Source organism: Telopea speciosissima, chromosome 5, assembly GCF_018873765.1.
Source record: "Telopea speciosissima isolate NSW1024214 ecotype Mountain lineage chromosome 5, Tspe_v1, whole genome shotgun sequence".
NCBI lineage: Eukaryota > Viridiplantae > Streptophyta > Magnoliopsida > Proteales > Proteaceae > Telopea > Telopea speciosissima.
In genome coordinates this window covers 60,529,743-60,673,921 of record NC_057920.1, presented here as the reverse complement: position 1 = coordinate 60,673,921, position 144,179 = coordinate 60,529,743, and the positions used below count along the sequence as shown (strand labels likewise).

At 38.0% G+C, this 144,179-nt stretch overlaps 6 protein-coding genes across 14 annotated transcripts in view; 4 read left to right on the top strand and 2 right to left on the bottom strand.

Annotated features, from left to right (window-relative positions):
* The window catches only part of LOC122661279 (14-3-3-like protein GF14 kappa), a 7,251-nt gene extending 1,138 nt beyond the window's left edge, over positions 1-6,113 (top strand). Inside the window, exons 3-4 of one of the 3 annotated variants that reach the window (XM_043856629.1) lie at positions 5,658-5,767; positions 5,945-6,113. In XM_043856629.1, coding sequence (XP_043712564.1) covers positions 5,658-5,767; positions 5,945-5,972 — 138 coding nt within the window. In that variant the 3' untranslated portion in view covers positions 5,973-6,113. Of the gene's footprint in view, positions 1-5,657; positions 5,772-5,944 lie in introns of all 3 variants that reach the window. The other 2 variants (XM_043856628.1, XM_043856630.1) reach the window with 2 other exon arrangements.
* Positions 6,114-13,163: 7,050 nt separating this feature from the next.
* LOC122660819 (pentatricopeptide repeat-containing protein At2g03880, mitochondrial) lies at positions 13,164-15,590 on the bottom strand. The gene has a single exon (XM_043856057.1). The coding sequence runs from the start codon at positions 15,489-15,491 to the stop codon at positions 13,560-13,562; it is 1,932 nt and encodes a 643-aa protein (XP_043711992.1). The 5' UTR covers positions 15,492-15,590; the 3' UTR covers positions 13,164-13,559.
* A 12,153-nt stretch (positions 15,591-27,743) lies between these two features.
* On the top strand, positions 27,744-59,409 carry LOC122662234 (cyclin-D3-1-like). Of its 2 annotated transcripts, XM_043857815.1 has the most exons (9): positions 27,744-27,747; positions 33,397-33,408; positions 51,041-51,051; positions 56,748-57,099; positions 57,810-57,896; positions 58,008-58,106; positions 58,209-58,413; positions 58,539-58,660; positions 58,825-59,409. In XM_043857815.1, the coding sequence occupies exons 4-9, from the start codon at positions 56,770-56,772 to the stop codon at positions 59,059-59,061; spliced, it is 1,080 nt and encodes a 359-aa protein (XP_043713750.1). In that variant the 5' UTR covers positions 27,744-27,747; positions 33,397-33,408; positions 51,041-51,051; positions 56,748-56,769; the 3' UTR covers positions 59,062-59,409. The 2 variants fall into 2 exon arrangements, with proteins under 2 accessions (XP_043713750.1, XP_043713751.1); XM_043857816.1 differs by lacking the exons at positions 27,744-27,747; positions 33,397-33,408; positions 51,041-51,051 and having other exon boundaries at positions 56,581-57,099.
* An 8,871-nt stretch (positions 59,410-68,280) lies between these two features.
* Positions 68,281-106,064, bottom strand: LOC122662233 (ATP-dependent 6-phosphofructokinase 5, chloroplastic-like). Of its 2 annotated transcripts, XM_043857814.1 has the most exons (14): positions 106,040-106,064; positions 94,735-95,043; positions 94,248-94,338; positions 92,629-92,702; positions 87,352-87,463; positions 85,683-85,778; positions 79,667-79,768; positions 79,466-79,540; positions 76,265-76,405; positions 75,986-76,102; positions 75,748-75,852; positions 73,931-74,011; positions 69,727-69,855; positions 68,281-68,638 (listed from the first exon to the last, which is right to left on the bottom strand). In XM_043857814.1, the coding sequence occupies exons 2-14, from the start codon at positions 95,025-95,027 to the stop codon at positions 68,471-68,473; spliced, it is 1,584 nt and encodes a 527-aa protein (XP_043713749.1). In that variant the 5' UTR covers positions 95,028-95,043; positions 106,040-106,064; the 3' UTR covers positions 68,281-68,470. The 2 variants fall into 2 exon arrangements, with proteins under 2 accessions (XP_043713749.1, XP_043713748.1); XM_043857813.1 differs by lacking the exon at positions 106,040-106,064 and having other exon boundaries at positions 94,735-95,112.
* Positions 106,065-107,385: 1,321 nt separating this feature from the next.
* Positions 107,386-108,357, top strand: LOC122663172. The gene is made up of 2 exons (XM_043858876.1): positions 107,386-107,718; positions 107,803-108,357. The coding sequence occupies exons 1-2, from the start codon at positions 107,386-107,388 to the stop codon at positions 108,355-108,357; spliced, it is 888 nt and encodes a 295-aa protein (XP_043714811.1).
* A 2,262-nt stretch (positions 108,358-110,619) lies between these two features.
* On the top strand, positions 110,620-141,046 carry LOC122661384 (flap endonuclease 1). 5 transcript variants are annotated; one of them, XM_043856768.1, is made up of 19 exons: positions 110,620-110,688; positions 110,729-110,794; positions 110,901-111,017; positions 111,173-111,231; positions 111,485-111,544; positions 111,637-111,690; positions 111,815-111,863; positions 111,942-111,989; positions 114,456-114,521; positions 114,691-114,753; positions 114,839-114,958; positions 115,081-115,165; positions 120,619-120,700; positions 123,959-124,073; positions 124,187-124,243; positions 124,352-124,398; positions 124,478-124,532; positions 140,884-140,962; positions 140,999-141,046. In XM_043856768.1, exons 2-18 carry the CDS (start codon positions 110,783-110,785, stop codon positions 140,953-140,955), a joined length of 1,161 nt encoding a protein of 386 aa, XP_043712703.1. In that variant the 5' UTR covers positions 110,620-110,688; positions 110,729-110,782; the 3' UTR covers positions 140,956-140,962; positions 140,999-141,046. The 5 variants fall into 5 exon arrangements, with proteins under 5 accessions (XP_043712703.1, XP_043712699.1, XP_043712701.1 ...); XM_043856764.1 differs by lacking the exon at positions 140,999-141,046 and adding an exon at positions 130,646-130,833 and having other exon boundaries at positions 140,884-140,963; XM_043856766.1 differs by lacking the exon at positions 140,999-141,046 and adding an exon at positions 130,646-130,833 and having other exon boundaries at positions 114,691-114,741; positions 140,884-140,945.
* Positions 141,047-144,179: the final 3,133 nt, after the last annotated feature.

Here is a 144,179-nt window from a genome sequence, read left to right as displayed (position 1 = left end):
TGTAATTATGAGATGCTTATCCTTTTGATTTTGTAATTGTTATTATTTCTGTGCGATGTATTTTGGAATGTTCAGTGAAAATTCAATTGTGCTGTTGGTCCCATCGCAGGGCTGGTGTGGAGATTCCTTCCACATCCATGTTGTAGACAAACTGGGTCCTCAGTTGGAACAAGTTGATAGGAATCCCCTTTTTTATGTCCCCACGCCCCTCCCATGTGGCATCATGGATATCGGTTGCAAAAAGGAAAGAGAGGGACGGGTTTCTCTTGCTTTTTCCATAGTGGGCCTCCCCTAGTAGAGGCCCACACACCAGATTATTACTTTTGTGGTTAGAGTATTCCCTTGATAATTGCATCATCGTACCTGGGTTATGATGGCTTTCAACAATATGTATAGTTCAAGGTGCTCATCAGCAGCTGACCCGGAGATGTGGATCATCCAAGGCACATTAGCATGGTGTACACGTGTTTGAACCGGAGTTTAAAACCATTTTCTCCTCATGAGGGTAGATGGGGTGATTTGGGTGAGATCCAATGTAAATCTAGCTTTCTATTCACTCGTGGGATCCTGGTGGTCTAGAGGGGACCATCATTAGCTCCTCTCTTCTCAAGAATCCATGGATTGCGTATCATTTTATGATTGCGAAATCCAATGCAATTTATTGTAATAGAGTAGTTAACATGTTGGTTAAACATATATTGAAACACCCCCCCCAAAAACAAAATCATTGGCTTATCAGATTATCTATCAAGCCATGAAAAAAATTCAACAAAAGATAGAAACAAATCCTCTATTTGTTTTATGCCAAGAAATACTTGGAGTAACACCCAGTATAACAATAGAAGAAAGACACGTACTTGAATCGACTCATCAAGCTCCCATTGAAATAGGACCTACACAAGGCAAAGTACTTGTTATTTTTTTGGTTATTAAGGCTCCATTTGTTTTGATGTAAAATCGCCGGAAAAGAAAACTATACAGTAAGATTTAATCTTCCATTGGTTATTTTTAAATATGAAAAATTTTCATGCAGATTTTGAATATCTCTAAAAAAATATGTTATGAGAAGTCAATTTTATGACCTGCCTTTAACCTTCTCTGTATCAAGGCTATGGTTAGGTAGCTGGCAGAATTTGAGGTTTAGAAATTCTGCTTTCAGACCCCTTCTCAGGCTTCGTGAGTGTATCTGTGGGAAGTTGGGTCGCATTACTTGATCAATATGTTTTTCTTCTTTTGATTGGTGTGTATATCCCACATTGCATGATGATCAATAAGATCTATTGTTGGATTAATTGCTGAGAAATATTTATGCATTAAGAGACATTTATTATGTTCCACCCCGCCTGGATGGATAATAAGTAGAGTAGTTCCTAGGAAGAAGATTGGATTACAGATTGCCTGATTCTTCTTTTTTTTTTTTTGGTTTGGGGGGGGGGGGGGAGAGAAAATAAAGAAAAAACTTGTGGATCTGATTCCCTATATAATCTCCTCAATCCTACTGATGACGATATTGCTGATTGTGCCAGTGGTGAGGTTGGTTAGGCAAGTAGAATCTTAAGGAAGCTTGAGAAAATGTGCATAATATTTTATTCTATAATATGCCCCTGTGCAATCTCTCATTTATGTTGTACATGTAGGAGCATCTTCAGTAGCTATTTTTATGGAGCTATGAAGGTATATAATTTAGTAATTATCTGTCCTTCATTGACATCTTGAAACTAAATCGATAAATATATCCATGTGAGGTGTATTGGAAGGTTTTGAATTGTATGTATTGCACGATAATATGTTTTAGAAATGTGCATGGAACCTCAATGTAAAGGTTCAAGCAACAATCAGAGACATGATTTATGGAATATGATGCTTTAGAATAGAAAAGTTGTGTGGTAAGCCGGATTTGAACAGAAGTAGGTGTGAGGGAGTGCATAGAATTGATGATAAAGAGATATTTCCTACAGTACTAGTCTTCATTATTTGGTATAATTAACCATAAGGAGGGAGGGAAGAAGAGTATGTTGCCTGTAGAATTAGAGCAGGATGCTCTAGGGGAGAGGTGCTTCTAGAGTGTTTGTGACAAATGTCTTCATACTTGAAAGGTTGATTTTGTAAGTCAACTGGAATGCCATTGTGCCAGCCATGCTTTTTGGAGCAGAATCTAGGCAACCAACAAATAATGCACATGCAACGAGTTCAGTTGAGATGTAGATCTGGCATGGTTGAAGGAATCAGGAGCGGATCAGTCAAAGTGCCCGATTTGAAACTGATCTTGATTCCGGGCGATTCAGATCGGGTTCTCTAGGACTTTTTTTACTGAAATTACTGGATATTTCCAGCTAGATCAGAATCGGCCTCTGCCAATTCCATGAGATGTAGAGATAGAATAAAGGATTCCATGAGATTTTGAGATAGAATAAAGGTGAGAGTGATAGTCATGGAACTAAATCTCGGTCGAAACTGACAGAAATCTCTGAGTTGAGGTTTCAGGCCTGGCCAAAACGAAACCCAAGGTCGAAACCCAAGTTTCGATCCTCAGTTTCAACCCAGGGGTCGAAACCCAGTGTCGAGATCTCAAAATGAAATCCAGCATGTCTTGGTTTCGGGCCTGACCGAAACCAGGTCTGAAACTGAGATCTCGATCCTTGGTGGCTTTAATAAGAAGCTGGGATTGCACCATTAGGTGACAAGACGAGGGACGGTCCACTGAGATGTTCTGGACATGTACAACAGGAAAAATGATTTCCCCAGGGAGTAGTGATATGATGCAAGTTTAAAGTGTTAAAGGGAAGGGGAAAGCTGAAATTGTAGTAGTAATGAGAGGCATGGATGCTTGTGATTTCATGGAAGTTATGGCCCTCAATAGAGAGGACTGGTGGAAGAACATCTGTTTAGCTGACCCAGGTAGTTTTGATTATGGAAAAGACTTAATTCAATCGATTTTAGAGATAGAACCATAAAACAGGTATGCTCAACCATTCTCATATCAAATGATTTTAATTTTATCTGGATCGATGTGCTTTGGTAAGTGTACTTGGAAGCAGATTATCTTTTGTCTTGTTGAAAGCATTAGGTTGTACTACTCCAACTTCAAAGCAAAGAGAGCAGAGCTCACAACTGAACCTGTTAAAAATAAAACTAAAAGAAGAGAAAGACAATACTATTGTATGAAGAATCATAATTCATGATCTGGACTTGTTTGGAAATATACGGAGAATGTCTTGCATTATTGTGTTTCTTCAATTCACGTAAAACCTTTGTAAAATGTTTGGTCCTTGTATATTAATCTTGATGTTGCTTGTATGTGAATTTGACTGAGCACTAGTGGTTTGGTTAGCGTAACCTGGTCATAAATTCCATATTTCTGTAGAATCCTGCATCATAGAGCCGTTATGAGCGTTAAAACTGTTCCACTCTAATAGGGAGAACAACATACACCTGGAGTAAAACGGCTGGGTGACAGTGGTTGCGATAATTCACCTAAGTAGCGAATCCCTTAATATACAACTGAAGTCCAAGGAACTTGTTTGGCTTACTTGATTGCCTAGTTGTTAGCTTTCTTGCACCAATTGGAAGAAGGGGCCAGAAATGGGGTTCCCTCCTTAGAAACTAGAACATTCAAGGGGCAGACAGATGTCAGTGAGACCAGCAAATGACTGGAAGATGGCCTCTTCACTAGTAATCCAACCAATCCCATCGAATGCTGTTACACCTCCTTGACAGCATTGTTGGGGCAGATAATGTTTTGTCAAATATATGTGTCATAATATTTTTTGTTTGCTGTTATTGTTTCTTTAATTCTTTTATGTATAGGTGTGTATGTGGTAATCATGTACGAAAAGGGAGCGTATGGATTAGGTTTTCCCCTTTTGTTTTTCTTCTAATGATCTTGTTTTGCATTGTTTATATTTTATTAGTTTTTGCTTTGACTTAATATTAAAAATGTGTTTGTATTCAAAACCAGGTTAAGAGGACCCTTGGAAATCAATTATCTGGTTTGAAGAGTAACTCCCTTTCCTTTTTGGCTTTCAAATAAACATAGTTTCAGAAATCTCACTGGACTGGCCAATTGGAGCAGAATCGACTGGATTTGGTCAAATCCCAGTGAAATGAACCTGTCCCTGTTCAACAGATATTTGCTTGTTGGAGTAAAACCAGCTTTGACCTGAACCAGTGCCTTCAGCAAATTTGTTCTCAGTCTGGTGTCCAAAACTGAAATAACAGGCTATTCTTTCCTTCCCACCCCCCTCTTCAGTGTGCCTGTTTTGTTCTGCTCTCTCTGTGTGTGTGTGTGAGATAAGTTGTATAGTGGTGATATATTAGACCCAGGGTCTATAGCCAAAGGTGTAAATCCCCACTAAAAACCCACTATTTGAAAATATTCTTCTTTGGAAATGAGAATCGATAAAATACATCACCACTTTTTACCTACTTTTATATTTAATTTAACCCCTTTTATGGCACTTCTGTTTTTTATACATTACAAAATAATTAGTAACATTTCTAAAAATGTTTGGAAAATTGTAAGCCCCCCCAAGTACTTGAATCCTATATATCATAGGTTTTTTTGGCCACCAAAACCACATATATATCTAAATAGAAGTAAATAATCTTTAAACTATTTTAAGTATTCTTTCGATATGAACAAGACTAATATATAGACTTCGGTTTTGGTGGCTGACCAACTCTTTTGAGTCCCATTCCTGCAATCATACATGTGACTGAGTTACAATGCCTTATGGATGTATAATGATCTTAACTTTGTGCTGTTTTGTGAATATAGTGAATACCATTCTAGAATCATAATTCTGCATGATTTATTTTTTATGAAATGGATTAATGAGGACTGATAGAAACAATCAGGAGCCACTAAATTTTATTAAGATCAAACTTTATATTGTATTGGACTATGTAACAGGGGCATGCCTTAGCCGTTTCCTGGTTGTGTTCACACATTTTGGAGACTTGCTTGCATATGACACTTTTATATTCTTATTCCTTGAGAAACAGGAGAAATGAGGGGGAGGGGATTAATAGAAAGATTGCTTGCAGGGAAAAATAAGTTATTTGCATTACTGAAAAAGGAAATATAAATACAGTTTAATTGCTGACTTATCACTGTATATGTATATGCATTTTTATGCCAAATGTATAGGATTGCCATATCCGTAAGCTCTTATCTGTGTCACACGCCACAATATGTATTTCTTCTTGTTACATGGATGGGCATAAGAGAAGTGGATGAAGAATTATGATATTTGTATTATGTCTCATGGCATAAAGAATTCTATTGTGGTTTCAATTTTTTTCTGAAATGTTCAATTATTTTTTGGAGGGTGTAAGAATGATGGAAAATTTGGGGCAAAAATGATTTTGTTGGTGCTGGGGAAAAGAATGAAGTTTGTAATATCACCGGGGATGGATAAATAATTGCTCTACGGGAAAGTCACACAACTAAGATTCTTGGAGCTTTCATATGCACTGCAGCATCTTGCATGTTGTATGTTGCATTAGGCATGTTTGAGTTAATTGTGCCCTTTTAGGTTCTCCCTTTTAGGTTCTCCTATTATAGTTTTTGTTATGTTTCTGTGCCTTTTTTTTGTGCTCCTGCATGTACCTATTATACCTCAACTGATCTTTTCAGTATTTGATCTATATGCCAGGCATTTGAGGAAGCTATTGCTGAGTTGGACACATTGGGTGAGGAGTCATACAAGGACAGCACTCTCATCATGCAACTTCTGAGGGACAATCTCACTCTCTGGACTTCAGACGTGGTAAATAAAACTTGTACTATTATTTAACTTGCTTCCTTGTGACCATATTTTGGTCAGAACACATTTCTGATGCCAATCAGGAATCTGCCATTACTTTATACCCAATTACTTTATACCCAACTGTATTAGGACTATATTTTTCAGCAGTTAACAATAGGGCAACTGTTTTGGTCTTTGCAGGAGCAGCTCGATGAGGCATAGCTGATGGGTCATTCTTCTCCTCAAGGGAGGTGAGGTTGAATGTTATTTTCTGTATTCTGCATATATGACCAATCAATGTATTTTATACATTCAGCAAAAAACAACTCAAGCTGTTTCTGATAATTAAAACTAGATTTGCTTTGAAATTTTGAAGATTCCAGATGAGTAGAACCTTCAGGTTGCATTGGGTTGATCCCATTTGCAACTTTTATGCCAATATTTTAGTGAGAGGGCATATGAATGTGTGTGCGGAACAATTCCAGGAACTGTTATGGAGCCTTGATGGTGGAAAAAACTGTTCGCCCAATGCTGAAAGATGTTATCCAGCGTGTTATGCAATTCATGTAAGACAACAAGATCACCTAAAATAAATAAAATAAACACAAGATTGCTGAACGCCAGCTTGAATCATCCACGAGACAAACTGTTTGTCCAATTTAACCATTCAAATTGCCTATGTATGGGGCTGCAAGATTGGTCTGTTTGGAATTCGATTATAAAATTTTCCCAACAGTTCAAAGTCCTGATGGCACCTACTCCAAGTTTGTGGAAGCCAATTAAGCTATATATATCCATCGAGATTTCAACGCAACCTGTGATCTTGGTTACTGGATAAGAGGTTTAGATCCACAGGACAAAGTATACATAAATATATCCCTGTGGTGCCCAATTGAAGCAACAGCTTACCAGTGTTACCCCAAGGGGATGGCTCCGTTAGCAAAGACCAACTTTTTGTGATAAAGAAGTTAAAAGAGTTCAATTTCCTTTGGGGCCTACCTATCCAAACCAGCTTAACAGTGTCGCCTGTGGCCTCAGCCATGCGAGAACGCATGTTGAGTGGTGTTTGTGCAAGACTCTGGAGGCAGTCGTGACATATCAAATAGCACGTTTTTTCACCAGTGTATTTTTATACGTTTCATTTCCTGCCGTCTCCATTTCCCAAGTTCCTCTAATAGAGGGGTGGACCCACCCACCTAGGCAGGGGTGGGGTGATCATTTCAGCCCCCCTCTATTAGAGGAACTTGGGGAAATTGAGCTGCCCAGGAAATGGAGTAGATAAAGGTCCTTCCCCAACTTGGTTCAAGTAAGCAGAATCATGGGGTTGGCCTCCCCAGAGTCTGATTCAGCTGGAATTGACCTGAACCCTAGAAATCCAGTTGCATTAGCCGTTGGATGAGTTGCATTGCGGATGTTGACTCCAAAAAAGAAACAGTAGATACAGGCAATCCGTGAACAGAAACCATCACACTGTAAAAATTGGATAGGATCGATCTATGGTCATTGGCAAAATCATAGTCATGATCGGCCAATTCTGATGAGCTCAGATTCCACAACGAAGGGCTCCTGCACAATCCTCCTGCTCGAATGATGTCTTGACCTTTCTAAATTCGGTTTTTTTTTTCTTCTAGTAGACCATCAAATTTGGCCTGATCTCTTTTTAGAGAACCTACTGTATTTCTAAGGACCAGTTCAGAGTACAGATCATGCTGGGAAAATATGCCAAGTGTATAACCAATTAATCAAATCGAAGAGACAATCTTTTGCTACTGAGATCCCTGGTGGTGGTAGTTCAAACATTGCGTGAATGGGACGGAGCAAGGTGCTAATAAGCGATAGATGGAGCTCAACTTTAGAAAAAGCATATAAAGGTAGCGCATCTATACGCTTTCAGCATATAGAAGCTTAGTCTTATCCTATTCCAGCAATGCACGCACTACAATGGCTGATGGATAGGACCATAGAGACTGTGTTATGATTATAGGTAGATGGGTAATTTGTGTTGGGTAAGTCTGTTTGGGATAGATGAGTATTTTCGTTAGATACGGTTATATATAATGTAGGGGGATCGAGGCCGCTGCCTTATAAGCCAGCATTTTCCTTTCCTCTTCCCCTTCTGCAATCTAATTTCCCCTTTCTATAACGACAATCGTTACAAGCTACACCAAGACGACATCACGATTGCCAACTAAAGAGAGTACTTGTTCCAGCTCCTATACTGTATACAAAGCAAAAGATGTCTTCTTAATCCAGTTTTTCTTCATGCTGCTTACAAAACAAAAGATGCACTTTCGTAGAGATGTCTTCTTAATCCAGTTAATCCTGCATGCACAACTATAGATGCACTAAAAACAGAAAATAAAAAAACGATCCAATCCACAACGGCACTACCATGCAGTGTCTTCAAAGCCAGGGCAGGTCCCTTGCTGAGCATAACAGGATTACTCGCTCGTACTGCTTTTGATCCATTCCAGGTAGTGACGACTACCGAATCGTTATCACCTCCAATTCCTGTCCGTTCCAATTCCCTCCAATCCCTCACATAGGAGCGAAAATGACCACCTTACCCACTGCCCGAACATATATACTGCCCAAGGTGGGGTAGGGTGGTCATTTCTACTCCTATGTGAGGGATTGGAGGGAATTGGAACGGACAGTGAATTGAAGGTGATAAAAATTCGACGACTACCGCCCTTGATGGGCAATGCAATGACTTCGGGAACACTGGAAGTCTGAAACAAACACCAAGAAAGTATTGAGAGTGAAGGCAGAATGGCACAACTTTTTTTTTTGACAGAAGATTTTATGCACGGTCTGCATTAATTATTGTTAGATGGGCATTTAAACCCATTCAAATTGATCATAAAACCCCCACAACCCCTATTGAATGAATGATGGATGGAATCAACCGTGCACAAACTCCTTCCCCCCCCCCCCCCCTCTTCCCCAACTCCTAAAGCTAATCCAAATCGACTGGGACCTGGGTTGTAGAGTTTTCTTTTGATGAAAGTGTAATTGCACAAACCACACTCCAATCCCAAAAGGTTAATCGACTTTTAAGACCATGGAATGGCAGATATACACAACACACACCGAATGTGGGACTAAACCCACACACCCCTTCTTTTTTTAAGAAAGTGTAACATAAACCTTGATCTGAGTAATCATAAACCATGATACTTGGTAGAGTGCCAGAACTGCCTTCCATTCCAGTCGAGGTGCTAGAACTGCCTTCCGTTCCAGTCGAGTGAAGAGCCATGGCTGATGATTGGCTAGCAAACCTTGATCTGAGTAATCATAATGTACATTAGAACGAGTAGCCGTTGAGGGTAGACACCATTTAAAAACCGATGCTTAAAGAATCGTCCATTTCGAGACAATAGATTGAAGAAACCATTTTAAATTGCATCCATCAAATTAAATCACAATAAAGATTCATACTACAGTTGATGTTTCAAAAAACCAGTTTCTGATTGAACAACTCCGGGGATAGGGTTAAGTTTGGATTCATATCATTCTAATTCAAGCAAAATTTTCTTGTTCATTGAGAAATCACAGAAAAATAGAGTAGAAAAATCAGATAACACTAATCATTCAAAGGTGGAGTGAAGGTATGGAGAGGAGTAAGGTGCATGATAGCAAAGAAAGAAGGTACCGGAGGAGAGGGACGAAAGGGAGAGACTTTGCGCACCCCGACTTGAGGGAAGAGGAGAGTGTTGGGCTGAGATTGGCGAATGGCGAGACCCAAACTCAGCATACAGAACGGCCCAACCAAGGGCAGACGACGCCGGAGCAGAGAAGAAGCAGAAGAACAGGAGACGATCGACGAGGAGGCTCTGCACCATAATGTTGATGCCATGCCCCTGCACACTCCAAGCGACTCGTATGTGGCTGCTTCCATACTCGAACCCGTGACCACTTAATCACAATGAAGCAACCTTACCATTGCATTAAGGCCCCACCCCTCTCATTTGGTGTTAAAGGAAAGACCCCCCCCAAAAAAAAAAAAAGAGCGAGGATCTTCGTAGAGCTAGCTTGGAAAGGAATCCCGAGTGTAAAGATGTAAAAGGATCGAACATGGATATCCCTTGATTGGATACAGATGTGAATCAAATACAGATTTTCAATTATTTGTTTACATTCGTGACTTGTGTAACCCGAACCTTCCTCTTTTCTAACGAATACAATTCTTTCTCAATCCATGATTCTCAGTTGTCTTAGTTCTTTTTTTTTTTTTTCAATTATATAGAACCTGTGGAATTTTCAAAATTCTCAAGATCATTAGCTACTTAATTTTCTATTAGATGAAAAAAATGCTGCCATGCTACATATGCTACGTAGCACCTCCATGTGTATATCTCTCTCCTCCCACGACAGGAGACAGATATGTCATTTTGTAAGAGGAAGGAATGAGATAGAAACAGTCTAGTGTGGAACAACATGAACATGTTTTGAGTAATAGTTTGGTTGTAGTATTTGCATGAGACAGTAAACACTGACTAAAAGTCTAAAACGACATGAGCGGAGAAATTAGGAAATGCATCTACACCAACCCTAGTTACAATTCTGTCAAACAAACATATATTTATTCTAGCAAGTTAATCAAATGGACCTAGGGCTTTATAGTCTCTGCAATGGTTGATATTATTGAAGCTTTCCATTTCTGTCTTTAAACAATCTAATAGGTCATATAACTACTCTCCTTAAAGTTGTGTGGTTTTGCTCTGTTTTGTGTTAGTTTTCTTCTGAGGACTTATAGTCTGTTCCTGCTGATATCTATATTCATTTAAGCTAATAAAGGATGGCCATACTTTTAGAGTATTAGAATGGAGCTAAATGACTACAGATTGAAAGAAATGTATTATGCTCAAAGGTTTTTGCTTGCAGATTACATAATTGAAAGCCCTGCATAAACAGAAATTGTATTTTCTTTTGGTTTTAGTGTTTTAATCCAATGTAACAGCTGGTATTGACTGTAGCCCTGTTTATCCTTCAGAGGATAAGTAAGATCATTCATTCCTTTATGGCCATGACTTTCTCTCATTGCACAATATAAGTGATAACTGTTGGTTCTTGACAAGCAGGAACAGCTGTAGTTGCTTGTTTGAATGAAGCTATGGAAAGACAAGGAGTAGAAATGCAGGTATCTGCTGCCCTGGTAGGTTTTTCCCATGCCAACATGGATCTTGAAGCTTATGTAGTCCTCTATATAGCATCAAGGATTAATGCTCGATCATTCATGGAGTGGTCAATATGTTTCTATTCTTATAAATAGGTCAATGGAACAGTTAAACAAGGTATTAGGATGACAATGTGATGGTTGCTGTCATTTTGGGGACTGGAACGAATGCGTGCTATGTAGAACGGGTGGATGCTATTCCAAAGCTGCAAGTTCAGATGCCTAGTTCTGGAAGAACAGTGTGTATGCAACCATTATTTAAGTTATAATTGTTTGAACTTTGAAGCAAGGCAATTTTCACTATTAAGGTGTTGAGAGTGAGCCTAGTTGGAAAACTTTTATGTTTGAGCAGTGGAAGCTACTGAATGACCCAACTGCATGCAACATCCCTTTTTTTGTGGGGCGAGGGGTCAGAAGGATTAAGACTTCTATTGTGGAACTTTCTTTTATGGATTTCCACAAATTTTATGTGAAAAGAGGTAGTCATTGAATTAATGAGTACACAATAGGTGGTGTTGGATAACACACAATTTTCACTTCATACTTGCAGATTATCAATACTGAGTGGGGAGCATTGGTATTCCTTGAACAGAATTTGATATAGAAATGGATGTTGCAAGCATAAATCCTAGTGAACCAAAAATAGTCCTGCAGTGCATTTGTGCAGGGATTAGATTTGGCATCTTAGGGGGATTATGATTTCTGCATTTTTTGCAGGGAAGCCATAGCTATGAAGCTCTAATACTTGTCAACTGTCTAAGAGGAGCTGGTAAGAAACCTAATGAGTTTATTTTGGGTTGTGTTACAAATAGTTGTTCCAATATCGCTGCTTATACCACCAAGCCAGATGCATTCATGTGCTTGTAGTAAAAACAGGATTTGAGAAGCATGTGTGTATTGCAAGAAACAAAAAAATAGATGACCTAGATGGGCACAATCAAAGGGAATGCAGGAGGTGCTTCATGACAAGGAAATAGATTTCCCTCAATAATTTGATAGAGAAACAACTGAATACTAGACAAAACTCCAGGTCTTCACAAGGAGAGTCAATCCTACAACCATTGCTTCCTTGGCTGACAACATTTCAGCTCCCTTGTCTAAATGAGAATGAATTATGGGGTCTGTTCCTTGAACTGGTTGAGCTATTTTTTTATTTTTTTTGGATGTGCTCCTTTTTCTACTTTGGTGAGAAGAAATCTGTATTACCTCATTTTGCTAGTATGTTTAATAAAATAAGATAGGATTTTAAGTGGTTTAGTAAAAAAGGTTTCAAGTGTTTTAATTACCATGGCTATTCCTCAAGTGGTCTCTCTCTGAGTCACAGAACACCAAGATCAACATACTCAAATCTCACCATAGCTTTTAAAACCCAAAACAACAAATTTAATGGAATCATCCGCACCTAAGCGTAAAAAACAATGAATAAAACAACCAAACACAGAGAAATCAGCTTGATAATGAATGAATCTCACAATCTCTCCCAGTTCAAAATGACACGGTACATTAGCTGTCAAAATGTATTGACCACTTGAACGGGTAGAAATTCCCAATAAAATTCCATAATGGTGCTAATTACTTTGAAAGGAAGAACATACAAGATTCAAGCATCTCCCAGGGTTTTTTCACTCAATGGAACAACAATGGGGGAATGAAGGAAGAAGAAAAATGAATCACAGCAGGGAGGAGAAGAGAGAGATCAGGGACTGAGATCAAGCCCACATACAAGAGCTACACACTTGTTATATTTTCCAAAAAAAAAAAAAAATTCCAATCATGGGGCTTGTTAGCCCTGTATCTTATTAATAGAAATCAAGTTGTTATATGAAATCAGGACTTTAAAACAGAATAAAACTCTTCCCATGCAAGGATAGTTTATCTCCAACGTGACTATCTAAAATAAAACAAAAGAAAAAAATAGCAACAAACTATTATCCTACGGTTGGAAGTCAAACCAGAATTAAAAGAAATGAACTAACAACCCCTAGCCATCATTCCTGCATCACTTTACTAATCCAATACACATTCAATAGAATCAGCCTTTACAACCTAATATACATAAACAATGAGATTAGGTCAAAAGGAAACCATACGTAAATGGCAGTTACATTCACATTACTAGGTCATTTTGGATCCAAAACATCTGTGAGACATATTGAATTGGAATCCCTGAGTCAGAAAGAATGACATTAGCATCAGACAAGAAGGATTTCTTCATCCTCTTACAATTAGAGACAAAAATCTATCTCATCCAAAATGTCAAATGTCCAATACTTTTCACAAAATATTTTATACTGCAACTAATTGAAAACAGTAAAAGGGCAAGGAAGAAAGTAAAAACTATTAAATTGAAATAAAAGGGTTTAGGTTTATAAATAACTCACTTGGAATTTCTAGTAATTTTTACATTGCTATATTCCTCAAAATCGAGAATCACACATATTAAGTAATTCTAATTAGAGAAGGGGGATAATACAGGAACTGTATAAGATGGTAAAACACAAGGTTCAGTGATTGAGGATTGAGGGGAGAGCAATGGATTTGAATGTCCTTTTTCTTTTGCTACCATTTTGTGATTAGATGGGGAGGAGGGGGGGGGGGGGGTTCAGGAATTTATATTTAAATGACAGTAACTACCAATAATCCCCACAAGAGCAATTCCCATCTTCAAAATGGTGGTATCGGACAGGATCCCTGATCACAATATGTCGATTTTCAACCACGGAGACAAGTTTTGCAAAGGCATGGCAGTCACCGCAGATTCTGAGGTTCTTCATGATCCTTACAGGCTTCTCCCTTGATAAACTAATCAGGCCAAATGCAATGGCCAACTTCTCACTGTGGAAACGGAGTGAATCTACTTTCTGTTCCACCTCAAGATCATGCATCACAAAATTTGTGTCTGGAAAATAACCCACTTCCATTATTTTTGGAATCAACTGGTTTAGCTCCAATATGATCTTGTCCATTAGTGGATGTGACTCGTCTCCAAATACAAATGCATGAAGTTGTTTTCCAACTTCAATCCAGCTACACCCTGGTTCCTTCCGTACTCCTTTGTCTCTCATGATCCTCCTAACTTTTGCAACCTCTTCCCACATTTGAGAATTCGCATAGATATTAGATAGGAGTATGTAAGTTCCTTCGTCCTGAGGTTCCAATTCTAGGATTTTCTTTGCTACATAGATTGCCAGGTCGGTGTTTCGGTGTATCCTGCATGAACCAAGAAGACTCCTCCAGATCACCGCATCTGCACCACATCCCGTTTCATGGATGAACTTGATGGCCTCATCAAGCTTCCCTACCCTTCCAAGAAGATCAACCATACAACCATGATGCTCTTTTCCCGGGTTGATCCCAAAAGTAGTCTTCATTGATCGGAAGTAGTGCCACCCATCTTCCTCCAATCCAGCATGGCTACATGCAAACAAAACCCCCACCATTGTTATGTAGTTAGGTTTGGGGCTGGAAGCTTTCATCAAAAACCCAAATAGGTCAAGCGCTTCCCTACTGCGGCCATTTTGTGCCAAGCCTGAGATCATTGTGCTCCAAGAGATCACATCTTTCTCTGTCATACGATTGAAAGTAGAGTTTGCATCCTCCAGGCACCCACACTTGCAATACATATCCAGAAGTGCATTATTTAGGATCATATCACTCTCAAACTTCATAATATGGGCATGAACTTGTCTGCCCAATTCCACTAGCGCCAAACTTGTACAAGCTCTCAGAACACTTGTCAATGTAGCTTGATTAGCAGGAAAACCAGCTCGCTTCATTTGTTTAAAGAGGTTCAATGCTTCATCGCCATTTCCATTCTGAGCAAATGCCCCAATGATTGAGTTCCAAACAACCAAGTCTCCTGTGATCATCTCCTCAAAAACGCACAAACCACTATGCAATTCACCCCATTTCGAGTAAATATCAATCAGGGCACTCCGAACAAAGACATCAGAGTCCAAACCAACCTTAATTATACAACAGTGGAGCTGCAGAAGGGTTGATAACCTGTCACAAGCTCTAAGAACTGAAGAGAAAGTGAACATATTAGGTATGACACCTTCTCTACACATTAGAATCAAGAAGTTCAGGGCTTCATCTTTGATCCTATTATTACAATAAGCTGCAATCATTGTAGTCCAAGTAACAACATTTCGTTCCACCATTTTATCAAATAAGTCACGTGCCTCGTCCAACAAATTGAATTTCACATACATGTTGAGAAGCATATTGTTCAGAAACATTTTCGGCCCGTATACATTGGACCAGATATGCTTGTGGATGAGCTTGCCTTCTTCCATAGCACCACGAGCTATGCAGCACTTGATAAGCTCCGAATAACTAATTGGGTCAACCTGAATTTGGTGCTTTTGCAGAGAATTCATGGCTGCTATGGCTCTTGGGATGTCTTTTTGGTAGCAAAACCTGGTGAAGCTATCGATCAAGGTAGTCGGTTTGGAAGGATTATGAAACATATGAGTCGTCATGAAAATAGAGAAATGTAATAATGGAGGGCGGATTGACCGGACCGGAAATGGCAGGATGGATTTCAAGGCAGTTTTCATATGTCGGGTTTGAACAATTGGAATCGCTTGCTGGCTCTCCTCTGCTCAAATCCTCCTTTTGCTATAGGGTTGCAGTTTCTGCAATAAGAGAAATCAGTGAATGTTTACGAACAAATCTAAGTTCCAAACATAAATAATCCAGAAACTAACAGTTGCAACATGGCAATATTGACTCTCCTCAGTCATGAACATAGTTAATAAATACGGATACGGATACATACGGGCATTAGACGGACATAGACTTCAGTAACTTATAAAAATTCATTGTCAAAAAATGTACAAGGCAATAATATGGTATGTGTTCGATACATGTTTAACATAGTTTCTCGTTAAAAATCCTAGAGCAAAAATATTGGCAGATATTCACTATGAAGCAGACGTGTACATCATCTAAGGAGGCATCAATACATATATATACATGCATTCACTCCTCCCAACCTTCAACCCCCAAGCGCATCCAAAATATAAATGAACAACAAAAGACAAATATCTATACTAATAACCAATCAACTGCAAGAAAAAAAAATGCTATCTTGAATAGTCCTTGAACTCTCTAAAAAGATTATTACTGGGTATTTAAGTCAATGTTCAACTTATTACATCATTCTAATACCAATTATGCAATCATGTAGTTACTTACACATGCTACTCAATGGACAACTCATCTTACAACACTTAGGCTACGTTTGGTAACGGTTCGAACACCATTCTTTGAGAACAAAAAAACATGAAAAAGTGTATGAAAAAGTGTTTGGGTTGCCGGTTCATTTTTTTGTTCTTTCAGAACAAACCAGAGGGAATCTTCATGAAAAGAACGTTCTTTACAGACTGTCTCAGACATGGTCTGTAAAGAACGAGAACGATAAGAGGGTGTAAAAATCACCAAAAACCCGTGATTTCTTGAAACTGTGAGAGCATCCTTGCGATCAACTGGGGAAGAGAAGGAGCAGAGGAGGAGACCTCTACCTGCAACTCCAGCCTTCAAGGTAAGAACAACAAACCAGACCCTCTGGTGTTAGGTCGAAGAAGTCGGATCAAAAGGTATGGATTTCACAAGAAATTGAGCAATTTTAGGGCTTTTGTATAATGTAACCTTCTCTCAGTGTAATGTATTGATTTAGAAATTCTTTATGTTTAAAATTTTTAGGGTTCTTTGTTGAGTAGATAATCTGTGCCTCAATATGTAATCCTTCGCTATTTAACAAAACCCTTGAGGTGTTTTGTGTCCTAGATGGGTTGTGATTCCTTGAGGTGTTTTGTGTCCAAGATGGGTTGTGATTCCTTGAGGTGTTTTGCACAAGGGATCTGGGGCAAACTTCTTTTCCCATTGTTGGTGCTATTTCACAAACAAACATATTATAGAAATTTAAATATGTTGCTTGCTTAGAGACAATCTAATGATTGGTACATAAGGGTTAGCTATTAGCATATTGACTTTTTGTTGCAGGTACTTGATTAGTAATTCTAGGAGAATAGATCCTAAGAAAGGGCAAAAAATTACTTGTCAGTTTCTAATTATAATTTTGTTATTCTCATTTACTTCTCTTTATCCCTCTATTTTTGAATGCACCTATTACATTTGTTAATTACTTAGGCTATTTCAGGTGGAGAGAATCAATGTAGTCACTGATCCCAAGTCCCCAAACCTTGCCTTAGGGTCTAAGGATTGTCATGATGTTATAATTAGTTCCTTCCACTATCCTTGCCAAACTGTAGATCATGCTATTGGATTTGCTTGTGCTGATTTATCAATTGGAGGTGAAAAATACTCCCTCTGTTCCTTAAAGACTGTCTACTGAGGGCTTTTTAATTGTTCCAAAATGCTGGTTCATTTCAAGAATTTAGTGCATAAATTATGGTTGTTAATCCATACAAGCTGTAATATATTTCTTGTGGTAAATCAGTACACCTTAAACCCATAATAAACATGTAATGATGTAAACCAGAATTGTCGGGGTAATGTTTTATTAATTTGTCTGTTATATCATATGATACAAGCTATAATATATTTCTTGTAGTAAATCAGTCCATGGTGAACAATGGGTCTACCTCCCAACCAAAATTTCAACTCCCTTAAAACCTGTCATTGACACAAACAGGCTATGCCCTGTTTTTTTAAGGCAAAATCTCTTCTTTTTTTTTTTTTTTCCCATTTCTAGAGGATCGGCCTGTAGTGGTACAGAAGCAATCCCAATACCCATTTATTGGATGCCAGATGGGGCTTCATAAGGCTGCCACGTGGGCTGTTGAGTCCCTTCCAAGTTATGTTTCATATTGCTGTTGCAATAATAGCATGAAGAGGAGGGAAATGATGAGGAAGAAATCCATTAGACTGTGGTGGTGTGAAAGGTGCACCCACTCTATGTGGAGTGTCTGAACTCTGAAGTCCCAGGTAAATTTTCAAAGGGAAGATGGGAATCTGGAGTTTCATCTCTTTTCCTCCTCTCTTTCTAGTTATGGTGGTCTTTTTATTTTCTCCCTTTCTAGTCTCTCTACCCTATCTATATATGATAACAGATCAATCATGGGCCTTTCCCTTTGAACAATTGCTGCCTTCAAACCTGCATAGCTTTGGGGAAGTTTCGGAGATGAGATCTCTTTTCCTTCTTGTGAATGGATGTATTCATAACTTCCCTCCTGATTTTTCATTTTCCTTTTTTTTCAAGTTAGATGCATTCATGGTGACTCCATTGATTTCCCATTTTGATGAGATCATAACTCACCTGCTGAATTCTTATTTGGAAATCTTGCTTGTTAACTTTCTCATGCAAAGATTTATTTCATTGCAACTCTCTTGTTGTATTTCTGTTTTAGACCTTTGCTCATTGCATTCCTCATGTAGAGATTCATGCTACTGTGACCTTTTTTGCCGTATTTCTGTTTTGGATTTCTACTTAATGGGTCTTTAGCTCAAATTGGTAGAGCACTTGGAACATGAGCATGTTCCAATGGGTTGGTGGTTCGAATCCACCAAGGCCCTTTTTATTCAAATGTTCATAGCATAGTCAGTTATGACACTAATCCACACAAGAACCCAATTTTTAATGGCATCTTTGAAATTTGATATATTTTTATAATTACTTTGGTAATGTTAATGAGATATTTTAATTTTATGCGAAGTTTGGTAAGAGAGAATGATTTTACAAGTATTTTTTGATATATTACAAGGAAATGGCATTATTGTAATTAAAACCAAATTTGGAAGAACAGGTTTTACCAAACACCATTTTCGTTTTGAACACATTCTTGAGACCGTTACCAAACGATCATTTTCGGTCACAGAACGCCGTTCCAAACCAGAAACGCCAAAGAACGTTTCTAGTCAAGAACGGGTGTTCTTTGTTCAAACCGTTGCCAAACATAGCCTTAGCTTCTTCCCAAAATTCTAGTTCTGAAATCAACAATTTTACATGGATAATTCATGTTTAAAAAACATAGTTATCCTAAGTCATACTGGTAATTTGTAGCAGTTCTAATTCTGTTAGATTTTCCCTTTCTTCTCCCATGATCTCAGGCCTACCGAACACACTGCACCTTACTGTTTCCATGTTTTTATGACCTAGCCACTGTGCAGGCAAGGAGTTCTAATGAATGTTGGGCATTCCAGGTCGATTCATCCTAGAAGAAAAACAGCGTTTGGTAAAATTGTTACATTCCTGTTCCACGAATAGAAAAAGCAAAGAAACAGCGTTTGGCAGACATTTTACAAAATACTTCTTTTATATAAAAAAATTACATAAATGCCATAATGTTCATTATTAATCCATAATAATTACGATTATATTATTCATTATCATAAATAATACTATAATACTTAAAATTATTTATAATTATTTTGATAAAAATCAACATATTTTTTTTTAAAAGAGTAATGTATGACAAGCCTAGTTTTCATGCTCACTCATGAATTCCTCTTGTCTCCACCCTCACCCCCACCCCCAATTTTTTGACACCTTTCTTATTCTATGAATATTACTTATTCTTTCCCTTCTTTAACAAATCCACATCATTCACACGTGTGGTGTCACCCTGTTTCATGCGTGTGATGCTGAAAATCTCTCTCTCTGTATTGAGGCTGTCTCTCTCCACCTTGACATAGAAAACACTACTGGACTCTCTGCTAACTTGGGCCTGCACAGGCCAAAACACACTTCTTTCCAAGGCTGGATATGGGTGCTTGGCACAATGACACAACAACTTCTGCCAATGCTAGTAAATAGAGTAACAGCTTCTTCATTGAGCTTTTTCCGAATTACTTGAGAAAGAAATAGATGTACACTGAGGAGTTGCATGCCCACTGTTTTCAAAAGAATCTCTTAGCTGACTAGTTTGTTGGCTAGTATTACTGGGTCTTTTAGTTCCTTCCACTGAGAGAAGTTCTCAACAGGATTGAGAACTGGATAGACAAAATGGGACCTGATCTGAGCATTCTTCCAATTTGCATGATTCTCTAGGCTTACTAGATAAATTGTTTCAGAAGTTTGCATATCATGAGTTAAGTCTTAATGGTATTGGATAAGGAGAACAATAAGATCCATTCTCTAGGCTACCTTCTTTGATACAGTTCTGCTCTAATATCAGTAAGCTATACAAATTTGAGAAATAAATCAAACTCTCCACTATTAAATAGTCATACTCGTGATACAGAAGCAGCCTATGATGAATCTCACAGAATGTTCATTTCAAATTAGAGAAAATCTATGAGCATTACCCCATATTTTACAGATTCTTTCCATTATGTTTATATTTCTCTTTTGTTTTTCCTCTCCTTATCCTGAACACTAGGAGGAATAAAAGATATTTGATGGTAGCTGTCAGTCAACTTAGGCATATGATGGCAAAGCTCAACTTAATATGATTACCCTTAATAGTAGGCTAGTTTCAGATTTGATAGTAGCTGTACAGATGAGCACTTAATCTCAGATTTATTTCTTTAGAGAACCCCACAAACCTTACCCTCTTTTTATTTCTTTCTTTTGTCTCTAGATGGTGCACCACCTAAAGTCTCTTGTTCAGTTCATTTTCTTCTGGGAGTCTTAAGTTCCAACTCCATATTTATTGTTTTCTGGAACCTGAAGCCCTTCACCAAAATCCTGCCCCCACATTTCCGCTAATTCCTTTGTTCTCTATCCATTTTGCTATTTGCTCATATACTCCTCTCTCCTAGATCATGATTGTCTGTTGCTCAATGCCTCCACCAAAATCAAGGTTGTAATGATCATCTTTGGGTTAGGGGTTATGGACTATGGAGGGGGAGTTGATAGCAATATTCTTGAATCTTTACACAAAGAACTCAAAAACTCAAAAGCTGTGTGGATCTTAAAGGAGACAACCAAATTTCAGGTGAGGACGTCTGGCATGTAGCTGCACTAACATCTGAGTCATTTCATTAAGAATTTTTCCAGTTTTTTCACCCACTGGGTTAAACCCAATGCCAGACGTTTCATTTAATGACATTACCAGACTTACAGCCAAATAGGAATGTACCACATTTGCTGAAAAGGGTTGAGCATTACTGTAGTCAAGAACTTTGAAATTTGGCTACTTATGGAAAACAGCATAACCAAAATTAAATCGCAAAACTGATGAAAATCCAAGACAGGAAAGCCCAAAAAACAAAGAAGATGCCACTTCTTTCATGCATCACCAACAAAAAGAATCATACATTTTCCTAACAGAAGAACCAGCACAAGAAGCATAAGCATTGTACTTCATCTAAGAGCAAAGATTTCACTAAGGCACTCAAAACTCAAACCATAAAGGATGGAGATATGCAAAGGGGAAAGAAGAAGAGGAGGAGGAGGAAGAGAGATGTACATCAGTAGCTAAAAGGGACATTTTTTATTACCAAATATACAAGCTAATGCAAACAAAACAAACATCCATACACATCTCTTCAAGAAGGGAGGAAAAAACAGAGTAACTATTCTGGGAAAGAGGCAATGAGAATGCAGCCTTGTGTGGTCAAGCCATTATCAGAAGTAACTTGTAAAATTAACAATTCTGTAAAAAAAAATCTAAGAATGCAGAAGAAAACCCACCTCTTGAGACCCTGTTGTTGCATTTCTCTCACAAACGCTCGGGTGATCTTTCTCTCTCTAATTTTCTCTGCAAAATAAAATTTGTGTAAGTTCAAGTGATTAAATTAGGGAAAAAATTGCAAGAAACCATATGACAATGCAAAGAATCGTATGACATTTCTGGGTTTTTAGGGTTTTGGGTTGGACAAAACTTTGAAAAACTCGGTTAATGGAGAAAAACACGAAATAGCAATGGTTCCCTTGCCACCCATTATGCATTCCGGTTAATGGAAACCTAGGGTTCAGAACATCTTAATATGGGAGAGAGAGAGAGAGAAGAGAAGAGTGTTCAGTCGGTACAACCTGAAGGGGACGAGCTGCGCTCGGAGTTGTAGAGTGTTGATGTACGGAGGTCGTGCTGCAGAGAAGACCAAGTATTTTCCAGCACTCTCCTTGACATGGAGTCCAGTTGCAGAAGGACTTGCCAACGTCGTGGTAGAGAAAATGGCTTGAGAGGACGCAGAGGTGGCTATTCTTTTCATGTTTTTTCAACCGGTCCAGTCCGTGAGAACACAAGATTGAACTATGTGTGCCAAACTCATTTCTATTCTCTATGCATTCTCGCAGAACAAAAGATCACCAGAAGCACTCTCCAGAATGAATGTAATTAGGGTTTAAGAACCCGGAATAGCGATCCGGATCCGGATCGTTTCGGCTTCCAATCCAGGCTAAACTGGTCTGGAATGGACCTGGAATTAGTAGATTTCAATCATCTAGGTTTCTTTTGTACAGATTACCCCAAACTGGATGGGGGATTGGAATCAATCGACCCATCCAATTTTTACGTTTGGAAAAGCAGGGATGTGCTGGTCATTTTGCGTTTGATTGTATCTGAGCACAGGTACAAGTCTAGACGCATGACCGAGTGGTGTTCTTTCTCTCTTTCTTTTAATAAAATAAAAAAAGTAACTAATAAAATTTAGAGTTTTTCAAATGCCCTCCCTAAATTGCCCAAACATAGAAATGCACCCCTACTTTCCAAACTTTATAACAATCTAATCCAATATGGTAATCTGGGACGTTGGATGTTAGTTCCAGGGAATCTAATGATCAAAATGCCCTTGTGATATAAACCCGCCAAAATTAAAGAGTAAAATGACCAAATTGCCCTCATCTTCCTCAAATCGTTTAAGGTTTGAAATTGAAAATTTTTTCTCCATTGACATTACAACTGTTCTTGCTCCAAGATCAAGACACTGCTGCAAGGTCACCGCTGCCACCTGCAAGTACTCAATCTGCTCATTAAGCCCTTTCCGCCAATAAATGGAGCAGATAAATCCAGAGGGGGAGAGAGAGAGGGATTATATGTTTTATTATAATAAACTTAAGATTGAATTGAATTAGTTATTATTATATGTTGTATTATAATATTGTGAGGTTATAATTGTTTATATATTTTAATTTTTTATTCAAATAAATGTAAACTCAAGATTGAATTGAATTGGTTATTGTTATATTTTTTTCTTATAATAATTATAAGATTATAATTGTTCATATGTGTTAATTTTTTATTTAAAACGTTTGAATGTCTCTTAAATTTTTAGTGGGAATTGTTTTCCTTACCATAGTTGTTTATTTTAACCATGCATGACCTAATATATTATGTATACATTAATTGGTTTTAAATGATTTACCATTGGTTTAAACGATTTAGTTCAATTAAAACCGTTTAACTAAATGTTCTCAAATTTAAACCTAAAACTGAACCATTTATTAAATGATTTGGTTTGTTTCGATAAATGGTTTCGACATCCTTAATTTATATTATGGAATATTTCCACCATCCTTTTATAAATTTTTTTAAAATTAACAATTTTTACATGATCTTTCTCTATTATAGATTTGGTTCTATGAAAAAATTACAACTTGCTCCTCAATTTAAAACACCAAATTTCAGATGAAGTATGATTGATTTCGCCTAATTGATTGTCCATTCTACTCCGTTAACAAATAAATTACGTAGCTAAAAAAAATGCCAACTTTACCCTCTTCTAATATCTTTAATAGAAAACTGTTAAATAATACAATGTAAAATATCAACTTTGCCCTCTTCTAAGATCATAAACCAAAAACCTATTCAAATGGCAATTTTTCCCTTCAATTCAAATAATCTTATTCTAATTTTTTTTATTTTTCTAACATAAAAAAGTGGGACCCACCACTATTTCTTCCTCTTCTTCTTCAACCACCGCCCCACGACCGTTGCAACCTTCGTCCCACTCCTTACGATCAAAGCATCACCCTTCTGAACTCTCAATAGTAATACCCAATTTCAGATTCAGATATTAATTACAGTAGGAAAAACAGTACCCAAATTGGACCTATCGATAAGGGCCACTTAGAGCTTCAGGTAAAAAAATGAAGAACGGATTTAAGAGTTAGCAAATAGCCCCCATATTGCAATCAAGTGAAGCTCTAACGGAGGGGATAAAGCTCTTAAAATAGAACCACCGCCCCACGACTGTTGCAACCTTCGTCCCACTCCTTACGATCAAAGCATCACCCTTCTGAACTCTCAACAGTAATACCCAATTTCAGATTCAGATATTAATTACAGTAGGAAAAACAGTACCCAAATTGGACCTATCGATAAGGGCCACTTAGAGCTTCAGGTAAAAAATGAAGAACGGATTTAAGAGTTAGCAAATAGCCCCCATATTGCAATCAAGTGAAGCTCTAACGGAGGGGATAAAGCTCTTAAAATTTCAAATCAATCTAATGATTCAGTACTGAGATAGGGAGAAATCTTGATTTAGGGCTCAGTTTAGGGACATTTGGGATAATAATCAAACCAGATCATAGATCGCCTCAAGACTCCAATCGAACCCCCTTCTCAAGGTGCAGAGCAATAGATGATAGCATGTTCAAAAGTAAGCTTTTCTCTTCAGTTTTTTATTTTTATTTTTATGCCCTCAAGGTTTCTTACCATCGATTGGAGCTGTGCTAGAAGCTGCATCTTCTGAAAGACTTTGCCGCAGATTGGGCATGGGAAGCCGCGTCTTCTTAAAGACGAGATGGAGTAGAGGGCGAGAGAGAGGAGAAAACTTTCACTTCTTCATTGAAGTACGATCGGTACTTTGGGATATGAAGCAATCCAAATGGAAGAGGAGGAGAACCAGAGAGATGAAACAACCACTGAAGAAGAACCGTACTGCCGCCATAGCTAAGGGAGCTTATGCTCTGAAAACCCCTAAATCCTCTTTCTGATTCGAGTAACAGGGGAAGGGGAGGTGTGAAGTTAGGGATGCCCTATGGGTAAAATAGTAACCTCACACTTTGGAAGTGGTATATTAGTCATTTGAAGGCAAACTTAACCAACACCTTAAGTGCGTAACACCTAACTAACGGAGTGGGGCTAACTGTAACAACGAACCTAAACTCAGGGGGTGTGGTTGTATAATTTAAAAATACAGGGGGTCGCAGTGTAATTTTTCCTATTTATATTGATCTTATAAAGAACCAAGGGCAAATCTAAGATAACCTTAAGGGAAGTAATGGTGAAAAAAGACATGCTTAGCTTAGGCCTTACTCCTAGTATGACCTCAAATAGAGATGATTGGAGATCAAAGATCCATGCGGTTAACCTCATTTAGCTGGTCTTTGTTGTTGTGATGTTGTTATGCATTCACGCCTCTTTGGGACCTAGAATGTTGGGCAGTTAAGAAGCGTCGATGCCCTACAGTTTGTGTCAATGTGTATGTCCCCCCCCCCTTTCTTTAATTTTATCTATTGACACCTATGTAGTTGTACCCATGTTGTCCCCCCCCCCCCTTTTTTACTTTGTTAGTGTAAGTATCGTGGTCCTCGGGATGAGGATTCCTCAGCCTTTTGGCGACAAGGATTGGCTTCAATGAATAACGGCGTATCATTCAGATATATCATCATGAGGATTGGGATCATGTTTTATAAAGAAATGGAGTCGCCACCTAGGATTAGGGCCTAGGACCCAATGGATGTAGCCCCATCCGGGGTTAGCGGAAAGGGCTACGTGATTCCATATGGTCTGGTCAGAGATTCAGGATAAGTAATCAGGTTACGAGGGTGGGAAGGTGTTAGGCACCCACCTCGCCTGGATAAATCAATTTTTCTACTAGATGCTGGTTTTTGAATATTCTCCCTTAATAATATATCATATACTAACATGTAAGGCTAAGTTATGATGCACAAATCTTGACAAAGAAAGAAAAAATCATTTATTATGTACACTAAACGAGTTGCTTTAATTGTCTACATTATGCCAAAAATAATGAGAGGGAAAAAGACAGATACCTGTCTAGAAATGCAAGAAATAAATGAAAGCGCACCGAGGGCGAAATATGTGATGTCTCACGGCTCAGGTGGAGACGGACGATCGGCTTGTCTCTCTCTTGTCGGACAGAATGAGGTTATACGAGATGAGTTTTGTCACTCGGACTTCGGGCAAAGTAACTGCTATATAAGAGATTCTTGTTATCTGTATACAGACAGAATAACGACTGTGAATGGGGTTTTTCGTTATCCGTACATTGACGGGATAACAATACTTGACGGGCTAAGTTATGCTTGGATGGGTAACCGAAGGATCTACCCACGTCGAAGAACTCCACTCACTCATATACTCATGAGGGAAAGACGGGGGGAAAGAGGGTGAAAAGGGGGCAAAACAAGCCTTGGTGGGTCTCCTTACCTGAGAAAAGCTTGTTTTGGAGGAAGGGGGACCCTCCTATTTATAGGAGAGGGTCTGTCCTCCACGGCGCTGTGTAGATGTCCACGGCGTCGTGGGGGACTTTTTCACGGTGTCGTGGGTGACATCAGCAGGCTGATGTCACACCCCTCCGTGGCGTCGTGAAAAAAGTACACTGGTGCCATGGTGGGCCCCCACGGTGCCGTGGAAATGTCCACGGAGCCGTGGGAGCGCAGTGTCACTTTTCCTTGATTTTGGGCCTTGTTTGGACCCATGGGCTTGATCTTTTTGGGTTTTCTTCTCCTTTTTGACCGCCGTGGTGGGGGAGGGTGAGCAGTACCTCCTTCAGCGTTTAGTTAAAGGGTTTGATAAGTCATTTTAAGGATGTTAGGGTGATTTGGTTAAGATGTAGGGACAAGAGTCCTTCTTGAGAGAGATACTGATGTCTGTCCGTTTCCTATTGTCATCATCGCCAGGGGGTGACAAAATTCAGCGTCTACAATTAGTTTTAATCATTTGTCTCTTATTGGATCCATGTAGCTGACCCCATTAAGTTGGGATAACGTTTGCACGTTGTTGTTGTTGCTGCTTCTAATGGTGCCAATAAAACATTACATCTTATTTTCACGGGTTTACAAGCAACCCAAGTGTTTTTTACAAGGCATACTAATACCCTTAACGGAGCAGCTTTCTAGGATCAATATTCCACCTGATCCTTTCTCAAAGGATCAGTCTCTCACACTTTCACTAAGTGAGTGATTGAATTTTTTTTTTTTATTCACAATTATAACACCTCTATATAAGTAGATATACAAATAAAACACTAACGACAAACACCCTCTAATCTAGGGTAGATGTACAAATGACGAACACTTTCTAGATTGCAGCGCTATGAGGTTCGAGACCCAACTCTCTACCATGGTTCTACTGTAGCTTGTGGTCAACCTTTACAGTCAACCTCGGCCATTCCGGAGTTGGTCCCAAGGTTTTTATGTATGCTTAAAAAATCGTTGATTCTATCCATTTTTTTGCTCAACTTTAGGTGTGCGATTAAGACATCATGTCTAGTGAAATGCACATGATTTTTAGGCCTTTTTTACTTGATCAAAAAATATAATTAAACCTTCTAATTTCAATTACAAGTATATGGTCAAGTACCACATAGAAGAGTCAAGATTACCACTGTTTATCAAGACTTGATACACATTAAGCCTTTGATCTAATTTGTGAGCTCTGGTTAAACCATGGTCATAAAGTAAGTCACTGCCTTAGAAGAATCGATGTAAGTTAGGAATTTAAGAAATAAGCCAATAAAAGCAAATTCCAAGTCTAGAAACCAAAGTTTAGTCTTCACAATCAAAATGCCACTGAAACTTGTTGAAGATGTAGACGCTCGCCTTCCGAGCTCTTCAAATTTCTCCAATATAAGATGTTTTCCAAATGCACATTCTTGAAGATAGACAACTGTTGCTCGAAGCTTAGTGATCAATGTTTGTTTATCTTGGCTTCTCAAGTACTCAATACTTTAGAGAGTTTATCGAAATTTTTTTTTTTTTTTTTGTATTAGAGTAATCCTTTGAATGACGTCTAAAAAAACATACATAATAAAGAGCAAACTTTTTCAATACTTAGCAAACATGTTAGAGTCACTAAAATAATATTAGCTATAAACAATATTTCAATGAGCCAAATCTCTTAAAGTTGCATTATTGGGTATGGATATGTCCTTTGATGGGCCTTTCACATCCTTCCTTTTACATTTCATCTTGCATCATTTACCAATATTAATTTGAGTAAACTCTTCCTTCGATATTGAAGCACTTGCATTGTCCATAGCACCTTTTATCTGAGTTGTAGATCATATCTTACTACTTTGGCAATCTAAGATACTTTTCAACTTGGATAAGCTCAAGCATCTTATGTGTGGAGGGTCCTACGTAAAACCTTAAGACATTAGGTGGAGAGAACTCCTTATGCATATAAAAGTACTAATGATCTTAACAAATCGATGTGGGACTATAACTCTATACCTCAACCTCAACATCTTAATTCCCGACTCTTCTAAAGGGGGAGTTGGGCAGTGATCAAAAATTCTATGGGAAATTTCATTCTTGCGATTTCTGAGCCATACTCTCTGTTAGACATCCTGGAAGGCGAAGTTTTGGCGGTTAGATTGGGGCTTTTGGAAGCTGTTAGTAGAGGTTTCTATTATGTTATCGTGGAATCTGATAATGCTAGCCTCATCAACTTCATCAACAATCAATCTTTGTCTCTGCCTTTCAACACTAGGAGCATAATCTCGAACATCAGGCAGCTTACTGTGCGCTTTTGTGAGTGTCAAGTTGTTCATATTTCTAGGATTGCAAACAATGTTGCACATTGCTAGCTAGGAAGGCCCTGTCTTTGGCATGCAAGACAGATTGACCTAGTTCCACTCCATAGCTTTGGGATCTTTGTAACCTGGAAGCTATGTGCTCCGCTTGTCTTTCACAATAGATTATCCTTTTACCAAAAAAAAAAAAAACATCTCAATTTCCTCTTATATATAATTTCGGCGTACTTGACTGCATGTGGATAAACAACTTAATTAGGGATGATCATAAAGGGATCTGAGCTCTGATACCACGTTGGAGAGTCTAACTCCAAACTTTAAGGCTCCGTTTGGTTGCAAGGGAAATTAAAGGGAAGGGAAGGAAAAATTTTCAAACTTAAAAAAGAAACTTTTATAATCATTATCCCATGTGATTGTATAAATTACTTAAATTTCTTACCATATATAGTAAAGATACATTTCACATGTAATATTTATTTTACATTTTAAACCAAAGGGAATTGGATGCAAAGTAAAGTGGAATTTAATAACCAAATATGGAATGATTTGGAGTTATTGATATTGTCACATGGTGTCACATGGGGTAATGATTACAAAAATTCCTTCTTTAAGTATGAAAATTTTCCTTCTCTTCTCTTTAATTCCCCTTGCAACCAAACGGAGTGGTCTACGACATTTGGTAGAGAGAACTTTTTAAGTATATGAGGGCACCAAGGATATGAACTGTTGAATATTTAGAGATGATCATAAAGGGACCTGAGCTCTGATACCACGTTGGAGAGGAACGAGAGAGAGTTCAGCGTTTAGAGTTAGGCTCGATTTTTAGTATCCACCAGAATACACCTCTTAAATATCTAGGCCAAGAATCCTGAACTCATTTTAGAATTCACCCCCTTGTGGATTCTAAAATTACACATAAAATTGGATTCTAGTATTTTCTTGGATTATAACATGGAACTGTGTTCCGAGAAATCAAACACGCTTTAAAATATAGAATCTGAATTCCGTCGAATTCGACTCCTCAGAATCCTTCAACCATTCACAACCTAAGGCATTTGATGGAGATAACTTTTTAAGTATATGAGGGCACCAAGGATATGAACAATTGAATATTTTGACATTTGATGTCTGTCCATCAAACTCAATTTAATTTTATTAAATTAATTAATTACATATTCATTATGTTCTTGTTATAATTGTTATATTTTGTGTAACAACCTAATAGTACCCTATTTGTTTTTAACTATGGACAGATAGTATCCTACTAGTACCCTACTTGTGTAACAGCCTAATAGTTTCCTACTTATTTTTAATATTTTGTCTGTTTTGGGTTTTCTCCTACTAATGCTCTAAAGGAAACAAAGAGTAAGTAACACAGTAAACCTTCTGGTCTTCAATTTAAAATCTTTAATATTCTGTTTTACTTCATTCTTTTTTAAGTTGTGAATAACTTTCTAGTTTAGTTTTGAATTGTCTAAAATATTTCTTTTTTTCTCTTTTCTTTGGTAATCTCTCTATCAAATCAATAACTTTGGTTCTCCCTACAGTACGTTACAAAACTTCTAATCTCTCAAGATGGTACTTAGTCTTAGAGGAAAATTTGAAAAATCTGTGGAGGAGAAAAAGAATAATCTTATCCGTTAACAAAAGGTATCATAGTTGATTAAAATGAAGTTCAAAAATCACAAGGAAGTTATGAAGGGGATGATAGCTATAGAGTTTGATTCCCTTGGTATCAATTCTAATTCTGTTTCCAATAATCAAGAAGAAATGAAGGAATGGATTAGAAAGAAAAGACATCAATTGCTTATAATTGAGAAGCAGAACAAGAAGAATAAGGGAAATAGTCTTGTTTCTTCGATGTTGTTGGAACCCACATAGCAATAATGCCTAGAGAGTTTCTGAATTTAATCAATGAACATGGAGGTGATGATGTGGTATGGGTGATAGAGAATACACTAATAGCTATTAATGTGAGTTGGGATCATAATTCATAACCATCTATCCATACCAGAAAGCTAAGCAAGCATTACATAAGGAGGGAATACCTGTAGATGTGTTGGAATTGGTAATAGGAGCCAAAAAGCCTGAGTTGCGGAGTTTGAACTTTAAAAAATGGCTGATGAACAGAAGCAGAATTTATGTATTAATAAAAAAATTGAGCCAAGTTGATGGTGGCAAAAAATCTACATGAGGGTGATACAGTCCAAATCTGGTCCTACAGAGGTTCACAAAATGGGGGAAGAAGAGGGAAGAAACTCTATTTTGTAATTAATGTTCTTCCACAAAATATTCTTTTATGGCTCCATTTGATTTTTAACTAGGTTTGGACTCTTGATCAGGATCAGGATGACGATATGGAGGGTGATCTGTTATACTATTTAATTATCCTATAATAAAATCTAGGGATGTCTAATAGTCGGTTCAGCTCGGTATCGATCGGGCTGAATCGGTTTGAGTCTTTGACTTAGATAAACCAAAACCAAACCGTTAAGAAACTTCGGTTTTCGATCGATTTCGATTTCGATCAAGTGCGATTTCGATTTATTTTGATTTTTTAATATCGGATTAATACTAGTTTATATCGATTTGTTTTCGGGTTTAAACCATAATGAAATCTTATATTCATATTTTGTAGTTAGAAAATATTCGCTAAAAATACTTTAATTCACATTCTCCAAGTCAAAACAAATAAACAACCATGAATATATAAGATATGTTTATGTTGTGATCCGAACAAAGAAGAATAAATTGTAAGGGAAAGAATAGATGATAACTACTATTTAAATCAATGGATAAATAGAATTTGTGACAAAATCATTGTTACAAATCATATAATTATTTATCATTAATTGTAAGAGGAAGATAAATAATATTGAAATCACATAATGTTATTTGACAACCAACTAATTTTGTATAGTGAACAAGTAGATCAATGGAAGAAGCATTGTTACAAATGATAAATAATATTGAAATCACCCCAAGGGTTTAGCTCAGTTGGCAAAAGACCAACTCCTCAAATAAGAGGTCATGAGTTCAAACCACCTTAGGGCCTATCCCTATCTCCTAATTTCCCCCTATTATACAAGCTCTTAATCCAAAAAATAATATTGAAATCACAAAATGAACCCTAATATCAAATCATTTATTTGACAACCAACTAATTTTGTACAGTGAACAAGTAGATCAATCGAAAAAGCATTGTTACAAATCAGTTTCCCTATTTTCATAACCTTATACTCATTGATTTGTAATAATTCCCCTTACAACCATAAATTTGTTCACTAATATTGAGATCAATGGATGATCAATTCACTTATTCATAATCTTATACTCAATCATATTTTATCGGTTTCATTCGGTTCAATTTTTTGTTTGTTATTGGTCGGTTTGATTTTCAATCAGTCCTATCATACCCTAGTCCAAAATCAATCCAATAAGAATCGGTTTAGTTCGGTTCGGTTCTGTCTTTTTCAGTCGGTCTTAATGGTTCGGATTAGGTTTTGACACCCTTAATATAATCTTTTAGAGAATTTCTCTGTCTCTATTCGGTTAGTGTTTTTGGTGTCTCTCTTCGATTAGTGTTTGTGGTGATGTGGATTCGTTTCTCTCTCTCACTAATGACCTCACTGAAAATGGTTAAACAATTGTAAGGTGAGTGAGTTAGAGGAGTTGACACAGAATAGTCAAGAAAAGTTCCTACATGACATTAGAAATTGTTGCTGAACTATGAGAAGAATTTGAGTGCCATATATGTTATTATTTCAGTATATTTGTTGTTATTCTGCTGCTACTATTATCATGTATCATACGTCGTCTCACATGAATATTTTTTTTTTTTTTTTTCTCTTCCTTGATCGTGCAGCCCCATGTGGATGATATTATTTTTCATACCACCATTGGTGTGGCGTGAGATATTTCTCGCAGCGGAGGTGTGGGGAACCCTCTACCAAAGAAATATATTCAATTAAAAGAGAATCTATTCTAAAAAATTGAACTACCAAATGGATTTTTTATTCTCAAAATATTTTAGATTGGTGCAACCAAACAATTTTTATTTTTTTGACCAAAATCCTATTTATTGACTATTTCAAGAAATCAATTTGAAATTAAAATAGAAATCATACCAAATTAGACATAAGTTTCTTCTTCAAAACCCATTTGTAGCCTATCGTTTTAGCCCCTTTACGCAAATCAATGAGCTGTCAGGTCTTATTCTGCATTAAAGAGTTCATTTCTTCAACAATGGCTTCTTTCCATAATAGTAAGTCCATAGATCTCATTGCTTCTTTAAAGTTGGATGGATCAGCCTCTAAATGGTAGGTCACAAAATCTTCACCAAACTCCTTAGGTACTTGATCTCTGGTAAAAACTCGTCTAGACTCTTATTCAAAAATCATTGTGGGATGAGTGTAAGAAATAATTGGTTTAGATTCCAAAGGTGATTCTGTAACCATTCCTATCAGACCTGGTAAGGTCATACCTTTGTCTTTGAGAAATTTATCCTCAAAAAATACAGCATCCCTAGATTCTATCACTACATTAGTTGAGAGATCCAATAATCGGTCTGCAGCACTGTCTTCTGCACATCCTAGATGCACACAAGTGTTGGTTCTAATTCCTATCTTAGGTCTCCTAGGGTCTTGTATCCTTACATAAGCAATACAACCCCAAGTTTTAAGAGTGTCAAATCTACAAGGATAATTATGCCACATTTCATAAGGAGTAGAAGTCAACTTAGAGTGTAGTAATCTATTCAGAATGTGATTGACAATCAACACTGCTTCTCCTCAATAACAAGCAGGCATGTCAACTATCAATAACAAGGAGTTTAACATTTATGTCAACGTCTTGTTCTTACGTTCAACTATGCCATTTGATTGAGGTGAGTAGGGAGCAGTAGTTTCAAGTATTATGCCCAAGGAGGCACAAAATTCTTTGAACTCTGTTAATTTATATTCTTCTCCTCTATCACTTCTAAGTCTCTTAATCTTCAAGTTCAACTGATTTTCTATTATATTCTTGAAAATTTTAAAATTTTCAAAAGCTTCATCCTTCAATTTTTTTAGACAAATATGACAATACCTAGAAAAATCATCTATAAAAGTGATTAAATACTTTCAACCACCTTTGGTAGTGAAGTTTTTAAAATCACAAAGGTCAAATTGCATTAATTCAAGAAGTTCTGCACTCCTAGAAACCGAACAAAAAGGTTTTCTAGTAATTTTGATTTGAGCACACACTTCACATCTGTCAAATTTAATCGAAGTGTCTAATGGCAAATTATGAGTTTTAGCAAGTTTGAGCAACTTTTTATAATTCGCATGTCCTAATCTGTAATAAAATATTTTAGGATCAAGCAAAGTAGAACTAACCTGATTAATTGTTTCATTTGCTAAACTTAATCGATATATGTCATTGACTAAATAAGCATAGCCAAAATAATAAGAGTTAACAGATAAAGTTACTCTATCACCATGAAAAGAAACACACTTGCCAGCATCACATAATAGGCTAAGTGAAATTAAATTCTTCCAAAATCGTGAACTACTTTAACATTTTTTAAAATTAAAGTCTTACTTGAAGACAAGACCAGATTTGCAGTTCCTTTTTGAGTCACCTCCACTAATGCTCCATTGACAACTGTAACCGTTTCTGCTACTTTGGTCGTCTCAATCAGCGAATTCATGTTATTGCACATATGACAAGTTGCTCCGAAATTCAACCACCAATCTGAAGAAGATCTGGTCTATCCCTTTCCAACCATGGCAACAAAATTGATAGGCTCAGTCTCATTCACCATCATGTGAACTTTCTTTTCTGGTATGTCAGAATCCCCCTTTTTACGGTGTCTACACTCATTTGCATAGTGGTCCCATTTACCACAGTTGTGGCTGCCATTCTTTTTGAAAGTAGTATTTTTGACTTCCAACTGTTGTGGTTCACTTTTAGGTGGCTTGAATTTCTTTGAAAATTTCTTGGGATCTGAAACCATGTTAATAGCTGATTGTTGTTGTCTAACCATCTCCAAGTTATTTCTAGCCCTATTCTCGTCTTTGATTCTGATGAATCGCTTGAGATCATCTAACCCCATTTGCACTTTCTTTTTATACATCTCAATTTTAAAAAATGCCAAGATGAAGGTAACTTAAAGATAATAGCACCAACTAGAAACGCATCACAAACAAGTATTTTTTTTAGATTTAATTTAGACTGTAAATTCTCAAAATCAGTTACTTGAGTGAGGATAGCCTTGTCTTCTTGAAATTTGAAGTCTATGTACTTATCGACTAAGTGAGTTTTGGATAGTTCATCCTCCTTCTTGAATTGAGCGTCTAAACTATCGCAGATCCCCTTTATAGTTTCAAATTTACTATAGGTTTCTGTAAGTCTATTTGACAGACAATTAAACAAATAATATTTGCAAAATCTTCATCACCAACCCATTGAGATTCTTCAATATCAATACAATCTTTGAAAGTATTTGTTACGATATAAAAAATATTCAAATATTTTAAATCAAATTGAGTCTTCAGTTTTCATGCGTTGAACTCAGATCCACTAAAAGTTTTCAATTTGATCATCTCAAAGGTTGCTATTAGGTTTTTTTATTTAAAAAAAAATTAAAACAGAACAATCGCACCTAGTGAGTGAAAGATACCGACGGATCAAAAACACAACCGACGATGCCATCGACGGCTAGTGGCACTGGCGCTAGTCATTGATGGTGCCATTCGATTATTAATAATCGAAACAAATAAAACGTTGTCTGCACACTTTTCCCCATTTTGTTTTTTGAATCAATCAAATCAAAAACTTTAATAAAAGTTTTTTGACAAAGTTCTAATCTGCAAACTTTCTTTTGACCCCTTTATTTTTTTTGTTTTTATTTTTATTTTTATTTGTATAATCAAGCAATCAAAGCTTTGACAAAAGCTTTCTGACAAAATCAATCAATGCTTTTTGTCTTTTAGTAAACAAACAATAAAAAAATCAACAAGAGCCCTTCAACAGCTTTTAAAGACAAAACCAAAGTTGATCACATGAGAAAGGGCTAGAACCGTGATTCCGTTAAAGCGCCGTTGAAAAAAAAAAGAAAAAAGGAAGGAAAACGAACAGCTAAGCAGATCGGCTTAAAAATAAAATTCTTTTGTATTGCTTTAAGAATGGTAGGGTATTAGGGTTTAAGCATAAGGTTGTTTAAAGCAATACACCCTGCATATCAAGTTTGGAATAAACAGGTTGCTGCATCCAGCTAGCATTTATAGGAAAGACTAGGGTTTTAGGTTAGATAGGTTCTATCTAGTGGGGCCCACTACAGCTTGGTTCTTTCTTCAAGAAGATTTATATTAGAACATATTTAATAATATTTTTTAATATTAAAGTATAATCTTGAGTCAAATTTGATTGGGTTCTATCCGGTACATGTGGACAAACAACGTAGGAATGATCATAAAGGGACATAGGCTCTGATACCACATTGAAGGTCTAACCCAAAACCTTAAGGCCTTGTTTGTTTGATGGATAAAAAGGAGGTGGAAAACTTGTGAGGGTGGATCCCACATATTATGGGTTGGGTTTACAAGAAAATAATGGAATATACATTTTATAGTGACAAAAAGAGGAAATGCACATGGGGTGGGATTTCATGGGAAATAAAGGAAATAGGAAGAGGAGAGAGATAGACTCAAGTAATTTTACCAAATTGATAGGACTTTGAAAGTGAATGGGATGAAAAAAAGAGGGGTGATACTTCACCAGACAAAAATAAATGCATTTAATGAGTTTACCAACAAGAGCCTTTCAACAGTTTTTGAAGACAAAATCAAAGTTGATCACATGAAAATGGGCCAGAACCGTGATTCCATTGAAACGCCGTTGAGAGAAAAAATAAAAAGGAAGGAAAACAAACAACTTAGCAGATCAGCTTAAAAAAAAATTCTCTTGTATTGCTTTAAAAATGTTAGGATATTAGGATTTAAGCATAAGGTTGTTTAAAGCAATACACCCTGCATATCAAATTTGGAATAAACAGGTTGCTGCATCCAGCTAGCATTTATAGGAAAGACTAGGGTTTTAGGTTAGATAAGCTCTATCCAATGGGGTCCACCACAGTCTGGTTCTTTTTTCAAAGAAACTTATATTAGAATATATTTAGTTATATTTTTTAATATTAAAGTATAATCTTGAGTCAAATTTGATTGGGTTCTATCCGGTATATGTGGACAAACAACTTAGGGATGACCATAAAGGGACATAGGCTCTGATACCACATTGGAGGTCTAACCCAAAATCTTAAGGCCTTGTTTATTTGACGGATAAAAAGGGGGTGAGAAACTTGTGAAGGTGGATCCCACATATTATAAGTTGGGTTGACAAGAAAAGGAAAAGAAAGAAAATAATGGAATATACATTTTGTAGTGGGAGAAAGAGGAAATGGACATGGAATAGGATTTCATGGAAAATAAAAGAAATAGGAAGAGGAGAGAGATAGACTCAAGTAATTTTACCAAATTGATAGGACTTTGAAAGTGAATGGGATGTGAAAAAGAAGGGTGACACCTCACCAGACAAGAATAAATGCATTTAATGAGTTTGTCTGGAAGTTTTCCACCTCGTCTAACCAACACCTACATTTGTGATAGTTTGATTGTGGGAAACATGTACATGTTTTTCGCCCCTTTTTTTTCTTTTCGATTTTTCTCCATCAAACAAATAGGGCTTAAGGCATTAGGTAGAGAGACTTTTTTAAACATATGAGGGCACCAAGGATCTGAATTGTTGGATATTTTGACATTTGATGTGTGTCCATCAAACCTAATTCAATTTGATTAAATTAATTAATTACATATTTATTATGTTCTTGCTATAATTTTTATATTTTGTGCAACAACCTGATAGTATCTAACTTGTTTTCAACTATGAACAGACTTGGGCATTCTGTTTTAAGGTGGTCGTATTGTATATTTCCCCAATGGGGATTGGTTCAAAATATAAATACAAGCACTTTAATGTGTTGAACAATGACCCATTTGAAATTCCTGATGGTTCACTATCAATTGTGTTTGATAACATGAATTTTTTGTAGTTAGTCTCTTTTTTCCTGTCTTCACTACCAGTTGTGTTTGACAACATGAATTTTAGAGAGAACATCCAAGTAAGAATTGTCAAATTATGACTGGTCTAAGTTTTGGCCAGGAGTTTATTTTGTAAAGAGTTTACAAAATGTGTCTTATTATTTTATTATATTAAATTTTATTTGAAAAAAATTGAAAATTTTTTTTTAGGTCTAATCAACAGTCATGACACTCCTATTATTAATTGCAATGAATTTATCTACATGGTGGTGATTTTTATTCTATGGTTGCATATCCATTATAGATGTTGATAGTATGAGGGAGAAAGTGTAATAAAAATATCTACCTGTAAATACCGTGGTCCTCGGGCCGAGGGTTCCTCAGCCTCTATGGCGACAAGGATTGGCTTCGATGAATAACGGTGTATCGTTTCGATATATCATCATGGGAATGGGATCATGCTTTATACAGAAATGGAGTTGCCATCTAGGGTTAGGGCCTAGGACCCAATGGGTGTAGCCCCATCCGGGGTTAGCGAAAATGGCTACGTGATTCCATATGGTCTGGTCAGAGATTCAGGGTAAGTAGTCAGGTTACGAGGGTGGAAAGGTGTTAGGCACCCACCTCGCCCGGATAAACCGGTCTTTCTACTAGATGCTGGTTTTTGAATATTCTCCCTTGATAATATATCTTATACTAACATGTAAGGCTAAGTTATGATACACTAATTTTGACAAAGAAAGAAAAAATCATTTATTATTTACGCTAAACGAGTTGCTTTAATTGTCTACATTATGCCAAAAATAATGAGAGAAAAAGAGACAGATACCTGTCTAGAAAAGCAAGAAATAAATGAAAGCGCACCGAGGGCGAAATATGTGATGTCCCACTGCTCAAGTGGAGACGGACGATCGGCTTCTCTTTCTCTTGTCAGACAGAATGAGGCTATACGAGATGAGTTTTGTCACTCAGACTTCGGACAGAGTAACGGCTATATAAGAGATTCTCGTTATCTGTATACAGAAAGAATAACGGCTGTGAAGGGGGTTTTTCATTATCCGTACACTGACGGGACAATAATACCCAAGAGCAGAATCGCTCTATGCTTGGATGGGTAATCGAAGGATCTATCCACGTCAAAGAACTCCACTCACTCACATACTCACGAGGGAAAGACAAAGGAAAAGATGGTGAAAATGGGACAAAACAAGCCCTAGAGGGTCTCCTTACCCGAGAAAAGCTTGAGAAATGAGGGAGGGGGACCCTCCTATTTATAGGGAGGGGTCCCCTCTCTGTCCTGGCCAGATAAGTCCTCCACGACGCCATGGGTGACGTCAGCAAGCTGATGTCACACCCCCTCATGGCGCCGTGGAAATTCGGTACACATCTCCACGGTGCCGTAGGAAGGAGCCTACGGTGCCATGGAAAAAGCCCATGGCGCCATGGGGGCGCAATGCCATTTTTCCTTATTTTTTGGGTTTTTGGCTCCCTTCTGACTCTTCAGAAAATTTTCTGTCGGGGGGCAGTACCTCCTTCAGCATTTGGTAAAAGGGTTTGATAAGTCATTTTAGGGATGCTATGGTGAGTTGGTTCAGATGTAGGAACCATAGTCCTTCTTGAGAGAGATACCGATGTCTGTCCGTGTCCTGTTGTCATCATCGTCGGAGGGTGACAAAATCCAGTGTCTACACTACCACTGGGGGTTTTCAGGTTATACTTTTTTCAGTGTCATCGTTTTATGCAATTAAGCACAACTTAAAGGCTACTCTTTAGGATCGCACCATTTGGCGCAATCTAGTCCGATAGATTATAATTTCTTAATAAAATTTTTCTATTTAAGAGAAGCTTTGTTGTATTCTTTTGAAGAAAAGAAAAATTGAGAGAAAAAGATAGTCTTCTTCCTCTTTACAAGGGTTTCAGCCATTGAAAGTGGTGCGGTCAACGAAGATTAAGACCTTGTATGGCACTCCTTTGGAGGAGTACACCACCTGTGTGTTAACCTATGAACCTAGTATTATTTCGTTATCACATGTATTCATTAAGATTCTTGCGCTATTAATTTTTGTAATGAATACTGTATCGATTCGCTTCCACCATCATCATCACGAACAAACCGATATGATCCCATAACTCTTGAACTCCCAACAGCTCAACACCTTCCATTCCTCATTCTTCCTTTTGCTTATGTCCCAACAAATGGTTTCATACAGACTTGGGCCGGACCCACCCAAGATCATCCAAGCCCAATCGGCAGTCAAATTAGAGAGTTCTATATCCTCGATTAAATAAAGGAACATGGAAATTCATACTGATATGTGGACAAATACAATTCCTGGATTTAACATCCATGGCCCACCATTGACAACTTAACGGAAGTAAAATTTTTAATTATGTTTTCTAGTTGAAGCAATTGTCTTTAAGAAAAACCTGGTGGCTCAGCCTTGTCAAACCCGATCAAGACGAAGCACTTTTTTTTTTTTTGGTATTTTTTTAATACAATAAATATGTATAAATTAGTAAAAAAATCAGAAAAATACAGAAAAAAATGGGAGAAAAAACCAGATAAAACAATGAATCACATGTCAATGCATTTTGAGTTTATATCATTGAACAAGAGAAGGGAGTCGAAGAGTTGAGGGTTTTTTACTGTTTTAGAATACTGATTTACTATTTTACTCAACTCAAGTTCTAAGTGAACTGGCTTTATGGTTTTTTTTTAAAATGACTAAACTTGTCGAGTTGTTATGACTCAGGTAAAAATACCGAGTCTTATTTGACTCGGACGATTTATGACCTAGTCTCGTCATTTTTTACCTTGACCTAGTCTACACGACTCTTGACCAGGTTTTTCAAATTTTGACTCGACTCGGATGACTCGCCCCAATCAAAACCCGTTTTCCAACCTTGTTGGAAAGTTTATTTCTTGAATGCAATTTTTCATTGGAAGATTTCTTTTCAGTAACTCTTAATTGAATGGATTCAATAACAGTTAGCTAATTCTAGATGTGAATTGGAATTTGAGGGAGATGGGTTTGGTCTGTCTGTCTATGTGAGGCTGCACATTGGGCTTACTTGGGCCTTAGCGCTTAAGTCAGCTGAAGTCGAGGGCTAGGTCTATGTTCTCATGGGCCTGAGCCCATCCAATCTATCTACAAAACCAAAATTCGGAAGATGATAAATCTTTTTAGGTAGAAGGGTTTGAGGTGTCCTCAATTGTTCATTGTAGTCCCCCTTAATTTTTTTTTCCTTGATTTATTTTACTAAAATCTTCTTTCCCTTTTCTGTCAAAAGATCTCTGTGGGGGAGTGCGCGCTGCACCCAGACATAATAGGGTGAAATGACCGTCCCGCCCCAGTGAAATGCAGAAATGCCCATCCTATTGATGCTTTCACATGTGCTCCTATTGGCCCCATGCACGTGCAGGGGCCATGCTCCCCCCACAGAGAGCACTCTTCCTTATTTATTATATGGCAGATCATATGTAATCACAAATGTTTTCTGATACAATCTAACCTCTACAAATAGTGTTGTTACCAGGAAGCCCATCACTATTATTTAGCTTTTATTGGTCTGGGCCAGCTCAAACCTTATTTTAAGCTTCCAACACAATCTAGCCCATTTTTGTCCCAGTGTGCTGTGTAACCCTATTTTTATTTCTCATTCTCACTAAGGCTCCATTTGTCTCCATGGTCCTGTTTGTTTCATTGTAAAATTTTCCGTGCAAATGATATTTTACAAGAAAATTTCCTATGTTTTTCAATGCATTTTCCCCCATATTTTACCTCAAAACAAACAGTGAAAAATTTATTTTTCCTTTTCCATAAACAAATAGATCCCATGGGGAGATTGTCATTTTTTTTTTGTTTTTTTAATTTTTTTTTATATTAATCGTTTCCGACAAGTAGGGTAATGCGCTTCCGGGACAGCCTCTTATCCAGGCTACATCCAGATTTGGGGCAAGACTACTTCAACCCCTAAATTATTAGCCTAGAACAACCCCATTCTACATCTCTATCTAAAGAATAAAAATCTCCTTCAGCAATTGAGTAACATTCAGGCTTGAATGCAAGTGGTCTAGTTATGAGGGTGGTCTCTCTGGCACTGGTCAGTGACAATTAGATTGCCCAGTCAAACGTACAAGGCTTGCCTTATCAACAATTGGACCTACCATTATGACCCATAACCCTTTCAGCCCAAGAACCGTGGTTCATATAATCTTTGATAAAGACAAAAGCATAAGCACACTAAGGCCCACTAGACTACCTGGCCCAATATCCCATATGCAGCCCTAGTAGTATACCTGTTTTGTCAATTGTGCCAACCTGTTCTTAGTAAATTCTGGTCCCAACCTATCCCCTCCTGGAGTCTAGCTTCTTGAACCTCAAGGTTACTGGTTCAACCGGCTAATCTAGATGGTTTTATGAGAATGTAACTTTTGTTCTGCAATGGTTGTGCAAACTTAAGTGTGTTAACAGTGCAGTTTCGGTTTAAATGGTTCGGTTCAGAGTGTAGTAGATAGAGTCTTGTTTTGTTATTGGTGAAGCCTAATCTCAGTCCACAAAATGTTGTGGTGATTTTTTGGCTGGCTGCTTCACCTTTGAAACACGTCAGAATGGCCAAAAAGTGCATACAGCAGCGCCATAGGCACTGTTACCTGAAGGGCTCGTCAAGAGCTTCGCTTTGATATGTATTTCACCTTATGTTGATTTAGGTGTGAACCGGGTGGGTTTCTGGGGGCAGTTTTGTACTTTCAGGGGTTAGGGTTTTCTTATAAATTGTAGCTATCTCTTTGAGAGGTGTGAGAGAGGGTTTGTATTTGCATCACAGAAATAGTGGATTCTACTGCATTATTTTTTCTAGCAATAGATAGGGAAGATGTAATAGGTTCATAAATGGCCCTTAAACAATTTATTAAACGGTTGGATCCAGTTTTAAACAGGTATATATTGGGTTCAAAACATATTCGGTTCGATTTTGATAAACGGTTTCGGTTTGATTTTGACACCCTCATGCAAACTACATTTCATATCTAATCAGCAAACATCTCTTATGAAACACATTTGTCTGTTACCTTCCACACAATGGCAATGAGTGCTGTCTATAAACAGCTTTGATCTGAAAATGAAATTGTTCACTCTTTTGTCACTAATTTTTCACCAATCACTATCTAATGATACTAAATTCTTGTTAATTGTGTTAATTTCCTTGTCACCATTAATGGCTAAGCCTCTTTCCATTAATCCAAGGGAAGATAGAAATTGAAATATTGAATCCCAAATATCCCAACACCTATGCTACAAATTCATCATTATCACTAGAAGAAAGATTCAAAAATAGAATGTAAAGAGAGACACTCATGGATCAACAAGAGAAAAGTTTTTCATTAACACAGTGAGACAAACCAGAATACAATGCTTAGGCTTCTACTGGTCCATTCCCTTTTGGTCAAAGTAATCATAATTTGACCAAGGAGAGACATAGACCAATAAGGGCTTTAATATTCCCTTAAGGGAAGACAAGGACAAGCAAGTAATCACTCCTCTAATGGTCTTGGATACTTCTACTACACTGATGTAAATTCTTGATTCGGCTCGGATACGGATTGGATGTGATCGGATCCGGATATTCCTTGACAGAAAACGGATATCTTTAAACAGATTCAGATGCATATTGAATTCGGATTTTTGATCATCCGTTTACATCTCTGCCTTGTGTAACCAGGACCTTCCTCTCCTTAGCGGATACAATTCACTGTCAATCCAGTTCTCTTGGATCATGATTCTCTTTTCCTCATATTCCATAACCTGTTGAATCTTCAAAAACCCTCAAGATCATTATTTACATAATTTTTTATTATTAAGTATTTGAATTTTTTTACGGATGGATTTTTATCGAAATATTCAGAATTTTTACCAGATCTCTAAACGAATACGGATGCCCTTAAATGGATATGGGTGCAGATTGGATTCGGATTTTTGGTTATCCATTTACATCCCTAGATCCGACCCATCAAATCTGAATGCTCTTAGGTTTTGGGAGGGTAATTAAATATGAAAGATAATATTATTATTTTTCAAATTAAGCATAGTTAATCACCTTCCCCATTAAAACCTGAATCTCACTTGCATTATAAATCTATGCATCAGATCTGCTATATTAATTTGACTTAACCTTGTTATTAATCCGTAATAACATGGTACATCCGTGTGGGTCAGTCAAATATTATGTAGTTTTTCACAAAAAATAAGAGCTTTAGACCTATTTGAATTGGTGGGAAGTGGGATCCTATAAACACTAACTATTAAGTATTAATCCTTAATTAACTGAAAATTTTGTAACGTTTTAAAATTTTAAACACGTGGAGTCCATTAGATTAGGAAGACAAAAGTGAGATGAACGTGTGCACTTATTAATTATTTTAATTAGGATTTAAATTGTAATTAAAGTTTTAAGCCAATCTCCACAGTCCACACTCCACACACAATGGTTTCTCTTTCTTTACTACAAAAAGGAAAATAGAAGACGTGTACTTAAGCCCTGTAAGATTCTAATAATCTTATTTTATTTAAGACCAGTACAGGGAAAGGACTATAATGGGACCAGCCGACTTTTGAGGATCTTCCCTTTTGTGTGTTAAGTATAAGACAAAAGGGTACATAAGTAAGCATCTGAGAGGGAGAGACTAGAGAGAGTCACCTTTTGAAATCAGTTTAAATGGGGGACAAACAAGCTAAGCTAACAACTTCAAATCTTATAGTAGTAAGGAGGAGAGAATTGGATTGGATTGTTATTGGTGAAGTCTTATCTCACTTCAGAAAGTGTTGTGGTGCTTTTTTGGCTGGTCATTTCACTTTTAGAAAACGGTAGATTAGTCTAAAAGTCCATACATCAGTGTCATAGGTTGGACCCTTGTAGAGTTCGTTGAAATCGTCAATTTGATATGCATTTCGACATATGTTGGGTTCAGGTCTGAATCAGACTGGGTGGGTCTCTTGGGTTTCTAAGGGTAGTTTTGTATTTTTTGAGATTAGGGTTTTCTTATAAAATATTTTTATCTCTTTGAGAGGGTGGGTTTGCTTCAAAGAAGTAGTGAAATCATTCTATCGTCCGGTCGTAGATATAGCCTTCCTATGTGATGGTGAACCACGTAAAATCTTTTCTTCTCTTTCTCTTTGTTTTTCTTTTGCAAAATAATCATTCTTGGCATTGTTTTTCTAACAAAGATTAGTACTAGATCATAAGTGTTTTAATTGAAAACCCAATTAAGAAATCTTCTGTTCACATGGATGGTTTCTTTAATATGTCTTATAGTGTGTGCTCATTTGACTAAAGGCTCATGTGAAGTAAGGCCAAAGGTTCATCTCTTGAGAATGAACTCTAAACCATAGGTACTTGACCATAAAATGTAAACTCTCTCTCTCTCTCTCTCTCTCTCCCTCTCTCTCTGTGCCAACTGCACTTCTGTAATAGAAATAAAATTTAAAGAAAGGGACCTAAACCATAGAGCAAAGGAGACAATGGAATTAAGAAGTCTCAAGTGACAGTGAAAGAGGGGTCCCTGTGGGGATCCTTAGGAGATTAATTAATCAACGAAGAGCACTAATTGTGGCGACACAGAAGATGTGGCGGATGTTCTGGATGCTTTCGATGGCGGACCACGGCGTCGAGGGGTTCCACATGTGTGGGTAGCCTTGAAGCTATAAACTCTACATGTAAAGGGTGATTTGTTCAGTTTAATAAGATACTTTAGTTAGAGCTTGAAGCAAAGAGAAAAGAAAGTAAATCCTTTTAAATTAATAGATACGTTGGGTGGAGAGAGAGGGAGAGAGAGAGAGTTTGGTTGCAACCATAACTCTATCCATATGGGTTTATGTGGGAGGAGATTAAGCTAGCTAATTCATGGACAATAGAATTCTCTCACTGAGCTTGGCAAAATACTTGATTTGAACTGTTAGGTACTTGATAGATACGTCAAAAGCTCTAGAGTTGATTGAACGCGATTAAATCAAGTCCTTTAATCTATTTCATACTAGGCTGGTCCAATTTAGCGCTCATACATTAGAGTGGGTGTCATTAAGCATATAACAGACCACTATAATTTCGCAGCCGTCGTCCTCAGCGGTTCTCACTCTAGACAGTTTTCACTTTGGCAGTAGGTAGCCTTTGTTGGCGGTTTTCACTCTACTCCAGGTAGCCCTCTCCTAGGTAGCCATTTCCGTGACTTGAACCAGTGACGTGGCCTGTTACTAGCTTTGATACCAAACGTTAGGTATTTGACTGATAATTCAAAAGCTCCAGAGCTGATGGAACACGTTAAATCAAGCTCTTTAACCTATCTCATACTAGGTTAGTCATCTAACGCTCATACACTAGAGTGAGCCCCATTAAACATATAATATGTACATTGTTGGTGAGAATATATACATTGCTAGAATTCGTTTCCCTTTTCTCTTTATTACAGTCATAATTGAAACCAAACAAGAGAGAAGAAGAAGGTCAAGAAGAGAGAGAGAGAGAGAGATGGTATGTTCAAATGTACATGATCATATCCTTGGCCAAGAACAAGTCTGTAATTCAGATCTACCTCTCTATTAGAGTAGAGTGGTAATTGGAACCAAACAAAAGAGAGAGAGAGAGATGGCTTATTCAAATGTAAATGATCATATCCTTAGCCTTGGGGTTGCAGAAGTTAAAAAAATGGAGTGAGAGTTAAAAATTAAGGTGGGAGTGAGTGACAGTGCACTCTCGGGAGCTCGAATCTCAAACAGTAAGAAGAGGAATCGCTTTGGACCCGAGGTGGGGGGCATTGAAGACTTGAGAAGCTAGGAAGGAGGTGGGGTGGGTCACACCCGTGCTGCCCATCTCCAAAAAAGTGAAGGAAAGGTTCATTGAAATTTGAATACCACATGTGACACTCAGAGGATTTGGTCCAAGAGAATTTTTGGGGTAAAAACTGTAAAAGGGTAAGGGAAAAAAGGTGAATTTTAAAGGTAAAAAGAAGCATTCCAAAGAAGAAGAAAAGGGTTAGAAATTTGTGTCTCTAAAAGTGTAAAAAGGGTTATGCATGTGTCTCTAGAACTTGTTTTTAAAACTCCTCTTGATCAGTGCAAGAACAAGTATCCGAAGTTTTTGTAGTTTTGTTGTTCCCCTTAATGATCATACAAGTTTAGATACTTTGCTTCTGATAATCTACTTGATTCAGAGTTCACCATATTCTTCTTCTTCCTCTTCCTCCCAAAGAGAGGCCAAAGGAGGGGTGGATTAAGAAAAACAAATAGATTAATTATTTTTTGCCATTAATTATAAAGATCTATATGCATTTTCTTATATTTTGATAATATAAGATACATATCTATTATGGGAAGTAGTTTTATGTCCAGGAGTGTGGCCTACAGTAGCACTCCCGCGTGTCTATCCCTCTCTTTCTCAAAATAAGAGGTCAGAGGTGTCTTTTCAAATGGAGAGGAGACAGATAGACTCATGGAAGTGCTAGTATAGGCCACACTCCCGGACAATGAACTTTCTCCCATCTATTATATATCATTTTATGTTATTTTTATTAATATTTGTATATTGAAAAATGGCAAAAGGTTTTATGCATGTTGTGTACGTACAAGGTCGTGCCTTCAACCGTTGAATGAGGAAGAGAGGGGGATGTACAATTACAGTTCTACCCCCATCTAACAATTTTACGGCACGACCGTGAATGTACATGTTGTGCATATATAAATACTAGGTCCTTCAAAATTAATTGGATTCAAATTTAAATAGTTGAATCCATGGCAAATTTGAACTTAGATATTTCAATACAATATCCTGTGCATGTCAAATTGATTTCACATTGCACATTTTCTAATTGGATATGAATTCAAATATTAGTTCATTTGCTACAAATTCAGTCCATTTATGCCTCTACTTAATGGGATTTTCTTATTTACACCCTCATAAAGTTGCAAATTTCAAAAGGGTTTGAACGTGTGCTTATTGAGTCGGACAACAAGACTGTAATTTCCTATCTGTAAAAAGAAATCACGATATCCCCTCTTCATTTGAAATCTATCCTAGAGGATGTTGTTTGTCGTACTTCTTATTTTGAAGCTTGTAACTTCACTTTAATTCCAAGGGAGTACAATAGTATGGTTGGCTACTTGGCAAGGAAGGCCATATCGGTAACGTGTACGATAGTATGACCTAGTTCCTATCCATGGTTTCGTGAATTCTGTAATTCATAGCCATGAGCTTTCACGTTTCTTCAGTAAATGATTTCCTTTTACCAAAAAAATTTGCAATCATACTTTGTGCCCTTTTAGTATAACACACCAGTTTTTCAATGAGAGTAGATCCTATCATTTCACATATATACTCAAAAAATATACAAGACAGATGACAACTTTTGATAATGACATAACGATAAGTCACTTTCACATTATTTTTAAAATTTTTTTTTATCCCTAACCTAAAACACTTTTGGGATTAAACTAGTGACAATCAAAAAAAGGTGTCAAGTTCTAGATACACGTATAGAGGTGTCATTTAGAAAATCCCATACTTGATGGTATAATCTGATTTAATTTAAAATCTTCATATTTTGATAACCATCATAGCCAAAGCTGAAATATTTTGTGATTCCAAATTTGATTCCATTAATTTCAAAAGAAAAATATTATAGCTTGTGTATCATCATCTAATTTAAAACTAAATTTTGAAATCCCTATACATATTCACTTATTAAGGAGATTGCTAAGTCTGTTCCTCCTTTAATTCAATTTTACTCTCATTGGATGATAGGCATCTAAGATCTCATAGTACAATTGGAGCAACATGTGGCAACTCATTCAATGGTGGCACTAAAGCAAAGTCAAATGCTATGCAGCAAAGCATGTCAAAGTTTTAAAACCAACCCAAATTGTAGAAACAGGGTTAGACCCAGAACCGCCGGTCCAACCACAAGGTCCACCCAGGCAAAGAAATGATTTTTTTGGCTTTTAATAAAGTGCTTCAATTGTTGCACCAAAAAATAAGGAAAGATTGATTCAATACTGTCAAAGGTCATCATAATTAAGCTTCAACATTAGCAGTTGAGTGCACACAGGTAGTCATCCGGTCTGACCGGCCGTTTGAACCGCTAAAACAGTGGTCCAAACAAATTTGTGAGGAAAATTGAACTATTGGGGACCATGAATTAAATAGATTGTGGCTCTTCACTGCTGGGAATACCTCAAATTTTGGGCCATGAAATAGAGATCACCATAATGGATCAAGAATGATGGTTCCCTAGATCAACTCAGGTTAGTTTTAAATTTAGTTCAAAACTAAATCTAAGCATAGAAGTGCTTGTAAAATTTACTAAAGTTGCAGCAAATAATGGAAAAGTCAATGCCTGCAATTAGAAGTAATGCATTGGGGCTTAATGTGGTCCATTCTTCAATGGGTTCCACTGTGTTGTTCAGAGCTCAGAAACCCCCAAATCAGAATCTCTGTTTGATAATTTCAGGACCACAGTTGGTCTGGGCTCATCTGGTGTTATATAATTTGCTTTGTTATGTTTCTATTTGATAAAGTAATATAAACTAGTTAAAAAGGCACGCGCAATAGGAGGGCTGATGGAGAGGGTTCTCTGAGCAAGCGGGATAGAGGAACACAAAATGGGTTGTGGCAAAATGATATCGGCTACAAGAGGGCAATGAGGTTATTTCATATGAGGAAGAGAGAGATAGACAAAGGTGCTAGCGTACCCTATCCTAGTGGTTCAGAGAACTTTTTCCCTTCTATTAAGGAATTCTTGAAATCTCTACTTAAATATAGTTTTAAAATTCAAATAAAAAATGGTTGAATCAATTGAGTCGATTGAGATTTGATAGGGACGGATTTTGATTAAATCCAATTCTACGTATATTGAGTCCGACTGGTTTGACTGATCTGATTTTATTCATGAATAATCTAAGATATCATTTCTTCCATATATGAGTAATTGTAGAACAAAAAACAAGCTTACAAATCAAGCTAATAGAGTTGGAAACACAAAACTCCTTTGCAACCCATATGGCTTCTATAATCATGTTATATCTTTATTGAATTATCGTCCCATACTATAACACAATTGCATGAGTCCCATATCTGAGAAGTAAAGCTACAGTCAAAGAAAATGTGATTCCACATTTTTAGCTCTATTTACACGTCTATGTGCACTCATATAGTCCCTATATTTTCAAAACTTTTGTTTTATTACTTGGAGAACTCTATGCTAAAACTCGACACGTAAGCAAGGAACCTTGGGATCTACCTGTCTATAAATTTTGGGTAAACCCATCTGATCTGTAACATAAAAGATATTTGGGTTGTTCAAATAAGCATATCTGAGCGGATTATAGTTTTATAATAAATGGTAGAACTTTCTTTAGTTAGACATGTATCTCTTGATAAATGTTTATTTTTGCCATTTCAAGGTGTGGAAAATTTAATCATAGAGCACTCCTTGTATGTCTACATGTCACATTCATGCCCATTTAAGGAATTTTTATTTCTTCTATTTACAGCCATGATATTAGCAAAGAGTTGATAGAGAAATTCAAGTCATTTCATGTTTTGTCAATCAACTCTATTTAAAAATTATGATTGACCTAATTTTTTCCATTCATATCAATTTCATCTTTTCTTTCTCAAGCAACTTTGTGTCTACCGCTTGGTCTTTAGCTCCTTTAAAGTGCATCATGTCACTCCTTACTATATATAGCACTTAAATGTCTCTTCTTTAACTTGTCCTCTATTGGAGCTATTCCATAAACATTTTTGTTTTCTATTCTTATTATTGCATTTTCTAATTTTCTACTCATCTACTCATCCATCTCAACATTCATATTCCAATCACTCTTATTTTGTTTGTTTCATTTTTGTCTAATATTCAACTTGACACAACATTGTGTACCTTTCAAGTGTTCTATAGAATTTTCCTTTGAGGTTTAGTTGGATTTGTTTCTCACATAATATTCCAAAAGCTCCTCTCTATTTCACCCAACCCATTCTAATATTCTATGATTTATTTCTATTTTTTTTTTTTTTAAATTTAGAAGCCAAAATTAATCATGTGTCTAAGTGTCTCACCGCATATCGAACACTGTGCTTGAGATAGAGCAAAATCTCTACAGGATTCGAGATTCTCCAGTAGCAATAAAAGCGACTTTCAAGCGTGGAAGACTTCGATGTAGCTGTGGCATAGTTTTGTTCCCAATTCCAGCATGGTGATAAACAAACATCTAGGAGTCTGTTAGTTGCTGGTTTGCCAGTAGAATGCACGCATGTCCTTAGAGGTCAGCGGATCGACCCTCATGTTTCACATTTGTGCCATAAGACACTGTTTTCCCCTCCCCCTTATACTGGTAAAAAAACATCTCTTGTAGCTATCGTTAAAGTCTCATTGGATAATTAGATAAGAGATTTAAATGATTTAACTGTTAACGATGACCCATGAATCCAATCGTACCATCAAATCTCTCAATGGTGAGGAGATTTTCTCTTCTCCACGTGAAGAAGGAAAACCTAATCTTTTTTTTTTCTTTTTTTTTTTGAGAGAGATTTTTCTATGCAACTAGCAGAGAGGAGCGCACCAATGCAATGAAATGACGCTAGCGGAATAGAAGAGCGCATCAATGTGGTGAAATGAAATAGTTTCATACATAGGGCAACAGCGAAGTCTTTTCATATGAGAATAAAAGAATTAGAGAAAGAGGGTGCTAGTGTACCACCCTTCCCCAGTGGCTCAAGAACCTTTCCCCCCTTTTTCACGCGGGGGAGGAGGTTCTCTGACCACTCTATATTTATGTCTTCCCCCCTTACATAAAATGATCTCCTTATGTTCGATACTATTTTATCACAACTCATTGGTTTTGCTCCTCTATAATGACTACTAGATAAACCCTCCTCTTTTTTTTGTCTTTTTTTTTTTAATGTTCACCAAAATAAGAAAAGTATAAATTCTCGTCTTGTTACACAAAGCAATGATCTAACTACCAAAGGCACAATATAATTATTTAATCTTTTACACGTGTTTGTATCTGAAAAAGCTATCTTATAAATCAGGTTTGTCAGGTTATCTCAATTCTCAACCCACCAATCCAACCAACTCGGGACCAACGGAATCGGAAAGCGGTTCAGGCCCAGCCCAAGTTGCGTCATACTAATGACTAATGAGTAATAAATTATCTACTAGGTAGTTTCAAGTATTTATTGGTTTCTTTTTTGTGGTATATCAAGTATGGGAAGCAGTTTTATGTCCAAGAATGTAGCATATGCCAGCACTTCCATGTATCTATCTCACCTCCTTAAAACAAGGGAACAAAACTGTTTTTTCATATGGGGAAGGAGAGAGATAGACTCATAGGAGTGCTGGCGTAACCCACACTCTCGGATAGAGTTCTTTTTCCCATCAAGTATTTATTGTTTCGTTCTCTTCTAAATCCATCACTTTTTTTTTCCTGTAAGCTAAAATCCATCACTTCATGCATATGGCAATTTTATACCTATGAAAGACCCACTACCAAAAAAGGCAAAAAGGACTCTGAAATGATCCCCCACATCCTCATGAAAGGTAGAAATCCCACCTTGTTGATGATTTCTTGCGCGCTTCCATTGACCCCCATGCTGGGACAGGGACCACGTTCTTAGACAAAAAACTCTCCCCAAAAAGGAGGGGGGGGGGGGGGAGGGAAGACCATTGCATAAGGATCCCTACCCACAATTTCCTAAGTCTTAAGAACTATCCGATTAGCTACCCCATATCCATAGTTGGATCAAGCATCTTCTAGTTAGAGTTAGAACCTTGGTTTTAAGAAATGGTATTGGGATTGGGATCGGTATTGGTTTTAGCAGACACTGGTAGTGATATCGATACCAATACAGATCATCTGTATCAAGTTGAATTAGATGATTTGACCTTTAATTTCAATTCTATATTTATTTTTGAACAGATTTACCTTTAGTTAGAATTGTTCCACATTACAAGATCAAGCAAATACAAGAATGACAGCTGTCTAAGAGTGCTGAAAACGAATCCCGAAAACCTACGATTGAGAACTGTAACCGAAAACCTATGGGATTTAACTGCAGGCGTAAGGGATCTTTTTCGCACTTGAGGTTGAGCTTCTCCACCATCTCCTTCGAGACCATATTCTTACAAGCAGCACATGTTGCATAAGACGGTCGAATGTTATGTAGACGACCTTGCAATCAAGAGCCGAGACAAAGAAGATCACCTGCAATACCTATGAGTAGTCTTCGAGATTGGTATTGGGCATGGGTGATAGCGATACAAATCGACCACTATGCTTGATACAATTCCGTTTTTTAAAACCATCGTTAAACAATGATTCTCCATCAAAAGACTAATCTACCCTCAGGTTAGTATAGGTAGTGGGACCCACTTGTTCATCAATTTTCCCTCCAACCTCATGTGAGACTCCATATCTTTACCTTGTCAATTATCATATCCTATCCAAATGCTGTTTCATCTTATAATGTTCTTCAATAATTCATATACTACCAAAAAAAAAAAAACATCACCCAATGTGGGGTTTTGTTTTTTTACTTACGACCTTAATTACATCTACCCTCTCCTAATCCAAGATCTTTTTTCTTTACTTTCTAATTTTTGTACTTCATTAAGTCTTAATTAAAACTCCCCAAAAGGGACACGCTCCCATTAGAGGAAAAAGATAAAAGTACATCTCTTTTTGCGATTCATTCTTCTTTGCCCTCACCCCAAAAAACAAGGACATTCCAAATTCTGCAAACCATGATTTGATTTTAACAGATTTTTTTATTTTTTAGTATCACTAAAAATAAGTTTCCATAATTATATCTCAAAAGAAAAAAAAAAGATTTTTTTTCCTGATTTTTGTTTTTAATTTTTATTGCGAGTTGTGAAATAAGCCATGTTTAGCATCTCTAGTTTCTCTACCCACAGTATCCGGTAATTGACAACGAGGCAGTCTTGAGATCTTTTACGATTTTTACTATTTACATGATCATTTTACTATATATAGAAATTTACTAACCAAACAAGAAAAAAATTTGACAGCTTTTATTGCTTAAGAAAACACTTGATGATGGTAGGTGTATGAGATATCGTATCTATATAATGTCATTATGTATATGTGTTATATTTAACAATAAATAAATAAATAAAGGCGCATGTTCTCTGTCCGAGAGTGCATCTGGGCATAGGTTGCGCCCAAACATATGGGGTGGGACAAGGACGAGATTTTGGGCATTAAGGGGGATGAGCCGATCATTTCGCCCATCCCCATGTGTTTGGGTGTACCCTACGCCCCTGTGGCAGAGAATTTATTCCAATAAATAAATAAATATATTGCAAAAGTGATAAGTGTGTAGGTGTTATGGGCATAGGACCATATTTGATTCTGATAGGCTTGAAGATATGGGCCTGAGTCCAACATATGGTAGATCACACACTACATGTGTGATAGTACATTCAAAGTACTCATAGGACTTAACCTTTGCTCTTTTTTTCTTTTTCTCTTTTTCTTTTCTGTTTTTTTTTTTTTCCCCCCTTTTTTTTTTTGTAGAAAGAGGGTTATTCATTCATGCACGCCCAACTCCAAACAAAGGAAAACAAGATACATAAAACAGATAGAGAACATGATAAACACAAGATATGGATATACAGTATCCAAAACCAAGGAGTGAAAATTGATCCAATCTCACATGCCATTGATTGGGTCATCCAAACTAGGGGATGAGATACAACCATTTCCCTAGATAAAAAGCTGTAGACACAACTAAAATTAAGCGCATGTACTTGTGTGCCAATAGAGGGGGGCTCCATACGTGCCGAACAGGCCAACGCCAAACTGCCCACGCATGCCGACACGCTGCCACAACCTACTTTCAAACAGACTTGCCGGATCGACAAAGGTCTGTTGGATCAACGAGTGGAGCTTTGATCGACAACAAGAAAGCCACCAAAAGCGTTTTTCGAACAGATTTACAAGGATCTACTGAATCGACGAGCGGAGCTTCGTCTGGCGACAAGAGAGGGATTATAACCTTTGCTCTTGGTTAAGAAATAGCACTAAGGGACATTAAATTAAAAGAAACTTCAAATGACCATTTATTTATCCGCATTAAATCGATGTTACGGTCGTATCATTGTGATCATATGTATACATTTGCATTCAAAATAGCAATAAGCATCTCAAGTTCTATTATTGTTTGAAGATGAAAATGCCCGAGTAGTGGATTGGATAACTACTTTCTACATTTTGCCCCATTAATTGAAGCAGTTGAATAGATATCCAATACCAAGCAGCGTTTTCAGATTTCATGGGCTGTTCGGTGGCTCATCGAGGATATTTGGTAGTTGCGTGACACCTTTGTTAACTGTATTTTTGCGCACCATATTCGTGAAACCAATAGCTGTGTAGATTTTTTGGCTGATTTTTTGCACTCCACACAGGAGGTCTCGCTTTGTGTTGATTCTCTTCCTTCGGCACTTTCTATTTTATTGCAGAACGATGCTAAGGGGAAGAAATACCCAAAAATGTAATTTTTATTATGGTAACTATTAATATATAAGCTCCCTTTTAACCAAAAAGCTAAAAAAGCTCGAACTTCATTTTGCGTTATTAAACTGTAACTCTTTTGCATCATACATATCATTGAGTATCATTAAGAAGTTTTTTCCCATATAAGATAGTTCTTCATTTTTTATTTTTCTTTTCAAAAGACCTCTTCACCCTAGAAAAAGATCTAATAATTTTAAAAAAAAAATTGAAGATTGTATTTTGTTTGCATTCTCGGAATAAACTTTGGGTCTATAACGCATTATAAAGCCAAATTATTCTCTATTTTCTCGTTTCAAAATGCGTTATAGACCCAGAGTAAATTCCAAGAATGCATACTAAAACACATATTTAGGTTATCGTTAGTATACGATTTTGGAATGAATTCTAGGTTACTTTTGCATTCTCAAGAGATAAAAACAATTCTTTTTATCATCTGACAATGCAAAATTGACTTAAAATACATTCCAAATGCTGCCTTAATATCATGGTGGTTACATAGAAAGGAACTGACCAAAAGGGGGACTCAAAGGGCTCTATATGAATATTTTGGACTTTCAAAGTAAATTCTGACTGTAATTAATGAAAGAAACGGCTGTTCCGGTCATCAGCCGAGAGACGCGTCCCCACTAAAGGTTATGGAAAGATAAGACGACGGTCGATTGGTCAAACTTGAGCACCTCTGATTTGTCACTTTTGCCCTTCTACTTTCGTTCAAATTACTCCACCAAAATCTCCCAAGTCCCAACTGTTGGCTTTTATAAATGTCTGAACGTCCGTCCGTCCGTCCTTTTCGAATTTACCAAAATACCATTACCTTTTTCAGTCGCATTGAGCTGTTTCCCTCCTAGTTGTCGTCTTCTTCTTCCGTTCCAAATAAATAAGCTAGTGGTAATTTGGAAATGAGATTGAGGATAGTTTGGTATTTAAAGAAATGGCAATTATTGTGATTAACTTGAACGGGGAAGTGCATATGCAGAACGTACACTTTCCACTAAATCATGTATTGATACGAAACATCTTAAAATTTACAAATTAAAATATGAAATCTTAGTCTTTTGAGTCACAGAATTGATAATCAAATCATTACTGATCCAATCATATATTCAATCACAGAAACAATCTTCCATGAAAACAAAACAAAACAAAATCAAAATATTTTCATTTCCATCTTTTAGAATTTTTTTTTTAATTTCCTAATTTTGTTTTCATTTTCAGTTTCACCATTAATTTTGATCTTTTCCATCGTTTTCTCCGTTCCAATTAATGCTCTCTCTCTCTCTCTCTCTCTCTCTGTCTTTCTTCTTTTTACCCTAGACCTGACACTCCCCCCCACCCAGCCCCTCCTACATAAGCTCTCGTCTATTACATCAGTTTTGTCAACAACAACATTGAATCCTTGCTTTGTCTGTGCATCTCTTTTTGTTGGGTTTTGGGTTTTGATGAGGGAACTTGCTCATACCATTCATCTATAATCTTTGAGAAGATCTCTGTTTTCTCTTCTCAAAATTTCTTTTGTGGGAGCAAGAAAGGTCTCTCAGAACTGTGTAATGGCACCCAGTTTTGATTGTTCAACCTCTAACCTTCTCTGTGCAGAAGACAACAACAGCATCATGTCTTTTGCTGATGGGTGTGATGGGTTTCTGAGTTTTAGTGGTGGGAATGCTTGGTTGACACAGAACCATCGGACACTTAACCAAAACCAGAGCTTTCATGGTGGAGAGTTCTCGATTGGGTTCCCCTTACAAACTGAGGAGTGTTTAAGTTTGATGGTTGACAAGGAATGCCAGCATTTGCCCAGAGATGATTATTTGAAGAGGTTGCAGAGTGGGGAGTTGGATTTGGGGATTAGAAGAAAGGCTGTGGATTGGATTAGAAAGGTGGGTTAGAGGGTTTCTCTGAAACGGAGCTGCTGGCTTTTGTTTTTTCTTGCTTTTATCTTCACTTTGTCTGATCGAATGTTGGATGCCTACGATCGGTTTTGAGAAATGGGTGCTTTGGTTTTTCCTCAGTTAGATTAGGTAGTAGAGATTTCTGTGTTTTGATTTTGATATTTCAGTGTATTTCAAGTGTTATCTAAATTGGGTTTCGTGTTTGTTGTTTAAATCTGCTGGTGTTCATGCATCATATGAAATCGATCTGATGGGTTCTCTTCATGCTTGCTTTGTTGAACTGACTTGGTTTTTCCTCAGTTAGATTAGGTAGTAGAGATTTCTGTGTTTTGATTTTGATATTTCAGTGTATTTCAAGTGTTATCTAAATTGGGTTTCGTGTTTGTTGTTTAAACCTGCTGGTGTTCATGCATCATATGAAATCGATCTGATGGGTTCTCTTCATGCTTGCTTTGTTGAACTGAGTTTGGGATCTAGTTCCACTAATCACCTTTCAATCTTAACTAAAGATTATTTTTCTATTCACCCAAAAAAAAAAAAAGATTATTTTTCTTGTGAAAATCTTTATATGTAGTAAATATTTTTTTTTATCACAATTGGATTTTGGTGGTTCCTGTGTTCCGATTTACTGTTTTAAGACCAAGTTTGATTTGTCCTTTTCATTTGATTACTAATGTTATTATTTTGGTCTTAAACAGGTTCATGCCTATTACAGCTTTGGACCTCTGAGTGCCTACCTATCAATAAATTACTTGGATCGGTTCCTTTCAGCCTATGAACTTCCTGTAAGTTCAGGAAATTGATCCAGAAGAGGATTTCTCTCTTTCTACTTTAAGATTTCATTGTAGTATTAACCTTCAATGTCGATTGTCTCTAATCTTTGTTATTTGTTGTAGAGAGGGAAATCTTGGATGATGCAGTTGTTGGCTGTGGCTTGTTTATCTTTGGCAACCAAAATGGATGAGAAAGAAGTGCCTCTGCCCCTAGATTTACAGGTGAAGAACCATATCGATCTTGCATTGTATTATTTGAGAGATTTCTGAAATTGTTTTTCTTTTGGAATTGATGGTTTTGGTGACATGGGTTTTTAATATCAGATCGGGGATTCCAAATTTGTGTTTGAAGCTAGAACGATTAAGAGAATGGAACTTCTTGTGTTAAGTACATTGGAGTGGAGAATGCAGGCCGTGACACCTTTCTCCTTCATAGACAATTTTCTTCGTCAGATCAACGATGATGAACAACTGCCGCCAAAAATGTCTCTCTCTCGAGCAGTTCAATTGATCTCTAGCACAATTAAAGGTTTCTGTCTCCCCACTTTCCTTGTCCTCTCTCTCTCTGTTTGTTAAAATTTCTCACTAGAATATTAAAAGAAGTTAATTTTTAGGAAGGTCTGACCCACAAGTTTTGGTGGGAATTAAATGCAGGGATTGACTTCTTAGATTTTAGACCATCAGAGGTTGCAGCAGCAGTGGCTATATCTGTATCATCAGAAAACCAAACAGTGGACATTGATAAGGCTGTATCTTGTTTCATACATGTTAAAAAGGTAAAGTAGGTGGTGGAGCACATTGGTCACTTTTCATTACATGTTAAAAAAGAGTGTTTATTGCTTTTGCAAATTGCAAGTTCTTCTTTTCAAATTTTATTTCCATTTTTACGCAATCTGAACAATGTCATTAAGTGGTGGATCTTTAATGTTTTGTTTTGCAGGAGAGAGTTTTGAAGTGTCTTGAACTAATCCAAGATGTATCATTGATTAGTGAATCTTGTAAGGTTCCAAGTGCTTCAGCTCCTTCAGTTCCCCAGAGCCCAATTGGGGTGCTGGATGCTGCTGCATGCTTGAGCTATAAAACAGATGAAACGGTTAGGTCATGTGCAAATGCTTCTCATACTACTCCAGATGCTAAGAGGAGGAAACTGAACAGACCATCTGAGGTGGAGTCATGAGGGGTGTGGGGCTCTCATTTCTCACTCAAATCAATTTAGTTTTGGTGTGTGAAGTTGCTCCTTAAACCAAATAAAGGAAAAGCAAGGAGAAAACAGAGGAGAAGGGAAAGGGAAGGAAGGTTGAATAATCTTTATATAAACTAAGGAGAGGGGAATGGGATGCAATATTTAGCCAATTCTCATACCTGTGGCACGAAGGAAACAGTCACCAGCTATTAATGAAGAAAATTCTCAACAGTTTATCAAGGAAGTAGTGTTTAAAATAAAAGGAAAAAGAAGGGAGAGGTGAAGTTCAGCTTCTTGTAGTTTCCATCTCAGTAAAAGAAAAGGAAAACAGTGGAGAGGAGGGGAAACAATTGCAAGGAGCAAAATTTTATATTTTATTGGTTGTGTTTTTTATTTATGTGAAAATTTAGAAAAGAAAAAAAAATCCTGTGAAAAAAAAAAAAGAATGGAACCAAAACAGTAATAGATATAGAAGAAAAAGATAGAATTTTTTGTTTTTTTTTTTGGGTTAAAATATATAAAAATGTTTACTTATAATCCATGCTACCCATTGATTGTTGCATTCCCAAGGTCGCTTTTTTTATTCCCCAGAGCCCAAAGAGAGAGAGAGAGAGAGCAACAGCAGCAAACCCCAGATTCTAAGCAGAGACTCAGTCAAACAAAGAAGAGTGACAGGGCAAGTGGCAACCACAAAATATAAAACAGAGAAGAAAAGGGTTAGGGAGAGGGAGGAAGAGGATCTTATAAATTTGGTTTTAGGTGGGGGAATGCGGAATGGGGAGTTAGCACTGGATGGGAAGGGACCCACAGTTGGGAAGTTACTTTCTTCCTGTATTTGTTCTTAAAAGCAAAGGAGGGACTTTAAAAAATGATGGGTGGAATAATTCTGTATTTGTCTCTTCTCTTGCACTGTTGCTTTTAGACTTATTTGGAGATTTTGGAGTTTCTTTCTCCATTAAATCAATGCTAATGCTACGCGCGCGTGCCAATATGTACGGCTTATTTCTGATCACCTTACAGGTGAGGTGGTAGATAGGGAGGCTCCCATATAGTGCTATAGCGGATTTGGATATGGCTAAACATAAATGGACATGGATACGGATAAAATATTTTATTCGTTTACATGTAAATTTAGTTTTTCAATTAATTATAGTGTAGTCATATGCGCATCTGTTTATTTCTTGGACGATTCGGATATTGCAAAATAAATGCGAAAACGGATTTTGATTATTCATTTATACCCTTTAGTGGTAGAGTCTTATGTGTTATAACACGCGTGTCGGATTAGTGGTGACTCCTTCATATGCATGTATAGAATGAATCGTCTAATTCAAATGGGAATCAGTTGAAAGGAATAGAGTAAGGGCAGCCTTTTCTATTGATGGTGCAATGAGATGGACTGCTCCTCAAATTCGGTTACTAGAAGAAGGGCGAAAGGTTGAAGTAGTAAAGCATCATCTGTTTTTGCATCTATCATCACAACCATAACACCTTTTGAAATCTTAAGAACTTCACCTTCAAATGAGCATCTAAAATCCTTCGAATCTAGTGTTCTTAGAGAAATCAAATCTTCTTTAGATTTGGCACATACCTCACTCGGTCAAAGTTCACATGATCCCAAACATGTGAATCTGTATAGTTCCAATCCCAACAATCTTTCTCTTTCCATATTATTTACTATTTTGGCAGTACTATTAACATTGATTGAACAAATGAAATGAGCAATTAGATTCTAAAATCCAATTTGAAGTATCCATACTTGATGAAATAGGAAGAAGAATATCTCAGTCATCACTCTAGGACCCTTCTATAATAGCAGCATTTGATGATTTATTTTCATTCTCTTTCGTTTTTTTTATCATCTTTACGTTTCGAACAATTCTTGTTTATATGACTTTCCTCCTCGCAATAAAAACAAGCAGTTTTGTGACCTTTAGACTTGAGCGACACCTGTACTTGTTGAACTCCAATTTCTCATTTGATTTGCCTCTTCTCCAACTGCTATCTACAACCCAAAACACTATTATTTTTTTATGTTCCCCTCACTGCTTTTGTTTTTTGTCGTGTCTCATTCATTAGCAAAATAACAATAACCTCATCAAGTTTGAGAGTATCTCTACCTAATAGTAAGGTAGTTGAAATGTAATCAAATGAAGGAGGGAGGGAAGCTAACATGAGAAGTATCTTGTCTTCCTCTTTAATCTTAACATCAGAGTAGACAATTTCATCAATATCCTGTTAAACTCATCCAAGTGCATTTCAAACTCGCTCCCTCTGAAAAACGAAGGTCAACTAATTATTTTTCAAAAACAACTGATTTGTCAGACCTAGAATTTTACATGCTATCCAAGTTTTCCCAAACATCCTCTAGATTCGCCAACCCGATTACCTCACAAAGAGTGTTATCCATAAGATACAATTGGATCAAGGTTTTTGCCGAATCCCGCAACTTTAGCCACTCATCTGCCTTCATCTTCTTTGGCTTTTTCGATTTCTTCCTGAGAATTGGTCGTCCCCTCTCATGCAAAAATATTCCTCATCCATTTTTACCACAGAGTGAAATCATTATAGTCATTGAAAAGTTTTATGAAGAAACTTAAATCATTCACTGCCATTCGATTAACTAAACTTGTACCCTCCATGCCCGTCATCAATTTCAAAGTACCTGATTACCATTGATCTTACACAAACCCACATGATATATACCAATGGAGCGGAGTCTATCTGATCTGTCCCATTCCATCACATCTAGTACTCCACAAAACCTTAAGAACTCTTTCCGATTTTTCGTATAGAACCAAACATGTACGATACTTTTTCTCTTCCTTCCCGCATGTCTTCCCTCTCTCCTTTGAGATGCGTGAACCCCCCCCCCCCTCTCCCCCACCCCCCCACATACACACACACACCTTTTTTACCTCACAACTCCCTTTCTTGTGACATCACCTTAGTATGCTTTTTGTTTGATAGGAGAAAAAAAACCTTCTTACACACTTCACAAATATTATCTCTCATTATATTAGTATTTTTTTAAAAATTCAATTTTATTTGAAAGATCAACTAGAAAATTCCCATACTAAAATGTGTACATATTGAGTTATTTTATTGAGATGGCCATTAATTAAATTTGGGAGCAGGCAGCATAGAGGAGCACACCAGGAGGTGCAACGGAATGATTTCGTACATAAGAGAACAGTAACGTCATTTCATGTGAAGAGGTGAAAAACGAAAATTTAAATAGAACAGTAACACTCCCACTAAATCAAATAATAGTTGGTGCCATGAAAATTTAGAAACATATGGGGAACAATGTGGGCACGCCGATCCATTTCTCTTCCCTCCTATGGAAAAGGACCACTCTGTCCCTCCCATTAGGCAAGGCTGCCTGCTTACCTAGAGCGGACGGCGTGCCCAACCCTCTCCCAATAATATAAAAAAAATTAAAAAAAATTTAAAAAAAAATCTCTGAGCTCCTTTTGGTAATGAATTTGATCATCAAAGAGAAGAGATTAATGTATGCAACTTGTGGAGACTTCAAATTCCAAAATTATGTCATATCGGTTCCATTGATTGTCTTCAATGCAACTTCAATTATTTTCTCCCCTTTGGTTTGGCAAACTATAAATATAGCCTGCAAGACTAGTCTATATCCCACTCTGGTCAATATATGGTGCGAAGACTGAAGCTTGAATAGGAAACATATAGGCGTTGTACCATCTTTCTCATGTACTTACCTCTCTTTAATTTCTAAATAACACACCTGCCTCTCTCTCTCTCTCTCTCTCTCTCTCTCTGTCTGCCGGCCCTTACTGCCGTGAGCGCCCCCACACACAAGTAAGGTGGAATGTACCACCTTATGTCCTTATCCCTGCTCGAGTGCCTTGCCCAAGTAAGGGTAAGGCGGTATTTTTTGCCACACTTATGTGTGGGGGCACGCGGCAATACCAGGCAGACAGAAGTAGAGGAGTCGGATCCCTCTCTCTCTCTCTCTCTCTCTCTCTCTCTCTCGCATATGCTATATGCTCAAATTTAATTAAATACATTTCATATACATCCATACATTCCCCTTGTATGTCCATACACATTTATAATCTTAAAGTTTTTTAAATTCTATTTTGCAACTTGGTAAAATCTATTTGAGTTGAAATTTAACATGTGAGCAAAGGATTTTGGGGTCTATCTATCTATCTACAAAATTTGAACACGATCCCTCTGATTTGCCACATTACAGATTTGCAGATATTAGACGACAACTTATCAAAATGGCACATATTGAAAGGTTTTATGATCAAATTAAAAAAAAATAATGAATGTTGATGTAAGTTGATCATAAATCACATGGCTTACTTCAAACAGATTATTATAGAAATTGAAACATCCGTATGAAAATTAATCTTGGCTTTATAGACTATTAATATGTGGGTCACAAATGTTGAATGCAATTTTCATGATCTATTAATATCATGGAAAGATTGTTAAGACTATGATTTTTTATTAATGGGGAAAGAGTATAGTATACATTAACATATAGTCTATATACTATATGTTTATAATGAAATTAAAAGTAGCAAACTTCATAAATACTTTTTGGATAAAGATTTCCTGTCTGGTGGGTGCAAGAAAAGTACACCCTTCTAGGGTCATAAATGTTTGTCCCCTATTGTACAAGGTCGATATTGACCATGCACTGTTTCCTGATACCCTCTACACATCATCTGATCGTCTCGATCAAGGGAGACAGTGGCTGAAGGAAAACCACCACCATACTTTTTTGTAGCTTTGATAAAAAAAAAAATGATATTTTGTTTCAAACCATACATATTCTGTAAGGAAAAAAAAGGCTGCTGGGCTGTGTGGCGCTTGCACCCAAATATAGGAAGGGCAAAATGATAAACCTGCCCCTTGAAATGAAAAATCCCACTGCTGTTGAATGCCCCTGTGTGCTCTCTCATTGGCCCCCGCTCTAATATAGGGACCATGCAGCCTGAGAGCAATCCCCTCCCTATTCTATATTATACAGAGATAATTCATTAACTAACCATTGATGAGTGTAGTTAGTAACTAGGGCCTAGGGTTATATATAATATATTTTTATTATATATATTTTATTCTCTAGTTATTATATTTTTTATTTCTCTAGTTAATATATTTTTTATTTCCATAAAAAAAAATAGGGTCTAGGGGATAGACTAGGAAGATAGTTTGGGATATATTCAGGTATAATTTGTTTTTAAGAGCTAAGATAACACTTAGAAATTTGACATAATATATCATTTTTATTTATAAAAAAAAATTTAATATAGGTTTAATATGTGTATAATAGGGGAAAGTCCATATTTTATACAGATTTTAAATGTCTGGAAATAGAAAGCAAATATTTTTTAGTAGGGGTGTTAAAAATTGTCCCACACCGGTAGGTCTGGCCTGAACTAATCGGTTGAAGCTCAAGACCAATGCAGTCGATTTCTAAACTTGTCGAACTCAAACATCGATCGATTAATAATCGGGTGTTCTCAGTGCAATGGTAGTGGCCCGATGGTCACTCAACAAGTGTGGATATTATGATCGATCAATAACCGACCATTTATAGCCCGATCAGCCCGTTTAATCCTATTTAACTCAATTATAGTCTATTTGTTGCCTATTTACGGACCATTTATAGTTTGATTAGTCAATTATCACGTTTAAAGCCTGATAAGCCTGATTACCTAAATGATGGAAACGTACGGAAGCTTAAATTGATGGGAACTGATTAGGCTCAACCGAAACCGAAACCGATCATCCGATCGATTGGCACTCCTATTTTTCAGCATCTTTGGATATGAGAAAGCATTCCAAATTTTTTTTCTTTTTCTTTTTTAAATAATTTGTATGTAAATGTATTCTACCAGTACTAGTAATATAGATGAATTTTAGGGAAAAAGTTCTCTGTCCGGGAGGGTTGCCTAAGCCAGCACTCTTATGAGTTTATCTCTCTCCTTTCTATTTGAAAAGACACATCTACCCCCTGATTTTGAGGAGAAGAGAGATAGACACATGGGAGTGCTGACGTAAGCCATACTTCCGGAAAGAAAACTACTTCCCTGAATTTTATTAACTATGGTGGAAGAGCTTTTGAATGCTTTTTACTCTCCACCGACCTTAACTACAGGTCAAAGTTACAATTACTGAATACTGACAGTAAAATAAAAAACTACAATTACTAACAGCTAAGCAAGGTCAAAGTGTATTTTTTTAACTTATCAAACCGCCCATCAGTGGGTTAATGAACAGATTAACAGAAGAAGAAACAGACAATAGCCTTGAAACTGTAAAATGCCTAAACCAAACAAACAAATCACAAAATGCAGAATCGTCAGTTTGAACACCAAAAGTTAATATTATTATTTACTCTCTCTCTCTCTCTCTCTCTCAAGTAAATTATGTGACACTGCAAAAACTGATTTGGGTTGGTAGAGATAGTTTCTCCAATGGTATCTCAGAGTAAAGTCTCTGGGGCAACAAAAACCAGCTAAAAATCAAGGTAGGTAAAGAGAAGAATTGGAGATTTGAATGCTTACAATAAGAATCTTGAAAAAAGGATGGAAACCCATCTCATCTCTTATTATATGGTGTACGTACTTTGATCAGAAAGGGGCCAATAAGTTTTTATTGTTCTGAGGTATCGTAGTCAGTGAAATGAGAAATTGGTCGTTGTGTTTGTGAAAATGTCTGTGTGACTACACAAGACCCAATAAGGATACTTTTTTAAGTGTGGAGAGAGAAGAGCTAGGAGGAGAGATGGGTTAAAGGTTGATGAGTCAGGGAGAGTCACTGAGAAGCTCAGAGACCTGATTTATTTGTCTATTTTCTTTAGATGGGTAAGTGGTTAGTGGCTATGTGCAGTTTATATGATACAAGACATTAGAAGTTAATCGAATATTACTTTTCCAGTTTTCCCATTTCATCCCAGACACCACTTGGCATCCACACACACACACTTTCACAGAGAGAGAGAGAGAGAGAGAGAGAGAGAGATCTACACGCACAACCATGGTATAAGATCAGTTTCAATATGGTGGTTTCATATTTCATTAATTACCACATTCTTCTGAGGAAGGAGGAGAAAAAAAGGGCAACTTTTCCTGGCCAAATTAATAAATTCTGGGATTTTTTTTAAGTTCATTAAAGACCCAGAAGAATAGTTAATGCTATGGAGTCTCAAAAAATCAAAGAAGTACACAATTACACATACAATTGCCAGTCTCAGAAGATTCCTCCATCACCTTCCACCACTTTGCTGAGATTCCCATTCCACCCCCCCACTTGTTTGTTAAAAATGAAGGTGAGATCAGAAAATCCTTCACGAGATACGTGTCAGTGGCAGTGGCACAATAGGGAAATTCATAAATTTGACTTAGTCAAAGAAATCTCTGATAAAATATGTGGTTGCATGAAACCCTAGTTTAAAGCTTCACCCATATCAAGTACTACGGTATATCACATTAATCAAGGATTCTAGACTCTCTAGTAATGCTGAGCAATAAAGGCAATTTGACAAATGGATTTTCTTAAGTAGAATCATATGAAAAAAATAAAGGAAGACACAATTATCTTAACATATGGGACACTGGTTCACTTAGGGGTAGGGTTGTAGCCTTTAAGGCTGTGGGCTCACCCTGTTTGGCTCTTAAACAGGGCTAATGGTGACTGGGGACTTGCTCTCTTCTTTCAGTCCCAGCCTAGATCTCCTTCCCAAGGACCATTACTAATATCACCTCATCAGAGGAGGGGACCTATATGCTGGATTTAGTCCAGAAGTGGGGTGATGAACCAGAATGTTTCTGATCTGTAGTCAGAATCTCTGCCAATAGACCCACCCAGCCCATTGAAGAAAAGACCCAAAAAAAAAAAGAGAAGGAGAACCACCCCCTCTAAGTTCAAATGGACTGGGTATGATAGGCTAATGTAACGAAAACCCTTGGATTATATATTTCAGGAAGGTTTTTGTTCACACACAATGAAGGATTCACCCACAAATCTACCATTATCATTATGGGAAGGGGCTTGCTGTGTGGGCCGTGTGTCAACGTGTTGGCCAATGGGATTGCAACAGGCATTCAATGGGAGGGGGTGGGATGGTCATTTCACTGTCTCGTGTAAGAAGGCGTAGGGGGCATCGACACTGCAACATTCTCTTCCCTGTTATTATTTACCCATTTTTTGTTGGAGATTTGAAATATCCTTCAATGTTTCAGGCACCTATCCAAATGCAATGATAGCCATCGATGAAAGAATTCCTCCTCCACTGTGGTTTAAGGAAAACTCTATCCTTTATCTTGTAAGGGAGAGGTGCGACAAAATTGTTTTGTACATAAGAGGGCAACAATGTCATTTCGTGTGTGTGTGTGAGAGGGAGAGAGAGAACTACGGACTCTTAAATATAAAAAAAATGACAAGAGATCACTACTTGGTCGCATAGCACCTGCATCAAAAGGAGGGTAAATGAGAATACACATAAAGACATCAACCTGTACGAGATTTTTTATTTCACAGGAGATGGATAGTAAATTAGTAATTTTGTGGACTTCTGTGTCTAGGTGCATGAGCTATGGCGACAAGGCACCATGTTTTTTCAAAATTAAAAAAAATTAAAAACACAAAAACAAAAAAACAACGTACATGGACTGATTGGTGTGACTGGCGGGTCACTTTTTTAACCATCTTTAGAATATTTACTATCATGATGCGAAAACAAAAGGTTCCCTCCACTGAAGAAAGCTTCCTTCCCCGGACACTTCACGTGCATCCTTCGCTATCACTACTACTAAACTTTACTTTATAGTGAATTGTAAAAAAGGCCTATGTACAAAACAAACTATTTATAATTTAACCCCTCGTAGGATGAAAGTTAATTAGGCTTAATTACAAGTCTTTGAATGTGCTACAATTTCCATTACCAAGACAAAAAAAAATTTTAATTTAGTTACAAATTACCCGGAGAAAATGAGTTAAGAGGTAACTAAAATCATTATTCCACTTGAAATTTGAATAGGAGATAAGCTAAAATGCCATGAGTTTACAAAACTTTTACCTTAATTCATTGGTACACATTTCAGATTAAAATTCTAGAGGGGCCCACAGAAGGTGAGGATACTTCATCTACTTCACAGTAGGACCCACACTTTGAATGTGAAAAATGAAACTCACCTTATGGTGGAATCCCTACCTATCTGGTACCACTGCTTTTCCTGTTGTACTATTTATTTGTAGTACACTATTTAGTGAGAAGACTTAATTTCCATGACCTTCTTTTGAAGGATTAAAGCTGGCTTTCTTGTTCTCTAATATACACATATGGAAGCATATAAGGTTGATGCTCTCCATAGTGATAAATGGGTAAAAGGAGATGGTGATCTCACAGTCAAACAAAGTCTGGTTGGCCTGTTGAAGTCAAGCACCGATGCCACATGCGACTGTTTGGATCCACCTGCCTAGGGTAAGAAATGACTTCAGGAATTGGGAAGTAGACATAGTGAGTATTGCATATGCCCACTGTAATGCCACTATATCCAGCAAACGCTCCATGAACCTGCCCAAAGCATGTCAGCCACAAAGTTATAACTATCAGTTATTTTAAACTCTCACCAGAAATGTTTCTTTTTGGAATGGCCATTGTAACCTCATTTGTATAATTTGTTTCATCTGGCCTTCAGTTTGGTCTCCAAATGAAAAATGATCAAAAATAAATAAGAACAGAATAAATGACAATCAAGACTACTCAAGTCCAACTAAATCTTAAAAAGCACTTAAAATCTAATACTGATTCAGCCAAGATTCTAAGCCAATCAAGTATTACATTTTAAGAAGCCCTGTAAAACCAAAATAGACTGAAATCAACCAGAAAGTGTTTGTGTTCTACCACAAGATCACATTATCTTTGATGCTTGATGCACCAATGATGACCGAGTATCATTAAAAGTACAATGAATGCTAAACGTTGCCAATAAACTAATGGAATGACAACTGCTAAACAGCATCGCAAACAGCAATTTTTTAGAATGTGCATACCAGGCCCAGCCCAGATTCCTTCTATTGGTTAGCATTGTTATTAACAGATAGAATCTTCACTAATACAGTTACATTGCAACAGTTGATGCCTGCCAAGGGTTGCAAATCACTATGACTCTTCTTTTCATATTAATTATCAGTTAACTTCTACGCACCAAATAAAATCTTGCTAATTTAAGCAGAACATCTGCCAAAGGTTAGGGCCAGTGGAAGACTTACCCCATCAATATTGGGTATAGGCCATATATGTAGTGGGTTTAGAATGTAGCCAATTTACAGTTTGAACCTATTAAACAGAAAAAGGTCCTACTAAGATATCTACGTCACCAATAATCAAAATCATCAGAAACTCTTGGTGACCTAACATCTCCTCCAAAAGAAAAAACCTGAGTCTTATGCCACTAAGTTACAATTATTCAATGAAATATCAATAGAACACAGTCATTTGATCCAGGTCATTTGTTATTATTATTGAATGGTGGTATTGTTAATAACTGCCTGTGTGCCAAGGGAGTTGCCTGCTATTTTTGTAAAATCAAAATTTTAGTATTTCTTACTTTAGTTATTAACTTATTACTATGAGAAGATTGTGTACAAAAGGGTGCTTACAGCATTTTGTCCTAGAACGGCACAGAGAATGCCATCAGCTGCATTTGCTCGACATGCACGGATCATGTATGTGGGGTCAATATACTTCACATCAGCCGGAAAACCAATCTCCTTAAAATACTTCTTCGTCTGACACAAAATAAGTAAATCGAAATATCAATACCATAAAGTGAACTTGATCAAAAGTAAACACCCATAACAATCATTTGCATTAAATTCACCGAATTTACATTACAGGAGATATTGTCAATAATGACAGGTTATCACATTTTCCTTCGAGATAATTTGAAATTTCTTCCCAAAGAAAATGACTCAAAGGGAAGGGGGTTTGAAGAAGGTACTTGCACCGAGTTATGGTTTTTCTTATCATAATAATTATAACTATAGGTACAAGCATTATTGAGGAGTTACTTGGTTTGAGAGTAGTAATCAGCACCTATAAGGATGCCACCCTCTTGACTGATCCATTTACCTAAAATTTCAACAAGGAAGAAAAAATAGACTTCAGACCATACTTGATAAATTCCTGACCACGATTGATCACAGAACAAGAAATGTTGTTCATCCATATAAGCAAATGTTTCTGTGCGACTTGAATTCCAAGCTAACATGGTTTCAATGAGATTTCCTATTTTGACTCCTAATTGATCATGTATGTGGTTTCCTATTTTAAGCTGTAGAACTGCGCACATGTTTTCTTATTCTTGCTGAGCAATAGTTTACCTAAAATGCTACTCTCCATATTCTGGATAAATACAACTAGAAGTTTTTCAATTTCTACTCTCTATGTTGTGGTCCCCACATGTTTCTCATATCAGTTTACATCAACTTGTTTGCACTTCTTTGCAAGCACATGAACACCACCAAGAAAAGGTGTTGGAATTTCTCATAAGGAAATTCAAATTTCATATATTATGATTGAATGAGTTATTTAGTGGGCGAGCCTTGGTTCAATGGTTAAGTTGCACTATTGTAACTATCAGGTTGCAGGTTCAAAACATGGAAACAGCCTCTCCATAAAGCAGCGGTAAGGCTGTGTACATTTGCCCCTCCCAGACCCTGCAGTAGCGGGAACCTCATGCACCGGGACGCTTTTTTTTATTTATTTATGGTTGAATGAGTTATTTGCTCTATGTTTCACATCGCAGAGATATGTGCTCTATTCTCTAATGCTCATTAATGAGTTTCCAATATCCCAAACAGATGGGGGGTGGGGAAGGAAATGTTGCAGAAGCATAAACTTCTGAACTAGTGGAATCATTCTTGCAATTTAAGCAAAGTCAACATGTCTCACATAAAATTGGTGCAATTGTGGAATTAAGTTCATATCAAACTCAACCAAGCATTCAAATTGTAGAAAACCTAGGACCTATAACCAGTAACCTTAGAGAGAGACGAGAATAATAAATTGTTGTATTCATTGATAGGTAAGCCCCTCTATTTATAATAGAGGGGAAATTACAAAGAGACTAAACTAGGCGATGTGGGACTAAAACCCACATAGCCCACTTACACTTAATAACATAAGAATAATAAAACTACCCCAAAAAGACCAGAATACCCCCACGGTATTCTGGATTACATATTCCAACACTCCCCCTCAAGCTGGATTATACAAATAAGTAAAGAAAGAATATCCAACTTAAACTAAAGAAAAAAAAGAACTCCTACTAATGCTAACACTCCCCCTCAAGTTGGCGCATACAAGGTATTAATGCCCAACTTGAACAAAATGGGTAAAAACTAAGTTGCAAGAGAATCCAACTTGACATATGAATGCAACTCTCAAATAAACCTTCAAGAACTTGAAAAAATAGATCTTGGACAGACATGATCAGCAACCTGGGACTCGAATGTCTTCCAAAAAAGGCAGCTTTCAACGACCTCCAATAGCTATCCAGTGATGAATCTCAGATTGCCATAGTGATATAGAATCTTGAAGTGAAATAACTAGAGCAGCAAGCAACGAAAACAAACTGAATCAGGCAGCGGAAAAAAAATTGTATCAACCCAACTGAAAGTCCTCAAATAGACAAAAACCAAATATCTTCAATACTCTTCAATACTTCAATCTCCCCCTTACGGCAAACTCAACCCAATAACGAAGGATACCCAATGGCAATGGTGGAGAAAACTGATCTTCTATGTTTTGCACCAACGTTCCTGCAAGTTCTGTGTTCTGCAATATCTGTAAGTGTATTGTACATAATCCCCCCCTCACGTGCAGTAGTACACGTGGACAAATAACGAAAATTATGTAAGAGATAGTGCAAAAGTATAAACTTCCAGAATTCTCCAAAGGTGCTATGGGTATGAAAAAAAGGAAGGAATGGCAAAATTGTAATTTACCAGAAGTTTCCAAAGGTGTTATGGGTAAATACCAAAGGTATGGGATATGAAGGGAATTAGAATTATTGAAAGGGAACGGTGTTGGAAAAAAAGGATGGCATGGCTGTAATTTGGTGGAATTCCACTTTTTAAATACAAACCAAGCCAAAGGGCAAACTGGTAATAAACCAGAATTTTCAAGGGTCAATTGGGTAGTCAAATAGGGGAATGTATTAAATTAATGGCAGTTCCATAAATACCCAGAATTTTGCAAGGGGCCCTTGGTAAATAAGAAAGTAATGGGTCATGTAGGGAATTAGATTTATAGATGGGGGACATACTTGGAAGGAGCAAACTCTTAATGGCAAGATGTAAAATATAGGCTACGTGAAATAAAAAGAAAAAGGAGGGGTAATATAGGAAACCAGAATAAAAGAAAAGAAAGCCACTCACGTTAGGAAGGTTGTCTTCAACTTTCAGTCATGAACAAACACCTAGCGGAAAGAAGAAACTCAGATCGAGAGAAAATCCACGACAGATCTTTGTTTAGCCTAAAATTTCAGTGGTAGAGTCGCACTCCCAGGCCCTGTTAAACCCAGGTGGTAGTTCCTACAAACAGCAAGCTCCACTCAAATATTTAGAGCCCTGAAATCAGATCTGGCGGTAAAACAGGGAAGCAAGTCACTATTTCGACTTAATCTTCAAAACAGAGGTTGGTTTGGGTGATGAAACCCTTGGATTAGGATCGCCTATGTGGGGTATTGGCCTCAATTAAGATCTCAGGCCAAAACCAAAGAGCAGCAACAGCAATAATTGAAGAACCGATGAACCATCCAACATCAAACAAAAAGGGTTTCAATAACAGAAAAGCTCCAACATTAATCGACTCCAGCGTGAACCAGCTAGAAACCAAATTCGAAAAAGGGAGGCAATAACCAGAGGCGGAAATATTGTCCTCAACCTCCGAACTCAACGAAACACCATCAAGCAGAAAAAAATCATCAAAAGTCCAAAAAGGAGAGCATGATTGACGGTAGATCGATCAGCAAATTGATGTCTATTCTTCAAAAAACCAGATCTGAAACCTGGAAGACAAAATCGAGTTTGGAAATCCTTGCAAGATGGAGAAGAAAAAACCTGCAACTGAATCTGGCGGTAGCAGCTTGATCATAGGGACTCCATAAAAAATGCTTCAAACGATGGGTATCGCAGTAGCAGCAGGGCATCCACTCTACCATATTCTGCAATCAACTCCTTTAGAGTCAATTCCAATGGCAAAAAAAGGCATAATAGCACCTGATAATTATAACAGCGGCAAAAACATGTCGATAGCAGTAGCAGCAGATGCAGACCAAGAATGATAGCCTGCGGTGCTGAAACAACCAGAAGAAGAAACCAAAACGAAACAGAAACGAAACCCTAGTTCTCCTTTTATGAACTAGCGTTTCTCCATATATCGGAGAACCTTGACACGACTCTCAAACCGGCAATCTTGGAGAGAATCAGTCACTAGTTGCCTAGCTTTGATACCATGTAGAAAACCTAGGACCTGTAACCAATAACCTTAGAGAGAGAAGAGAATAATAACTTGTTGTATTCATTGATAGGTAAGCCCCTCTATTTATAATAGAGGGGAAATTACAAAGAGACTAAACTAGGCGATGTAGGACTAAAACCCACATAGCCCACTTACACTTAATAACATAAGAAGAATAAAACTACCCCAAAAAGACCAAAATACCCCCACGGTATTCTGGATTACATATTCCAACACAAATGTTACAAGTAATCAAACCAATTCCCAACAGGTATAATTGCAAATAAAGTTAGCTACGAAGGTGATCTCATAACAGTGAAATTAAGTATATGGACTGACCTCTTGTTGAATATGGACGCCAACATCACCAAGTATAATATTTCCAGACGGATCAGTAGCATTAGTCTTCTCAATTAAATTCTGCATCATATAGAAACAATAATATACCATCAACACCTCATTTCTTTAATGATCAGGGTGACATGGAAAGTATTAATACTGAGATTGGATTCTCATACTCAATTATCAGTTGACATTTCAACCAAACACATTCAAAAAGTTTCCTGTTGGGAGGGGGGAAAAGGGCATGATATCATTCTATGACTTTTTCTGGCTGAGTTGTACCACAGGATTGTTTTCTGAGCTTAAAGACTAATATTTTTGACAAATACTTTGTTACTTCATAAATATTTTGATCAAATGGCAGTGTTAAATCCACAGCAACAGACATGCACACCAAACAGAGATTCCATGGTGCATTACGTAGCTGACACTTCTTTATTTAGGTCACTCAGGTTAGCTCTTATTACATTGAATATACTTCAGTCGGTGTAGATTCTGTTGTAATGTAGCAAAAATTTCAAGTTATGTTTTCCGGTAGTTTCCCTATAACAAACCTCTTCTTTCAAGTAATTAGTGGTTATAACTTTATCCTTCCTAGTCATTGGACAAAGCTGCTAGCTCCAGGAAAGCTAGCGGTGTGCAGCGTGTGCCCAACCCTCTCCCCTATGATATGTAGGGTTTTCTTGTGAGAGCATTAATTTCTCTTTGGGGATTCAGCAAATCCATAAATAGGTTTAACGCCCGGCCATTAAGAAAAAAGTCCATATCACAATTTCAACAACCTTGGGGGACTGGATCATAGGGAGAGTCGAGTGGCCCAATTTGTTATCAGCTTTGTGTTACAACCACTTATCCCAAAAGCTTGGGTAAGTAAGGGAAACAATAATGTATATCAAAACCCCACTTGTGCAGGCCTGTACACACGGGGCTCTGCAGGTGACATGCACTCACGCGGAAACACCATCATGTGGCACCGAGGGGAGAATGTGTCGGGAACCCTGTTGCACTTCCCAGTTCCCAGGGATCAAACACTTGATTTCCCTGCTCTGATAGCAAGTTACAGCTGCTTATCCCAAAAGCTCGAGTTGTTAAGGGCAACAACAATGTATATCAACAGTATGTGCATGTGTGTGTGTGTGAGAGAGAGAGAGAGATTGGGTTTGTCACTGAAATCTCCTTTTGATTGGTGCTTTCAGACCTTAATTCTACCGCAAGACTCTTCCCCTTTCTTTCTTCTTTTTTTTTAGGGGGGTGGTGCAGATGAACAGTTTGAGGAATATACCAGGAAAATTTATTTCCTATTACTCAATAAACCTCTATTTTTTTGGTTATAGAATGTCTAACAAACAACATCAAAGGTCATTTGAGGACATGCTGACAAGTAAACTGAAGCTTCCCTTAATAACACAATGGACATTTATAACGTGACGAAAGGGAATAAACAGACAAACAAAGTACTTCCCCCCCCCCCCCCAAAAAAAAAAAAATGCTATGCTCAAATGAACGGTGCTCAGTATAACAATTACACGCTTCTGTCATAACTTAAAAAACCTGTACATTTAAAATGCTAAAACTATTCTTCTGAAATTAACAGAATGACACTTCAAAGCAACTTATAATTATAAAGCCTATCAAAAAACATCATACATAAAGGATGTGCTTCGTTAGTTTTCTCTCTTAATGAATTTATTATTAAATTCTCAGGATTGAGAAGGAGAAACAAAGATAAAATAGAAAAATGGAACTTCGAGTTTAAGCTGATGTTCCGACAAGAAAAACTACAATGCTAAAGATGAAAATATTGCATAACTAACCTGTCCAGCTCCTTCAGCTACACAAACCACAGCTGATCCCTTTGTCTCAAGAAGAAAATTCAGATGATTCAAAACACCATGAGGGCCATGTAGATAAAAAGGTACCTTGCGATAAAAACACATGGTGCATCAGTAATAAGATTTAAGTAGAAGAGTGCCAATAATATCTTGTGGAGACACCTTTGACCCTCAAATAGTTCGGATAGGCTTTCTTGAGTTGATATTTGTCAGAACGAACCTCAGGTATCAAGCATACATCAACTTGTCCACTGGCTAGGGATGCATGCATGGCTATGAATCCACTACTTCGGCCCATCAATTTTACGATGCCAATCCCATGGTAAGCACTATGTGCCTGTTGTAAGATTCAGATGAATAAAAACAACGTTTCAATTTTACCATTTGGGTGCAAGGTACAAATGCTAAGAGAGAATTAATAGGAAAACATGGAAAGTCAATCAATACTCTGAATACTCTGATCCGAACCTTTGAATAATAGGCATCAAACAAATTTTACCTCAATGTAGGCAGAATTTATTGCTCGTTGTGCTTCTTCAACAGCAGTATCAAAACCAAAGGTCTTATCCATCCAAAGAATATCATTGTCAATAGTTTTTGGGACACCAACAACAGCTACTCTCATCCGTCTCTTACGACACTACAAATTAAAATGAAAATGAGATGCACCTTTATAGAAACGCAATTTCATGGAAGAGACTTGAAAATAGAAACATTGTAGGAACACTCATATACGAATTCCAAAACAAAATTAATATGGAACTTAAAATCCATAACAATAAATAAATGTCTGTCAAAAAACAATACATAAAGTGATCAACTATGCGGTGTACAGAACTTCCCCTGCTAATACACAAACATAGGGAATCTGCCAGACCCTTGCCAAACTAAGGTGCAAAGACACTCAATTCAAGACACTGAGGAGTAAGTAAGAAACAGCAAATGGAAAGAGGATGAAGAAGAGAATATGGTAGAAATATGGAGTGGAGGACATCTCAGAAATTTGCTCAACCACTCTCTGTTTTATGGACTCTTCTACTAACATATATTAAATCCCAGAATACATTGGATTTATTTCCTTGTACAACAGCATTTAAGAGCCATCATACACCAGGCTTTCTATCTTTTCTTACAGAAATTATCTGTGGCAAATATGACACCCAAGTCTATGGGCATATGATAGGATTCTTAAGATATCATTATTTAATCCAGCACTATGTTCATTATGTATCCTAACAAATCTAAGAATCCAATATTAGTGTCCATTAAAAATATGTATTTACAAAAAAAAAAGGGACATTAAGGGTAATGAACTAGTGAAACAATTAGAAAAAATTAGACCCCCTCTCCATCCCCCAAAAGGACATTTCTGATTATAGTATAATACTAAAAAAGATAAAAATGAAAACATAAGCTCATATAAGGAAACTACTAAATACAAAAATAAAGATGATGCTCAAAGTTGCAAAACTATAGAGGCATAAAATTAATGAGTCATATTATGAAATTTGGGAGAGGGTTATTGAAGCCCATCTGAGAAGAGAAACTACTATCTTGGAGAACCAATTTGGTTTTATTGTAGGTAGATCAACGACAAAAGCTATTTACTTACTCAGGAAGCTCATGGAAAGATTTAGAGTTTGCAAGAAGGATCTTCATATGGTCTTTACTGACCTAGAAAAAACCTATGATAGAGTCCGTAGAGAGTTAATCTAGCATGTTTTGGAGAAATGAAGGGTGTCGACTAAGTATGTAGATATAATTAATGATATGTATGATAGAGTGGTGACTAGTGTGAGAACTATGGGAGGCCAAGGTAGTGAATTCCCAATTACAATTGGGTTACATCAAGGATCAGCCTTAAGCCCTTATTTGTTTGCACTTATCATGGATAACTTAACCAGGAACATTCAAGATGAGGTTCTTGGTGCATGCTTTTTGCTGATGATATTGTTTTGGTAGATGAGACAAAGGCAAGGATTAATGCTAAGTGGGAGTTATGGAGATCAACTTTGGAATCAAGAGGTTTTAAGATTAGTAGAACAAAGACGGAGTATATGGTGTGTAACTGTAGTTACACTAAGACGGATAATGAAATGGTGAAAATTAAGGAGAGAGAGATACCATCAAGTGATTGTTTCAGATATATGGGGTCAACCATAAATAAAGAAGGTTACATAGAGGATGATGTTTCACTAAGAATTAAAGTGGGATGGATGAAGTGGAGAGGTGCATCCAGAGTGTTGCATGATCAACGTAATCCTTTAAACCTTAAAGGAAAATTCTAAATTCTATACATTAGTTGTACGACCGGCTATGATGTAGGGGGCAGAATGTTGGGCAATTAAGAAGCGTCATACAGATAAACTAAGCATAGTAGAGATGAGGGTGTTGAGATGGATGTGCGGCAAAACTAAGAAAGATAAAGTGGGGAATGACCATATTAGAGCTGATTTGGGAGTTGCCCTGTAGCCAACCCCATTTAAGTGGGATTTTGTTGTGCTCCTTTCTTTTTGTTATTACTTTATTATGGGCAAGAGAATGCTGCCTGGGCCTCTAGAACCTGCACATGCACGCCAATGGGAGCGCACGGGCAAGCATCAACTTGGGTGGGATTTCCACCTTTCCATGGGGGTAGGGCGGTACTTTCCATGGGGAAAGGGCGGTATTGTGTCTAGGTACAGGAGCCACGCTGGCCACGCGACCAGGTAGCGTTCTATTTCCCTATTATTATATATATTTTTTGGTATTTGCAAGGATCCATGTAGCCGACCCCATTTATTTGGGATAAGGCTTTGTTGTTGTTGTTGTTGTTGTTGTTGTATAAGCTCATAGAGGGAATTACAAAAACCAAATGTTTATTTTTTTATTCTTCTGTTGTAAAAAATTGAAGGTAATGAATTACAGAACTTACTAAACTGCTAGAGAAGCTATCCTTTGTTACTACTGAGATTTTAGTAGCACTTTGCTATTTCAGGTGAAGATATAGCTTCAGAGGACAATCTTTTATTAGCTCAAGATGACATATGAAGATACAAAAACTCACACATACACACACATTTAAAATTATAATGGCAGGTAAATAGGTTTGTTGGAAAAACTAAAGCTCATGTTTTCTCAGCCACATGCATTGTATGCACTGCCTAATTAATAGTGGAAATATGAATCACTGAGCAGAACTGTATCTTTGCTTCATCCTCTTATATAGTATCCACAGGTTTGATCCTTGAGGGTGGATACTTCATGCGAAAAATGCCAATGATTAAACTGATCACAAATCACTCTGCTCACGGGAAGGAGGGAGTCTGCCAAAGTGGAACTTGCAACGAATTATGGCCCTTTTACAACTCTTTGATACTAATAAACTAATACTTTACCCATAGAAGAACTGAAAAAAGAAGACTGAATTTAGATAAATAGTAAAAGAATATGCAGAGAACAAGAAAGCAGACTGATTGTTTTGGTAGCAGAAACAAATTGTGATAAAAAAGCAATTCCATCAGATAATTTAACAGAAAAATGTCACACAGATGTGATCATGTGAATGATTCAAACCATAAAGATATAAGGATAATAAAAGTTCCGCATGCTGCATGGATATTAAAATGGCAATCAAAACAGGAGTTGTTGCACTTTAAAAAAAATTCATAAATGACAATGTAGTGCATCACAAAATTGAGAAGAATGCCAATCCAACAACCTCATTGTGTATCGCATTAGCACCAGCATGAGTACCATTTCCACCCAAGACAAAGAGCATGTTTATTCCTCTTTCCTGAAAAACAATTTGCAGACAGAAATGTACAAAATTTTAAATAAGTCATCAGGGTGCAAGTTTAATATCAGCAATTCAATGAATTTTTTCCAAGGAAAGTATACATCAAATAAAGAGACAGAATACCTGCATATTATTGACAATGTCACTGACATCCGGACCACCACGTGAAACTCCTAATAAACTCCCACCAGCAAGGTGAATATTTTGAATAACCTTACGAGATAGCTACAAATCCAGCCAAATTGAAAACATGTTAAAGGACAATGTAAACAGCTTTGATATGAAAACTTGAGTGATTAGAATCGATCACCCAAGCCCCTTTATTTATAATAACTTGAAGTAAATCTGATCAAAGTACAAATAGGAATAATAACACCTCAGTCCTAGTCCTACTAGGAATTCCTAATACAACTAGGAATGCCAGAATAGGACTCGGCTGAGGGTAAAACAATAAAAACAAAATAAAATAAAAGAATCTAATCTGACTAGTACTACTCCTAACATGACTAGGACTAATCCTAATCAAACTAGGACTGCTTACCCCAATCGGGTAAGCAGCCTATTCCAACACTCCCCCTCAAGTTGGAGCAAAGATGTCGATCATGCCCAACTTGACTAGATTGGGATGAAACAATTTTCCAGACAATCCCTTGGTGAAGATATCAGCAAGTTGATCCGCAAATGTCACAAAGGGAATACAAATCAGCCCAGCTTCTAACTTCTCTTTGATGAAATGCCTATCCACCTTAACATGCTTGGTACGATCATGCTGTACTGGGTTGTGTGCTATGCTGATGGCAGCCTTGTTGTCGTAGTACAGCATCATAGGAAGACGAATAGGAACACCAAGATCTTGTAGCAAACCTTTAAGCCATAGTAACTCACAAATACCTTGTGTCATAGCTCGAAACTCAGCTTCGACACTAGAACGAGCAACCACATTTTACTTCTTGCTACGCCATGTGACAAGATTTCCACCTACAAAGGAGCAATACCCAGAAATAGACTTCCGATCTGCAGAACCAGCCCAATCAGCATCAGTGTATGCTTCTATCCGTAGATGACCATGCGTAAACAAAAGAATTCCTTTTCTAGGAGCTGACTTCAAATAGTGCAAAATACGAAGAACAACCTCCATATGAGAAGAGTAGGGATCATGCATAAACTGGCTCACAGTAATCACGGTGACAGCAATGTCAGGACGCGAGTGTGAAAGATAAATCAGCTCCCTACAAGTCTTTGGTACCGGCCTTTATCAACAGGCTCACCCTCTTTCTCCTTGAGTCGAACAGTAGGGTCCATAGGAGTATCTGAAGGATGACAGCCTAGCAACCCAGTCTCAGCCAATAAGTTTAGGACATACTTCCTTTGGGAGAGAAAAATGCCTTTAGAAGATCTGGCTACTTAAATCCCACAGTATCGTAGTTTCCCTAGATCTTTAATTTCAAATTCTTGTCCAAGGAAGGTCTTCAACCGTCTGATCTCATCACCATCATTACCAGTAACCACTATATCATCAACGTAGACTATAAGAACAGTGAGTTTTTCACCAACCCTCTTTATAAAGAGTGTGTGATCAGCATTACTCTGCTTATAGCCCACAGAAATCATGGCCTTGTGGAACCGGCCAAACCATGCTCGAAGTGACTGCTTCAGCCCATAAAGTGCACGCTTCAGTCTACATACTTTTCCTTGGTTTCTGTCACAAGAGAACCCTGGTGGAATGTCCATATACACCTCCTCATCCAGTGTTCCATTTAGGAAGACATTTTTTACATCAAGCTGTTGTAAATCCCATCCAAGGTTGATTGCACAAGATAATAACACACGAACAATATTTAACTTGGCAACAGGTGCAAAAGTTTCCTGGTAATCAATGTCGTATGTCTGAGTGAACCCTTTGGCCACGAGTCGTGCCTTATACCTATCCACAGTGCCATCTACCTTCTGTTTCACCACAAACACCCATCTGCATCCAACGGTTTTCTTCCCAGGTGGAAGAACCACAAGCTCCCATGTGTTATTTTTTTTCAGGGCTTCCATTTCTTCCATCATAGCTGCCTTCCACTTTCCGTCTGATAAAGCTTCCTGCCAATTGTTAGGAATACAAACAGAAGAAAGAGAGGAAACAAAGGCACGAAAGGATGGGGAAAGGGAATCATAAGAAACAACATGAGATATCGGATATTGAGTGCAAGATCTGACACCTTTGCGAAGAGTAATAAGTAAATCAGGAACATTACCAGGTGGAGAGGCAGGTTCTGGGTCCAGGTTCGGCAATTGGATGGGTACTGGAGCAATAGTTGATTGAATCTGCTTATGTTGCCTTGCATAGGTCTTCATATTACTGGCATCAATCTGCCTCTGAAATCCACTAATGGTCCTCTAGATAGGAGTCTGAACCGGGGTAGTTTGCTCCCCCTGTATAGGAACCTCTCCCCCTAACTCAGGGGAAGTACCAGGGGCAGGCCGAACTGGTTCAGACTCATGGTAAACAGACTGAAGTAGAGGTGGAGAGTCAATAGTCAGCACATCTTCACTAACACTCTTCCCCAGAAAAGGTGGGGACACATAATATGGAACATTTTCATGAAAGACAACATCCATGCTGACAAAAGTCCTGCGAGATGGAGGATAGTAACATTTGTACCCCTTTTGGGTAGCAGAGTAGCCCAAGAAAATGCAGCGGAGGCTACATGGGTCAAGTTTACCGGGGGACCTTGTATCCCTGGCATAACAAAAGCAGCCAAATACCTTAGGTGGGACGATAAAGGAAAAAGAGCCAAGTAATAGCTCCATAGGGGCTTTCGAAAGAAGAACCCAACTGGACAACCTATTAATTAAATAAGCTGCAGTAAGGACAGCATCCCCCCAATAAAGGGAAGGGACATTGCGAGCAAACATAAAGGCCCTAGCCACCTCTAAGAGGTGGCAGTTTTTTCTCTCAGCCACACCATTTTGGGCTGGAGTATCGACACAGCTGGTCTGATGAAGGATTCCATGTGCAGCAAGGTATTTTTGGAACTGACCTTCCATATACTCTTTCCCATTGTCACTCCTTAAAATTTGAAGAGTGGCATTAAATTGGGTCTTAATTATTGGATGAAAGTGCTGAAAACATAAAAAAAAACTTCACTTTTTGTGTGCATAAGGTATACCCAAGAGAACCTAGAATAGAAGTCAATGAAAGTGACATACCACCGATGGCCAATCAAGGAAGCTTTCCTACTAGGCCCCCACATATCAGTATGAACAATATGGAATAAGGAAGAGGATCTTTTATTAGAAATAGGATAAGTTGAACGTGTCTGTTTAGCCAAGACACAGGGCTCACAAAAAAAGTCTTCCTTATTACAGTCTTTAACTAATGCAGGAAATAAATTTGATAAAGTACCTATGGGGGATGGCCTAGTCTAGAGCATAGTTGTCAAGGTGTCGCCAAGGCGCTAGGCGACGCCTAGGCGTCCAGGCGCCTTGGACGCCTTGTTCGCCTAGTTGGTGTCGCCTTAAACTTTAGCCCTCTCCACCGCCTTAGGTCGCCTAACCGCCGTGACAACTATGGTCTAGAGTGCCATTTATGTAAGTCAGAGGAGAAAGATGTTGAAGGTAAAGTCTGAGTATGTTTAGGATCGCCATCAAGTAGGTACAATCCACCATGCACTTTACCCGATCCAATCGTCTTCCCCGAGTCTAGTTCCTGAAAGACACAGTGAGTGGGAAAAAAGGTCACTTTACAATTCAGGGATTTAGTGATACTGCTAATGGAAAGAAGGTTAGTTGTAAATTTGGGAATATGCAACACAAATGACAGTGTAAGAGAAGGAGAACAACCAATGGATCCTTTCCCTGAGATAGAGGAGAGGGACCCATCAGTAATTTTGACTTTATCCTTACCAGAAGCAGGAGAATATGTATTAAAAAGACTGGAAGAACCTGTCATGTGATTAGTAGCACCAGAATCTGTGGTCCATGGAGTGGATGCTACTGATGCACAATGACCAGCAAAGGAAATACCTGCACGGGAAAAGAAGGAACCTGAATTGGCAGCGGACGTAGTAGAGGCAGCAGATGTGTTCAGCATACGACGTAGAGCCTGGAGTTCTTCCTGGGAGAACCCAATGTCAGCAGTGGGAGTTGGAGCTACACTTTCAGCGTGATTGGCTTTGTTTTTAGACTTAGCACGACCACGTTTAGCCTCAAAATCTGTTGGCTTCCCATGTAATTTCCAACACTGAGCCTTAGTGTGATATGGTTTGTGACAATGCTCACACTTAACAGGCTCTTTGGTAGTAGTAGTAGTAGTAGCAACACTGTCAGCAGAAGCAACAGGAGTGGAACCAACAATCTATAAGGCTGATCTCTCAACTTTGGGAGTAATCATCATGGCAGCCCTTTGTGTGTCTTCACTGTGAACATAAGAAAAGGTCTCCTCTAGACTAGGGAAAGGAACCTGTCCAAGTACTTGTACCCGTATAGGGTCATAGTCATCATTGAGGCCAGCCAGGAAATCATAGACCCGGAATTGATCTACATAGGTGTGGTAGGCAGTAATATCAGCAGGAGTAGTAGGCTGAAACTTAGCATAGTGATCCAATTGTTGCCATAAACACTTGAGGGCAGCATAGTATTTGGTGACAGACATCTCCTTCTGAGTAGTGTTTTGGAGTGTCTTCCTAATTTCATAAACCTGAGCACCACTACCTGAACGACCATAAGTGCCCTTGACAGCTGTCCATATCTGTGTAGCAGTGTCAAGGAGAAGGTACTGACTAGAGAGGTCAGTGGTCATAGAGTTTAGAATAAAGGACATTACCATTGCATCATTGGCAGCCCATTTAGTACGAGCAGCCCCTTCTTCAGTAGGTTGTTTGGTGTGCCAGTAAGATGGCCAGTGAGTCCCCTTCCAGCCACTATTAGGGATAATGATCTGGCCCAAATTAAGTAGTTTGTACCATCAAGCTTGATGGCAGCAGCATAAGGGAGAAAATCAGACCTAGTTTGATCTCCTCCAGAAGTAGTAGTAGTCATCTCTGAGTCACCCATGATCCAGCCAAGCAGAGGAAAAATCAGATCTTCAAAAAAGGCTGATTCAAGTATGAATAATGGGTTTTGAAATTGCAGAATTTGCAGCTTGCAGAATGGGCTGAAACTGAGGTCGAGTTTCCCTCTAATAGCAGGGAAGATATCTTCCAAAAATTAGCTCTTTCCAATGAGCTAATAAAAAGCCCTAAATTTTTGACAAATTTAGGAATAAAATCTGATTGCTGAAACTCTGATTTGCAGAAAAAGATGCAGAAAAAAATACAGAATTGGATCTAAACCAATGCTGCAATCTTCAAACAAGGACTGGTGCAGACCAATAATAGCAGGAACCAATATCCATAAGTGCAGAAATCAAACTCCAGTTGAAAAATAGCTCGATCTCCAAGGATGGAAAAAACCTGCCGGCAGAAATAGGTCACACCTCTGTTCTTCGATCTTCAATGAGGTGACATTGAAGGCAGCAACTAAATTTGCATTATATCACCTCATAGTTGCTGCCCTGATGGAGAGAAAGAGGCCGAGAGTGGTGGAGAGAAAGAAAAAAGGAAAAAACTAAGAAATAAGAGAGAGGAGAGAACCAGAAATCGAGAGTGGCTGTTCCTAAATCAGATTAGGCTCTGATACCATGTAAACAGCTTTGATATGAATACTTGAGTGATTAGAATCGATCACCCAAGCCCCTTTATTTATAATAACTTGAAGTAAATCTGATCAAAGTACAAATAGGAATAATAACACCTCAGTCCTAGTCCTACTAGGAATTCCTAATACAACTAGGAATGCCAGAATAGGACTCGGCTGAGGGTAAAACAATAAAAATAAAATAAAATAAAAGAATCTAATCTGACTAGTACTACTCCTAACATGACTAGGACTAATCCTAATCAGCTAGGACTAGTAGGACTAATCCTAATCAGCTAGGACTAGTAGGACTAATCCTAATCAAACTAGGACTGCTTACCCGATTCTATTCCAACAGATAAGTATATACTGAACATCTTCTCTTTTGTGTGTATATGTGCAGTTATTTGGTAATGGTATAATTGAATATGTCCCTACTGTGTCATAGGATATTCTCTAAAACAAACAAGCATACCTGCATTTCCCGTATTCCCTCGGTGAAAAAGCCACGATAACCAAAAGGGATCCCAATAATCTTTTTTACACCATAGATTTCAAGTGTAATAACTATCTGCAGAAATCATTAGGAAAACCTCAGATATTCAGAGTATAATTAAGTATGAGGGGGAAATTCCATTTCATAAAAGGGTAAATAAAAATAAATAAACCAATTCATAAGAAAATATAAAGTTCTCCAAATCATTTATATGTGTTAATTTAAATGTAGCATATACATTCATGACTATTATGGATTTCCGACCACATTCTCCATAGGGCCTCTCGAACGAGGAAAAGGATCCAATGACTTCGAAAGACTAAGCACATTTTTAGTAGAAAATATCATACTAAGAAAACCAGGATTTCTGACTCGACTCGCCTCTTAAACCTGGTGACTCGGCCTGGTTAAACCTGATCAGGCCGAGTTATGTTTTTTTTATTACTATTAAAAAATAATAATAAATGCTACATTGTTATAGATTGGATGATGAAGACTGCAATATGGAGAGAGAGAGAGATGGTTTCTTTTCAAAATTATAAATGCTACATGGCAATTTCCAAGAAGAAAGAGAGATCCAAAACGTTAGTTCTCATAAGCATTTTTGGTCTTTATTGTTTTACACATTTAGTTTTACATTTATTAGTTGTTAGTTGTTACTTATTATATTTATTGATATATTCACTAATAATCAAGTAGCATTTATATTACCAAAAAAAAAAAAAGAAGTCCAGTAGCATTTATGTATTTAAAAATTGACAAGACTCGCCTAGTTAAAAGTGACTCGTGTTAAAAAATCGAGTCTTGCTTGACTCGGGCATACCGAGTCGCGTCATTTTTCACCTTGGCTGAGTCTACATGACTCTTGACCAGGTTTTTCAAAATTTTGACTCGACTCGGGTGACTCGTCCGAATTAAAACCTGGTTTTCCAACTATGTCAAAATATAATGATTCCTGAAATGGCTTCATGATGGGTCGCGAAATTTGGGGGACAATGAGGTGACCTCACAAAGATAATGGCAATTTATATATTACGGGATTTAGCATAGACTGATTTCTTTCTTATTTATTCTCGTTAGTGATGGGCATACTTGTTCTCAGGTAATAATCGGTGTATTTATGCCTTAAATACACTCTCTGGAGGTCTACCACAACACATTTCGCCATGCTATTATGGTTGCAAATATTTGATATGCCACCTCATTTTCTCTTCTTGGCATGCACATGAAGAAGATGAAGATGTAGAAAGACAAAATTCAAACCCCACCCCATTAATTAAATTTCTTAATTTACTATTTTTCTTTCCCTTGGGCCTACGAACACACTTCAGATCATCTTCTGTTTTCTTTTCAATAAATTTCAATTCTTTTTGTATCACCCATCCAGACAGGCAGGGTCTACCTTTTTTTTTTTGAAACCATGATCTAACAAATGATTATCCATAATTATAATGCAAGGAATAGATCTCCCACAACAACTATATTTTTGAGTTTTTAAACTATGAAGTAAGCAATGAAAGAGTACAGCATGTATCTATGTGTGTGTGTATGTATACACGCTAAATGTATTGTACAAGAAAATAAAGCCGCAAGTGAACAAAAATAGAAGGGAGCAGAGCAGCATTGATGCCTCATGAGTAATGACAACCTGTCTGATAACATCATTGAGACCAGGACAAAGCCCACCACAAGTTACAATTGCTGCCTTCACTTCTTCTGGTTTGAAGTATATTTTCTCCCGCGGCCCCGCACGATGAACCCTAAAGACAGTTCAGAACCATATTAATCAGATATAAGTTAGTATTCAAATGAAGCCATTTAATAGAGAGTTCTTGTCCACATATGTACCCCCCAAATACTTTTTATCATGAAAAATTATATAACCAAATCGAATAAACAACGTATGTGTTTCAGTCATCATATCTATAGCCTCTTTCTTGCAGCCAATTTCCTTGTTTTTGTATTTTAATTAAGTTTACTAGTCCAGCAGGTCTAGAGAGTTTCTCCAGACATGCACAAATATCTGTCACATAACAGATTGGATAGAGCTTAAATTTTGTGGACAATTCGACCCAAAGGTTCCCTTCTCACATGTCGAGTTTCAACCAAAACAGAGTTGGCCCAGTGGCAAAATGAGGTTTTGAAAATCTAATGGAGAAGTTAAACTACTATAAAAAGAAATGGACGGCTGAAAATACAAGGGAATATCCCAATACATGGAGGGTATAGGGTTGAATCTATGTCTGAAATTTGATATGTGGCCAACCTAGACAATTTTCTAGATATCCTTCCACGTGGCAAAACATGGAGCCTGTTTGGAGATACTCTCTAGTCTTGCTGGATTAGAAAACTTTTGCCTTGAAGAATTTACAAATTGGACTGAATTTAACCGATTGGATATTTAAGTGCATGGAGCCGTGGTTTGTGATAACAGATGAAAATCAGTAATCCGCATTACATATTTCTACTGCCAAATCACAAAATTTAGCTAATTTATTTGCAGACTGATAGATTGAAGCTTGCAAGGACTTTGGCCGTGATTAAGGTGATGATTTATATAAATGTTCCTTATGAACATTTCGAGGAGCATTTATTGTTCTAGCTGGAAGTACTGATATTGGTGGTCATATTTCTACTGTCAATTCACAAAATTTGGCTGGCTTATTTGCAGACTGATAGATTGAAGCTTGCAAGGACTTTGGCCATGATTAAGGTGATGATATATATAAATGTTCCTTATGAACCTTTCGAGGAGCATTTATTGTTCTAGCTGGAAGTACTGATATTGGTGGTCATATAATTAAAAACAGGCTGCGGACATTCATGATACAACCAATTTGTTTTAGAGAATGCAATATGGTCCCATATTCTCCGCTAAAGGAAGACTCACATTCTCCACATGTAGTTTCACTGATGCCTCTTTTCTACTGGATCCTGTCAAATTGTACTTGGGTTGTATACAAGTAGTGAAAATAAAATTAGTTTGTTACTTTTGTTTGCAGGTACATAATATTTGGGGTCATGCCTGGGCACCTAGTCCGCCCAGGGCCTCATCCCTCCATTTAGAGTTGTAACTGCTTTCCCATTATTAATAAACTTTCTTACGGCCAGCTAGGGGTGCAAGTTTTGCCCGCCAAGGCCGAGTCCGAGTCCGCACAGGAAAATAAGGGCCTGGATCAGGTTTTCAGCCCACAGGTTGGGTTGGGCTGAGATTTTCAGGCCCGAGCGCAGGCACCTGAGCTGAGGCCTCAGTTTGAGCCTGGTGTGGCCTTGCCCAGCCCTAAATATATATATATATACACATTATACAGTATACATATTAATTCAATTCTTTTTCTTCTTCGCTTTCAACCTTCGTTTATATTTAGGATTTGGTAAGTTCACCACCATACTAAGAGGGGAAATGGTTGCATTGGAAGCAGAAGGGGCAGATCCAGAATTTGGCAGTGAAGTCGACAAGGCAGTATAGGGTGACGAAGCCGGCACAGGTCTTGAAGTAGAGAGAGACGTGAGGATCAGGATGTCAAGATGGGGCCGGATGGGAGAATTTTATTGTCGCCGCAATTGGGATCATGCATTTGCTGGCTTCCACCTTTGTTCAAGGACATACACCCCATGTCATACAGCTGCATATGGTTCCTTATCATTCCCCTTAATGTAGAACTTATATTCAAATTAGTATCATACTATCATATTAGATATGGCAATATTAAAAATAAGATTTATTTCACATTATATGGTATAAGTGGGTTTTATACTTTTATTTGTAAGAAAGACCATTAAATAGCAAATAAAGATATAAAAGAAGTTTGGTATTAATCAGGAATTTTAAGAAGTCCGTATTTATGTTTTAGTAAGATTACTACCCTACTTAGGTGTTTTATAAATATCCAGATAAGATTTAAGTGTATAACTTTTGTTGACAGCTTTTCCAATTGAAGAATTTGGGGTTTTCTTTGCATATCAGTTCTGAGTACTTTTGCCAGTGAACAAGCCTCAACTGTATTGTAATTCACATGGTTCAAGAACACGGCGCGTTTAAAACACTTTTTTTTTTCTTTCAATTAGCGAGTCGAGATGGAGGCGAAATTCAAAGTTACACGGACTCAGTCGACATCTCGGTTCAACCGAGATGTGGACCAAACCCATGTTTAAAAGGGGAAAGATCTCGACCGAGACGGTCAAGATCTCGACAGAAACTCGACTATCTCGGTGAACTCAACAGGGAAACCAATGGTGAGATGATTTTTGAGCTTTTGCCACCTTGTTTCGACAGAAAACTTGTCAGAGACATCAATTAGCATCGTACTTGCATCAAACTTGCAAGCTTTGTTACAAATCATCACTATGGCCATGACTTGACACTCGGAGCATTGGGTCAGGGTTTGTTGACGACCTAGTTCATAGTCCCAAACCAGCCATACATGCCTGATAGCAGTAGCAGTGGATCGATCCCATTATTCCCACCGCAACCACCTGTTCTATACCCTAGGATAGGGTACCTTCGGATATCTGATGACAACACTTATCTAGGCAATGTGGTAGACTACACGCATTTCCTTAGCAACACTTTGACATGGGCATCCTATGTGGCACAGTTTGAGCCTTACTAGCTTCGGAAACATGGCTTGGAAGGATAGAGGTATATCATATATGTTAAGATTGATGTAAAATACCCTACTTTACATTTCTAATGCTTATTTAAGTTGTTTTACATTAATTGAATGCTTTGATTGCTTTCTATTACTAAATTGTGTGTAGAGTAGGGTATTTTAGTACGTCGTCGCCTACCAACCTAGGGTCCGAAGTGAAACTCCTATTTGGACTTTGTTTTTGCAAAATCTAATAGTGTCTTTGCGTTTAAATGGCCTAAAATAGGCTGAGTACCAAGTTTCAGGCCCAAACTAGGTCTGAAACCCACCAAAACCAGCCTTCGAGTTAAAAAAAAAAACATTGCACCAACTCGGTTTTTTGGCTGGGCGAAACCAATACTGAAACCGAGTTCTTGTTCTATGGTAATTCAAGCTACTATGACTGGCAATAACATGACCATCAACACCCTTCAACTCTTCTCTCCTAATTAATTTCCGTCTCCTTGTAAATAATCAATCCTTGAATGACCATTTAACTGAAATATCCTTTCACCAAACCTTAACTGTTTCCACAAAAAGAATTTTGTTAACGTGGTACAAAATCCACATGTCTAAACTTTTTTTTTCTTTTAAGAAGATCTAAATCCTTTGGGATTCTTACTAAGTCAATAAAAAAAGGTCCAGTTTCACAGAAGAACCCCCAACATTGGAAGTTGAAGGTGAGTGTAGGTGTAGACTTGTACACCTAGCATAAAAAAGGTTACTATATTGAAAAGGTGATAGAGCGGCATATGAGAGTGTGTAAACTAGCATACATTGAATTGGACCATTACACATTAAATTTGGAATCTCACTCTTAATAGTGTCATTTTCTTATTACGGTTCAAAATGTCAGTCTCACTGTTGGCAGAGGTTGCTCCAACAGAGTTGAACAGAATTTTCTATTTATATCCTACAACTTAAAGTCAGATCCACATACAGTGAGACTCATTCCTGTAGGGATACCAATTCTAGGAATCTCTCTATTAGTCCATAGAGGGCAGGAAAGCTAGAGAGAGGACTAACAGCTCTCAATGGCTGTGAGACGAGGAGTAATTGCTGAGATGCATCTCATTTCTTAAAAATTTGCTGCTACTGATATTTCCTTCCTTCATTTCCTCTTTGTTTCATCCAAGCACTGGCTCTATTGTTGGGGGTACAATGTCTTGTATTCCATCGCTTAGATTTGTGGGTTGATTCCGAAGGGCCGTTAAGAGTCCGTAGGCCTCAATGCCCGGAGGAATTGACCCACCTTGCGTGTTAGTCTACTGTACTGGTGGAGCCTCGACGAACCAATGGGTCCATGCAGGGGTTCGGAGGCTGCAGGCCCCAAGGAATATTTTTTGAGGACTATATGGGTATTTCGGTAAATTCCTGTGTAGGGTTTCGCTATAAATTTGTAGCAAGGGTTTTTTTCTCTGTAATGCAATCTGAGAGAGGTGTGAGGAGGAGCGTCTGTAACCCTATTCTCCATTGATAGTGAAACAGATCTCATCTCCTTGTGGACGTAGGCAATCTTGCCGAACCATGTAAATCCTTATGCACTGCGTGATTGTTTGTTTGCGATTTCCATTCTTTTTTGCCACGTTATAGGTTTTGTTTCTACACTCTATAATTATATTTTTGAAAAACAAAGAGAGTTCCTGACATGATACAGAAACTCTCGATCAAAGTCACCATAAAAATTTGGAACATTAGAAGTATCGTAACTAACTTCAGCAAAAAAATTAAAAATCATATTCTCAATACTCATCATTACACAAGACAGTTAATAATGCCAGAGTTATAAAAATAAATTTGAATTTCAAGTGCTCCAAAAATGGTTTGAGACCAATTTTTGAGACAGAAGGACTTGTGGCTGAAAATTTTTATTGCTTCAGCAATCTTAGTTTAACTAATATTTCTACGTCATTAGACAGAAGATAGAAAACAGAATTATATTTTTCAATTCATGAGAAAAAAGTATGGAAAAAAGAAAATGGATTTCCCAATGTTATTTGATTTGCAGGAGAAAATTGATCCGCAAAAATAGCACCCAAAGTTTCATGTCTGCATACACCAATGTATCTCACAACAGTCGTCATTCTTTGTGAAAGATTAGGTTCCTAAATTAAATAAAATTTGGGACAGATTACAGATATTCTATCCCTTTTCTAGAGAAAATTCACATTCCTGCAAACCAAACATGAGAAAATCAAGTTCCCTAAGAAGTAAGAAACAAGAATTTCTAATACAATTATCCATACTTTGCTTGGAAGTACCAAAACATCATTTCAGTTGAGTTATACACATACCACTGCTCCACCCAGGTACAATTAGGATCAATGCATTCAGCGCCAGCAGATGTAGGCGAGGAGTAGTTTATGGTCTGACAAGATTGATGAGAAGGATAAAGCATATTATAAAGATAAGCAAACCAATAGAAAATAAATAAGATAAGTCTTGGCATAACAATCGATATTATAAACCTTATTACATGATTGAAGCAGACAAATTAGCTGGTTTTAGTTACAGTAGATTTGACCAAACTGCTCCTCATCCAACCAGTGGATGTTACGGATCAAGATCGATCTAAAGATCATATTACTCTAGGACAGTTTGCCTATGGACTTGTGCTGGCTAGGTCCATCGATTGAATGAATGGCCAACACCAATATGCTCTATTATAGAAAGTGGGCCAATCCACTGGAAATTTTGGGCTTTTCCTCACTTTGTCAACTGTCACATACCAATCAGGATTGAGAGTTCCCTAGAACAATTTTGGGCCTGGTACCAATCCATTTACCTAAAATTGGCCAACTAACTTTATGCAATTGATGGATGATAGAGATCAAGACAGGATATTAAAAAGATCATACGGTCTAAGAGGAGTTTGTGGCTTGCCAATGAAGTGGAGACAGCAACTGGTTCCACTCACTCTATAGAGTTATAGATGACAAAAATGTCTTTAACAAATTGCAATAAAGATCAAAATTGGACCCTAGTCAAGACCATGCTTTGCAATGGTAGTAGGTAATCCTTCAAAGATGAACCTGACCACCAGCCCAGGAGGCACCCCACCTTCATTTCCACTTGATCTAGGAAGTGTTTGTTGGCACTTACGATGCAACAACCAGGTTCATTGACCCAATTACCCCATCATATCTACTGTATGATGGAGATCAAGCTGCAACATGATGACGATTGATTATCATGTTGTTCGAAGGGTGGTTTTTTGCATACCCATAAGCCATAACTAGTGGAATCCTTGACCCCTTTATTCATTGAAAAGTGGAAAATGGCCAAAGTAAGATCCAATCTAGTTTGTTTGAATTTTGGTTGCCAATGTGCCAAAAGACAACAATGAGCCCTGCTAGTCTTGTAAAATGGTAAAAATGCACAAACAATTTGGCATTTCTTGTTGATTTATATATATTTTTTCAGGTAGGATTTTCCTTTTGAGGAAAGCATAATGGCATAGACCAATGTTTATGCTCAGAATGAACCTAGTGTTCCAAACAGGTGTAATGTGCATTTCAATAGGCATCAACTTTTTTAGAGAATCATGGATGGCATCCTTGCTTTTGCAAAGATTGATAGATCATTATAATAATTTCCTGAAGTTCAAAGTAAAAATTTTGATTTCGTAGCCTTCCATGGACCTCAGTGACTTTGATAGGATTTCCTGTAAACTTTGCAAAGTATTTCCACTTTCTTGGGAAGTGAACTTTTATAACTACATTCAGCATGGTAATTTCTATTTCAAAAAAAAGGGGGGAAAAGTGCATTTAGTGCCATTTGGTAAATATTCCATTTTCTCAATCGTAAAGGCACTGGTTGCTAAGTAATAAAGTTGTGCGTTTCATATATAATGTACATTTCAAAATCGTCAAAGAACTCTATAACAAAGACATGAGGGGAGATGGGATTATACCTTAAGAAGCACTCTATCATTATTGTTTATGTATCCATGCCATTTCTCATCTGATGGATATCCCTCTACAAAATCCTCATTCACAGGAGGCCTAAGAGATGGAAAAACATCAAAACAAGCGTTACAAAGAAAGGACCAAAGGTGCACAGTTCTCATAGATGGAAAATCTAGTTCGGATAACAAAGCCCTCCTCTGTACTATAAAGACAAATTTTTTGTGAAGTTTTCACCATGGAACGTTGCTGCACATGAAAATATTAATCTTCATCTCTATGTTTCCAATTATAAAGATCGAAGCTAATATTTAAGGTAATTTCAGGTCCAAACCAAAAAAAAAAAAAAACAAACTCAATTGCAACAACTAAACAAAGAAACAGAAACTGCTTATAAGAAGAGCATCGACAAAGCTAAACTCTGATGCGCAGAATCAGTCAGCAATACGGAATTCTCAAATGATAACAATTCAATCAACACTAGAAGAAAATGACCTGCTCCTGAGGCAAAAGGTAGACGGAATGGGAACGAGGTCGTCAAAGGTGTCAGTAAGATGAGGAATGTTGAATCGCTTCTCGAAATCCTCCTGAAACTTAGTCTTCCAGTCAGGATCACTGAAATCGATTGCTGGATTCTTCTTCTCCGCAAAAACACGGTTAGTCTTGCAAATTCTATCAAAATTCCTTAATCGCGGAGCAACAGAACCAGAAAACCTGACATTACAAGAAGGCTTCTTCACTGATGAAGCAACAAATTTTACGCCGATCGGCGGTGAAATTGATTCCATCAAAATAGAATGCCTCTCGCGCTCTCTCTCTCTCTCTCTCTCGAATTCGAATTCGAAGAATTAGAGAGAAGAGCAGAGATCTCAGTGGAGTTCAAGCAGAGATGAGAGAAAAAGCTGGAAGTTTGGGCGTACTGTCTGATTCAGTTAAGTAGAAACGTTTCTTTTCCAACTAGTCGTAACAAATTGCGGAAAAAAGAGACTAAAATGCTTTTTAGCGAAGTTGACTTCAATTAGACAAACAACCACTCTTTTGGTGACCCTTTCATCGATTTTTCTTTTCTCTCGTTACCTGTTCAAAAAGTTGTTCTGTAACCGCTCATTAATTAGTGTCTTGAAACTCTCACCTTCTCATATACACGATTTAGACGATCGTGTACAAAATTTTTCTTTTTTTTTATTTTTGAGAATTGAAGAATTTTTTTTTTTTTTTTTTTATAAGGGGATAGGGGATAGAGATCAAGGTTCAAAATCCAAGTATCGGACTCGGTATCGGTCATTGCCAAAACCTTTCTGGATCGGGATTAGATTGGTACAAATCGGTTAAGATCGGTCAAAAAACCCCTAAAATCATTTTTTTACGGATCGGGTCATATATCGGCCAAAGTTAGTGGATGTTTTGATTTCGGGATCGAATCGACCGATATTATCCGAATCGGATTGGTCAATATTAGTTGGTATCAGTCAATATCGATCAATATCGGTCAAATCTCGGGATCGGCCTCGACCGTTACCGATCCGATCTGATCTAATCCAGCCGATATCGACCGATCCGATCTAACATTATGAACCAAGATGGGGATAGGCCCCAAGGTGGTTTGAACTCACAACCTCTTATGAGGAGTTGGTCTTTTACCAACTGAGCTGACCCCTTGGGATATTTGACAGGGAAAAAGATCTTATCCAGCCGTGGCGGTGCTGAAATGACAACAAATACAAGGGTAAGGTAGTCATTTCACAAGTGGGTCCCACCTGGGCCCCACATGTAAAATGACCACCTCCCCCCTGTATTTGGGGTGGGTTTTCGAGCTGCACAATGCAGCTCCCGCCACAGCTGCACAAGAGCCAAGTCCTGTTCGACAGCCAATCTGGTATAAAGTGTTTGCTTTCCCTCATTTGGAACCGTTGGATTAGAATCGATTGTCTGATGTTCTAACACTAGATCGGAGATTCTAAAACTACACAGTCGTGTAGGGAGTAGTTCTACACTTCTTCTACCCATGTGAATAATAGGAAAGGTTCAGATTCGCATATTTGTTCTTCGTTTGACTTTTCTTAGACTCTCTAACTGTGTACGTGCGGCCCATGTGGACCACTATGGCTTGGCCCTTTGAGATCTTTGAAGGTCTATTTCTGAAGCATTTCATTTTTAATTTTATTTTGGGCGATGAAACCATAGACATTCAATATAAACTAAGGCATGTGGCTTAGCTGGTGGACTAAATAAACCACTTTGATCATAGATTTTTATTTTATTTTTATTTTTTTGATAAAAAGAAATATATTAAAAAGCAAGACAAAGTACAAACTTAAGTGATCCTACTCGAGCATTGTTTGTGGAGTGTTAGAGTTAAATTATATATACCTACCCTAGAAGAGTTCAGGAATTGATCTATTAAGTCACAATAAACACTTATCGAAGTCCACGGGATGGGGAGAGAAAAAGGAAAAGTAAGCAGATCATATAGTCGCTTGTTGGTAGTCCATATGCTCCTCAACTGAATTGATTCTTTCCTTGCTGTCCGCCACCCATTGAAGAGTCCAAGAAGATCCGCTTCCATACTATCAGAAGTTCGTAAGCAACCTGCATCTATTAGCATATGATGTCCATCTATCAAAAGGTAAAAAGCCCATTGAACTAATTTAAGTGCGGGTTCAAAAATTCCTGCGATCATTAAACCAGGTAAGTGGGAGTTACAGTTAGTAGATGACAAATTGTAGATGGGAAGGTGTGTGCTCTCAGTGGCATGATCAGGATTTGGGTGGCAACTAGGGGGATGAATGCTTAAGTCATTTAGCCATCTATTTACATTGTTGATGGCCGATATGGGATCGGCCTTGGCAACACAGAACAAAATTTTGTTTCTTACATCCCAGATAAAATAAACAGTAATAATAAAAACTGAAAAAAACCAAATGCCAGATTGTTTATCCGAGGCAAAAGTGTCACGGAGAGAGACACAAAGGTCCAATAAAGAGGGTGCAGAGAGATACTCAGTCCTTAATCCAAGAGGGTCAGCAGCCCAAATATGCTTAACCAAATCACATGAAAGGAAGAGGTGCCAGATTGATCCATCGTATGAACCACAGAATACACATGTAGGGTCGACTGAAATCCATTTCGAGAGAAAGACCCGTGTAGGAATTCCTGCATGTAAAACACGCCAAAAAAAGATTTTAAATCTAGGATGAATAGTAAGTTTCCAAAAGAATTTCCACCACCGAATTTGCAAAGGCCTAGATGGGCTAGTTGAATCTAGAAGATGCTTGGCCACTAGCTGTGTGGAGAAAGTCCCTTTGTTGTTGAGGGTACACCTCCACACATCCTCATGGTGAGAAATAGGAATCTGTTCAATGAGTGAGATAGAGGCAATATGAAAGTAAGTTGATCATGAGGTTCAAGCCCAATGTTAATCTTTTTACATTCATCTTTGAATTGGGAAAGCCTAATAAGATATTGGTTTCATGAACACTCATCAATATTGCATTTAGCCTCATGGGAAGAACAGAGGAGAACCAGAGTAGAGTAATGATAGATAGAAATTTAAGTGACAAGGCTTCCCACGATATCAGCATACTAATTCGGGCGTATGGGAAACCCCCACTCTGTGACTTCTGCGGCGCTGCAGAGATCGGAGCTGATTTACGCATGGCCAGTCCCTTTTGACACTTTGAAAAATTTATGCTGGGGTTTCACCCCCCTACACTAAGCAGTACTTCCTTTGGGTCTTTTAAATCATTTTTAGGGATGTGAGGTGACATAGCTTGGATGCAGGGGCAGAGTCCTTGAGAGAGATATCGATATTTGTCCGTGTTTTGTTGTCGTCATCGCTAGGGGGATGACAAAATTAAGCGTCTACACCCTTAAATCATTACGCACCAGAAAATTGATATTTTTTTGTTTATTGGACATTTTTTATCTCTTGTATTTTTTTTTTTCTTTTTTTCTTTTTTTTTGGGGGGGGGGGGTGGTGTAGCAAGTCCTAATTGGGGTTTTTCCAAGGTTCTCCGTCTATTATACCTCATAAAAAATTTATGTTGGGGGTTTCGCCATGGCAATGGGCTGTCTGCCCCCTACAACCCCCACGGCCCACTAACCGACTAGCAGGATCGCTGTGGTCAGGGAAGGTGAGCAGTACCTCCTTCAGTATTTTGGTAAAATAGGTCTTTTGAATAATTTTTAAAGATTTGAATGTGATATGGCTTGGGTGCAACAATCCTCCTTGAAAGATATATCGATGTTTGTCTGTGTCATGTTGTCATCATCGTCAAAGAATGACAAAATTCAGCATCTATAGAGACATTTTTAACCACCCCAAATTGTACTTCTTAATAAATTGAATGCTCATTTTTTGTTGGTGGCATAGTTTTTTTTTTTTTTTGGTAAAAGTTGGTGGTATAGTCACTTGCAAGGAAAGTTCACTCAAACAATTAGACTTTTTGAAACTAGATTAAAGTTGGTGTAAGTTGTGTTAATTCTTCCCCACAAATGGAAAAAAAATGCTGTCCAAAAATATCAAACTTTTTTTTGAGAGTCAAGCCACTGTAAAATACCTTATCAGAATCGACAGTGAGACATATTCTCTTAGAACCTCAACCTTCACAACTAGGATTATCCTGGGAAGGAGTAATAAAAGTGCTAATGGTTAAGGGTTCCTTGATGTTGTTATAAAAAGAGAACATACAAAAAAGCCTTATATACAAAGCGTTGCATTGGAGATTCGACCTACGACCTTTGGATGCACTACAAATGCATTTAACATGCTCATTTTGGATTGGAGCCAAGATTATAGATATAAATATTGGTATTGGTGGTCATATTGGTCACAGTCAATACCAAAATGATACAAAACGGACCATGTTAGGTATAAATTTAAAAATCGCACCACTTTTTAGTGTGCAAATTTATAAAGCACACCGTTTTGGGGGTGGGGGATATACTCCAGATCCGTATCAATATCATATCGATATGGGTATCAAAACACAACACAAATATTTCGATTTGGTTTTGGGTTGGCCGAATAAAAAGACCGAAACTGAATTAGCTCGATCAAAATCGGGTTGAACCAACTAATTGACACCTTTACATATCGATATCAAATACTGGTGATACCTATATGTATTGGATGTATCGGCTAATTCGATACCAACACTAAATCCATGGTTATACCCCTTATGACGAAAGAGAGTCCTTGATATTGTAGTTGGGAAACCGGATTTTGACTTGGGTGACTCACTTGAGTCGAATAAAAAAAAAACATGAAACTTGGCTAGGAGTCGTAAAGACTCGCCCAAATTTAAGAAATGACCAAATCAAGTCTGAGTCAGTTTGAGTTTTGATTGACTCGATGTGTGTTGTGTCAGTTATATGAAACTCATCGAGTCTGATTTTTTTATTGGTCATATATTATTCCTAGACCATAGGTTTGGTCTACAACTAAACATAACCTAGGATTTTTTTTGTTGGTTTCAATATTAGCCCTTTTTCTTTGCACTTGTGAAGTAATCGTAGCCACAATCCCTCCTCATTCAGAGAAGGAAAAGAAGAAAGATAATAAAAATTAAGAAAAAAACATGACTCACCTTGACTAGATCGGGTTTTAAAAAGGTCATTCAAATCGAAAAGCCTGGTTTTCCATATTAAATAAACAAAGGTGGTAAAGGAATTTCCAATTCAGTCATGGATAAAGCTTAAGAGGGAAACCATTCTCCTTTTTACCGATTTATGTAATTGATTTATGGGAATAGCTTCAATAGGAACACAGAGTTTCATTTTGTTGTCTTCTTCTGGCTCTCCATTGCGATGTTATCTATCTCGACAGGTATAAAGGGTCTCAATGACTCACTCCTTTTCAATTCTTTTGCTTGCCAACGTTTAAAGTTAATAAATTGAAACTCAACCTTATTTTACTTCTTGATCTCATGGTTTTGCTAGGGTTTAACAAAGATGCTTGTGGACAATGCTCCCAAGCATAGTTGTCAAGGTGTCGCCTAGGTATCGTCCAGGCGCCTTTGTCACGCCTTAATTTCTGGTGTCGCCTTGGTTTTGACCCCGTTGCTCACCTTGGTTTGCCTAGGCACCTTGACAACTATGCTCCCAAGTGCATAAAAAAGCTAAAATTCGAGAGTTTTTTTTTTTCCCGTAAAATTGTTATTGATCCTAGCATGATCATCTATAATAAAGGCGCCTTGACCCCGATGTAAGTTGTTTTCCTCCCCATGCATGCAAACATTTTCTCTATAAAAGTACCAAACTTCTCATTGAGAGTCAAGCCAATGTAAAAAAACATTCTCAGAATTGACAAAGAGGCATGTTGTCTTAGAACTTCGACCTTCACAACTAGGATTATCCTGGGAAGGAGCAATAAAAGTGCTAATTGTTAAGGATCCATCGATGTACGTTGTTCTAAAGAGTGAACATACAAAAGTTTTTTATACAAAGGGATGCATTGGAAATTCAACCTATAACCTTTGTATGCACTACTAATGCATTTAACATGTTTTTGGATTGGAGCTAAGGTTATAGGTATTGCTATCAGTGGTCGTATCGGCCACAATCGATATTGATATGATAAGATCATGGCATATTGGGTGTAAATTTAAAAAATGCATCGTTTTTTAATCTGAATTAAAAAATAAATAAATAAATAAAAACTTTGTGGCACGATACACCCAATTCGTATCTATATCATCGCGATAAGGAAGTCAAACTTCAACCCAAAAACATTTGGACCTACAAAAAATAATTGGTTCAACTAGACCGCACCCAACTCTTATTAGTTCGATTTTGGGTTGGGAATTGAAAGCAAAAATAAAATTGAACACGATATAAAAACTAAGATTGGACCTATGGTAATTTGAAAAGAAACAAACCCCCACAAAAAAAAAAAATTTCTCAATAATTTCATTATGTAAACAAGAAAATGCAAAATCTAAACGGACTAATAGTAACCCGATTACAAACTAATAACAAACATTGATAAGAATTTAGACTAAAACAAAGCCGAAAACTTCGTAAACGGTTTGGTTTCCGCTGGCCTAATAAATGACTAAAACTGATGCAACTCGATCGAAACCATATTGAAACGACTGGTTGACACCCTTACATATCGTTATCAAATACAAATGATACCAATATGTATCAACTATATTAGCCGATGCAATACAAATACCTTAATATATGATTGGTCCTTCTACAACAAAAGAGAGTCCTTGATGGCATAGTTGAAAAACCAAGTTTTGAAACAAAGTGAATCACCCAAGTCAAGTAAAAATTAACATGAAACCCAGTTAGGAGTCATGAAGACTCGCCTAGGTTTAAGAAATGATCAAACTAGGTCTGAGTCAATCTGTTATACCCGCACCCCGGATCATAATTAATTATTTGTTTCTGCCTTACGACGTGTAGTTATCACTGCCGCGTATGCTGGTGAGTTGTTCTCACTGGTGGTCAAACCCAGCTACAAAATTATTGATCACAGTACGAGTTTGCCTGTGGAGGAAACTATTCGGGGTCATGGGAGACAAACCATGACAAGAAAATAGTAAGTGCTAGCCCTTAATTTTATTTATTTACCATTTTCCTCGATGTCCTTGAAGTGCGGGTCAAGGTTTGGACCGCCCAGGCTATTTTAGTTGAATTGGAAATAATTCACTTATGGGCCCCACTTGCCTTGGAGAAACATGTGAAGAGCAATTATACCCATATCATGTGAGCTCATCTTTTAATTAGGTTCTTTCCTAATTATAATTAGTGGGCAGGCCTATTATCTTAAGAGGCCCATTGGGCTTAAGTGGCAATTTAACCTAAGGGTCCATCTAACTCTATTTGACCCAAGATTGGGTATTCCTTTCTCTTACCCAAATAGAACTAATGGGTCAACCCATTAAGCCCTTTTGATCCATTTAACTTAAAGTACCCATTTGGCCTAATGACCCATTTGTCTTGGATCCACCCATTTAACTCTTGACCCATTTGACTTAAAGGACCCAAGGCCCATTTTCTATAAATAAGACAAAGGGGGGGGGGGAGAAACATTCATTCTCATTACTTCTCCCATCTAACCTAAATCATGGAGGAGAGAAAGAAGAAAGAAGGCAGGAGAAAAGGAGGAAGAAGGGTGGAGAATCTTGGTTGGAGGCTTGAAGATCACTTCTTGGAGCCTCAACGTGGAGCTTTTCTTCTTTGGGGTAGGTAAGCCATTAAAACCCACCTCTCTTTTTCTATTTTAGGTTTTGGGGTTTGGGAAATGGGAGAGATTCGACCTAGGGTTCTCTTGGAACCCAAGGAATTGATGGAACCTCTAAACCTAGACTATGGTGGAGTTATTTCACTCCATTACAAGCTCTAAGCCTAAGCAATCTCTTTCCATTTGAGAAATTTAAGGTTTCTACCCTATTATGTCCTAAATTAGGTTCTCTTTGCTTTCCCTCTTAAATCCTTGGGATTACATGGACCTAATGAGGTCTTAGAACCCTAATGGACCTAGGAGGAGGCTTCAAGCCTCCTTACCTTTAAACTCCTTGGGAAAGGAACCCCTGATGAGAAACTTTTTAATTTTTTATTCTGCAGGTATGTGGTTTTACATGCGGTTTCAAGACCTATGAGAAACCACCCTTGCAACCACCCCCTGAATAAGCCCTTGTTAAAGTCAGTTTTAGGTGCGGTTTCATATTCTGAGACAAACCACCTGTAAAACCACCCTTGGCAGAGACCTTCCTAAGCCCCTGGTTAGCTAGGATTTATATGTGGTTGCAGGAATTGGACATGAAACCACCCATAAAACCACCCTGCCTCTGAAACCTTATACTTAAATGATTTATGGGAGACCTTTTGGGGATCCGTCCTTTTACTTAATTAACCTTGTTTTCACTTTTTATTTAGGTTTAAAGTTTTTGTCTTGCGACGTGTTACTTAATTGCGGCGACAACTCATAACATCGGAACATAACTTATATGTGAGTGGGTTTGGTTGTTTGGGCTTGATATTATTATTGCATTGTATATTATGTCATCATTATAAATTATTAAGCATGCTTGCGCATATTGCATACTTTTATATATGATTGTTATGATGTTGATTGGAGATACTTTACTTTGATGGGTCTCGGTGCCGGTGGGTGCCGGTGCTGAAATCCCGGATACTATATACATTTATGAAGTAATTATGTTGAATGTCATGTTAAACTGTATACGCCATGCCGTGCTGGTAATCGGACACTAAACCAGATGAAAAGTTGATGCGCTCGGATTACCTCTCGGGACGATAGGACTTACATGTAGTATATCTGCGGCTAGGATTTTACACCCTTATACTACGACCCTTACCAACAGGGGTTTAGGTGTTGGGTAATTAGTACATCGAATTCTGTGGAGGTGGGAGAGGCCAGTCATGGTAGTATTGGTTATCAGGGGTCTGTCACTGAGTGGTCTTGGAGGCTTCGATCGACGTAGGTCCCAGGTGACAATTGAGGTTTCATTGTGGCGATAAGTTAAGTGACCCACAGTGTCTCCCGAGTTGTCACAGTAGCATATACCTCTGACTTAGTTGTGATGTTAGGTGAAAATTTTATTTAACATATGCATGCATCATTGGACTATGTGAATTGTGTGTTTGTGCATCCCCATCCCCTCACTGGCTCAGTGGAACTAACTCCCTTGTGTACACATTTTTTTAGATTATGATGCAGGTACGGAGGAGCGGGAAGCTGTGTTAGAGGAACATGGCAACGGGTGTCCTTGTGACGATTGCGCCTACGGACCGTGAGAATTCTAGGGACTTGTTCCCCTTCTATTTATTTTAGGGCGTAGGCCCATGTATAAACATTTACTATTATACCCTTGTTGATAGTTATTATATGGTAATGGATAACGGATTAAGTACAGTATTTATCATCTAGGCTTGATCATCTTGTACCTATTTAATTTTATACGCTTTCGTAAAACTATTGATCTTTTGAAATGTAATATTCCCCTTTCCGCACTCTGATATTATATGGCCTTAATATTGGTTATGACTATGCGTTGTGACACTATGTCAGTGATCCTGATGGCTTAATGGGATGACACGTGTCGTCCTAGTCACCCCTTATAATGTATTTTATCCCTTGTCTGGGATGGGGGCGTGACACAATCCGAGTTATTTTTGACTCATTGTTTTTGCCCTAGTCATGTGAAATTCACCAAGTATGGTTTTTTAATTGGCCATGTACTAGTCATATACTATAAGTTTGGTCGAAAACTAAACAAAACTTACATTTTAATGTTTGTTGTTTTCAATATTAGCCTATTTTTTCCTCGTACTGCTGAAGCAACCATAGCCTAAGTCCCTCCTCACTTGGAGAAGGAGAAGAAAAAAGATGTTAAAAAAAATAAGAAAAAGGTCAATCGAATAAAAAAAATGGTTTTTTTAACTATGCTTGAGGGTCACATAACACGTTAATCGAGTAATCTTAAGTCACATGCCCGAGAGCTAGGTGGGAACAGTATGGGTCCAGACGGGACAAGAGCATGGCATTGGAATCTCTTGTACCATTCCTGAGGCCCGTCATGGCCAAGATAGGATAGAGGGCATGTCATTGAGCTCTTGTAGCATGCAATACGTGGGGACGTAGGGTCCGTCTTGGTGGACAAATCAAATGGCCATTCTAGTCGTCTCTCTATTGGTGATGTTGCAATCACAATCATCCGGCATAGTTATTTAATTCCCCAAACCGAGTTTTACAAATAATTCAACGAATTCACACTAAATCCATTGACTTCTAAAAATTTACGGGTTTTTTTTTTCTTTTAACATTAATACATTTCGTAAAAAGTTCAGACGGACCAAACTTTGTCCAAATAATTCAAATATATTAAAAAGAGAAAAGTTTCCCCGCGATGCCCATGTGCGATGGAATCCACATGCTAAGACAAAAAAAATGGTGAGATTAGGGCTGTTGACGGGTCAGGCTTGCCCCTAAACCCTAACCCAACCCTAAGGTCTTTTAACTCAGCCCAGGCCCAACTCTACCAGGGCCTAAAAAACCCTCAACCTGGCCTGGCTCTAAAAAAGAAACCTTGTGATGATGACTTCCACGTTGCTTTGATGACTTCCGTTTTTTTAGTGCACTACTATGGAGGGCTTATAGCCGACTAGGGGGTGGGGGACTGTAAGCTGGGTCTGAATGCTGGTTCCAGTCAACAGAACCGCTCGATGGCATAAGGGCGTGTTTGGTTCGATGAACCAGTTGGTGCTGCACCAATAGATTCATGATTCCGAATTAAAAAAACCGTTTGGTTCAAAATGATGGTGAACTGATCCGGGTTCATGAATCTACCTAATTCACATTTTTTCATGTAAATGTGAATTATATTTGGGTCCACCTATGGAGGTGGACCCATATTTGATTCAAGGAAAATAAGCCCTAGTATAAATACCCCTCTTATTTTGTGTACCAATCTTGATTCCTACCCATCGAGCTTAAGAACGAAAGCTGCGACAGTCGCTGTTCGTCGTTGCTGAAGGGAGAAGAAGGCTGAAGAAAGAAAGCATTGACTCTCTGTTCGTCATTGCCGAAGGGAGAAGAAGGTCGTTTTGCCGAAGGAAGAAGAAGGCGAAGGGAGAAGAAGGCCATGGAACCTGCAACTGGAGAAGAAGGCAAAGGGAGAAGAAGGCTTTTTCTTTCGATCAACCTGTGATTTCTCAAGGGTTTGAAGTTGAGAAAAAGGCTTTTTCTTGCGATCAAGTGGGGAAGAGGAGACTTGCAACTCCATAGGAGATTCAAGGTGATTTCTCTCATCTCTCCCATCTCTTTCATCTCTCTCTCTCTCTCTCTCTCTCTCTCTCTCACACACACACACACACACACCGTTCAAGAATGTCTCTCTCTCTGTTCGCAACCCTTACAATTGAAACCATTTACCTGCGATTTTGCAAACCTAGGTCCCCCTCTCGCCCTCTCCCTCCCTCTCCCGGTTTTTACAAAATTGATTTCGGGTTTAGGATCTGAAATCTATTCTAAATTCTAAAATGTCGGATGCCTATTTGCACCCTCTCGTTCGAGTTACGATGGGAACAGGAAAACCTAGACACGATGGGGGTCTGATGTCTCTTCTCAATGGAAGTCTGAGGAACCCCATTTTTAGGTTGACATATTTTAGACTTTGAAAATGTTGTTCTATTTGTCATTTGTAAGGGAAGGTATAAGTGTAGACTTTAGATTAAAAAAGGACTTTGCTTCGATTTGGTTCATCCTCTGTGATTGAGTGGGGATTATTGTTGCTACAATTGCAAAGCAGCTTCATTTTGATCCTCAATTTCCATAGGTTTGCTTGTGTTAATTAAAAATTGTAATTGAAATTTATATGCAATCTTTCCTAACTACTCATCATCATCACCTACTTGGTCAAAGAACAACCAGTTTATCTTCATCACTAATGGGTAGGAATGACTTATTTAAGTGGTGAGTCAATGGCATGGACAGATCCATGCATGTCATCAGCTTATAACCCAATTCAAAACCAACAAAAATGTCGTTTGTAATACTTGTGTGGCAGATGAGATGGGATTTTCAGATTTGAAGAGGGCTCTCAGCTTTGGGTTTCACTATTCAAGCACTGCAATATTATAGATAAGGTGGGCCACATTGCCTCCATTATTGTGTGGCTGATGAGATGGATTTCTCCTCTCAATCTCCTGTGTCCCCCAATAATGGTAGTTAGGTTACTATTTCTGGCTTAGTATAAGTGGGATTATTATGATGGACTTCTTCAAGTTCCCTACTAATTTTGGGAAGTAAGTTTCAGTCTGCACATCTCTTTTCTACCCTTCCATCAATTAGGTTAGATTTGGACAAGGAGAACATCTACATCAAATAAATGAGTGTTGGAAATTTGGAATTGAATTCATGAGTCTGATTCTGAATGCCTCCTTTAACCCCCACGAATGTCTAGCTAAAAGTTTAAGCATTTGGGCTTTTGGCATAGTAATTCTTTATGAAAGGGAGAGAAACTAGACTAAAGAAGAAATAATTATATGATTGATTTGGGGTCCATCCTCCACAAACAGATTACTATGGATTTGACCTTGCTTTCCAACAATCTGTATCATTTGAAACTTGCCATTAACATGTTATATATATATATTTTGGTTTCCAGATTGATGGATTCCGAAAACCCCTCTCAGTCTAAGACAAGAGACATTGCAACATGGACTAATGAAATATCACACTTTTTCCTAGAGTGTCTCTCACAGCAACATAGACATGGGAGAAATGGAGACAATGGCCTCAAGAGAGAGCAATGGCAAGCAATCTCACTCAAGATTAAAGATCGTTTTAACACAACTTATGAATGGGAGCAATGCAAAAACCACTATAGGATATGGAAAGCTAGACTGAAAGCATTGTTTGACTTACAAAACAATTATGGATTAGGTTGGAATGCGATAGAGATGAGATTTGATGCACCACAACATGTTTGGGCTGAGTTTAAGGTACAATTGTTTTATTTCATATGAATAATTCAATTGAGAAAATACCATTTTAGTCATTCTTATTTCTTTTGTTCTTGTTTGTAGAAAAAGGAGCAAAAGTATTGGAGAAATACTAAAGTACTTCCCATTTACTTAGAAGTTGCAGTATGGTTAGGCAACGAACTTGCAAATGGGAATGCTTCAACCACCCCAGCACAAGCTGCTGCTGCAGTTGCTGGACTTGATACCTTAGTCCTTAGTGATGATGGGGAGAGTCAAAATGAAGAAACTACAACTCACACTCCTGTTGGAAGTTCCACTTGTAGACGTGGTAGACCTCAATCAACAGGCACAAGTAAGCCACAGAAGAAGAAGAAGAAGAAGAAGAAGAAGCAAGGGGCTGAGAAAGTTGCAAGTCCTCTAAAAGCTATTGCTGCAGCCATCACGAATATGGTGCAGAATGATTCACAAGTAGCTTTGGGAGACAAAATCATTGATGCAATTGATGTTATCCCAGACATTGACTTCCACAAGCAAGCCGTTGCCAAGTCTTTTTTTCTGGGAAATAAAGACTTAGGCCTCGCCATCATACGAGCAAAGGTGGAAGATAGGCTGGAATTGGTGGACTTGTATATGTCAACAGCTGGGAGAACCAATTAAGGCTGATGCCGTGGTGGGGTTCTATGGTTTTTATGTGGTGGGATTCTATGGTTTTTAGTTTGGATGTGTTGAACAATATTTGATTTTTTTTTTTATGGCTTACTTAGTTTGCAAGAACATTTCATGGTTTTAAAACTTATTGCTTGTGTGTAATATTTTAGTAATGGTTTCAGAACATGTTTGGTTTTTATGTGGTGGTCTTTTATAATGTTTTTGTAGATTAGTATTTGACTGATCTACAAGAGAACATTGAACAATTAGTAATGGTTGCTTCTAAAGCTTTTGGTTAATATTTGTTTATTATACTGTTAGTAATGGTTTAGTAACGGTTACATCTACATTGACAAATTCTTATTATGTGTTCATTTTTTAATTTGGATAGATGGATAATAATGTGACTAGATGTGAAATTTGTGGTGCTAAATGCATCATAATGACATCAACTACTAAGCGTAATCCAGGAAGAATGTTGTACAAGTGTCAACTACACAATGATTTTTTTTTGTGGAAGGATCACTTTAGAATGTGTGATTGTGGAGAAGGACAATGCAAAATGCGGAGATGTACTAGTGGACCAGCAATAGGGAGTGATTTTTGGTATTGTCCCCATTCCACCTTAGTATGAATCAACATTCATTTTTTTTTTTTCTTTTTTTAGATCCTTTTTCTTTTGATAAAGAATTCCCTATAAAATCATTTTTTAATCAATAATTGAAAATTTTGTTTATTTTCAGGCACAAAATCGTGGTTGTGGGATATTTAAAATAATAGAAGAGGGAGAACCTTCGTCTCCTAACAACAAATGTAGAAATATCGAAGAAATTCAAACCACAATCACACAATCACTACTTGCAGACACAAAATACATACAAGGTTACCTCAGGGGAACAATCAATGCTTCTCAAGGCCAAGCAAGAATGTTGGAGCAACATACAAGGGAGTTGGAGGACATCCTTGATGCTGTCAAAAAACTTGACCTTAACAAGTGATGATGTCTAGGAGGAGAGAATATGATATCATAATAGTATAACAACTTATTTAAACATATATTTTATTCATGTAATGAATGACAAGGACATCTGTTGGATAAGAACTCTATTAATTCCTATTTTATTTAAGTTTAAACATTAGTTGAAATGATTAATTCTTCATAATTATTTAATTTTCTAGCCATAGAGTAGCCAATCTGATGGTATGATCTATCTGAACCAAACAGTTTTTCATACAGATTCAATTTGAATCCAACTGACAGAATTAGGGAAACCAAACAGTTTTTTATATAAATCCAAATAGAATCCAACTGACAGACTTAGGGTAACCAAACAGTTTCTCAGGATGATTCAACTAACAGACTCAGGATAACCAAACAGTTTAATCTGTCAGGACAATGGATCCATTGGTGCAGCACCAATGGGGTCAACACCAACATCAATGCAACCACCAATTGGTTCTCCGAACCAAACACACCCTAAGAGATTCCTTGTTTGCCTCCTTGACCTATCTACCAAATCCAATGTCCACCTTCTACCTGAAAAACAACGTGCTTAATATTCCCAATTACATATAAATACTTTTTTCTGCTCTTGTAATATAAGTACGTGGGTGAATCATTTGAGGTGAGGTGATCATTTTCCTAGATAAAACCAAAATGTATATACTAATTGTCAATTTCTTGTTGGGGGAGGAGGTGGGGCGGGGCAGGGTGAACCAATTTCATCCTGCTTCACCCAAATTTCATCTTACAAATGGTGTGATACTTATATTTCTACTTTGGTATTAAGTGGATTAAATGTTATGATTTTGATTTTTTATTATCTTTGTGATTGATAAAACAAATGTTATTCTAATTTTTATCACTTTAATATTATACACATATGATAATCGATTGATTGATAATATAAAATAGGTAGGATAAATGTTAAAAGGGAAGTAGTTTTTTGCATGGGAGTGTGGCCTACGCAAGCACTCCCTTGTGTCTATTTCTCTCCTTCTTAAAACAAGAGGATAAGTGTGTCTTTTCACATGAAGAGGAGAGAGATAGACTCATGGGAGTTCTGACGTAGGCTACACCCCGGATAGAGAACTTTTTCCCATGTTAAAAATATCATCCAAGATTTTTTACCCGAATAAATTTTCTTTTGTAAACGAATAATTCTCAAATTCGAACCTGAATTTTATTTTACTTCGAATTATTAAATTAACAAAATGAATTATTTCGAATAATTCTCGAATCCGAATTAAATAACCGAACGCATTTTTTCACATTAAATAAACCAAGGCGGGAAAGGAATTGCCAATTCGGTCGTGGAGAAAACTTAAAAGGGGAACCCTTCTCCTTTTACAGATTCAACTGGAACACAGGAGAATTCTGCTTTGTCGTCGCCTTCTGGTTCTTCGTTGCGAAGCTACCTATCATCCTATCCCAATGGGTATAAAGGTTCTCAACAACTCACTCCTTTTGCATCTCTTTTGCTTATCGATGTTTAAAGTTAATAAACTGAAACTCAGCCTTATTGTACTTGCTGTTCTCATGGCTTTGCTAGGGTTTAACAAAGCTGCTCGCAGACAATGCTCCCAAGTGCATGAAAGAGCAGAAATTCGAGAGCTATTTCGGTCGTAAAATTGCCATTGATGCTAGCATGAGCATCTACCAGTTTCTCGTCCGTACTACCCTAATTACTCAAGTTCAATAAGCTTTGACGATTTTGTACTTCTTCGTACCCTCTATCCTTCCTCCTAAGCAAACAGAAGGAGAATAATAAGGGAAACGAATCATTTTTATATTTATATGTCTTTTGGATGTTGAGATGTGCAGATTGTGGTGGGGCGGATCGGGACTGAGACGCTAACGAATGAGGCTGGCGAAGTAACGAGGTAGGAATTAGCGGTAATAAAACAAGACTTTTTTTTATATGTTCAGCATCATAGGCGACAAGGCGACCATGGCGCTTTAGAGGGTCCAAAATCAAGGCGACAAGGCGCCCGCCTTGGCTTCCAAGGCAACCAAGGAGCCTGGACGCCTTGATAAGTATCTCAATTAGCATTATCACTTTTTCTGCGACATTTTTCACCACCCCAAATTGTATTTCTTACGAAACTGAGTACTTATTTGTTGTTTGTGGCATAGTCACTTGCAAGGAATGTTCACTCGCACAATTAGACTTCTTGAAGCTGGAATGAAACCGGTGTAAGTTGTTTTTCTCTCCCCCAACCCCCACCCCCAACAACCTTCAATCATTCTATCTTCTTCCTGACCTCCCTCCTAACTATAATTATCAGGTATGTTTTTGATGGAAAGCCACCAGATATGAAGAAGCAAGAACTAGCAAAGCGGTATGTCATTTATAACAATGACATCTCAATTACTGGTTTCCACTCCAAATCTGATTATACTTTGTCAGTATCTACTCTGTGATTATGTGTGTGGTTCCTGCAATGGTCTTATCCCATCATGCAGGTTCTCCAAAAGAACGGATGCTACTGAGGACTTGGCGGCAGCGATAGAGGTAAGCATTTCTTCATGCCAGTCGAGTTCGCTTGTAGAATTGAATTCCAACTTATTTTAATTTTGATAAATATTGCAGGCGGGAGATAAGGAAGACATAGAGAAGTTTAGTAAAAGGACGGTTAAGGTGTGTTTGTTTTCCTCAACCCCAAAGCCAACTTTTCAGACTAGTTTCTTTTTGGGTGCAAATCAGTGCCTTTAATCAGACAGACAAAGCAGAGACCTGAATTAGAATGTCGAAGGTAACCTTTGTTGGAGTACTGTTCACGTGAACAATGATTTGACTGATATGTGTCTCTTCTATTTGTGTTTTATAACTAGGACTATAAAGTCACGTGAACAACCTTTGCCCAATCAGTATGTTTAGAACATGAGGAACTGCAGCATTTTGAATTTCGTTTTCATAGGTTTCCCATTTGTTTCTTAAACAGGAGCTGTTTTGATCCCTAGAATATCCTGATTGTTTATTGCTCTTCTAAATTAGATGTTGAAAAACAAAATATATTCGAGTGTACCTTTTTAACTCATCTTTACTCATTATTGTTTAAAATGTGATATTAACTTGGATGGTTGAACTAGTCATTCCTTGAACATCGTGTTATGAATTGGAGTGACAGGATCATAATTTCTTGGTTCTTAAGGCTCTGTTTCTTTCGACATAAGATGGGCAGAAGTAAAAGAATGAACATAAAATTTCTATTTATTGTTTCATTGCGAGTGAAAATAATGGACATGGAGTTTACAGTTGGGACTTGGGCATACTATTTCATGCCTTAAGAATTTAAAATATGGTATGGAAAGTAAAATATTTATCTTCCTTTATTTATTTTTGTCAAGTAAATACGTGGACATAATTAAAGATATGTATGGTGGTGTGGTGACAAGTGTAAGAACTGTGAGGGGCCAAGGTAGAGAATTCCCAATTACAATTGCGTTTATGATGGATTGATTTAACCAGAGACATTCAAGATGATGTTCCTTGGTGTATGCTTTTTGCTGATGATATTGTTTTGGTGGATGAGACAAAAGTAGGGATTGACGCCAAGTTAGAGTTATGGAGATCAACCTTGGAATCAAAAGGTTTTAAGATAAGTAGAACGAAGACAGAGTATATGGTGTGTAACTTTGGTTACACTAAGACGGATGATGAGGTGGTGAAAATTGATGAGAGGGAGATTCCGCAAAGTGATTATTTTAGGTATCTTGGCTCAATCATAAATAAAGAAGGTGATACAAGAATGATGTTTCGCAAAGAATTAAAATAGTATGGATGAAGTGGAGAGGTGCGTCTGGAGTGTTGTGTGATCGACGTATTCCTTTAAGACTAGGAAAATCTTATAACTCCTCCCATCCCATTGGTTGAGTTTATTCCATTTGAGGATTCCCAAGCTCCATTTGAATCTCTATATTTCATTAATGGTTGTACTAGATTTGGATTACCTATTGTCTTTAGCTGGTATACTGTTAAATCGGATTCTTTTGCTGCTGAACATGATTCCAGCATGCTGAATTGCATGAGTGAAGAAGAAGAAACAAAGGGAGAAGGGGAGGAGAGGAGGGAACAAAAGAAGAAGAGAACAGGGACCGGCACCATCCTCTGTCAAGCATCCTCCCCAGCTCCATCCTGTCAAGAAACAAAAGCCCCCATGTAGGGCTATTAACATTTCATTCTGGAGTTGGGCTTTGTGATTTTTAACTTGCAGTTTATATTTGCAGTAGGTCATTGCAGTTTATTTGTTAATTTACATACTGTGGTGTATTGTTTGTTTGTTTATGAATGTAAAATGATTGCTTATTGTTGTTTCTGAACTATTCAAATGCATCACATTTATACATATATGTTGGTGTGATTATGTATGTGTGTATGTTTATATAATATGCGTTTATAAATAATAGATTTGTTTAGCCATGTCCACAAATCCAAATTTTGGGTTGCTGCCATGCTTCTTAATAAATCTTTGGATGATTTATTTTATTTTATTTTGAAAATTGTTTTTGCTTAGTTGAATCGGGCTGTGCATATTTATTCACATGTGTGTCGACCAATTGAACATTTTGGGGGGACTAGATGATATGGTGGCTTGTATCTCATACTTGACCTTTTCATCGGTCCACTATCCCTAGAGAAGCAGGTGTGCTGTTAAAGCTCGACAATCTTCTCACTCGCTCCCTGATTCTGAATGGTTGGCCATGTTAGATGCTTCTGAACTCAACTAAAGGCTAGAGTATGGTTTGTATCTCATACTTGACCTTTTCATCGGTCCACCATCCCTAGAGAAGCAGGTGTGCTGTTAAAGCTCGACGATCTTCTCACTCGCTCCCTGATTCTGAATGGTTGGCCATGTTAGATGTTACTGAACTCAACTAAAGGCTAGAACCAAATGCTTTTATGTGCATGGTGGTTTCTGTGTGTGTGTGTTTATTTATTTTTAATCAACGGCTAGATATGTGCATGGCGGTTTCTGTGTCCCCCCCCTCCCCCTACTTCTCCTCTTTCAGTTTCCTCTGGAAAAGTGGAAGGAAGGTTACTTCTTCAAGAAACATGCAGTAGCTGCTTTTGCCTATGAGAGCATGTGGTGTATGTTTTTTGCAGGTGACAAAGCAGCACAACGAGGACTGCAAGAAACTTCTGAGACTCATGGGAGTCCCTGTGATTGAGGTTATATCGATGACACAAACTAATTTTACCTCCCTTGGGCTTCTTTATATGTGTTAACTATTTATGCTTATGTTATCTAACTTGTTCCCTAGATTCTGTCTAAAATTTTTGCACAATATCTACTTGTCATAATCTGATAGTATTTGTTTTTCCCCCCTGGTTTTCCTAGGCTCCATCTGAAGCAGAGGCAGAGTGTGCTGCACTTTGCAAAAAGGGGAAGGCAAGCTTATACATTTCATTAAAAAATTGAAATGTTTAATTTGTTTTGGTGGTTTCTGTTACCATAAGTTATTATATTTGATCCTTTAACTTGTCAGGTCTATGCCGTGGCTTCTGAAGATATGGATTCTCTAACTTTTGGGGCTCCTAGGTTTCTTCGCCATTTGATGGATCCTAGCTCAAGGAAAGTCCCTGTGATGGAATTTGAAGTTTCAAAGGTGCACTCAAAAGTCAAAAAAAAGGGGAAAAAAAAAAAAGAAAAAAGAAAAAAAAAGCTCAACCATCATTGCTTAGTCATTAGTTCTGATTTAATTGTTTTCTGTACTACTTTTCTTTCCAGATTTTGCAGGAGCTGAATCTCACTATGGATCAATTCATTGATTTGTGCATTCTTTCTGGGTGTGATTATTGTGACAGTATTCGAGGTAGGGCAGACTTCTCATCTGAGATTTGTAATGCTTTCTCATTAATGTGGAATACTTCGCAAACAAACCCTAATTTTGAGGGTAATGGGCGCACAAAGCTCATTTTGTTAACACACCAGATTTTCCAAGTTACTAATCCAGAAAACTCAATACTTCCACAGAAAACATAATTGATCTCCTTTGTCAGGTAGTGGTCTGAAATGGAGAAGTCTGTGTTTGGTGCAATCTCATAAAATTTATATTTGGATAGCTGACTCAAAGTAGAATCAATTACAAACACAATAACATAAATTATAATGAGGATGAGCACCATGGATAGATCCAACCCACCTACTGTTGAACTAATTGACTGAGGTTCGAAACCTGTTCCAATGTAAAATTCATCATAAATTAATGGAGGTTCTAGAATATATAATTTTCAAGATTTAGAGAAAAGATTCATAGATCTTTAACCTCCTTAACTTTCACAGACAATGGATGAATCTAACAAGGTCTTTTTTGGCTTACAGAGTTACAGTTAGACCCTAAATTGGTCCTGGACATCCTTTTTGGCTGTTCCTTTCTGTAGTTCAAAACCCAACCAAAAGGACCATAAACCTCTGGATTCCCAAGCCTTTGGGAATGTAATGTAAAGCTAGTTCTCAAATGTCCTAACCCCAATCAGGATCACAAATACACCCAAAATTATACTCTGGTTTGGATCTGATCTTAGAATATGTAGGGTGCTAACAGTAAGTAAAATAGGTATTTTCAACCCTTAGAACCTCTCACAATTATCAACCAATAACCCAACCCAAGTAGATTAATAGGAAGTAGCCTATGCACCTCATCCACAGGTTTAGAGTTGGGGTTTTAAACCAGAAAATAAGTTGAATCAAGAAACACAGCAGCACATAAGGGACTGGGAGAGGGGGGGGGGTTTGTGGTAGGAATCAGACCTCAGAATATCAGCCTGAACCGATGGCTGAAACTGAAGTTATTTCAGTTCTTGACTTAGGTCAGAAATTGAGAGATTTTCATTATGTCAATCCTGAACTCAGAACACCACAAAAGCCTGGTCGAGTGGGCCTCTTGGTGCACTGATTTGACCCTCCACATATCAACCCAGGTGGGTGGATGATTGCTGAGATCTGAGGGCTTGAAGTTGCAGCAGAAAAACAAGGAGAAAACCTAAACCGCAGGGTCTGGAAATTTCTTCTCTGGTCAGCAGCGAAGTCAGCGCTAGGTTGGCCTTCTAGGTGGATCGTTAGTGACCAATATAGGAAGAAGGGTTGAAAGAGGTATCGGTTGGGAGGGGAAAGGAAGAAGAAGGGGGATAGAAGGGGTTGAGCCTCTCACCTCATTGCATCTCATAGCCAGAGTTTGCCACATGAACAGTACTGTGAGCAGTGCTTTGGTCTTCAATTCTATCTCCACCAGCTGTCTTGGAGTCCACTTGAGATCTGAAGATACTCCTTCAACTGCTGGCTCGATGTGGCAGAGTATGGACGAAGATATGGCAGATTTCGAATGGGAATTAATGGGCATGATTCGACCCATGAGATGGGCCAAATATTGGTCTACATGGTAGCTCAATCGATGGACTTGGACTGCATCAGAATGTTATTGTTTGTTGATATACATTGTTATAGCCCTTATTTAACAGTCTGAGCTTTTGAGATAAAAGAGAGTAACATGGTATCACAGCCAGGAGGACGGGTGTTTGATCCCTAGTAGGTGTGAGGGGTTTGCTTATGTGTTGGTGTGCCTCTTTGTGCCACATGTTGGTGTCACGTGCAGAGCTGTGTGTGTAGGCCTGCACGTGTGAGGGGGTGTTATTGTTTGGTGATATACATTGCCGTTGCCCATACTTAACAGCTCGATTTTTTGAGATAAGCGGTTGTAACAGGGAACTTGCAACTAAGTTAAAGAATATAACATGGGAATTTGATGTGTTTCTTAACTACCTTTGGAACGTCAACATTGGTAACAGTGCTTGTGAACTCAAAACATCAAAATAGTCTAAGTAATTTTTTAGCTCTGCTACCAATGAAAATTAGGGATCTACACCACCAGATCTGTGAGAACCATAGGAAACTGTCAAATCTGCTCAGAAGAAATACAATATTATTCTCATGGATGCCAAAACATTGTACATTGTGCTTTAAATAGAAGGTAAGTTTCTTAATCTAAGAAAATAGGAAACTTGAAACTGAGGTATTGTAATTGGCTGTTAGACAATATACTCTCTTAAACAGCAAAAATCTCCTTTGATTAAAACTCTTGAAGTTACTAACACCCAACTTTCTTACATTACCCAAACACCCGACCATAGTTGTCACTACATCTAGGTGATCCTAGGCGTTGGAGGAGGAAAAATCAAGGTGACACCAATAGGGCGTCTAGGAGTCGCCTAAGTGACCAAGGCACCCTTCCAGCAAAGAGTGCCTAGACGAATATGTGACGCCTTGATGACTATGAACCCAACTATTAGAGTATAAATTCCTCAAAGAAGACTCACTATTGATGGACATAGAGGGTGACTAGTCTTTCCAAATGTTCCATGTCTTCCCACTTGGCCTATGTGCTTAATACATAATCAATCTCAAACTACGGAAGAACTGGTGGGAGGTCAATTGCAACAGGGACAAATCAGTATTGATTACAGGATTCTAAGTTTCTAACACTTTTTTTAAACATTTAAAAGAAGAAATAAAAAAGATATGACGTTGGATTCACCACCAAAGGCCTGTGGGAGTGGAATTATCACCAACCCCAAACTGTTGATTCACAAATTGTCTCTTCATCACCACAGTGACAAGTTCCGAATCACCACAGTACACCCAAAGGCATAAGCCCATTAACTCATTCGTTCCATCCCCTCCTCCATTAATGGTAGAAGGTTTCGACGAAATTCCCTGTAATCCAAACCAACTGAAATATTTTGGTTTTGCAAGCTTTCGGGGAACAAAACAGCCTGCTATACTGAAGAATTGCAATGTTTTGACCGAAATTTCGACCATGTTTCAGATTTTGGTATCGTTTCGGTCAAACCCTTTGTATAAAATGCATGGTTTTGATCACAGTTTCGTCAATGTTCGAGTTTCGGTATCGTTTCGCTAGTTTTGACTCCAAACAGGGAAACTTTCTAGAAAACCTCAGTTTTTGTAATTTTTGGCCAAATCACTCCCATATTTTTGTAATGAATCATGAATAACATTTGATAATTATGACATGGTTTCTAATTTTATGTTTATTCATTTCTAAAGCATATTTTAGTTGTTTTAATCAAATTATGTGTGTTCTAGTACTGAATTTTGTTTATACTGCATCCTACAGCGTACCATGTACATTATCAACTTAGGGTCCAAAGCCAAACTGCCGTTTTGTGTGTGTGTATGTTTTAAAACAATCTAAGGGTTCCACTGTTTAAAGGGCCTAAAATAGGATTTCCTAGAAGCTTTGGGAACTAAATTGGTCATTTGGGCCTCAAAATCAGCAACCGACTGAAATTTCGCGGTTTCGCAAAAATTTTCAGTTTCGAGCATGGTTGAAACCAGGCTTGAATCCGAAATCTTGAACCTTGCCTCCATTACAACAATACAATGCTTAAAAAATAACAAAGACAAAGAAATAGAAATTTATTAACTTGGCTATTACAAGAAATGGAAATTTAATTAAATCACATCAAATATTCAGCCAAAGGAATATTCCAGCAACCAAATCTTCTTGATATTCTCCTCTCCACACAAATCACATGGGGCTCACACTCTTGATTTAGTTTCTAGATGTGCAGGCCATATTATGGGCAGAATATGGGCCTTAAGGTGAACCATAATATGAGCCATATGGGCCTGGTTTTAACTTGAACTGTGTGGTTAAATAGGGGCATGATTGAGCTGGGACTTCTTCCTTCTACGCTGGCCTTGTACTGCATCAGTGCTCCACTGGACAAGTACAAAAGTACCCTCAACATCAATATCTTTTCTCTCTTCATATTCAGATTCTCCATGGAAACATGTAAAGCATTTAGACCATAATGCCCTTGAACCGCTCATAATCCTAGCCAGTAGTATTTACTATACTGTTTCTTGAACTCTGCAGATAGTTCATCGTTTTCTCTTTCTAATGAACTAAAGAACAGTCTAGGATTTAAAAGTTTGGATATAGGTCAGGTTGGACTCAGCCTAACCTGATTTTGTCTTCAGTTTGACTTGGCCAAGCATTGGTGGTAAACAGAGGTTAACATACCTGATCAACTGATTCAATGGGAGGTCTGGTATGATACCGTTATGTTATCGTGGATTGGGTTCTTCCTATCCTGAGGTTGACCTGGCCAAGTTGCCCGAACAGCAAGGGAAAAGAATTAAAGATAGTCATGTAGGTTCTTGAGAATACTTGAGATTTCTGGGGAGCTGCTTTTGCTTGTCATGACTGATAGTTCTTTCTTCTTTTTAATCATATTTTAAGTTGAAGTATGACATTGCAGCTATAGTTGTAGTTGCTGCAAATTTTCTTCTTTATCTAATAATTTTTTTTTCTTTGCCTATTAAAAAATGTTCGAAAATAAACAACTCTGAATTTTGATAGGTTTTTTCTTTTTGTCTTTAAGATTCTTCAATTCTGTTCCAAAATTATGGATCTGCATTCTTTAGTCACTTAGAATGACCTGGTGATTGTAACTATAAGTGGGATGTGTAGGGCCAATCTGATCAGATGGGCCAATCAGTTGGGTTGATCCAATTATGTGGAACTAGGGACTCCCTAACAAATCTGCGAAAAGTGGAAGGAGATCAATACTAGTCCCTGCAAATGAATCAGCTCAGAGAAATTGGAGAAATGTAGTTTTAGTTTTTGTTTTTGTAGAAAGATAAACCATTCTTCTTCTTCCCTTTATTATCAATGAATTCGGTTATTTGTAGTGAAAATTATTTAAAGAAAGTGACAAATAGGCCCAATATGTGAATAAGAAGAAAAATATGAAACTGTTGCCTTCAGTTGCTTAGTGTAAAAAATTACCCTAGTGGTTCAGATCGTGGTTTCTTGAGTTTTTATGATTGATTCCTTGATGGTGTGTGCTGAACTGCTGATTCTGTGTTTCCTAGAACGCGAACTTGCCATACTTTCGTATGAGTGTGCTATTATTTTCAGTTACTTCCTGCAAATTAAATATGCTCATTGTGTTATTCTGGTTTTAACATGCTAATATCTTGATTTAGTTGGAAATGTTGTTTTAGCTAATGGTTTTCAACAATCGATCAGAGATTACACATCTTAATTACTCTTTTTTAATGTAAATTAGGTCTTATTTTACATCTTAGAAATTGAGTATAATATTTTGTCAGCTTTAGTTAATGCTTTGATTTCACTCTTTCCTTGCACAATAAACATGTGTTCTATTTGAAGTCTGTATATGTACTTCATTATGGAACATTTATAACTTTCTTGCTGATTTAAACCTGTGCATCAATCAGGTATTGGGGGACAGACTGCTTTGAAGCTCATCCGCCAATTTGGTACCATAGAAAATATATTGGAGAACATAAACAAAGAGAGGTCTCTCCCAGTCTCCCTTACATTTTAATTTGGAAGCTTTGTTGTTGCTATGTTTTATGCTTGGCTTGTGCACAGTTTTGAGACTGGCATGGTTCTATAAATAACAATAATAAACATAGGTAAACACCAGGCTGCCTGGTTTTAAAAATGTTTACTGAATGTTGTCTTCATAAACTGATTTCAACACATAAGTTAGTAAAACATAAAAGCCTATGTATGCCAACTGGTAAATTATTTTTTTAAAATGATGAATTTGCCCACTTTTTTTTCCTATCTGACAATAGCCTCATCTTTTTATTTCATAGAGAGTGCGTTTATCTTTACCATTTACAGAGACAATTTACCAACTGGGTTTCCTTGGCATAAAATGTTAAATGATATTCATTAAGACAATTCTCAGTTGTTCAAAATTCAGAAAGTGCAGATTTTTATGCAATAGTTGGTAAATTTACTTATCATTCATGTTTGCGTTGTATTTGCAGAAAATACTTACTATTTGGGATATATTTTTTTAGTAGTATTACATACCTATAGTGCATAAACTTATTATACTTAATTGGTTTTTTTTTTTTGGGGAGGGGGGGTGGTACTAGTTTATGTATCTATATTGTTGCACGAAACTCTTGTCATACATGGGATTTGGGACCTAAGAGGAAAGATACAACAAAATTCAACATATTATATGCAAGTGAATTTTAAAACACTTAAGAGTAAATTACACTGACCTCCCCTGACCTATGCTTTAAATGCACGGACCTCCCCTGCATTTCTGATAATACCCAAAACACCCATAATTTCGAAACTTCATTTCACACAGCCTCAGACCGTTAGTGATTTAAGGTTAGTTGATGATGGCAAGGGGAAATATATTCTAAATTGACGATTCTACCCTTTCTTCTTTTTATTTCTAAAATGGGAAATAGTGGGACCCACATCAACGCACCCTTTCCCTTTCTTCTTCTTCCCGCAACCTCACCCGCCCCCAACACTCTGCATCCCCATCCCTGCAGTCCGCAACCCCCCCCTCTAATATTTTCCTTCTTTCTTCTTCCTGCAACCTCACCCGACCCCACCCTATCCCCACCTGCCCCAACCCCTCTGCAACCCCATCCCGCAGGCCACAACCCCTCTCTCTCTTCTTTTTCTTCTTTCTTCTTCTTGCAACCCCACCCGCATCCCCCCTCTGCAACCATCCCCGCAGGTCGCAACCCCCCTCTCTCTTCTTTTTCTTCTTTCTTCTTCCTGCAACCTCACCTGCACCCACTCCTCTGCAACCCCATCCCGCAGGGAGTGATCATCGAAATCAAGCCTGGCAATGTGGTAGAAGTCCCTCACTAAACTTGGACTTGCTAAACCCAGGTTTGATAAGGTTCCATTCTTTAGACATAAATATGCCAGACGATGAGACGATTGATTGAAGACCAACTGTGAATCTTGCCAAGGAGAACTCTTGGTTAATGCTGGTTTTTGGGTTTCATCGGGTCTTGGTTTGTTGCAAATGTTTGGGTGCATTCATGCTTTTCCATTTCATTTTGAAGGGTTGCTGCAACTTGGATTGTAAAAGCCAAAAATTCTCCTTTTTGGGTTTTAGTTGTTGGACAGGGGAATGCAGTCCATTTGTTTGATTTTCTTCTTGTTGTTTGAACTTGTTCTTGGGAAATTGGACTCAGATGCTCTTTTGGAGTTGAAGAAAGGAATTGAGAAGGATCTTTGGGGCGTGTTCTTAATTCTTGGGATGGAAACTCTGTGGCATTGAATGGTGCCCTCAAAACCGTTATGGTATCAGTTGTAGTGAGTGTCAAGTGACATCCATTACACTGAATGATCTGGGATTGATTGCAAATTTCCAGTTTTCTGCGCTTGGTGATCTCAAAATATTACAGAACTTGACAATTTCGAACAACAGTTGACTGGGATTATCTTGGGAATTGGCTCTATTGGGTCGCTGGAAATTTTGGATATTTCATGCAATTCATCCCATGGGTCAGTTCCAGACTTGAAGAATTTGAATAATTCCATGGGCGGCCTGAGATGAAGCTGGAGATGGAGCTGGACGGTGAAGGGAGTGCACTGCAACATGGTTGCATTTCTTCAGTTGGAGTTGCTGTTACTGGGTAGTCGGAGGTTGCAGCGGTGAAGCAGAATGAAAGAAAGAAACAAAGGGGAAGAAGAAAGGAGTGGTGGGTCCCTCTTTTTATAGTAAAAAAATAAAAAACATAGTAAAGGGTTGCTAGTAATGAGTTTGAAGCAATAGTAATTAAGGGTAAAATTGTCAACTCGTCTTTTTTCCAACGCCGTTAGCATCATGGGGTACGGGAGTAATAGTCGGAAAGGCATGGGAGGTCCGTGTATTTAAGGCATAGGTCAGGGGAGGTCAGTGTAATTTACTCAAAACTTAATGATTGATAATAATAACTCTAAAAATAAAAATATATTCACATTGGAAACTAACTTAAAATAGATCATTCTATGTAATTGCTTAGTTGTCAAGGTATCTCGGTGACCTAAGGCGTTGGTGAGGGCCCAAATTCAAGGTGGCACCAATTAGGCGACCAAGGCGGCGCCTTGACAATGTAATTGTATTAAAAAAAATTATATTATAGCACAATGAAGAATTGAAATAAAAGACCACAAAGGCAATGTTTCCAAACAACTGTTTTCTTATTTTGGTTTCTCCTTAGATATCTCCAATGTCCAACGCTGGCAATCTATGCAAGATGTTCAATTATTAACCATATTTTATGACAAATGTCTAATTTTTAGTTTTTTTAGTTAATTAGGAACCCAAGAGTCTCATGTACATTGATCTTTTATTTGATACTTTTGCCTTCATCTGTTCCTTAAATTACAATTTTTACCTACCAAAGCTGTTAAAGAATTCCTATAATCCAATTCCTTGCCATCAAAACTTTAACATTCATTATAAACTTTTTGAAGTCTCATCAGTCACTTGAGTACTTGATGCTTCATGACAGATTTGGCCTCTAATGTTCAAAAGCTATGTGCAGAAGTGATCAACTGATCTAATATCCATAAATTTCATTTTATTTATTAGCTGTTCCATCTCTTTGCGCCCATCGTTTAGGATGACTTTAATTGCGATGTAATAATCACAGTTCTCAATGCTTTCTGTAACTTTTTTTTGGGATTTTCTATTTTGTTTTTCCAATGACAATGTGCTGTGAATTTAACGTGTCCTTTTTTAGTCTCAAAAGTTTCCCGTTTTTTAGTTTTAGTCAAATTCGTCTCTTTCTGCAGGTACCAAATTCCTGAGGACTGGCCTTATCAAGAAGCCAGACATCTTTTTAAGGAACCTGTGGTCTCTGCAGATCATGAGCAATTGGAGATTAAATGGACTTCTCCGGATGAGGAGGTGGATATCATTTTTGGATTTATTGTATTTTAATCACTTTTAATATTTTCGTATCATTAAACTGTAATTTACGTGTCCTTAATTTTTATTTCTAATTTATTTTAATCATGTAGGGACTCATAACTTTCCTGGTCAATGAAAATGGCTTCAACCATGACCGTATAACCAAGGCATGTCCTCAATTCATATTTAAACATTCCTTATGTATTTCATCCATGAGGTTATGTTGTTTTTGCAAATGAATCATCAATGCATCTTCATGTTGATGTTTTCAATAGGCAATAGAAAAGATAAAAGTTGCTAAGAACAAGTCATCCCAAGGACGGTAAGTTTCATTTGATGAATGAAAATGTGTATTCATGCGATTCTGTATGCTTCTCTAATGCCACATTGGTCTTTTCCAGATTAGAATCCTTCTTTAAGCCAGTGGTGAACAGCTCACTACCCATTAAACGGAAGGTATTTTTTCCCATAACCATTCCAAGTATCTATCCTCAAAGCGTTTTCAATTTTATTTCAGCAATCAAATGTTAGACCCAGACATATGTAGTATAATTTTCACTATTGTATTAAGTTTCTTGCAGCAAAAAATGATTTCTTCTTCTGCAATGTGTTTATAGATTAAGCAGTGGTACGGTGCATGATGTGTTGGAGTTATAATTTCTTATCTGTCATACGTGCACCATTAATTGTCCTGTTTGGATGTTTGGTTTTGATCTTACATGTAGGAAAACTCACCTAAATTAAATAAGTTCCAAAGCTTGATGTTTCAAAGTGAACTGTCTGCAAGCTTGTAGATCATTGTTTAGGTGCTTGCCTATGTGAAGCATTTTGCAAGAATTTGAAAGTCCATCTAAAACCAGATTGAAGAGGAGAAAGATACAGCCACAATTGGCCCAGTCTGCCCCTTTTGGCCTTCAAATGGGCCAGCAATGCGGGCCAGCATGGCCAGCATTATAAGGCCTGATGGCTGCAGTTTAGGCCCAACTAATGGGCCTGTGTTGGGGGCCATTAAGAGACTCTTTAATGACTTGCATGGGAGACTCTTTAAGGAGATTTATTTTTAATATTTGTTTCTATTTGATGTAACCAGAAATGAGGAAGCAATCTAGGTTAGTTTCCATTCTTCTTTGGATTATTTTGTAAAAAATTCTCTCCTCCATGCAAGGGAGGCTTATTTTCAGTTTATCAGTAAAGGATCCAGATCCTCTACGGCCCATGTATAGCAGCGATCTAACCGGCCCTGTAACATGAGCGTGACAGCTGTAAAGTGTGAGATCCAACGGTCTGGTTTTAAAACTTCTAAAAACTTTGAGTTAACGGTTTAAGTATATGGCAAACCAAGATAGACCGGTCTGGGTTTACCAAGCCGGACCGGTCTATAGCTAAAACAAGAAATGACTTTTTCTTCTTCTCCCATCGTCCCATTTTCAGATCTCAAAACCCTAGATTGCATTTTCCTGAGCTTTCTCTTCTTCCTCCTCGTTCGAACCCACTGCCATCGTCTTCCTCCTTTGGCTACTTTGTGGCGAAATCTGCCTCTCTTCCTCCACGATTCCTTTTCTTCTTTCTCAAATACACGACTGCTCTTTTCCCCTTCTTCCAAGCGAACCTAAACCAAGGAGCTCTTCTTCCTCCTTTGAAACCAGATCATCTTCCTAGGAAGTAGCTCTTCTTCCTCCTCTGAAAAATCTTGAGGTCGAAATCTGCCCCTCTTCCTCCACTGGAAACAACAGTGCATCTTTTAGACTGTTTTTTGGTGTGAGTCGAGTTTGATGTTGCCTTTCTGTCCTTTGTTCTTTGAGCATGAACTAGGAAGTACCATTTATGCGTATGGTTGGGGATGAAAGAATATGGTGTTAAGGAGTCTTGGACTAAACAGCTTATCATTTTCAATTGTGCGTATGCTTGGAAGTATAAACCAGTAGAATTCTGAAACAATGAAACCAGTAAATAAAAATTACTTTTAGGTTGTAAGAGCTACATAGTTTTTATAGCATGAGATGATGATAACAGTGTCATTTGGTGGAATTGTCTAATGGCCTGGGGATGTGAGGCATCTTTGTGAGACCCATTAGAACTATGGGTGGTAATCTCTGTCCTATGTCTTTTTTTTTTTCCCGCCCTTGCAGGGTGGGGGTGGGGCAGGGTTTGGAGCAGCTATTGACAAAATTTTGGCAATTGATCACTTAGTATGCAGGTGTTGGAGTCTTCAAGTGTTTGTATGATATGTGGGGAGATTGAGGAATCAGTAGAAACCTTGTCTGATGCAAGCTTACTGCTGGTATTTGGAGGAATCGCTTGGTGTGTTTTGAGTTGCGACTGGTGATGAACTGTTCCCCTGTATATGATCTGGGTTCTATGAGAAGATGAGAATATAGATGATTAGATGGTGCCATGGTGCTCTGAGGCTGGTGGGAAGGCTTTTACAATATGCTGGTGCAATTGGTTGGCAAAAGATCATAGACAAACTATGAACATAAAACTAGAAAAAATAAAAAACCCTTTTTGGTTTATTTAAAAAGATCAAAAAGAGGGGGAGAAGATAATCTTCAAACTCCCACACACATCATTTAACAAAAGCTCCAAACCTAAATCAATATGTAGTCATAGAATTTTGCAAAATTCTTTAATCTGGTCCTACAATGGAGCTTACAATGTTAAATAATGTTTAATATAACTTAAAACACTTTAAATAATGAGAGGGGGCATTCAAGATACTATCAACTCTCTCACCATAGAAACCTATTAAGAAAAATATTTTTTAAAACAGGGCCAAGGATATTGCATGTAGCTGTAAAAGTGGTGCCAAAAAATTAGGACAGCAGCCCCTCATGTGCTCCGTTTTCCAGGTAAATCATCTCTCACCTCATTACCTTAAAACTTGATTGGTTGGGCAGGCAAATCATCTCACTCACCTCGTTCGGACAGCAGCCCCTCATAGTTAACTACTGTTTTTATTTGGAACTTCAACAGAACCCACTAGGTTAATTTGAATCATTCTTTCCTCAGTAATAGCATCCACACTTGTTTCAAGTTTTAACTGTAAGGGCATCCTTTCATCCTTTGTGAGGCTCTATATTTTATTTTTGCATTTGGGGTAATTGTTGTGTTCTATTTAGTAGTGTACCTCATGAACAGGATTGAAATAAGAATGCTCCTCAGTTTGGGTTCGCTGGGAAGAAGGGGAAAAGTGCCATAGTCCAAGAAAAAACATCTCTAAAACATGACTTCTCAGTCAATTTCTCAACAGCTAACGAAATCCTATGCTTCTCTTGTTGCCAATTAAGATCATTAATAGAATAATCTAGCTTCATTGATTTTGCTCACTGCAACTCTTCAGTTATCTAAACCAGAAATTTCAAGCATATATAAAAATGTTGTGTTAAAACAAAGTCTAGATAAAAAGGTAGAGAGGAAAAATGTTTGTATGAATCTTGATGGACTCGAACCATCATCGCCTAGGAACAAACCCAGGTGCTCTTCCGTTTGACCTAAAGACTCATCTATTTACATAAACATGGATTTTAAGCTTTATTGAGCTGAGAATAAGGGATGAAGAACAAAAGAAGCATCATTGTTTGACCAATATAGGTTTTAAGCTCAAATATGTATGACTAAAGCAAACTATTAGATCAGAATCAGATGGGTAGATTCTGTAATATGACAAAATTCAGTTGAGACCAGGATTCTTGTTCTAAAATCCAATGTTGCAGAATTAGTTGATAAGGTTAAGTAATATGAAACAACAACTAATGATGGATTAACCAGCAGGAGAAATTCAGCAGTAGTAGGGGAATAACAATCTGAAATTAACACTTGAAATCAGAGACCAAACTGAAGTTTTCAAGAAATCACAGCAGTTAAAGATTCTAGATTTGATGGCATTTGAAAATATTCAACATAAGGAGGGGTACAGATAAATAAGACTCATAAAAACATTTGAATCAAGTTAAACATATCCAAAATATAGAAACTGGAATAGAACAAAGTATGGTGGACTAGATAACAAAATTCGGAAATAAAAACTAGAGCACCAACGAGTTGCTAGCACTGATAGATTCACAGTCAAATAGAACTACTCCAGATTTAGAGAGAGAGAAATCAACCAAGCCAAATGTACCAGCATTATTTCGAGAATAGAAAACTGTGAGCTACAAACCTACATATACACATAGCAAGTGTTTCAAGGATCCATGTAACCACACTCAACAATTCTTTAATATATGATGGACATTACAAGGTTTAAGAAGAGTAATAAATATGTCCATAGGATTTCAGAGAAGAAAGGGAGGGGGGGGGGAGGGGAAGCTAAAAATTTGCAATGCCTTGGTTCACTTATCTAACTAAAAAATTAGTTGTTTGATAGAATTTAAATTTGAAATTGGGAATACCTCACAAGATGTCAACAAGAAACTATTCTTAACACAGAGAGAGATAACCGGAATATGCAAAAAAAACACAAACCCTCATATTTACACACAAACAGAGAGCGAGAGAACCAGAATATGTGGCAAAACCCTCACATCTACACACAAACAGAGAGAGCGAGAAAGATAACAGAGATTCAGATCCAACAGCAAATTGATTTCAGAGTTCATGTGATGGGCGATAAACCCAGATCTAGTTTGTTAGAGAGAGAGACTAACATTGATTGGGTTCTTGTTAGTGGACAATTCTTCTCACAGTTTGGAGCTACCAAATATTTCCAGATCCAGATCTGTATCTCTGTTCCCACCTTCGAGGTTCGACAGACCAGAGGAGGTGAGAGGAGGAAGATGATGGGTGGGTTCGAAAGGACTCAGGTTTGTGAGAGAGAGAGAGAGATAACAAAGAGAATGCAGGTTATTTCTAGTGGAGGAAGAGAGGCAGCTTTCGACCTCAAGATGATCTGGTTTCAGAGGAGGAAGAAGAGCTCCTCGGTTTGGGTTCGCTGGGAAGAAGGGGAAAAGAGCAGTCGTCGGTTTGAGAAAGAAAAAGAGGAATCGTGGAGGAAGAGTGGCAGATTTCGTCACAAAGGAGCCGAAGGAGGAAGAGGATGGGGGTGGGTTCGAACGAGGAGGAAGAAGAGAAAGCTCATGAAAATGCAATCTAGGGTTTTGAGATGTGAAAATGGGACGATGGGAGGAAGAAGAGAAAGTCGTTTCTTTTGTTTTAGTTGTAGACCGGTCTGTCTTGGTAAACCCAGACCGGTCTATCTTGGTTTGCCATATACTTAAACCGTTAACTCAAAGTTTTTGAAAGTTTTAAAAACAAACCGTTGGATCTCACACTTTACAGCTGTCACGCTCATGTTACAGGGCCGGTTAGATCGCTGCTATACATTGGCCGTAGAGGATCTGGATCCATCAATAAATGAGGGGTTGTCTACACAACACCCCACAATTTGGGTTTTGAGAAAGCTTAGCTTGTGCCTTGTGTGCTGTGAGTGACAGATGGTGCAAGACCAAGGTCAGTGAGAGACTGACAAAGGACATATGTGAGAGGCCTTGGTCATATCCCCCCTTTCTTCTTCTCTCTGCTTCTCTTCCTTTCTCTTTTAGTTTCTGTTTTCATTAAACCTGCAATCAGTAGTCCATTGAGAGGTACCAGACTCCTTTGCCACTGCTACAATTGCTGTGTGATCTATCCAGGGCTGCTCCATCGACTCCAACAGAAACTGGTTTAGAAGACTGATCAATCAATCCTGCGGCACCCTGGTTTTGAGAGTCTTGTGGTAGTAATCTTCAGGTCCTGCAACTCCATGTTTAGCCATCAACTCCTGGCCATATTTTGGTATTGTGTCAAACTATCAACCATCTTATCCCTTCCACTCGGTACTGATATGGGCCCCATCCCTTGGCTGAATATGGCTGTGACTGTAAGTTACTAATTCTGTGCAAAAACCCATAATCTACATCCAGCCATCCATTGTGGCTGAGTTTTTAAAGTCTTAAAGAGGACCCAATCCCCTTCCTTCGACAACCCCATCCAATTTTACCAATCGGCTGCTGTTGCTAGATGACCATTAGTTACTAATTTTGGAACTGTGTTGTAACTTGTAACTTCAGTTCTGTCCATTGGATTACATCACACTTGATGCATGTTACTCCCTATTTTGAATGGTTGCTATGTTGTTATTTTGATGGGGGGTTTGCCGTGTAGACTGTGGTTGTTTTTTTCTTCTCCTTTTCTACAGTTAGTGTAATTGGGCTTGGGAGTTGGGACTCCACTATGGAATTGCTTCTATATAGAATTTAGTTGCTTTTAAAAGCTTTCTTTCCTTTAATGATTTCCATGAGAAATGGAGAAAGTCTCGCGTCAAAATTAAGTAGAAATTGTACAATAGCATTCTGATTATTTATGTTCCAAAGACCTAAAATTAATCTTGAAAGGTCTTAACTACTTCTTCATTGCTGTGAAGCTTTTCTTCGTTCTATTGATGCATAGTTGGTTCCTAGTTAAGTAACTTTGTTCTAAAAAGAGGTGAATGGGGGAAATAGAACACCATCTTTTCTAGAAATTTGTTTAGATCCTATCTGGGGCAAAATACGTGATTGACTACCATGATTTCTATGGGACTCTGGTGACAGGAAATCAAGTGCATGATAGGATCTCCTAGACTAATACTCAGGCCTATGATGTTCTCTCTGCATGCCTCTTTCTGCTCAAGCCCAAAGGCTGTTGGGAGCAGATACCCTGTGCCTTTGCATCTAGGTTCCAAGCACTTGGGGCTGTTCTCCAGAGCTGTCTGCTTTAGCACATGAATCTGAAAACCGTGGTGAACCTTCATCTCAAACCAATGTTTATTTATTTCTTTTTATTCCTTTTCCTGATTTCAGTTTATTTATTTTCTTTTATCTGATAATCTCTTGTTTCTTGTCTTTTCTCAATCAATTTCATATCTGTCCTGTTCTATATTCCTGTTATATTGTGCTTGCAAGTCCACCTTGCAGATCCTATCCTATGAATCTTTAATTTTAGGGTTTTGCCGATTTTCAATAATTCCATTCAGGCCATGTTGGTTGTCGGCCCAAAGCTATTCATATATTTTCTTTGTAATTCTTCCCAAGCCATATTTGGTCTTCCCTTTATCAAGGTTTACGAAGTTGGTTTCAACCCTGGTTTTGAGGTTGGAACTGAAAATTTTCAGGTTTCAACCGAAACCTGGTCAAATCCTCAGGTTTCGGTGGTCAACTGACCATATTTTGGCCTGAAACTTCACAAAGACCCTAATTAAACATTTCTAAATAAAATGGAACTCTTAGATTGTTAAAAAACACACTCAAAATGTTTGTTTTGTACCCTATGTTGTCAGTGTATGAGGTACCTTGCCTGTATATTTCTCAATGATAGCCTATGTTACACGTAATTTAGTACTATAACGTACAAAAACAAATGGAAACAACTTTAACATACAATTGCAAGTCATAAATAGAGAAAAATCATTTAATATTATTAAATGTCAAAATGCTATAACATCATAGGTGTACAATCAGTCAACCCACATTAAAGGTGAAACTCAAAAGACCCTTACAAAGTTCTTCCTCCTAATCTCCTACTCTTGTCAATACCATATAGAGTTCCAGGCAGGCTCGAAAGATGAGGAAGATCATTGACGCTAATGAAACCGTTTCTTCACCTCGATCACTAAAGAAGGCCATGTCATGGTATGTCTGAAGAAATGCTCAAAGTCCATCACAAAAGCCTGATAGGTCTCATCGCCAACGTACTTTAGGCCCTTTAAAGTGGCTAATGACAAAGAAAACCCATGGGATTAAAGGCCAACACCTACATAACCCAACCCAAGGCTTATTTCTAATAAAATAAGCCATTTAAGTGACTTATCTGCATCAACAAGGGTTTCAAAACCTACAGGTTGTTCATCAATCTCTCCCCCGCTTTCTTGAAGTTACTATCATTGTCCTTCACCACTTTGACAATGTTCTCTATCCCCACCTCTTCAACAAACTGTAAATATATTTTTGCATCCTTCTTTTGCTTGGATGCATCAACAGACTTGAGGAACATGGTCCTAGCTTCACAATATACCATAAAGTTGAAGATGGACTATGTAAATAAAGCAGAAAATAGAGAAGGAAGGGAGGAGGAAGGAGGAGAAGAGAAGAGAGTGTGAGAGCCAAAGAGCAGTCCTCTCGTTAGATGAGAGGGCTGCGATTTCTTTCATATAAAGAAGGTTTACAAAATAGGGGTAAAAGGGGAAAGAAACAACAAAAAAACAATAAAGGAGAGGAGATCTCTCGGGATTAGCGCCAAAGGTTTGACGCTAATCCCGAGAGGAATATTTACCCTCTCAACACTCCCCCTCAAGCTGGAGCATATATATCAATCATGCCCAGCTTGTTACAAATATAGTCAACCCTCCCACTTCCTAATGACTTGGTAAAGATGTCTGTAAGTTGCTCTCCTGTCTTGACATGCTTTGTAGAGATTACTCCCTGTTGAAGTTTTTCTCGAACAAAGTGACAGTCTACCTCAATATGTTTGGTCCTTTCATGAAACACTGGGTTTGAGGCAATATGTATTGTTGCTTGGTTATTACATCATAGTTGCATTGGTGAGGAATCCTTAAACCCAAGCTCAGTCAACAACATTGTCAGACAAACCAGTTCAGAAGTTGCATGTGTGATGGTTCGATATTCTGACTCTGCACTTGATCTAGCCACTACACTCTATTTGTTGCTCTTCCATGAGATATGGTTACTTCCCACAAACACACAATAACTTGTAGTTGATCTCCTATCAACAGGTGATCCAGCCCAATCTACATCTGAGAACCCTTCAACTCTCCCATGTCCATGACTAGCATATACTAATCCACGCTCTGGAGCCTTTTTGAGGTATCTCAAAATTTGTATAACAACATCCCAATGAGGAATCCGAGGAGATGACAAAAATTGGTTTATAACACTTATCGGGAAAGCAATATTGGGTCTAGTGAACGTCAAATAGTTGAGCTTCCCAACAAGTCTTCTATATTTCTCTGGATCATCAAGAACATCTCCCTCTTCAGCAACGAGTTTGACATTAGGTCTACATCCTAGCATCCCAGTCTCTGTAAGCAAGTCAAGAGTATACTTCCGTTGAGATAGGGATATGTTCTTCCTCGACTGAGCCAATTCAACACCTAGGAAATAGTTTAACTTCCCCAAATCCTTAGTTTGAAACCTCTGTTGTAAATGAGACTTCAAACTCTTAATTCCTTCAGAGTCATCTCCAGTAATCACTATATCATCCACATACACAAGAAGGAAAATTCTGCCTGTGTTGGTCTTTTGATAAAAGAGAGTAATCATTGTTACATCGAGATAGACCAAACTGAAGAATTACTTCCTGTACCAATTTTATCTTCCCCCGTATCCTTCAGCGTGAGGTCTATACAATGGGCTGCACAAGGTGTCCAGCAGAGCCGATACTTACTGTATGCATTAACTTCTCACCGGCCTTCTTAAAGTTGCTTCTGTTGTCCGTTATAACCTGGACAACGTGCTCCACTCCTACCTCTGCTACCGCCTCCTTCAACTTGTAAATATATTTTGCATCCTTTTTTTCCTTGGATGCATCCATAGATTGGACGAATATTGTCCTCCCATCACAATACATCATAAAGTTGATGATGACTTTCTTGTAGAACCAGTCCAACCATCACACATGATAGTCATCCTATAGCTCTCCCATATTACCCTCATTTCACCAATATACTCCTCAAGCTCACTCTTCTGTTGGGGCAAATAAACATTCATAATCTCATATGGGGTTGGCCTCTTATACCCTGGGCCAGCCTCAGCAATTGCATCTATCATCGTCTGATAATAGGGGCCTTGTGCGGTGTTTGCTGGGATGGTATTGTATAACATCCACTTAGCTATATACTCTTTCACAACCCCTTTTTTCCATGCTCCCTTAATCTTAGGCTGCTTGCTGCCTTTCTTCCTATAGACACTAGGATCCTGCTGTACTACGGGCTCAACTCGTGGTGGTACTACTAGAGGTGGTGGAAGTGGAGTTGCTCTCGTACTCTGAGATCTCTTGAAGGTATTAGGGAACCCAGGCTGCCTACCACCTGCTCTAGAGGTACCAGCTCCTCCAATACCACCTACTCTTAGTCTCTCCTGATCCTCATGATAAGTGGCTCTACTCCTCGCCTATGCTAGCTGAAAATCCCTAGCCTTTTCCTCAGTGTGTATATCATCAGGCACATAGATAGGGTCATCACTATCATCATCATATCATCATAGCCTCCCACACTGCATCCTCAAATTCTATCCTTGCCTTCTTCCTTTGAGCCTTCCTCTTACTCCTTTCCCTCATGTGCTCACTTATGGTCCTTGCTACCTCAATAGGGACCATATGACACGAGACAACATCAGGGGAATTCCTAGCCAGATGTTGTTTGAGTCTAGTGGCCCCACCTCCCAAAAACCTCTTATGACAGTAATTTATGACAGTAATTTTCTTTTCTTCTACATCCAAAACCCACTGATTGAAACCACCATAGCCACCACTGGATCTACCTGTAGCTTTACTCCACCTTAACCGAACCGATCTCCCACTGAACTTTCTTTTTTTTCTCAGACCCAACATCTCTCCATTCCTAAATCCCCTTTTCTATTTTATTTTCATTGATCCAAACCCACATCCGAATCACTATTCCTTTTTTTCTTTCTCTTTTCATTCTTCTTTTTTCTATTCTTCTACCCCATTTCTGAATCTGCTATCTCATTTCCCACTAGAATCGAGACCCCATCTTCCTTACCTACTCAGTTTCATCAACGGCCGATCCACAGTGACTTCATACTTGTTCTTTTTTTTTTTTAATTCCTATTTTCTCTCATATTCTGTAACTATCCATCAAATCACCATTTCGCTTCCCCATTCTTGAATCCGTGAGATAAGCAACAATGGCGATACAGCGCCGACGCAGATCAGCAGTGGCCGATCCCATTTCTGTAGCGAGACATCGGAGACTGGACTTTTGTATTGTTGAATCTCATCCAAGCTCGGTTGGTTGCTGTTCCCGTGATTACGGAGTACCACTCATTGGATTCGTGAAGAAGAGATTGAGACAAGCCAAGCGATGGCCGCTTGACTCATCCAAAGAGTTCCGCCAACGCCGCTGCAACTTCTGACGATTCTCCCATTTTTCTGTTCATTTTATGTTCATTTTTTAAATATTATTCTGGGTTTGAAATATAAACTCCCCATCCCCTGGTTTGATTTTGTTTGTCACCCATGCTGTCCGTGACTGATTTTCGCTGATCTCGGTGCCATCGATCTGCATTGGAGAGGGAGAGAAGCAACAACAGCAGAAGTCGGGAGATGCAGTGTTGGACTGGGTTTTAAATGTTCTAGTGTAGAGGGTAATTTATTAAAATGCATTTCAGAGGTTATCACCATTTAAAAATGGGTAACAGTTGATATTTCGATACTTAGTGTGGGTACCTTAAAATATCGGTAAACCTCAGGAGGTGGCATTGCTAATTTCTGAAACATTTTTGGAGAAAGTGGTTTTACCTGAAACAGTGGAGAAGGCTTCAATGATGCGTTTCCCAAGTGATTCCAGTGTTGATGCGGCGGAAATTCGAAGAAGAAATCACAAAATAGCAAAAACAAGCTCAAAAAGTGAAAATGGGAACATAAACCAGAATCTGGAGAGCTCTTGATTGAAATTTCGATTGAGAGTCACGAGACTGACTTTTTATGCCTGGTGTTTTTAACATCTGGCCGATTCGGCAAGATGTTACAAACAGTCAAAATTTCGACTGTGTTGAATAATGTAAACCAGAATACTGTGGGGGTATTCTGGTCCTTTGGGTGCTTTAGTATTATGTTTTATAGTTGCTTATGTACTGCCTAGCTGTATTGGCTAGGCAGGGGTATTTTGGTCATGTAATTTCATATTCCAGAATTATAAATAAAGGTGCCTGGGTGATCACAATAGATCATTCAAGTTTTCTCAATTCTGTTTTTTAGTATTCTAGTTTTGAACATGGTATCAAAGCAGGCAGGGGTCACGGTATCGAGTCCCCCTGGGAGCGGGCAGGTGTTGAATTATTTATCCACCCGTGTCCCCCTTTGGATAGTCCGCCGTGTTAGAGCTCTTGTTTAATAAACATATTGTTTCCTCCCTTTCCTACAAGGTCGGCCTTTTAGAGGAAGCGGTTTCAACATGGTATCAGAGCTAGGGTTCTAAGACCTGCTCGATTGTTCAAAAACAATCCTTTTCTCTTGATTCCTCTCCTCTCCCCCTTCTCCTCTCCCTTCTCCCTTCTCTCTTCTCTTCCTTTGATCCATTCAACCCTTTTTAGGGCAGCACCCATGAGGTGATCTATCTATGGTTCGAGTGCTGCCCTCCATCTCACCTCAATTTTAAAACCTAATTCAGATCGATAGCTGCTGCCATTATCTCTCTCTGCGATTCAGGATTGCTTCAGTTTTTTTGGAGATCGATCTCATAACAGTTGGGAGATCAATTGGTTTCTTTGGAGCATCAATGCAGGCCTACGACAACATGTATCCTCTCTGATTTCACATTGATTGAAGACCCCACAGCTGCAGCCTCTTTCCTCTTCTTATCGATCTCAACTGTCAGGGTTTTGCAAAACCCTGACACTTTATCGATTGTGTTACATATTCCCAAGTTTACTACTAACCTTCTCTCCATTAGTAGTATCACTAAATCTTTAAACTGCAAAGTGACATTCTTTCCTACTCATTGTGTTTTTCAGGAACTGGACTCAGGGAAGACGATTGGATCGGGTAAAGTGCATGGCGGATTGTACCTGCTTAATGGAGATCCTGCATCTACACCGGCTTTACCTTCTAGACTTTGTTCACCAGCATCTTTTTCCTCTGAATTACACTTATGGCACTCTAGACTAGGACATCCACCTTTAGGAACCTTATCTACTTTATTTCCCGCATTCGGCAAAACTTATTATAAAGAAGATTTTTTTTGTGAGCCTTGTGTCTTGGCCAAACAGACACGTTCCAACTATCCTATTTCTAATAAAAGGTCATCTTCTTTATTTCATGTTGTTCATTCTGATGTGTGGGGTCCTAGTAGAAAAGTTGCCCTTTCGGGTCATCGGTGGTATGTCACCTTTATTGATTGCTATTCTAGGTTTACTTGGGATTATCTGATGCACAACAAAAGTGAGGTTTTCTCATGTTTTCAGCACTTTCACCAGCTGGTTCAAACTCAATTTCATACCACTATTCAAATTTTACGGAGTGATAATGGGCGAGAGTATATGGAAGGTCAGTTCCAAAAATACTTGGCTGCCCATGGGATCCTCCACCAGACCAGCTGTGTTGATACTCCAGCCCAAAATGGTGTGGCTGAGAGGAAGAACCGCCACCTTTTAGAGGTCGCTCGTGCCCTTTTGTTTGCCCGGAATGTCCCCTCAGTTCATTGGGGGGATGCTGTTCTCACTGCCGCTTATTTAATTAATAGGTTGCCCAGTCGGGTCCTTCACTCTAGACCCCCTGTTGAGCTACTACTTGGCTCTTCCTCCTTTATTGTTCCCCCTAAGGTGTTTGGCGTGTCTTATGCGCCGGGATACCAGGTCCCCGGGCAAGCTTGAACCCCGTAGTCTTGATTGCATTTTCTTGGGGTACTGCTACTCTCGAAGGGGTATAAATGCTTATCACCCTCCATCCCGCCGGACTTTTGTCGCATGGATGTTGTGTTTCATGAGCGTCTCTCCTACTATGTGTCCCCACCTCTTCGGGGGAGAGTGTTAGCGAAGATGTGTTGGCTTTGAGCATCCTCCTCCACTCCAGTCGTCTATAATGAGTCCTTCAGCCTATCGGTCCTCCCCGAGTCGGGGAGAAGTTCTTGTTCGGGGGAGCGGACCACTCCCGATCCAGACGAGGTTCCCTGTTCGGGGGAGCAGCCCCTCAAGCCCAAACTCCTGTCCAGAGAACCATTAGTGAATTTCGAGAGGAGGATTGATGTTAGCACTATGAAGACCTATGGAAGGAGACATAATCGGTTCAATCCACTGTTGCTCTGTACCCATCCAATTGCCGAACCTGGATCCGAACCCGCCTCTCCCTGGTAATGTTCCTTCTCCTGACTTGCCTATTGCCCTTCGCAAAGGTGTCAAGACTTGTACTCAGCATCCTATATCTCATGTTGTCTCTTATGACTCCCTTTCCCCATCATTTCGTGCTTTTGTTACTTCTCTTTCTTCTGTTCGTGTTCCTAATAATTGGCAGGAAGCTTTATCAGATGGAAAGTGGAAGCAGCCATGATGGAAGAAATGGAAGCTTTGAAAAAAAATAACACATGGGAGCTTGTTGTTCTTCCACCTGGGAAGAAAACCGTTGGATGTAAATGGGTGTTTGTGGTGAAACAGAAGGTGGATGGCACCGTGGATAGATATAAGGCACGGCTCGTTGCCAAGGGTTTTACTCAGACATACGGCATAGACTACCAGGAGACCTTTGCACCTGTTGCAAAGTTGAATACAGTTCGTGTGTTGTTATCTTGTGCAGTCAACCTTGGTTGGGAGTTGCAACAGCTAGATGTTAAAAATGCCTTCCTGAATGGAGCACTGGAGGAGGAGGTATACATGGACATTCCACCAGGGTTCTCTTGTGACAGTAATAGAGGAAAAGTGTGCAGGCTGAAGCGTGCACTGTATGGGCTGAAACAGTCACCCCGGGCTTGGTTTGGTCGATTCCACAAGGCCATGATTTCTGTGGGCTATAAGCAGAGTAATGCTGATCACACACTCTTCATCAAGAGGGTTGGTGAAAAACTCACTGTTCTTATAGTCTACGTTGATGATATAGTGGTTACTGGCAATGATGGTGATGAGATCAGACAGTTGAAGACCTTCCTTGGCCAGGAATTTGAGATTAAAGATCTAGGCAAATTAAGATACTTTCTTGGGATTGAAGTGGCCAGATCTGCGAAAGGCATATTTCTCTCCCAAAGAAAGTATGTCCTAGACTTGTTGGCTGAAACCGGTTTGCTAGGCTGCCACCCTTCGACACTCCTATGGATCCTCTGCTCGCTCAAGGAAAATGGGGGTGAGCCTGTTGATAAAGGCCGTACCAAAGACTTGTAGGGAAGCTGATTTACCTTTCACACACTCGTCCAGACATTGCTGTTGCTGTGAGTGCAGTGAGTCAATTTATGCATGATCCCTGCACTTCTCATATGGAGGCTGTTCTTCGTATTCTACATTATTTGAAGTCAACTCCTGGAAAGGGCATTCTTTTGTCGTCACATGGTCACCTACGGGTAGAGGCATACACCGATGCTGATTGGGCTGCTTCAGCAGATCGAAAGTCCATTTCTGGATATTGTTCTTTTGTAGGTGGAAATCTTGTTACCTGGCATAGCAAGAAGCAGAATGTAGTTGCTCGTTCTAGTGCCGAAGCTGAATTCAGAGCTATGGCACAAGGTATTTGTGAGTTACTTTGGCTTAAAGGGCTGCTACAAGACTTGGGTCTACCTATTCGCCTTCCTATGATGCTGTACTGCGATAACAAGGCTGCAATCAGTATAGCACACAACCCGGTGCAGCATGACCGTACCAAACATGTTGAGGTGGATAGGCATTTCATCAAGGAGAAATTAGAAGATGGGCAGATATGTATTCCCTTTGTGACTTCTTCGGATCAGCTTGCTGATATCTTCACCAAGGGTCTGCCTGGAAAATTATTTCACCCTAATCTAGTCAAGTTGGGCATGATCGACATATTTGCTCCAACTTGAGGGGGAGTGTTGAATAATGTAAACCAGAATACCGTGGGGGTATTCTGGTCCTTCGGGTGCTTTAGTATTATGTTTTATAGTTGTTTATGTACTGCCTAGCTGTATTGGCTAGGCAGGGGTATTTTGGTCATGTAATTTTATATTCCAGAATTATAAATAAAGGTGTCTGGGTGATCACAATAGATCATTCAAGTTTTCTCAGTTCTGTTTTTTAGTATTCTAGTTTTGAACAGACTGAAACTTTGTATTTTTTCAATTCGACAAGGCATTTTGTCTCGGACCCATTGGAATTTCCGAAATTTCAGCGAGATTTTGAACTATGATTAGGATAAGCCAACAATCACTGTCATAACTCATAACCATTTTTGCCATCAAGAATGTTTCTTGCTTGTTAAAGATGTCACTGCCGTATAAAGCGGCCACTCATTAAATCTTTTCATCATAGTGTATCAACCCATAGATCTTTTAAATAGCTTTCCTCGTATTAACTTCTACAAACAAATCAGTATTCCAGTGGGTCTATATCTCCTAGATTCAACTCCCTGCACATTTAAACTTATTGTCAACTATTATCACAGATATCAGGTCTATGGTAAAGTATATCAATACTAAACACTCTAGCAACTTTTTGTATGTTGATACAGATTTCACTTCTAATTTGCGCATAAGGGCATAAAATGGGTTGGATTTAGGGCAGATCTTTACAGTTCTTTTTTTTTTTTTTTTGCAGTGGATATTAATGCTGTATTAAATGCAAGTTATTAGAAGGTCAATTGCATCTCAGAAAAGAAATAAATTATGAAAAAGGAAGGGTTGATGCAGACAAGTATTTTCCTACTGGGAAGTATATAAATTTGAAAGTATCTTTTTGAGTCGTATCTATATTGCGCCAGCAACCTGTCTACTCATGCCATTCCTACCATGAATGTAGTTCTAGCTACAGTGTTTTTGGTGCATGTTTCACTTCAACTGTCATGGAATTAGTTTATGTGCTTATTAACAAGCTTGCATCATTGTCTGTCTTTTCTAATATTTGTGTACTCTTGTTTTGTTATTTGTAATGTTATCTCTCGACAGGAAACATTAGAGAAGTCCTCAAGAGAAACTGTCAACAAGAAGCCAAAGGCCAATGGTGGAAAGAAGAAGTAGTTTTATGGTAGGTAGTAGGGTTTAGAAGAAAACATAGACCTTGTAAAAGTTCTAAAGCTCGTTTCCTTATTAGTATTATCATTCCTGTTTCTTTGGTTCTTGATTTACATTCTTAAAGCAAATTCTGCATTAGTTCCCTTGCTAATGGTTGTCCTCCACAGTACACTATTGTAGGCTCACAAACCATTTATGGTTTTCTTGGGCCTTGGGGGTCTATTATTGAGCTGTGCAGAGATTCTACAGTGGATGTTCAATCCAAGAAAACCTCTCCCATAATTATGATTTAAAGAGAAAAAAAATTTCATCACCCTGAAATCTGGTTCATATGCAGTCTCCTTCAAAACTTTAGTTTCATTGTTTGGTACTGCTGGACAAGAAGAACGTGACAAATGTGGTGCTGCTTATGCACTTAAATAGGAAAATATGTAAAATTAAATGAACGAGTAGACGTCTGAAGTTTGTACTCCTTCGGTTTAAAAATTAACTTTCTTTGCTTGTTTTGGTTGTAAATGCATCCCATGTATGTTAATACATATTTATATTGTGCACTTTCCTATAGTTATAGATCTTCAGCCGTATTTTATCGTGTGGTAAACACAAATTAGGTTGAAATTCACATGAAAATAGTCCACAAAATTTATGTCCATCAAATCCCAATTGATTTGAATAAATGATTTGATGTTTATTATGCATGAATTGTATATACAGGGTTATGAGTTAGTTCTATGTTTTTTCACTCAAACCGTTCTCGACAAGGGATAGGATCAAACATCCTGTTTATATTGCTATTACATTGTAGGTTACTCGAAATGATGATTTTATGACATAAATGTATGTATGTGTATAGAATCTGATACAATTCTCGCATGTGTTATTGTCTATGGCATAAGGCCAAGATGCGTACCTGTCACTTGTTGAACTTTTGACCTGAGAGTTCTTTATTGCTACGGTGTTAAGTTATGAGTTTTGGTACTTCAATGTTTGATATCTCATGGACTATATAACGATGTGATGAATTTGTGATTGCCCATCATGAATGAAAGAGATGTTCAACATGAAATCCACTATCCTTGATTGGAGAATATCAAGAAGAGAATCTTTGATCAATCAGATTGGAATTTTGATCCTGTGGTGTTTTTGTAAATTGTTTACAAAATCATTTTTTTATTATCGAATATATATTATATTATTTTAATGATGTTTCCTTATGTCCGATTATGATCACAAAATCTCTGATAAGGACATCTACGAAGAATTGTGTTTTGATAATATTTAATTACATGCAATATAATTCATCATGAGATATGGTTTAGTGGAGGATTTTTATATCCAAATTAAAGAGTTTAATCATGCATGACAGTTAAGTCTTCCAATCAGTTTAGGAAACTAGGATGTGAGATTCTCATCAAGCCTAATGGGCATGAGTATTTAAAGACACAAGAGGGAGAGAACCATAACTGACCGAATTTTTACTTAAGTTTAAAATTTTGGGTTCCATAAATTTTAAACTTAAGTCTTCGATTGTGCAACCTTTTTTTTTTTTTTTTGTAATGACTTAATGGCCCTTGGACTTTGTGTGTTGTTTAATACTGTTTTGTATTGGATCTGGCGAATTTGTTGGTGTTCAAGCCAATGCAATTCTTTGGACAACTTAAGAACAATATTTCTTATATCAATTCTGAGATTCTCTTGAGTTGGTGAAATACATGTTCAAAACTGGCTAATTTGTGATGCCCTGGTTTGGTTGTAAGATGAGCTGTTTCTAAAGAAGTTTAGTCATCAGACTGGTGGACTGGAGGAACACTCCAGAGTTGTTTCAGATGCAAATATATATAAGATATGTTCTTGAAGTGGATGCAGAACCATGAAATGCCATTGTTCCCATTAGTTAACACTATATGCACATTATTCATCCGGAATAAACTCCAACCAGGTAGGCATCCATTAGTCCTTGTTTGCATAGATTGTTGGGCAATTGTTAAAGCAAACACTACGAAACACAAAGAAACAAAACCAAGAAAAAATGACAGATTTAACGTGGTGCACACACCAATATGATGTGTTACGTCCACGGGAAAAACTGAAGATGATTCATTAAGTAATGGAAGAAAAGTACAGTGAAGATCTCTCACAAACACCAAAAGTCGCAACAAGAACTCTCCCCATAAAACCCTAACTCAAAAATCACAAAATCTCTCACCTTTCTCTTGCCTGCACAACAAGACAATAAAACATATAAATACTCCTCCAACTTGGGTCAATCCATCGAATCAAGTCGTACCATCACAGACCGAATAAAAAACCCATTCTGATAGCCACCAAAAATGTCGGAGCATGACAAACTTCAAAACAGGTGCAAAAATTCAAGACACGCATAAAAGCAATGGCATGGGCCTCTACATTATGAAGAGAAAAGTTCTCTCTGGGGGAGTGTACCACCCACATCCAGAGCACTCTCTCATTGGCCCTGTGTGTGTAGGGGCACACTTCCTGTTGAACAGTGATGGCCACTGAGAGGGGGGGTGAATCAGTGGACTATAAAAATCTTTTCCCTCAAGTAGGTTCACCTCCTAGATCACCTGTTGAGATCTTTAACACTCACTACAACCAACCACACAGTCTTCTTAAAAGGCAAACATGCACACAATCACACTCTAACTAGCAATCTTGACACAGTTACATACAACCACAATCACTGATACTGCTGCCAAGAGCTGCTAAACAAAGTGCTGCTGCTATGTCAAACTGTTGGAGATCCCTCACTCAAGCACACTAACTCAATCACAACTGGAGGTTCTGAATACAAACCACAAAATCGTGTACACACCCCAGCCAGACTCAAAGGCTCTACCAAGTGTGTACACCCATCCTGCAGAAAGGCATTTCTAACCAAAGCAAGTAAGCATCCACAACACAGAGATATACGTGCTTCGGCAAGTTGCCTACGTGCACGGAGTAATGGTCACTTGACCTCAAAGATCTACTCATCACTAATTTTCCCAAAGATAAACCGAGAAGCCGCACCCACGGCAGATGATGTTTCAAACACCTATGACTCAGACATCTGACCGCTTCTATCTCTAAGTATAGAGACAAGGGTGTTACCCCCAATGGTTTTCCCAGCACCCACTGGTAACCAACACTGTGTCCAGATGCAACTGGGCAACTCAAAAAAAATAATTGGGCTTATACAAATGCCCTACAATGAAATCTACATAGCATAG

Coding starts and splice junctions, on each gene's coding strand:
- LOC122660819 (XM_043856057.1), bottom strand. CDS start 15,491: ATGAAAACTGCCTTGAAATCCATCCTGCCATTTCCGGTCCGGTCAATC.
- LOC122662234 (XM_043857815.1), top strand. CDS start 56,770: ATGGCACCCAGTTTTGATTGTTCAACCTCTAACCTTCTCTGTGCAGAA. Junction 58,107..58,208: donor CTCTGCCCCTAGATTTACAG/GTGAAGAACCAT, acceptor TTTTAATATCAG/ATCGGGGATTCCAAATTTGT. Junction 58,661..58,824: donor GTTTCATACATGTTAAAAAG/GTAAAGTAGGTG, acceptor TTTGTTTTGCAG/GAGAGAGTTTTGAAGTGTCT.
- LOC122662233 (XM_043857814.1), bottom strand. CDS start 95,027: ATGGAATCAATTTCACCGCCGATCGGCGTAAAATTTGTTGCTTCATCA. Junction 85,779..87,351: donor TCAATGATGTTATCAGACAG/GTTGTCATTACT, acceptor TGATTTCTGCAG/ATAGTTATTACACTTGAAAT. Junction 79,769..85,682: donor AGGGAATACGGGAAATGCAG/GTATGCTTGTTT, acceptor CTGGATTTGTAG/CTATCTCGTAAGGTTATTCA.
- LOC122663172 (XM_043858876.1), top strand. CDS start 107,386: ATGGATTCCGAAAACCCCTCTCAGTCTAAGACAAGAGACATTGCAACA. Junction 107,719..107,802: donor ATGTTTGGGCTGAGTTTAAG/GTACAATTGTTT, acceptor TCTTGTTTGTAG/AAAAAGGAGCAAAAGTATTG.
- LOC122661384 (XM_043856764.1), top strand. Junction 111,232..111,484: donor GAGGCTGGCGAAGTAACGAG/GTAGGAATTAGC, acceptor TTTGTGGCATAG/TCACTTGCAAGGAATGTTCA. Junction 114,522..114,690: donor TGGGAGTCCCTGTGATTGAG/GTTATATCGATG, acceptor TGGTTTTCCTAG/GCTCCATCTGAAGCAGAGGC.